At 40.3% G+C, this 144179-nt stretch overlaps 8 protein-coding genes across 16 annotated transcripts; 3 read left to right on the forward strand and 5 right to left on the reverse strand.

Annotated features, from left to right (window-relative positions):
• Positions 1-7011: 7011 nt before the first annotated feature.
• LOC103712995 (WAT1-related protein At4g19185) lies at positions 7012-22867 on the reverse strand. 2 transcript variants are annotated; one of them, XM_008799734.4, is made up of 8 exons: positions 22505-22867; positions 16278-16340; positions 16048-16164; positions 15665-15950; positions 10567-10722; positions 8533-8684; positions 7280-7892; positions 7012-7186 (listed from the first exon to the last, which is right to left on the reverse strand). In XM_008799734.4, the coding sequence occupies exons 1-7, from the start codon at positions 22711-22713 to the stop codon at positions 7700-7702; spliced, it is 1176 nt and encodes a 391-aa protein (XP_008797956.2). In that variant the 5' UTR covers positions 22714-22867; the 3' UTR covers positions 7012-7186; positions 7280-7699. The 2 variants fall into 2 exon arrangements, with proteins under 2 accessions (XP_008797956.2, XP_026662701.2); XM_026806900.2 differs by having other exon boundaries at positions 22500-22832.
• A 1650-nt stretch (positions 22868-24517) lies between these two features.
• On the reverse strand, positions 24518-33075 carry LOC103713017 (conserved oligomeric Golgi complex subunit 6). The gene is made up of 11 exons (XM_039126915.1): positions 32860-33075; positions 32718-32770; positions 32130-32277; positions 31830-31937; positions 31065-31132; positions 29365-29488; positions 29137-29283; positions 28791-29054; positions 28338-28622; positions 25466-25606; positions 24518-25254 (listed from the first exon to the last, which is right to left on the reverse strand). The coding sequence occupies exons 1-11, from the start codon at positions 33073-33075 to the stop codon at positions 24754-24756; spliced, it is 2055 nt and encodes a 684-aa protein (XP_038982843.1). The 3' UTR covers positions 24518-24753.
• A 4381-nt stretch (positions 33076-37456) lies between these two features.
• LOC103712996 (ABC transporter G family member 14-like) lies at positions 37457-40680 on the reverse strand. 2 transcript variants are annotated; one of them, XM_008799736.4, is made up of 5 exons: positions 40404-40680; positions 39475-40282; positions 39070-39249; positions 38716-38894; positions 37457-38570 (listed from the first exon to the last, which is right to left on the reverse strand). In XM_008799736.4, exons 1-5 carry the CDS (start codon positions 40530-40532, stop codon positions 37917-37919), a joined length of 1950 nt encoding a protein of 649 aa, XP_008797958.2. In that variant the 5' UTR covers positions 40533-40680; the 3' UTR covers positions 37457-37916. The 2 variants fall into 2 exon arrangements, with proteins under 2 accessions (XP_008797958.2, XP_038982844.1); XM_039126916.1 differs by having other exon boundaries at positions 39475-40318.
• A 4395-nt stretch (positions 40681-45075) lies between these two features.
• On the reverse strand, positions 45076-69150 carry LOC103712997 (methionine aminopeptidase 2B-like). Of its 4 annotated transcripts, none has more exons than XM_008799739.4 (13): positions 69064-69150; positions 67769-67894; positions 63107-63251; positions 59716-59749; positions 59525-59632; positions 54615-54714; positions 54315-54460; positions 54131-54222; positions 53866-53960; positions 48387-48483; positions 47864-48007; positions 47234-47451; positions 45076-45569 (listed from the first exon to the last, which is right to left on the reverse strand). In XM_008799739.4, exons 2-13 carry the CDS (start codon positions 67850-67852, stop codon positions 45459-45461), a joined length of 1374 nt encoding a protein of 457 aa, XP_008797961.2. In that variant the 5' UTR covers positions 67853-67894; positions 69064-69150; the 3' UTR covers positions 45076-45458. The 4 variants fall into 4 exon arrangements, with proteins under 4 accessions (XP_008797961.2, XP_008797959.2, XP_038982846.1 ...); XM_008799737.4 differs by having other exon boundaries at positions 59716-59752; XM_039126918.1 differs by having other exon boundaries at positions 59716-59752; positions 67769-67870; positions 69064-69116.
• Positions 69151-74777: 5627 nt separating this feature from the next.
• On the reverse strand, positions 74778-78909 carry LOC103712999 (protein FAR1-RELATED SEQUENCE 5-like). 4 transcript variants are annotated; one of them, XM_026806914.2, is made up of 2 exons: positions 78771-78909; positions 74778-77444 (listed from the first exon to the last, which is right to left on the reverse strand). In XM_026806914.2, exon 2 carries the CDS (start codon positions 77425-77427, stop codon positions 75037-75039), a length of 2391 nt encoding a protein of 796 aa, XP_026662715.2. In that variant the 5' UTR covers positions 77428-77444; positions 78771-78909; the 3' UTR covers positions 74778-75036. The 4 variants fall into 4 exon arrangements, with proteins under 4 accessions (XP_026662715.2, XP_038982847.1, XP_026662703.2 ...); XM_039126919.1 differs by having other exon boundaries at positions 74778-77452; positions 78771-78897; XM_026806902.2 differs by lacking the exon at positions 78771-78909 and adding an exon at positions 77826-78764.
• Positions 78910-85740: 6831 nt separating this feature from the next.
• On the forward strand, positions 85741-86280 carry LOC120110771. The gene has a single exon (XM_039126324.1). The coding sequence runs from the start codon at positions 85741-85743 to the stop codon at positions 86278-86280; it is 540 nt and encodes a 179-aa protein (XP_038982252.1).
• Positions 86281-95299: 9019 nt separating this feature from the next.
• LOC103713018 (disease resistance protein RPS2-like) lies at positions 95300-104035 on the forward strand. Its single transcript, XM_008799773.3, has 2 exons — positions 95300-95624; positions 100985-104035. Exons 1-2 carry the CDS (start codon positions 95475-95477, stop codon positions 103709-103711), a joined length of 2877 nt encoding a protein of 958 aa, XP_008797995.3. The 5' UTR covers positions 95300-95474; the 3' UTR covers positions 103712-104035.
• Positions 104036-125874: 21839 nt separating this feature from the next.
• Positions 125875-129540, forward strand: LOC103713000 (protein BOLA4, chloroplastic/mitochondrial-like). Its single transcript, XM_008799746.3, has 3 exons — positions 125875-126307; positions 127351-127418; positions 129177-129540. The coding sequence occupies exons 1-3, from the start codon at positions 125978-125980 to the stop codon at positions 129328-129330; spliced, it is 552 nt and encodes a 183-aa protein (XP_008797968.1). The 5' UTR covers positions 125875-125977; the 3' UTR covers positions 129331-129540.
• Positions 129541-144179: the final 14639 nt, after the last annotated feature.

A 144179-nucleotide genomic window follows, 5' to 3' on the forward strand; every position in this document is an offset into this window, starting at 1 on the left:
TGAGTTGTTAATTCAAGTTCCCTTACGAGAGAACTTTTCCGAGCTAACCGTGCAGGTCGGCTCTGGCCTTGGCGAACACGAGAGGAGTCGCCTCGTCAACTTCCTACGGGACAACATGGATGTCTTCGCATGGTCGCCTGCAGACATGCCGGGGATAGATCCTGAGGTCATGGTCCACCGGCTTCAGGTGAAGCCGACCTGCAAGCCCGTGCGACAAAAGAAGCGAGGCGCCGCCCCTGAACGACAACGAGCAGCAGCCGAAGAGGTCGGCAAGCTCCTTGAAGCCGGCTTCATCCGGGAGATATCCTACCCGGAATGGCTCGCCAATGTGGTCCTCGTCAAGAAAGCCAACGGAAAGTGGCGTATGTGCGTGGACTATACCGACCTGAATAAAGCCTGCCCGAAGGACAGCTTTCCACTCCCCAGCATCGACCAGCTCGTGGACTCCACCTCGGGTCACGAGCTGATGGCATTCATGGACGCCTTTTCCGGATACAACCAGATCCGCATGGCGCCGGAAGATGAGGAAAAGACAGCCTTCATCACCGACGGGGGAACCTACTGCTACAAGGTAATGCCATTCGGCTTGAAAAATGCCGGGGCAACTTATCAAAGGCTGGTCAGCCGGATCTTCAAAGACCAAATAGGCCGAAACATGGAGGTCTACGTGGATGACATGCTGGTGAAAAGCAAGGTGGCGCAAGACCACATAGCCGACCTCAATGAAGCATTCTCCACACTCCGAAAGTACCAGATGAAGCTCAACCCAGCTAAATGTGCATTCGGGGTCACCTCCGGCAAATTCCTCGGCTTCATCATTACACAACGAGGAATTGAGGCCAATCCAGAGAAGATCCGAGCCCTCCAAGAGATGACACCTTCCAGGACGGTCAAAGAGGTACAGCGGCTCACGGGCCGAGTGGCAGCCCTCGGGAGATTCATCTCCCGCTCGGCCGAGCGCTGCCTTCCATTCTTTGCAGCCCTCAAGAAGCCAAAGAACTTTTTGTGGTCGGACGAGTGCCAGCAATCTTTTGAAGAGCTCAAGCACCTACTGGCTTCCCCTCCCCTGCTCATGAAGCCTCAACAGGGTGAGCTCCTCTACTTGTATCTAGCTGTCTCCCCTGTAGCAGTAAGCTCGGTCCTGGTCCGAGAGCAGGGCAAACTCCAGAAGCCAGTATATTATACCAGTCGGGTCTTAAGGGACGCCGAGACCCGATACTCGAAGCTTGAGAAGACCGCCTATGCTTTGGTCATCTCGGCTCGGAGGCTCCGACCCTACTTCCAAGCTCATACAGTGGCTGTGCTGACTGACCAGCCGGTCAAGCAGATCCTGCAGAGATCAGATCGCGCGGGTCGGATCACTAAATGGGCCATTGAGCTCGGAGAATTCGACATCGAGTACCGGCCCAGACCGGCGATCAAAGCACAAGCACTCGCAGACTTTATAGTCGAGTGCACCATACCGGATGAGGTCGAGCCTGAACCTGAGCCACCGGTGGAGCTGACCCCGAGTTTGACATGGACTCTGTATGTCGATGGCTCTTCAAACTCGGGGGGTAGCGGAGCGGGACTTATCCTCACCAGCCCGGAAGGGGTGGTTGCCGAGCAAGCCTTGCGCCTCGAATTTCCTGCCTCAAATAACATGGCGGAGTATGAGGCACTTGTCGCCGGGCTCAAGCTAGCCAAGGAGCTAGGAGTAAAGGGCTTGAAGGCCTTCAGTGATTCTCAGCTCGTCGTCAACCAAATTATGGGCGACTTCGAAGCCAAAGACCCGACCATGCAGAAGTATCTTCAGAAGGTACGGGATCTCGTCTCGACCTTGGAGTCCTTTCATATTCAACATGTTGCCAGGTCGGAGAATCTCAGGGCCGACCAGCTATCAAAGCTGGCGTCCTCTCGCATGAGCGAGCTTCCCAAAGAGGCAGTGCTGGAATATCTCCAAAAGCCCAGCACAGACGGGCCTGAGCAGACCCTCTGCACCGAGTTCGAGCCAAGCTGGATGGATAAACTCATCAGCTATCTGCAAGACGAAACCCTCTCCGCTGATGAACGAGAGGCTCACCGAATCAAGCGCCTCGTCACCCGGTACATACTACACGAGGGAAAGCTCTATCGGAGATCCTTCACCTCTCCCCTCCTCAGATGCCTTCGCCCAATGGAAGCTAATTATGCCCTGCGCGAAGTCCACGAAGGGATTTGTGGAAACCATCTGGGAGGGCGAGCATTGACCCATAAAATTCTGCGCCAAGGATATTATTGGCCGACACTCCAGAAGGATGCTATGGATTTCGTCCAAAGATGCGACCGGTGCCAAAGGAACGCTAATGTTCAGCGCCGGCCCTCGGCTCCTTTGACCTCTATCAGCTCCCCTTGGCCCTTTGCCCAGTGGGGGGATTGACATTCTAGGGCCATTTCCATTGGCCACCGGGCAAAGGAAGTTCCTGGTCGTCTCCATCGACTACTTTACAAAGTGGGTAGAAGCCGAGCCCCTCGCCCGGATCACCGAGCAGAAGATGCGGGATTTCGTCTGGAAGTCCATCATTTGCAGATTCGGGCTTCCCCGCATCCTTATCTCTGACAACGGTCGCCAGTTCGACAACATCCCTTTCAGAGAGTTCTGCTCCGAGCTTGGCATTGACCACCGCTTCACCTCGGTCGCGCATCCTCAGACAAACGGAGAAACCGAGGTAACAAATCGTACTATCTTGCAGGGTCTCAAAGCCAGGCTCGACAAATCTAAAGGACAATGGGTCGAAGACCTGTACAATGTCCTGTGGGCTTATCGGACCACGTTCCGCGTCCCCACCGGCGAGACTCCCTTCAACCTAACATATGGGACGGAGGCCGTCATTCCACTAGAGATTGGGCTCCCCTCTCCAAGAGTTGAGCACCATGATGCCAGCTCCAACTCTTCGCAGCTCAGAGGCAACCTCGACCTGATCGAGGAAACAAGGGAGGCCGCCCGAGTGCGTATGGCAAGGTACTAGCAAAAGACAGCTCAGTACTACAATGCCAGGGTCAAAGTCAAATCTTTCAGACCAGGGGACCTTGTCCTCAGAAGAGCTGAAGCCTCCCGACCAACTGAGCAAGAGAAGCTGGCCCCGAATTGGGAAGGACCATACCGAGTCACGTGCATCCGCCGACCCGGGACTTATAAGCTAGAGTCCCTAGACGGGACTCCCATTCCGCGGAGTTGGAGCTCTGAAAATCTCCGTGTGTACCACCAGTAGAACCCTAAGGGGTTCCCCATTATTCAACCATTGAATTTCATTCTATGAATTTCATTTCACAATAAACTGATGGTTTGCGTGCTTATTCCGAGCTCACCAATTCTCCTGATTATCTCATGCTATCAGGTTTATTCTTCTTCCCTGACCACGGTTGGGATGCCCCGGTGCCTCGGAATGATGGAGTACCTACGTGGGCTTCCTGAAGATGTTCGTGAGTTCGTGGCGCGCTCTCCACCGGCAACGAGCTCGGCTCGTGCTCCATCGACTATTGAGTAGCGGTCCTCTCTGACCGGACGAGCTCGGCTCGTGCTCCATCGACTATGAGTAGCGGTCCTCTCTGACCGGACGAGCTCGGCTCGTGCTCCATCGACTATTGAGTAGCGGTCCTCTCTGACCGGACGAGCTCGGCTCGTGCTCCATCGACTATGAGTAGCGGTCCTCTCTGACCGGACGAGCTCGGCTCGTGCTCCATCGACTATTGAGTAGCGGTCCTCTCTGACCGGACGAGCTCGGCTCGTGCTCCATCGACTATGAGTAGCGGTCCTCTCTGACCGGACGAGCTCGGCTCGTGCTCCATCGACTATTGAGTAGCGGTCCTCTCTGACCGGACGAGCTCGGCTCGTGCTCCATCGACTATGAGTAGCGGTCCTCTCTGACCGGACGAGCTCGGCTCGTGCTCCTACCCCGACCTCGGCCGGGATGCCTCGAGACGTCGAGATGCCCCGGTTTATCGGGATGCCCCGATGCGTTGGGATGCGGTCTTCATTGACCAAGACGAGCTCGGCTCGCTGTCCGCCGGCTCCAGCCGACGAGCTCGGCTCGTTCTCCATCGCCGGATTTCTCTGCCCATATCCTCGAAGAACGGACCCCGAGCAGAGGAGCGTCTTTAGTCGCCTCGGCGCAAGGACGCATACGGTACCAGAACGGACCCCGAGCAGAGGAGCGTCTTTAGTCGCCTCGGCGCAAGGACGCATACGATACCAGGTACCCGTTTATTTAATATCTTTACATTATTCTATTCTTGGACTTTTCTCTGCCGATGTCCTCGAAGAACGGACCCCGAGCAGAGGAGCGTCCTTAGTCGCCTCGGCGCAAGGACGCATACGGTACCAGGTACCCGTTTATTTAATGTCTTTACATTATTCTATTCTTGAACTTTTCTCTGCCGATGTCCTCGAAGAACGGACCCCGAGCAGAGGAGCGTCTTTAGTCGCCTCGGCGCAAGGACGCATACGGTACCAAGTACCCGTTTATTTAATGTCTTTACATTATTCTATTCTTGGACTTTTCTCTGCCGATGTCCTCGAAGAACGGACCCCGAGCAGAGGAGCGTCTTTAGTCGCCTCGGCGCAAGGACGCATACGGTACCAGGTACCCGTTTATTTAATGTCTTTACATTATTCTATTCTTGAACTTTTCTCTGCCGATGTCCTCAAAGAACGGACCCCGAGCAGAGGAGCGCCTTTTGTCGCCTCGGCGCAGGGACGCTCACGGTACAAGGTACCCATTTATGTTTTTACATTAACGCTTCTACATTATCTATTGTCCTCGGATCTCTGCCAACGTCCTTAAAGAATGGACTCCGAGCAGAAGAGCATTTTCAATCGCCTCGGCGAAAGAATGCTCACGACACCAAACTATTATACTGTGGTGAATCCCCGTCACAAGCTGACGAGTATTCAACCCATTTGTTGGAAAAGAATCTGGTCCGCCCCGATAACTCAAGGCTCGGACCCAGAGTTCACTAACTGCGCTAAAATTTAAGTTCTAGAGACCGCCTTAGGGCTCGGTCAAATTCTGGACTAAGCTCGGGAAGACAGAACGACGCATTTAATTAGGGCTAGCGCTTCGGACACCAAAGCGCCCCATCGGATCGTGCGGCCCCATCATGAGCCCACGACGCGAGGACGCTTCGCAAAAAGTGTCCCAATAATGAGACTCTTCGGGAAAAGAGAGACGCCGCCTATTAAAGGCACCTCAAAGCGCTCGATAATTCAAAACGCGCAACAAATTAAAATTTTCGAAACTCGTAATGCCCCAATTAAAGCTACTTCCCGCGCTCCAGCTGGTAGCCAACTGGAACTCGGAAGTCGGGGGGTAGTGTTGGGGGAAAAACTCCAAGTCATACCGCCACGGAGGCGCTCGGCCAAAGAGCGCCGACCAGGAGGATGCTCGGCCAAAGAATGCCGACCAGGAAGGCGCTCGACTAAAGGGCGCCGACCGGAGAGAGCGCCAAGAGGCGCCCAATCAAAATAACCAAGTAGAGATGCTCGGATAGGAAGAGCCGACCAGCGGACGCCGACCAGAGAAGCGCTCAACTAGAAAGCGCTGACTAGAGAGAGCGCCAAATAGAGGCGCTCGGCTAGAAGGTGCTCGCCCAAAGGGCGCCGACCAGGAGTACTCGAAGCAACCCCGCCACAGGGCGCCCCTCTGGGCGACCAGCTCGGCTCGGCACCCTTGCCGAGCCGATGCCTTAACTAATACTCCTCCCCGCCAAGCTTTCTCGAAAGGTCCGGCGGCTATACACGCGACTCTACTATAGCCTGCCACTATCTCCAAGCCATCAAGGCATAAGATCTCTGCAGGTATTCGGCACGACCTGCCATTAATGCATGAGACTCCCTCAAGTCTCCGATGCACCCAGTCATTTAATGAGCACGGCCCAAGACGATCTCCGAATCACTGAACCATCAGAGCGTATGGCTCTCCCTGACCGCCGGTTCATTCGGTAATAAATGCACTTACCATCCACGGATCCCAGGCCCACCACAGCCGACGGTTCAACCACTCCAACAGGTCCGATCGACCGTGACAACTCCCTGATTCCGGTCCGATTCGGTCCCGTTCTCCACTACGCCATTAATGGGCCAAATCGTGCCCAATTATTACAAAAGAGGACAAACCTCCTATCACCTCCCAGGTAACAAAAATCCTTCTATAAAAGGAAACCTGAGGGGAAAAGGAGGGGGGCCCCCAGACAGAACCCTCCTGGACCGGGTGAAAAGAAGCAAACAGCACAGACACAATGGAGGATATCACCCTCTTCATCTTCTTCATCTTATCCAAATATTCCTGCTGTCTTCTCCATATACTCTCTTCCTTGCTCTCTACACATATCTACCCCCCTCTGACTTAAGCATCGGAGGGCCGGCGCCGGAGAGCCCGGCCACCGGCTTTTTGCAGGACTTACACCCCTCCAAGAGGACGTCACCAGTCGGCGCGCCGCCGACCACCGTCCCTGCAGCGAAGCTCCTCCTTCCCCGGCTTCGCGGTAGCCCCCGGGTCCAATTTCCAGCAACAGCAGATTTCCCAATCACACTATCTTCTCGTTTGAAACCTTGTGAGTTCTGCTCTGGAGACAGGACTTTCCAAGAACAAAATAAAATCCAGCCCTTTACACTCCAAAGCTGACCTATTTGTTGAGATGGATGCAAAACGGCAATTTAGGTTTTAACATTTGGTAGATCCAAGTCCCAATTGGACGGATCATTGGTGCCATGATTTACTTTACGGGCAAAATCTCTGGTATCAACTGATGCTTTACATGCAGTAATATACAATCATCTAATATCAAAAAATACGACTTTTGTCTCAAGAACAAAATGTTGAGACCTGTCGATTTTCTTTGGAACCATCACACCCCATGCAACCACCTAATCAGCAGAGTAGGGTACAGTCCCCACCACCAAAGGGATATGTTGGGATGCCACATTAATTTATAAATCAATGCAAATGAGAAATTTAAGTCCATCTGGTCTTACTCCCGAAAAATTAGTAACAGTTTAAAGCTTAACCATCATATCATAACATATTAACTATTACAGTGTAAACATCTGCTTATTTCATTAATACAGTCATTCTGCTACACATGAAGATAGCAACGGCACCAGAATACTAGGCAGACAAACCATTAGAGCCTCTCACTTTGCTGGCGGAGCTGGCTTGGCACCTGTGACCTGCAACACCATTCTCAGCAGGCATATACAATCCCTCCTATCAGAAAAAATCGAGGATAACCACATGAACACAAAGACATGTTAGAAAAGGACCTTCTTTGGTTCTTGTGGCTTCTGCGCCACCTTCCTCGTAGCTGACTTTGCTCCCCCAGCCTTAACTTGCTGAAACTTTGGAAACTGGGATGGTGGGGGAGCTTGGGGTTTCTCTGCTTTGTTGGATGCCATTGCTTAATGGTAGCTCAAGAGTTAACTATAAGATGCAGCTTCACTTTTGCTGGGCAACTAATTTATGAAGTTTCTTGTGAAGAAAATAACAAAACAAAGTTCGACGGTGGAGAAAGAAGATAACGAAGTGGCACAAATGCCAATGGCTCGGGGGAAAAAGAGTACTAGCTATTTCTCTTTAAGTAAAGCAAGAATCTTCCCCTGGTGAAGGTCGCTCTTGCCAGTATATATTCTGTCTCAGTATTCTAATTAGGAGGATCGTGGCATCGGGTAGAGAGAGCGAAAATATCATGACTCATGTGGCTCAGTCCAAGACAAGGAGCCAGAAAAGAGGTTTCCTCTCTTGATGAGCAGTGGGTCATCATGATGCGGTTCAGAAGAGCATTTTCCATACGACATCCCAGTGGATGTCTGTCTCTCTTTATGGCGGGCCCAAGTGACCAGGTATAAACCAGAGATGATCAAAATTCCCCCAATAATGCTGCCAGTACAAAGAAATCTCAGTGACGGAATGAAAAAGACAACCATATGCAAGGACAACAAATCTTATCCAGTAACAGAATCAAACAGACAACAGTAAAAAAATCCTAGATACTTTTTTCAATATGCATGCTTGATGAGTCAGCTTCTGCAATGGTAGATATGACCATATTAAAAGGAAGCATCCGAATTAGCAAACATAATAAACAGACAATAACCAAAGTTGCATGACCATAATTACTAGACATTTTGCCTTCACGGCATTCTTTGCAGGAAAAGCAAAACATACTAAAAACAAAAAAAACGAAAACAAACGAAAACAAAAATTGCCATGAAACCAATTAGGCACTGACTGCTAGAAAACATTAGAAAGATTTTCTTTTAAAAGAAAAAAATTCAAAATGATAAATGTTTATAAAATTTTATAAAAGCAACGCTTGCAACAAACTGCTCGACATATAATTCTGAAGCTAATTAACAGGAGTTGCAAATACATACATAGATACGTACATGCATGCATGCATATACAAATATACATAAATATATGTATGTATATACTTTTGTATGTATATGCGTGTGTGTAACAATCGCAAACATGCACTAAGAAGAATTATAACATTGGGAAGTACAAATTTACAAACCTTCCAAGATAGATCGGGCTCCCAAGGAAAATTCTTGATAATAAAGCAGACACTACAGGTTGAAGCGGGTTATACAAAGCCACGAGTGCAGGACCTAGAATCTTATTGGACCATGTCAATAGCCCATAGTTAAGAGCAGATGCCACGACACCCTGAAAAAAGTAATATTTAAGCTTTTCTGGACAGTGACTCAAATTCTTAATTTAACTGCCCATAAAAAATAAGTTTACAATCTGTATTTTCAAGAGCTTGAACATTAGAAATCTGTAAGGTTTAACTAGCACTCTCCTCAACTGATTTGCATTATGCATCCCAAGTATCTAATCACAAGTGTCATAGAAGAGAATCATATTAGCAATAGAGTTTCCAATTTAAATTCAATGGCCAAGAAATGAGGTGGATTTAATGCATATTCAACACGCTGTATGCACAACATTGTCATCCAATAGATTTCTTAGGCTAGCAGGCTGTGATATAAAATTTTGAACATACAAATCTCAAGTGTGCTATACTTGGTGCAACCGTAACACTCACAAGATGAAATTAGAAGAGAGAATGCCAAGGTGGATGTGTCTTAAAGAAGGATAAAGTTTTAAAACAGATACTTCTGAGGAAACATAATAGTTTGAAAATAAGGTAATTGGCTGCAGACTGAGATGGGCTGAAAGACCCCATCAGCTCTCCCCTCCTCTTCCCTTCCAAACAGGGGGATGCGAGGTAGAAAGGGGAGGAGGGATTAGCTTAAAAGATTAATTGGAAGGAGGTGGTGAGCTAGAACCAAATGAGGTTTAATTTAGTGGTGGACTAAAATAATGAAATAATGGCAGAAAAGACCTTGCGACCAACCCCAGGTACTCATGGTGTTGGGGCATACCTGACGTGGTTATGTTGGTAGTATAATGCAGAAAAACATGTTATAAAGGAGTAGAATAGAATAATGTAGGAAAGATTTAGTTGTTTTGCTTATTGTTTGCCTTCACTGTATTGAACAGTTTTGAAACTTTCTTCATACATTTATTTGCTTATGCTACATTCATTGTATCTAAAAAATTGACATGAGCCACAAAATGCCAACACATCGCATGGAAGAGTTTGCCTTCCAATTGACAGCTGGTCACATTTCCTTGATAGTCATGCTCCTGACCTCTTCTAATAGGGTTTAGGCTTTGTGACTTTTGTTCCACGAAAACAAACAATTTAATTCATAATTTACACCTCTGTGCTAGCAAAGCCATGGTGGTCCAGTTTACAAATAGTCAGAAGAGACAATATGTGATACCTATGGTTTTAGGTTATGGGAAGGAAATGGATGCATCTGAAATATCCAAAATTGCTCCATAGAATAGAAATGTAGTGGTTAAAAAAAAACTATTGTTGGCTAATTGTACCTCCTATTCTAATATAAGGATTACTAGGTATATGAAATTGCATACAATTTAAGAGGAACAAACCTAGTTCCAAATTTGCGAAGGAGCCTCTTATTTATGAGTTTTTTTACAAGTGGATTTGCCGGAAGCATTGCACATCCTAATGATGTAGAGAGGATGACTTAGTAATGGATGTGAGTGAGTCAGTATCTTGCTTAATCTTTTATGAAATCCTTACTAAGATTATCCAAGAAATCAAGGTTACTTGTATACGACCAAAATACAACAAAGGATTAGAAGCTACACTGTTCACTGTCTCTACAGAAGGTCATGGTTTCAATTTTTTCCTACTGATCCTGCACTATTTTTTACATTTTTCATAAATAAGATAGTGCACCGGCACTAGCTACCTTTTTCCACAGTTCCGAACTATGAAACATGGTCAAATAACAAATAAAAGTTTATGCACCGAGTAATCTCAGATTAGGCATAGGTCAGTTTGATTAAGTTTTTTTTTATATAAAAAAGTGATTCATTTCAATATAACTTTATTCAGAATCAAGCATGGTACTACAAACCGTTATATAACAAGGTAATCCAAAGTAGCATGAGGTTTTTAACCACAAAATATAGATGTTAAAACATAAATAACTGATTAGAAACTTACTGCATATAAAACTGCAAAAATCTCAGAATGTGTCAAAGTCCAATCTTCATAATTATTAGTTGCAAAGAATCCTGAGCAAACCATCAAAATAGCCCCAAAAAAGTATGAGTATGCTGTCAAAGACAAGCTGGAGGGATACTTTGCCAAGACTGGAGCCTGAAATTGTAAAGTACACCAGATGAATCAGCATGCCTTAACTTTGGAACATGAATCTTTCCATATAAGACATACCCATATTAGAAACCTAGAAGCTGCCTACTAGACACACCCGTCCATGCATAGAGGCTATTATATCCAAGCCATCAGCAAAAATTCAAGGAGACAGTTGAGCTTGTATGCAACTTATCACTGGTTAGAGCTGCTCAATTAAGTATTATAATTTATAAACTATTTCACATACAAGTAATTTTGACACCTCAATGAAGCAACTAGTAGATACTTATTAATTTGAAAAACTGTCAAAAGAGAGATGTAGGTTTCGTAGCAAGCAATATAGAAAATGCAACTTTAACAACTCCTACTGGCACAGTGGCTGATATATACTACTATAAACTACAAAGCTTACATGTTTACGGCTTCGCCAAAATATTCAGGGTCAGTTTTGTGGATTCTCACTTGCCAACTTTTTCCTACTTAGGACCTCTGTTGCTATTGCAAGTTCTTCCTCCTTTCTTACAAATTTAGTCCATGTGATCTTAGGGTACCTCTCTTTATGAAGCCTCCTCTATTTTCAATATGCAATGCCATCTTCATCAATTCTTCATGAAATTGTCTTTAATTGGTGTAACTTCTACTGCTCTTAGTGCTAGCACCAGGCAACGAGTTGATACCTAGTACCAAGAGGACTGCTTGATATTACTAGGTTCCAGCCCACATCGAACCTTGCCAATTCAATATGATCTTGCATGCCAAAAAGGTCAAAAGCACTTGCATCACTTTTAGTTATTTCATTGCCTTAAAGATAAAGTGCAATGGACAATCTACGACTCGACAGGCAGAGAAACGAAAGCCAACCTTATTTACGTGAATACCATCTAAGTATTTACATTTACTTCAAAAAATACATGCAAATGAGGATCTATAGCCCATTTGATTTCCACAAAAAAAGTATAAAATCCAAGTTCCATAAAATCAGGTCAATTTTCCAACTCAAGAATAAATTTCAGATTTTCTAGGTTGGGTTTAAATGGCAACTTTTTATTGCTAGGGAATTTCTCGAATATTAAAAGCTCATGAATTTTATTACAGCCAATCTTTGCCAAGATCATAACATTTGGTAAAAGAATTATATGTTGATCTCCAAAATTTTATAGAAAATGATGCTAGTCAACACACCACACTTCAGCATGCAAGGATGTCTTATGTTTTCTAAATCTTAGTCTCCAAACAATGAAGCATGGAAACTACCAAAAAATATGAAGCATGGATATGGACACCAAGTTCAGATATGACATGATACAGATACACCAATACAACACATCTTGAAAAAGAAGGATACGATACGACAATAAACAAATCAATAAATAGACACAGAGAGTTGGACTACATACTTTACATAAATCTTTTTTCGAAGATCTAACAATTTAAAACTAATGATGCACCATCCAAATTGAAAATCCAAACCGCTGAAATTGATCTACACTATAAAAAAAGCTTAGAAACCAAAATTCACCTCTTTTGGTGGTCTCTAATCTAAGCATCAAGTGGATGCAAGAGTTTACAGTTAGAAACTTAAAATAGAATGATACTATATTTTACTCTGATCACGTAATCAAAACCTACTGAATTTAAAACTATGTTTTAAGATGTATAAATCATGATCGGCAAAGTGGATTTTCAATTTATGTAACCTATCATGTATTTTAGCATATTAGTGCTTCTGATACCGTTCATTTTTGTACCAGAACAGGTGGAGTTTGGTTTCTATACATTTTTGTGGCGTAGATTAACTTCAATTGTATGGATCTTCAACTTGGATGATCCATCATTGATTTCAAAACTGCTAAATCTTTTGTCGAAGATTTAATATAAAGTGCGTAGTCCAACTATATCTATATATATAATTTAGATGATCCATCTTGATTTTAAAATTGCTAAATATCTTATCAAATATTTAACATAAAGTGTGATATAACAACATCTTTAAAGCATCGTGGGTTATCAAAAATAATACATTCCATATTTTATACAATAGTATTAACAATCACGAACTCCATTTAGTCATCATTTAGTCCATAATCCATAGTCCATACAATAATATCAACACCACAAACTCCATAACTAACCATTCATCATTAAAAAGTCAACATTCATCAACAAATAAATGAAAATAAAGCCATCTTCCTCATACCTAAAAGGCATTTGGAAGTATCTCAACAGTATCTGAGAAATATTTGAGGCCTTTCTTGAATTTTGAAATATAGGGCACTTAAAATTAGCATCCATGTTTCCTAATCTCCAAATTTGTTCAGTCCAAAATTTTGTGAATGACAAATATATATGTTTATCAAGGATTATCATTAAAGAATGTGAATCCATTGTTACAATGTCATATTTGGTTAAATGGCGAATGCCTAGTATTCAGCACATAAACTTGGCATGCATTCATTCTGAATTGTATGAAAGGCTGAAAATGGATTGGATATAGACCAAATACCGGTATATACATATTTTAAAAAAAGTATATTCATTTTTCATTTTCTATCAATAGGAAAAGAATTTATTTTTTATAGAAATAATGATTAAAATATGAAATATCACAATATACAGCAAATGATTATTTAATGACCTAAATATATTTGAATAAGTAAAATAAACTATTTATATAAAATAGGAATATATGCTATAGCCTAGTGGATGAGGGCTTGTCATTCAAACCATAAATCAATTGTTCAAATCTTGACTATATACTTTATTTTATAAAATTTTTAACTAGATATCCAGATCAAGATTCGAAAAATCTTTAAATTTGAATTGGGATCTAAATCTGCAAGATTTATAAATAGATATCCGAATTCAGGTCCGGATCTGATTAGATAACGGAATTTCTATCCAAATCCGATCTGATGCGGTTGGATTTTATCCGACCCATTTATAACCCTAATTGTATGAAATTATCTAGAAAATTAAACTATTGCTTTAATGCATAAAACAAATTTTAATAATATTAAAAAGAATAAATTACCCTATTTAAAAAAGAAACAAACAAAATTGTTAGTGCCCATGAGAGCCAAACTATGTCCATGGTATGCCGGACTATGCCAAGTGTTATCATTGTACAACATACAGCACATGCCGTGCCAACCCATAGCTAGCATGAGCACGTGAAATACCTAAATCCTTGGCCCTTAGCATCAACAAACTTCAAATTGGGATAGTGTACCACTTCCTTGATCTAAATTTTTCACTTCTCTTTATCCGCATTTGTTGAATCCACCTTGCACCCGCTTATGCTAAAATTGGATCGTATATACTTTGCTTTTACATTGCTAGGTTGTAAGCCCTAATCTTCCAAGGCAACATACTTATCTTCTACTTGTACGAAATACTTCAACACTTCTTATCAATCGCCTCCAAATAAAGCTGCCCTTCAGCTCATTAATCTAATTTGGCATATTCTACCATTATCACAATCCTTTACTCTTATTTTATTTGATACATGAAAAAAATTTGTTTAACTTGACCCATACCCTCCTAGAATTTTGTATAAATCAATTTCATGAGTTCTTAATGTTGACTAGTTCCCTTCTCTATCCTAACTAAGCTTCTTAAATTATCACCCAAATAGAGATCCATGTGCCCCTCCCAAAAATCAGATGCTGAGCAGATTGACCAAAAAAGTTGATGATAGGAAGAACTTCAATACAGGCACAATGAGATTTATAATAACACTTTACCTAATTAGCATGTGCAGTGCAGTAAGAATGAAGAACAAATTTACTCTGGTAGAAGAATGGGGAAACGATTAGATAACAATAAGAAAAGGGCAAGTTTAAGTGGTATCAGGCATCAATCAAAGATCATGCAAGCCATGCTCCCAAAAGGCAAATACTATAAGCAATGTCATAACACCAAATATCAAGCAAAAATTGATTAAAATTCAAAACATAAAATTTAGCCTTCAAAGATTCATAGCAGCACCAGCAACAATAATATATGCCATGCAATAGAAAGATATACTAATTTTTATTGTTAATATTAGATGATTAATTGAGTTCTATCTCTCAATATCAAAGTTGATTTGATACCCTTTTGAACCACGGAGCTCTGGTTTTGACGCTAGGGCTGGGAACATTTTGATAATGTCTGGGACTCTAAATTATGTCAATCAGCAGATGCTAGCAAGGCAGTTTCAGGTGACTTAGACTAGTTAAATTGGTGAAATAATGAAATCCAGGTGAAATAATGATATCCATGTGAACAAAACATTTATGAATAATTGGGTGAAAAAGATGTTTGAATTTTAAAACATAAGCGATGATGGTTATGCATGTGATCATATTTTAAGGTAATTCATATACCACTTACATCATACTGCACATTAGAGACAAAGCAAGACCTTTCACAAAGTTGTCATCCTAGTTCTCACTTTATCCTATGCTACCGTGAACCTTCGGTTTGTTCCAAAGCAGCCATCTCAACTGAACACATTGTTGGTGGGTATGAATCCACAAGAAGCAACTTCTTAGAGTTTGATGGAATTATTTAGATGGGCACCAGTACATGACACTCATATCCAAGCCCCAATAGCACATAGGGTTTGTCACAGAGTCCTGCATCTTTATTTTATTCTTCCTTGCTTTTGCCTTTGTTTCTTTTGCTTTATTTTTCAATTTTCGTTTTTCTCAGCCTTCTAAATAATTTCCAGAAAATTTCTCCCTTTTACATTTTCCAGCTGGACAAATTGTTTGTAGCATCACTCTGGGTCATTTGTATACTATACAACAAACATTGTTTGAAAAATTTTGAGACCCCCCTTTATTCAGTTCTTTCAGCTTTATTTCACACATAATGCAATTTCGTTTCAAATTGTATGCACCTGGAAACAGTCTCAAATTGTATAAGCAAAAAACAGATAATAATTTTCCCATTTCAATACCTGTAAAGCAAGATAAGTAGCCATGCATAAACAATTTCCTAATAAGCATAGAACACCAATATGCCACTTTTCAAGTCCAAACTCAAGCAATCCAGATGCTAACCATCCAACTGGCTCAGGCTGGGGCTTTGCACTTATCTCACTTTGAGCTGCTAGCTCGAAGGCATTATTTCCAAATATAGCAGGACCTCTATACAGTACCATTAAAACTGCACCTAGAACGCAGATCAGTGTACCGCCGACCTTTGCCCGACCCTCATATGTGAGCAAATTTATTGTCTCAGTGCTGCATTCAGTACATTTTTCAGAACATATTTATAAAAGAAAAGAAGCAAGTAGAATAGAAGCTACAGCATTCTAAATAATTTAACAAAGTAACTCACCCCATTACCACAGCCAAGATGAATGTAAAGACTGGTATTGAAGGCTGAATAGCAGCAGCATAAGTTGGATTTGTGTAGCTAAGACCAATAAGAAATAAAAGCTGATTGCCGAAAATCCTAGAAAAAGGTATCATAGTTTGAAAAAAATTAATCTGAAACAGAAGATATATGTAACGAAAAAATAATGACACAAGAATAGAGCACCCAAGTTAGGATCAGCTAATGCTTACCCAGTTAACCCAAGAATGAAAAATGATGCAAGAAGGCTACGAGTCAGGGGAAGGCGGACCTTTCTGCCATCCAATAAAATCAAGGTATAATTCAGTAGCAATTAATATATTGTGAACGAACAGGTCAATTTGAAAGAAAAAAGGCTTGATTTAAAAATACTACCAACACTAAGCAGACACCGGGAATAATTACAATAGATTTTCATCATTCTTGTGTTAAGCATTATAAACTATTATTTGAAACCTAAAAAACCAAACTTCATTGATATTTTCATACAGGACCTTATATAGAGCAACCTTAACCTTGAAACTTAGTCTTGAAGGGTGGCTACATAGAAGACCAAACTTAAAATTGTAAGTAAACATAACAAAAGATCACTATAGGTTGCAATTAAGCCTTTTCTTTTTAGGAAGATGCCCACTTCCTGCAATCTGCTTAACTCTCAATCAGATTAACAGTCAATAACTGACTAGGGAGCGCGCATACAACAAGATAAGTTGGTCTTATGTGGAGGACGTCCTTTGTCATTTCAAGTTCCCAAAAAATCATTGAATGAGATGGATCTCATGGTGCACTCAGGATATTAACATGGCTATCCCCTCTATTTTTATTTTCTGTAGTTTGCGGGGGAATGCTATCCAAGGCCTTGGATGGCAAGCTTGCAACTAGTAATCTGCACAAGTAACTGAAGAACAAAGTTCCTGCGATCTCGCACTTGTTGTTCACCAACAAGTGTCTGCTACTCTCTAAAGCCACAATTAGCAAATGATGAGTCTTGAGAAAGGTTGTGAGAAATTACTGTGCATGGCAAAGGCAGAAAATTAATCTCCTTAATTTCATTGTGATGTGCAACTCAAACCTTGATTATTAGAGCATTAGGAACATAGTCAGGCTACTGGGGTTGAGGAAGGCTAATTCTCACTACTTGGGGGTGCCAATTCATGGAATAAGGCCACAGAACTTAGATTCTTATTTCATGAAGAATTAAATCAAGAATGGAATCTTGGAAATGGAAGGCCCTCTCCATTTCCAGACAGCTATCCTTAAACAAGTTTGGCACTGCTGCTGCCACAATCCGCCTATTACCGATGCAAGACTAATTGGAGGTTACCTGCATTTGTGTTGGTGCACCTCAATATTAGTGGAATGAGGGTTTGGTGCTTAGTTACTAAAATCAGGCACAGTTATGAAAACAGATATGAGTGCAGGTACTTGGAAACAGGTCACTTGGGGAAAAAAGGGAAAGCTCTTAAGAAGAAGGTGTGGGATTTAGAGATTGATGTGGGTAAACCACCGTAAATGGAAGTTTCTCGCTACCAAGATTTGGTTTCTTCATACTGTTGGTCTTGTTTCAAAAATAGCATAATATTACTTGATTAAGGAATAAGGGAAACAAAAGTTGAATTAAACACGCCCTTCAAAATAGAGTCTGTAGGGGGTACTAGAAGCCTTAACGTGAGGTGCACAAGATCTAATGCACCAAATCAGCAAGCACAGAGAACAAGATTGTGAAGAGAATAGAATAGAGGAGAAAAGGATTGTGAGCAGAGGACAAAAAAAAATAGGTAACGATGGCATTAAATCAGTGGAGAAATCATAGAGACCAAATTCAAGCTTTTTGAAGTTTAGGAACTTATTAAAAACCCAACCTAAACTCTGACTAAAAGCATAATTTACCCAAAATACAAGAAGGGATAAACCTGCACCAAAGAAATCCTACCTTTCTTACCAAATAAATCATGTATGATTTTGTTTATAGACTCTTCAGGACTTCTTGTACAAGTATACTAAGACTCTTCAAATTGGAAAGTAATTCTCCTAGATGAATCGGCAACCAAAAGCACTTATTTAACTGATTGACTCCAATCATGATCCCCAGAAACTAGGATTTGATCTTTATCTACATCCACCAGACACTTATTGGATCCATCTAAAACTGCTAATGGAAACAAAAAGAAAAGCTTGGGGCACTGGTCATTATTCAGGTACTGTAACATGAACAGTGCCAAACAGTTAATCCCTCTTTAAAAGAAAAATATTTCATAAAAGATTATCAAATGATTTAAAGACCAAAATGAATTCAAAATGTCGAACCTTTCTTGACAGCTCAACCTCCAAATCACCACAATCACAGCTCTATGGCATGGGCATGGACCTAAAGAATGCTCACATCATTTACCCATGGTTGGGTCCCTAGAGTTTTGATCTAATGGCTAGAGATAAATATGCATAGCTCCTTACTAGGGCACTCTCGAATGAGCAGACCTTTATATGAGTCTTGGGAGGCAATCTCTGCAGCAAAGTAGCTGAAAAAGTATTGCTCAATGTAGACCACCACCACATCTGGACCAGGCTAGTTAGTTCATAATACAATTTTACCCTCCTCCCGTAGACATCTTGTTGGCATGGGGAGCGTGTTGTATCAAAGGAAAGAGATTTCAAGGTCCATCTTAATGGGTTGTACATAATAGAAAATTCCAGTCAATTGCATTAGATCCATATTGGAGGCAATGCCTCTCAACAGGATTGCGCAAAAATTATCCCACTTAACATGGACCTTCTAGCATATGGATGAATGAATGGGTTGGTCTTTGAATTAGAGAAAGAAGAAGATTTGGGCCTGTCCACTTTGTTGCTCCCTTCACATTTTTAGTCTAGAAATGACTCTACCTATCAACTATTATGACGATACAGAACCAAGGGCACAATGGATCCAAAAAAAAAAAAAAGTGAGAAGAACCACTATGCACAGAACTTGTAAAAGAGCAGCAAGGACACGCCCATATGGTTGAAAACTGGCCATACTGATTATTGGCTTGCTATTGGAACAGTATCTGAGTTCCACTCTAACCAATGAAATGAGAGATGCATCTTCAAAATTTTTATTTTCAACCATAGAGAAAGTTCAATGATCTTTTGCCTTCGATGCGGAGAACACCAAAGTTAGTAGCTCATTTCTAGCAAACCGAAATTTGAATCACCAAATGCTTGACAATTGTTTCCTAGAAGTCTTTGCTTGTCAAAACACCTCCATACCTTGTGTCAGTTCTCGATGGGAGAATAAAGTATGTTGGAGATATCTATCAAACAGCCACTAGCCTTGCTCTGACATTAATTTGGCTTTGCACATTTAGGTTCATTATAGAGATCTTATTTATACAGAAATTTCTCTAAGGCAATCCCAAATATGGCAAGCTCAAGCTATTGGGTGCTGGATTCAGTTCAGTCTAGGAGATCTGCTGCACCAACAAAGGATTCAAACCACATATGTGATTGCCTGAGGGCTAGATTTGTCTGACAACATCTTCCACATGAGAAGAAAACTATCATGTTTCAATTGGCCAAGCTAGAAGTTTCCTGCAATATAATCCCAACAGTAAGGCAATGATTGTGATGCACGCACATCTGGATTATATGCTTTGGTCACCTTAGAAGACCAAAAATCAAGATGTCTTCAATCAAAATCTAATGCCTGTCTTAGAATGATTTACTTTGCTCTCAAGCTTGCCAATAAACATTAGGTAAATGTGAACCCTCTAAATGAAGCTTTATAATGAGAATTATGGACTGTGGGGCATAGTTGTGGAATAGCCTAGTAAAGTTAGGTGATGGACCTAGCCTACAACCCATGTAGTTGCCGAGGCCAGCTAGGTGATCAATGTAACTGATAGCCCAAACAGTTTCCTAGGAAATGAGCCCAATACAATGTCCGTTAATCCTTCAACTCAACTATTTCATTTATGAGAACATGTATTTATACTTTTTAATAACTCAACATTCTAGCATACCTTATGGTATACATGTCAAACGTAAACATTTAGAAACACTTTAGAGATATATACTAATAGGTAAACTTAACTGAACTCATAAATAAAATATAATAGAAGCTATAATATAAATCATTGTTGCCTTAGCTCAAGTCGTAAAAATAGTCAAGCTTTCTCAACTTTCCATCTTGTTGGAGGCCAGAGCATAGGTCTTGCGTTTTAAATGGAAAACTTTTTATTCGGTATAAGTTATTCTTTACATTTTAAATACAACCTGATTTTTCCTTGGGAACCAATATGATTTTTTCACAACGTAATAAGCATCAACATTCCATTTACAGAAAGAAAATATGGAAAGTATCTTATATATTTTATATAGGTAATATATATATATACACACACACAAACAAGTAGACATAAATATAAATGTAAAGGCATGCCATGTAGAGATTTATATGTATTTGCATATACATATATTTTATATATATGTGTTGAGTTGAGAAGGCCTGAGAACCTTCTCAACTCTCCCGTTGAAGTGTTCTTCAAACCCCCAGGCCCCCGAGCCAAAACGCGACAATTCAAGAAGGATCCAACCCAACATAAGGTATGCTTTCCCTCTCTTGCCTCATTTTATATTTTGTATCTCACTAAGTATTTTATATTTTGCATCACTCTAAAACATCAAGAGGCATCATTTACATAGATTGGAATCATAGAAATATAAAAAAGCATCAAGAAGCATCAAATTATACTTAAAATTATTGAAAAAGTTGAATAAAAAAATGATTACCAATAAATCAAACCTAAAAAATATCGAAAAAAATGGCATGCCGGTTCGAAACCGGCACGTCATACCGGACCAGACCGGTCGCCGACTAGTACAGACACGGTATCGGTTGGGCGATCCTTGCAAGAGGATACTAATGGGCTGTCCATTTGGAAGATTGTAATCCCTCTTACCCCGCCTTCATTCCGTACCCTCAAAAAAAGTTGAAGAAATATATTTTTTTGAAACAAAATAACGATAGGAGTAAATAATGAAGCTCCAACTAACAAAACTTCAAGAGTTTGAGGTTGCTTGAATATATCAATAGTTTGCATCTTTTCTAGGCAGCAAAACAACAAGGAAAAGGTTGTCACTATACAAAACAAAAGGGACCTTTCACAAGTCAAGACATTTATTATAGCTCATATAGCTGACATAGGTACATGCAACCTCGAGATCATCATATTGAACATTGGACCGAACTAAGACAACAAGGTTGCATTTCAAAATGATGAAACTGACAGCCATTACAGGCAAAGCAACCTGGGTCATATCAAGGTTTAAAACATAATAATTTGTAAAGACGGCTGTCCTGGTGGATCAAGCTCCAGTATCACAACAAATATTTCCTTATTCTGGACTCATTTTATCCTGTTTTAAGGGAAAATTTTGTTTGCTTAATTTTAAAGAGTTGATTGGGTAGTAAGGACAAGATCATCTCGGCTTCGTCCAAAGGCGACTAAATATCTCTTGGGAACTGGTCAAAAGAAGCTGCATGTGTTATCAAAGCTCAAATTTAAGTCACTCTCCCCAGAAAGGAGGTCTTGAGCCCAATAATACTTCCTTGATTTCTCTCTAATTTTCGTATAATGCCAAAAGGCACTTATGTTTTCTTGAGGCAACAAAGGAATAAATTGCAGGCTCATAAAGACAAAAAGGAAAAGGAACATGGCAATCCCATTCTAAAAGGAGCATAGCTAAAGCCATTTCCACATTGCTCTGTCAAAACCCTCCAAATTCACCATAATGCTTACCATGCAACAGCCCTAAAATGTTTCTAACTTAAAGAGCCATCTGAGAATTCGCAGCCCTTCCCAATTTGAAATCCAAGCACAGCTGCATGGAACCAAACATCACATTTCATCTTGTCTAGACTGGAAAGGAAAAGACTTCCGAATTTTGCTCTCCAACTCAAGGAGAAAACTGAAATCAAGCACCAACATATCTTAAAGAGAGAAGGAAAAACCTTAAGGAGGAAAGAAAGAAAACTATCCACCCAAACCCTAATAATCAGTGAATTTAGGAGGTAAACGAAAAAAAGCTACTTCTTTGAAGCCTTTGTTCCTCCGCTCCTCCGCTGCGCCACTCAAGAGCAGGCTACAGATAAGAAAGTTTTGGAACTTCCACCAGGACCCTCCCGGATCAGATTAGATTCTGGAACCAGATTTAGGAGCAGCTAGTTCTTATCACTGGAAGCGGCAGGATTATCGTAGACAACTCATCGGAAAAATATACAGTGGAGGGATCGCACCTTCCTTCATAAGGCCATCATCTTCTTGATCCCTTTTTTTCCGTTTTTTTTTTCACAACACGATCGACAGATCTAACAATGCAACCCATATGTAGATGAAAACTGGAACGGAATGGAATGAAATGAAACAGAATATGAAGAGGAGGAGGAGGTATACATTACCGCTCGCGAAAGAAGGCGACGGGGGCGAGGATGGAGAGGGCGAGGAGGTCGCGGAAGACGCAGAAGACGACCTGATTCATCCCCACGTTCAGCGCCAGCTTCGCGATCACGTGGTATCCCCCGGCGATCACCTGCCCCACCGCCATCGCCGCGTGCGCCCGCTCCACCACGCCATTTCCAACCCCGTTGACGCCGGCCACCACCACCATCTCTCGCTCCCTCACTCCGCCTCCTCCGAGCCCTGGATGGGTATTAATTCTTTATCATTCTTCCACTCTTGGTTTATTAGATAGATTGCTTCATTTGAGGGAAAGAGTGAGACAGGGACACGCAAGTCCACGAAGGCTACGCCAGTTATTAACAGCTGCCAAAGCGGCAGTGCTAGGGCCTAGAGGTGGTAATCGAGTCGGATTCAATGGGATACGTATCAGATCAAAAACTTATCAATCCAAACCTCTCAAAATTTCATATCTGAATCTAATTTATTTATTAAACCAATAATTTATTTAAGCGGGTCGAATTAAAAATGTTAGAAGTAAGTTAAATAAGTTTCAAATATATTAAACATATTAAATAAGTCGAGTCATATTCGGTCTAATTATTAAACAGATCAAAATAAGTTAAATAAATCAAAAATTTTAATATGAACGCAAACTATTTAACGAACAAATCTAGATGGATTAATCCATTTAGCTCAAAATCGGTTTATGTCAAATCTAAATATGTTTAAAATAGACCGTTTGCGGATCGAATTGATCATACTCTGCCTTTCTGGTCCAAACCAACCTCACCCCCGGAGAACATCCAAAGATCGTTTTGGCAATTTAACTCCCATGCGCCCCGTCGCCCGGACTCACATGGATCTCATTGCGTTACCCAAGGTTAAGCAATTGTGGTCCATCGGTTGACTTGACCATCACCAGAAATATCTTTTTCCTACTCCTTCATTTTGACGATCATTTTGTATTTAATTCCTGACTCTTCGGATTAGCTTACATATGATATAAATTAATATTACAATGATAGACTGGAGAGATTAACTTAAAGCATTATATATCAATTGCACTCGATCAACAAAAGCTGACTGTGGATTGTGGTTGGCTTCTGTCATTGAACCGATATAAACACCATGTACGTTGCCGAGTTTAAAACAATGCAGACGTTTTAAATCCCCTGTGGATGCAAAGTACAACAATGGTGATCTGTTTGAGTTTTTAAGCCATTGAAAGCTGCTTTTACTTAAGGTCATGCCACAACTAGTTCAGTATACTTCAGACTCATGCCATGCCCTAAATTCAGAACATAGCATACAATCATAATCTGTATACAATTCCAACTCAAATAAAAATATTACAATATGATTCAAATTCATCATCCATTAAATAAATAAATAAGAGCGGGGACATAGAGACTAAATCCAAATTTAAATATCCAAAACCCACAATCTCAAAGTTAGTCAACAATCACAAATTGGAATACACATCATCTTCAAGAAGGACATACAATAAAGAACGTCATGAAGGCATTTCTACACGCTTCAAAGCTTAAAATAGCAGAGACTGGACCGTAGGGTCACCTGTTTACTACGTGCACACAGTGCAGTGAGTCACAACTGAGGCCATGCATCTCATTTCCCTCCCAGGAACAAACTCTTCTTTTAGTAAATACACCTCCATAATCACTCTTCAATATAAACTTTCAGATAATGACTGAAAAAAAATTCTATGAACTAAAAATACATTTGTCAAATCTACTCCAAAAAGAAAATCATGATCAAATAGTCAACCTAAATAAATCACATTCTCTGCATATGTCCACTAGAGCATATCCATGTTTTTCACTACATGGATGATCCATCTTTATCTCACAGATACTTCTGAAAGGTTAAAATAGTTAATGGACCAAGTATGAAAAAACTTAAAAAAAAGGAAATATCTCTCATAAAAGAAACAATAAAAAGATACAAAGATTGTGAAAAGTGCCTGGAAAATAATGCTGGAGCTACCACTCACAGATCAGCAAACAACAATAATGTCGTATAAAACTTCAACTGCAAGGTCAACAAGAACTGGTGGACATATCATCTTGGCAAAACTCTTTTTTTTTTTCAGAAAAATATCCTAAGAAAATTTATGGATGCATGATCTATCGGCAGCTGCATTCATTATAAAGCTTACAGAATGAATGCTTGACAGCATAGTTGAAGAATAGGCAGTATATAAATACAACTATGCATACGGCACATAGCCTCAGATTTCCAATATTGTTCTTATCTGATCAGGTGAATGCCTAACCAAGGACCTAGGATCAGGGTAACAATTCTTTGGGTCAGTGACTGCTTTGTAAAGGCGCTCATAAGCTCCTGCAAGTGCCCTTGCCACACGGATGCATGCATCAGAACGCAATTTAGGAACTTGCAGCTGCTCAAACTCTGGAAGTGAACCTTCATTTCCAGTGACAAGTCCAAAGAATGCTCTTAAGCATTCAGAGAGCACCGGCACAGACATTTCCTCTACCTCTGCTAAGGCCTTGACCTCTTCGCTCTGACCATCAATAAAAGACATCTTGTTCAACAGCCCACATCTCCTCAGGATGGCATCCACTTCTTTCTCCACAAGCATGCTGAGATGCATCTCAATCATTGAGCAGAGCTTATTCATGTAGTTTGCAGCAATTTCTTGTCCAACCAATGGTTGCTGAATAGCTGACAAGCAGTTGATGAGGTAAATCTTGGACGAACTCTCAGCACTCTGCAATCAGATGGAAAATAATTATGAAACCACCCAGTGCACATTGCAACTCGAAATTAAGAAAAGATTGACAAAATATAAGCAGCCTGGAAATATGTAACTTTCTTTTGAAACTAAAGAAAACAATTATATTTTGAGATCATATAACATGCTTAAAATACCATTGCTGGAAGACAGTAAAAAATTAAACATACAATTTGCATATTCTAACCTGAGTTCTTGTAGAATTGTTCTTGGCTAGAATCGCATCAACTGATATAGAGTCTCTGTTGCTTGGGCCTAAATCAGAACTTGTTCTACTTCTCCTTGAAGCTCCTTTAGACTTGTGAGCCTCTGCTGCTTGCTCACACATCTACAAATATAATTACATAAATTCATACAGACAAGTGATAAAATTGAGGCTAGCAATGAGAACTTTCCTTCCAACTATAGGAAGCACAATTAGCAATTCCTAAAGGAACAAGATTTATACAATTTGCTTGCATCTCCAGGATAATAAATAATACAGCAAGGGGTAAGTAGTATTGCACAGATATTTTTAACATAGAAATAAAGCATCAATTCACACTGTCAAAGGTTTAGCAAGGTGCTTCAAAATCATTTAACATGCTCATACACAACTAGTGGAAACTGATTTGAGGAAGAAGATAATAAATGTCATTGAACTAATAATTTTCCCTTTTACAGTCAACCCCCCTACCTCTCTTCCACAAGCCTCCACCTTCCAAAATTTTTAAAAAAGCACAATCTTCATATCATATCAAATATAAAAAAAATATTGCATGATATTGATATAAAGATACTATAGCAAAGAAAGAATCCCAATGACAGACTCAGATTAGACAAAATCTTGAACCTTATAATAAATAAAGATTGAAATTAAAAAAAGAAAAGAAAAGGTATCTCGAAAACTGTAGAGGCAAATAAGAATTTAAAAACAAGCTCCTTGATAAAGCATTGCCCTTGCACTAAAGCATATTTGAGCTACTCCAACAATATAGTTAAAAAATGTTGAGGGATAATTAATTTTGACGCGCATTAGACTGGACAATACTTAATTCCTAAAAGTTGTCTTTTTGTTAGAATGAATTCAGATCTGATTCACATCCTACTGACAAGTTTGGTTTATCGTACAAAGATCTCAAAATCCTAATTATAACCTTATGCCAAATAACTTGTAATGCAGCATTAAAAATGTGGGAGAAAACAACCAAAGCATCAAAATAACCACGTAATATAAGTAAATTTTGGGAGTGGGGCCAAGGGGGTGGGGAGGACTTGATGCATGATTAACTCACCATGGGAGCATCCTTTTATCATGTCCCATGTTGTGGACATTCCTGGGTTCATATTACTATATCATGGTCAGGATCAGTATGTATGCGTCCAACACTAAGGCGCCCTCATCGCTGTCGGTTATCCAAGGCCATTAATAATTCAGGATAACCCAATTTAGATCCAGCATTGGTATTCAAATTTGGATCTAGATACCAAATTCAAAACCATCAGTTTGGCATTGAATAAGTTGTGAAGGCAATTCTAGGGAAAAATGGGATCTGCAGCTGTCATAAGCGACCGCCTAAGCACTTAGACAAGCCATCCCCACCTAGGCACCAAGCGCTTTCTCGGCCTTTAAGTGAGGTGGCTGCCTGAGCACCTAAGTTGGTGCCTCAGCAAGCACCTGGCTGCTCAGGGGACCCTTTGTCTCAGCAAGGTTCCTTGTTGATTGGATTGTTGAAGGCATCAATTTTTTTGACTAATTCTCTTTTTTACTTGAAGAGAAAGAAATCAGCCCATCTATAATGTGTTCCCTTTGCATATTAATTGATGCTTGAGTGTGTTATGTTTCCAAGAAATTTTAAGTACTTTAAATGACTTTAAAGTAAATTGTTATATAAAACTAAAGTAATTTTAACTCAAAGATTTTGCTATTGCACAACCTAAGTAGTAAACAGCCTTGCTACTCGTCAATATAGTGTAATTTAATATGCTTTTCAGGAATTACATGCGACTATATACTCAAACATACAGTTCTATTATTTTTATGCATTTTTTGCTGAGGCATCTGCCTAGCAACCATAGCTTTTCACCTATGCTTATAAAAGGGTCAATAACACTCAAAGCCACCTAGGCAATTTGACAATCTTGATCTGACAAGAAATCTAAAGGGCCAATTGACAGGCAGGAAAACCTGTATTCTTGGTTATCCTTTGGATGCATACGGTTCAAAAAAAAAAAGCGAAAAAAAAAGAATACAGGCAGGAAAACCTGTATTCTTGGTTTTTCATGTTGATTCCAGTTCTATTTTTTTTTCTGTAACAGACTTTTTATGCAACAGAAGCTTGTGCAACGATAAAGCAACACCCAAAAGTTTCCATATACTAGGAAATAGTCTGGAGTATACAGGAGAGAGGCAGGGGGTAACTTTAGGAAGTGCGTTATCTAAGAGAGAAATCATTAGCCAAAAAACCAAATTAAAATACAAAATCCACCTGAATTCCATAGCCCACAATCAAATTCTAGATAAGGATGCAGCTACTTCGAAAGGGGGTTTTAGTTGAATTATAGGTTCTATTTTAATTATCAAGGATTTTCTTATGCCATTTTGTAATATGAACAAGGAGCATATTTTCAGCAAATATGCAATACTACAGGGTGCTATATTCAAAATACCCAAACAAACGGACAAAATTACATGCTTAATTCAAAGTAAAGCAGCTTCACAGACATCATTTCGGAATGATCATGTACACTTTTGCTCCTTCAGGCATCTCATTTGACCTTTGCAATTTCACCAATAAGAAACCACTAAATGCAAGAGGAACTGTCAATTAAAGAACATGTACTAAATCATCTTAAAGGAAGCAAGTTTTTACTGGTTATGTTGAATAGACAGATCTAATACCTAATTAGCAGAAGTTAAGTTATTCAAGATGTCTAGAACGAAAATTTTTCAGATAGGCCTAATCTAAATTTTCTCATGGTTTGTGTGTCAACAGATTGTATACCAGTACTTCTAATCAACGTAAATTTGACGATTTACTAGAGCGAGCATTTTATTTTCAGAAAAAGCACAGGCATACCTGAACTATAGGATCAAGTAAAGCAGTAATCACAGAATTAAAGTCAGGCTTTTTCCCAGAAGCAGGAACCATCATGCTATTGAAGGTATCAATAAGCTCAAGCAATAAAGAAACTCCTTCTCTGACTGCTGGAGGTGGGGCTAAGTCAACTGCAACCAGGGGAGGATACCTCAGAAGTTTTTCTCCCCGTGTTCTCAGGACACTAAAGAAAGTTTGCTGAGCAGCATCCTTGAGTAACCAAATTGTATTGCAGAGAGCTGTTTCAATCCCCAGCAAGTCTGCAATCTGCAAAGAACAAAAACTCAAATGTAAGAAAACAGAATCAAATGAATTCTGATGGCCTCAGATGCCATCTTTAGTTTTGAGGAAAAAAAATGATAATGGAAACATAACATGATAAATACAACAGAAACATTGCATTGATAAATACAACAGAAACAGATCACAACTCACAGTATAACTGTAGAACTCCAGTGTGTTACTCAGTCTATAGAAAACTATAAGGCTAGGTTGAGACTGCAAAACTTGCTCAACTCTGACTTTGAATGGTCGACATGCCCCCTCAAATATTCTATCCAGAATAAAGGTAATATCGTGCTCTGTTTTTGTGGAATCACTTTCAGCATTTTTGGAAAAGCGGCGAGCAGTAGGTCCTGTATCAGTCACCGCATCCGGTTCAAGCAATGCCAGTACAAGTTCTCTCTCAGATGCCAGAGCCTTCTCATAAAGAAAATGTTGGAACATCAGCACATCTATAGAAATTAAAATTGAGATCCAAAATATAAGAGAAGATGCATACCTGGTGTAACCATCCCAACATATCACCTACATAACGTAAAGGGTCATGAGCATGCACTTCAATAGGTCTTGGAAGCCCTCCAGGTCCTCCCCGTGTCAGAGCACTTATAAACCGTCTAAACAATGCATGATGTCGCATGTTTGCAACCTAATGATAGGCATATTGTTGTGTGACAGTAAATTTGTTGATGAAATAAAGAATACCAAATGTTCAAATATTACTACATACCTCTTCTGCACAATACTTAAAAAGAACAGGCCTTTCTTTTAAGCTACGAACAGCCGTCTTCAAAAGATCACTAACTTCAGGATTATCACTATCACCCAATTTTTTACACTCTGCCTGGACCCACCTGAAAAAATAAAATATTATGTCACACACATTGATGACACATCCGAGCATAAACAAACCTTCTAAAGAAATCAGCATTACTTTGCTATGTATCATCATCAAGGCCGAGTCCTCCAAAACAGAATTTTTTTCCCCTACTTCCAAAAAAGTTTGCATTGGTCTCCCTACCTTTCAAACCTTTAACTTAAATTCAAGATCCCACATAACTTGGAGAATCTCTAGCTGTAGCTGGCCAAAATATCTCAAAGTTCCCTCTCACTATATCCACTATTGGTACTATTCTTAGTTCCTACAGAGTCCGTATGCTCTTCTGCTCTCAAAAGCTCATATTATAACCTTATTATAAAATTCTTTTTCCATTTGAAGGATACTCAACAATCAGATGACTCTTTAAAGGTGCATTTCAAATCAATCCACCCTCAACATATCTAAAACACTATTATACCACGTAGTCAAAATCCTAACGTAACAAGGTAGGGAACCATGTTGACTAGGTTCCTGCAACACAGGAAGAGTGGGTGGGTGCAGCCCAAGCAGAAGCAACTTTGGCAAGCTTGGCTTGAGTTCTAAAATTTCAAGCACACATCATATTATTTTCCATTTAAAAAATAGAAAAATATATGGAATACGATTATGTGTTTAAGTTAATTTGAGCAATAACTGTAACGAACAAATGGAACAAGATATTGCTTGAGCACATCTGTAGAAGTGTTAAAAATGTTTTCTTGTATTTTAATTTTAATAGATAAATGTTATGAAATTGATATAAGTCCCTGGTGTTTGTATCATTTATTAAGATGTATCAATATCAATGAAATTTAGAAATCAATATTACAAAGTTTGAGCACATTTTTAATGTAACTCTTCAAGAAGGAAGCAAAAATGGAAGTACAGCCTCAATTGCAATGGACTGAAATAGTCAAGGCATAAGTTAAGAAGTTCAGATACAAGTCTGTTCTAGTAGAAATTAAATAAACATTATAAAGATGGTATTAAAATGAAATTTATCGATGAAATTTTGAAATCATTATTACATAGTTTGAGCCCATTTTTTTATGTAACTTTTCAGGCATGAATCTACATGGAAGTACAGCTTCAATTGCGGTAGGCTGAATAAGCACTTCCTTGCAGGAATTAAATAAATGCTAAATTCATTATTTAAGATATATGGATGAAATTTAGAAAATGATATTACACAAGAATTTTCATGTGCAAATACAATGTAGAGGTATGGCTCCAATTGCGAAGGGTGCGTATCTTAGTAAGAAGTTCAACTGCAAGTTTATTCTTGTAGGAATTAATAGTGGAACACAAACTTCAAGATACATTCAACTGGAGGATCGAAATGTGGTTATGATCAACATGGACAAATTAACGCCAGTTTATACCATTCATGACAATCCAATGACATGCTAGCATTAACATATCTAGAGTGTCAAACACCATGAATCAAAACTCTATATGAGAAGGTAGCACTTGCTGTACACGGGAAAAGTACTGTTTCTAATCATAATCAAAGGGGCTTTGGAATCAATAAATGTTTGACTAACATCAATATGGCATGCAAGAAGTATCACCTGCACAATCTCTCATAGGCTCCTTCTTGATATACAGACATCATATCCATCAGCTCCAAGCCAGCACGCTGTGCAACAAATTCAAGTTTGTTCACACCAAAAACACAATCAATCATGATTTCCATTTAAAAAGAAAAATAGAATCCTTGTGCATAATGTAAGGTATTTGTACATTGCATTACATTCTTTTTAGACCGAAACATAAATCTAATTATGATTCTATCTGCCATTTAGAAAATAATGTGATAAAGAAACAGTTCAACAGTATTATTCCCAATAAGCTACAATTTCAAGCCATCTTGAGAATAGCTAGAAGATGGAAAACGACCATCACTACAACCAGGTTTATGAATTTTCTCCCATTATATCCAAGATACAAAAAGAAATGAGATTAACTACCTGATAGATAAAATTTTGATTGCCCTGGGTATCCCAGCTAATTAACACAAGACAAGTTCGTGCATATATATATATATACACACACACACAACATATCTAGTCCCTTGATCAAGCTTCACATTAAATATTCTTCAAGTAATATAATTTGAGCTACCACAAAGAGCTTTTAAGAAGCCTTTTGGCAAGTTGCATGCTCAAACTCCAGACAATTATCATAAAGAAAACAGGGTATCCAATTTCGATCTGGTTCAGATCTCAAGCAGAAAAGCTAGCTCTTTCCAGAAATTTCCGACCGTCTAGTGCATTAGTGCAGATGTATTAAGCTGATTGTGGCACTAACTAAACAACATAAAATAGGTACGCTACCTGGTGATGTGTTCTTAGCAGTATCTTACAGTTGGCATGAATTTCTTGAACATGCGAAAGTGCCTTGAAGAAATTCTCATTCAGATCTTCCTCCCTTAGTGCATTTATCTGCAATTAGAGATACAACATTGCAAAATGTGCAACCAGTTATAAAATATATAGCTAACTAACTAAATAAATAAACAAATAAAAGGCAGATAATACAAGAATCCAAGTGAAAAGAAGATGAGCATATAACTACATATCAGCGACATTGAAATCTGAAAAATACTATAAGCATCATAAAGCTTCCAAGGACACCTCTTCATTAGAAAGCTGGTAATCACGAAGAAACAATGACACAATTTCTTGCCGTTGAGTAGTTATCTCAAGTTCCTGCTTTAACCTCTCCGTGGTGTTGATGATATCCCCTGTGCTCGCACTGCAACTGCTCAATGCTCTTCCAATCCTGTAGAAAAAAAAGACTTAACCCTACACATCCATAAGATCTACATGAGGTTCATCCTGGCATAGATCACAAAAACACCCCGAAGCAAATTGAACACACACGCAAAATTCAACAATAAACGTATATTTCATATCAAATTGCCACCCTCCCCCCCCCCCCCCCCCCCCAAACACACACACAACCAATTCTTTTTCCATCAATAACATAACACGATTGCTATTTCCAAGATGAGTTGTGCAAGTCGGGGGATCAGATTAACCAATGACCATGGTTCCGGTCAGATCCCAATTTGGTGCGCGTTCCGTCAGATCTGGCGAGTCAAGCCCCCATTTTGCATACTGCCGGGTGCATATTGTGCAGATCCAGCATTTAATGGATGAATGAATGAATTAGGGTTATGTTAGGTTGGGGATCCAAGAAGCTGATAGAAGAAGACTTACCGGTCGCAGCATTGGGCCAGCGCGTTCACCTCCTCCTCCACTCGATCCAGCGCCTGCGAGAAGAGGAGATAAAGATAGGATCAGAGACCGGATTCATCAAAGAAGAAGGAGGCGGGATAAGGACAGGGGGTGGGGGGATGACCTGCTGTGCGGGGAGGGAGGCTTGGAGGAAGTGGTGGTTGATGGCGAGGGCGCGGTGGTCGATGGAGGATTTGAGGTTGCGGCGGGCCTGCGGGGTGTTGTCGGTGTAGAAGGTGGAGAGGGTGGCGAGCGAGGCCACCAGCTCCTCGCTGTCCGTCCGCGTCTCCAGCACCTTCTTCAGCTTCCGGGACAGCCCCGGCGCCAAGCTCACCGCCATCTTAATCCTAATCCTATCCTGCGAAACTGCTTCCGAGAAGGGAGACCTCCGTTTTCCGATCGCTCCTCTCTCCTCGTTCCGCCTTCGCTTCTCCTCCCGTTAATTACCTACCCCTTCTTCATTCATTCGGAGCAGGACTCCATTGGAGTCCAATGGACTAAGAACCCAAGATGGATGCCTGTGGACTACGGCAAGTTGCTCGGCCCACCCTGACTTACAAAGCTGCGGGAATTGGACCTCGGCCCATGGTATCATGAGCTGTATGGGCTCATAGTTTTCTGGGCCACCTATTCACCGGAAGGCAAACAGTAACTAGGTAGCCTTTTTTACTGCACACCATTCAGAAAAGTTCCGCTAGAAGAGTCTTGAGTCTGCTCCCTCCCCCCTTAGTTGGCTCCTTCTTTTTGATTTTTATGGATGTATGTAGGCATGTGTGGTGTGAGTTACCGCTGTATCAATATATATATATATATATATATATATATATATATATATATATATATATAAAGATGGACAAGAATAATTGAGGAAAACAACTTGGCAAACAAAACTACTCCATCCACCATGAAGTTCCATATGTTCTATTGCTCTCTGGTAGGTTTGGTTGCAAGATTTTTTTAAAAAAAATGGAGGGACAAGGCAGAGTTATTCCGATGAGTTTGGAGGAATATGACTTATTTCCTGGAATAAGAAATTTAGATGTTTGGATGGATGGTCATGTTGAGGGTGATTCTATCATGATAGATGTTTGACTAGCTAGAAAAGTTTTATTTTTGTTGTTTGGACAAGAGCGCTTTTGCGTTGGATATTAGAAAAATAGCAAAGTATCGAAGAGTAGGGTTGTTGAAATACCAACCACCTTGCTTCCCCAGCCCCTGCTCTAGGTCCACTAACTTATTTTATTTATAATAAATTACAAAAGAGCATACTTTTGAATTTTGTGACAGAAATGAAATCCATTATTCTTCTTCGACAAATTATATCCTGTACCGCATACACCAACATGGAAAAATATAGAGTGAATGCGAGTGTGACAAAATCTCTAGAAAAATCATGGGGAAGTTGTTAAAATATTTATAGAAGAAAACAAAAGAAAAAATGATTTTATTTTTTTGTTCTATCACATTCAGTACATCGTAAGAGTTATATATACTCGTGTACAAACTCCATATAAGAAAATTAATATAGGCTGATATATTATCATGCTAACAAAAAAAAAATATTATATGTGATACAGGTTGTTATATATCTCTAAAATCACTCTAACAAGATCATGTTAACAAAGAAAAATAACAAAAGTTAATACGAGATCACACTAATAAAAAAAATATTATGGGTGATGCAAGTTGTTACGTAATTTTTAAGATTATGCTAACATCCCCCTCAAACTCAAGATGGAACTGTAGGTGCCAACTTGAGCTGGAAAAATAGATCACGAATGTACTCAAAAACTAATGTATTAGATTAAGAGCTGAAGTAGCAGCTCAAAAGCTGACGTAATAGACTAGAAGCTGATATAACAGCTTAGAGGCAAATGTAGTGGTAGATCAAGTGCTGACATGGCAGCATAAAGTATGATGTGGTCGAACGCGAGCTATTATAGCAGCTCAAAAACCAATGTAGCAGATTAGGAGTTGACATAACAACTCAGAAGTCGAAATGACAGACTGATGTATCAAGATGATGTGATAATATAGAATTTGATATGGTAGAACAGAAGCTGACATAGCAGCTTAAAAACTAATGCAGCAAATCAGAAAGCTAACACAGCAAACTAATATGTTTGACAACGCTGACGTAGCTAATTGATGTGGTAGACTAATACATCTACTAATATGACTAATTAACATAGCAAACTGGTGTTTGTCGATATATCTGACTGATATGACGGACTGATATGTCTGTCGATATGGTTGATTAACTTGTCGTGTCTACTGATGTGGCTGCGAAAAAATATATAGAAGATGATAGTTACAGCAAGAACAAAGCTCAGAGAAAAAGCAACCAAAGGTCGACAATCTTCGTAGACAGAGGCATCATGAAAGAGGAGTAAGAGACTTCGAACTGGATGGTGAAGGAGCTAGAGACAACAAATAAAATCGAAAATGGAGAGAAAAGAGATGAGCGATGGTGAGGAGAGACGATCGAAGATCTAAAATTGATAAGAAAAGGAGATGGAGAGGAGTTGCATATCTATTGAAAACAAAGGATCTCCGGGTATTAATCTACCAAAAATAGAGGATATGCAGATCTACTAAGAAATATGAGATCTTCGATTGTTGATTTATTAGAAAATAGAAGATCTGTGGAAAAATAGAGGATCTACAAATCTACCGAAAAATAAAATATCTTTGGGTGTTGATTTTCTTGGAAATAAAGATCGATAGATCGGAAATAGAGGTCTTCAAAGCTTCTAAGTATGGTAATAATAGCCACAGCAATGACGGAAGAGATGGCGGTAGCAGATTAGATGATCGGTGGCTCTGATACCATATTAAAATATTTGTAGAAGAAAATAAAAGAAAAGGAGAGAAAAAATAACATAAGCCATGTTGATGAAAAAAATATTATGGTGATGCAGGTTGTTATGTGATTTTTAAAATTATACTAATAAAAGCCATGTTGATATGGGACTAAATGAAACTTTGCAAAAGATGATCGTAAACTCTAAGCTTTAGCATTGGTTTGGACCTCAGTTTAAAGAAAAGATCGAGATTTTTGTACATACTCGCTCTAATTCCAGATAACAGAGACAAAACACAAGCAAAAAAGCTAAAACCAAAATATGAGCATGATTCAAATGAGTTTTCACGTAAATCAAATTCTTGTCTTGGATCCCTCCCATAAATGTAAGTATTAATTACATTTTGAAATTAGTAAAAGCATGCACAACTATTAGCTCGATTGCGGCCAGACATGCTGTGAGGCATATCTTGGAACCTGACGGTCTTTAGTGCACTCTGATGAGGACCAAGTATAGGACTCATGCAATAGTGACAGACTTTCACACCAGATGTCACAGTTTCTTTATTTAAAGGGAGATCTGCATATGCGCCTCAATAGTAATCCCTTTGATCACATGAGCCATAAGGGATGGAAAGACTATTGATGTGTTGGAAGACAGTAGGCTGACCGAGCAGCCGATCATTTGGCTGTCGTCCATGGTTGACTCTGTGAGGCTAGCCGGATGCAGAGTCTACGATCTGATCATCCTAAAGGAGAGAAGTTGGAATGAGGATTTTATTCGAGGAGCCTTTGGAGAGCAGTTGGCCAAAAGAGACTTGGCACTACCTATTCCTACTCAAGAGACCGCAGACATGTTGGTCTGAAGTACGATGAAGAGGTCGAAGGTATGCGCTCGAGACCTTTATGTTGTGATCAGTGAGGGGATGTCTCGATAGATCAATAGAGGCTAGATTTGGAGGATGCGCATCCACCCACATGTCCTTGTTCATCTGCAAGGTGGCATGGGGTTGTCTGCCAACCAAGAGTGTGCTAGCCAAAAGGGGTGTGAGGACTGCTACAACATGCCGAGGTGCTCTGACACGAAGGAGTCCATAAGTCATATTCTACGTGGCTGCCCACAGGCAGTACAGATTTGGAGGAGGGCTCTGATTTTCTCAAGCTTGCTGTGGTCTGTGGCATCGACAGAGGACTACCTAGGCCATCTGAAGGATTCTTTGCAGAGACCCAGCACTGCAAAGTGAGGTATCACTTCTACCTATTTGGCCTATCATATTTGGTTAGACAGCAATGCCCGCATCTTTGAAAACAGAAGAATGCATCCGAGAAGTGTGGTGGACAAAGCAATTCTTCATGCTGCTGAGATCACCAAGGCTACTACGGCGACTTCGTTTGGGATGGCTAAGAACATCTGAGACTTCTACTCCGCTTTTACAACGTTCATATTTGCTCTTGTCTCTTGAGAGCCTCCACCCCTTGGCTATCTCAAGGTGAACTTCGACGATAGTGTGTCTGACGATGGAGGCAAAGGAGGTGTAGGTTTTATGATCAGAGGTCATGACTATAGATTTATTGCAACTAGGAAACAACGCACCTTCAACATGACTATCATCGAGGCAGAGCTGAGAGCTACATGGAAGGGCATCACTTATGGGAGGCATATTCTAGGTGCGGATAGCGTCTACCTTGAAGAAAAATCTACCACGATGATCGAGTACATTTGAGACTAGCATAGGAATGGAGACGGACAACTACTATTTTGTGGCATACGCAGACTGGTGAGAGATTGTGGCTACTTTCGGGCATCTCATGTTTATCGGAAGATGAGCAGTGCTGCTGATTGTATCGCCTCATTTGCTGCTCAGCATTTGCGAGGAATCTTTTGGGAGAGCCATGTATCCGTTCCTTCTTCTCTTCGCCAATTTTTTTTTTATAACTTTATTGGTTGTACTCATACAAGATCAGTGTGAACAACCCTTGTATCGAAAAAAAAAGAAAAAAAAAAAAAAAAGGTTACAGAGCTCAGATTGGGTTGCCACACATTGTTATTTAGACTATACAATAGCGTGCATAAAACCAGGCAAGATACCATATTGTGTATATAAGAAAACAGGGGATCTTTTGAACAACCGGTTCTAATCGGAGATTCCGGTATTCTAAATTTAACTCATGCCTGATGTTGACTCGGGCAAGGACTTGCATGCAGTTTCCAAGTCCGATAGGGAGACATCAAAGCATGCATGCCATCATTCCAGATTAGCTGCAATCGAGGAGTGGAGTTATTCCTCGATCACTTTGGGAGAAGGAAAATCCTCTGTTCTGCATCACGGAGAGTGGTGACGGTATGATGATGACCTTGGTAGCTTCGCCTTCTTCTCTCAACACCTGGGCTGCAAACGATGCAAGGCCAAGTAGGCGATAAGGCGGTAGCCGATGAGCATGAGGACCATGATGCACACGTCGATCCACATGTGGTGCAGACCCACGGACTTGATCGCCGGGAAGTCCGCCGCCCTGCACAAGACGCCAGGGGAGCACTGGTAGACGTCGTCGTCGCGGAATTGGACCCCGAGGAGGAGCTTATAGCAGTAGAAGCTGAAGCTGAGGTACTTGAGCCAGACGATGAAGCGGGGGATGTGCTGCACGTAGTATCCCCCGGCGATGAGGAAGACGAGGGTGGTGACGGAGGCGAGGGTGGTGGCCTGCTTGACGTCCATGAGGATGGCGCCGAAGGCCAGGCCGAGGCTCTGGGAGACGAGAACACTGAGGAGGACGACGAGGAGGGAGAGTAGGAAGCTGGAGGCGCTGGGCTGGAGGCCGCCCATCCAGTAGATGATGACGACGAAGGCGGTGGGGAGGGCCAGCTCCATGGGGAGGTCGCCAGCCGTTCGGGCAAGGAAGTAGGAGGAGAGGCGGTACATGCCGGAGGATCGCTCCTTGATGAGCATGGAGCGCTCTTGAGGGAACGTGAAGACCGCGTTGTACAGAGGGAAGAAGCCCCAGAAGACGGAGAAGAAGAACAGTAGCGCGACCTGCGTGCCATCAAGACAAAAGAACAGAGCAGGTGGCCTTAATTCTTCGTTCTAGTGGCATAATTAAGTTCCATAGCCGACGCCAAGCACGATTGGAAGTAACTTAACCTCGTTATTTTATAAGATTAGGAGTTGTGATGCTTACCCGATCCTGGATATGGGAGGGCGAGGTGTGCCACCAGAGCAGGCCCCCGAGGGTGGCGACGCTAATGACCTGGAAAATCCGGAGCTTGTTGAAGGCCTCGTATCGCCTTTCCTTTATCCCCCTCCTCAGCAGCACCAGGAACTGCTCCAACCAGCTTGTGCACCACTCCTCCCTCCTTCCTGTACAGAGTACATATCCAAACCAATATATACAAGCGATCATGCATCCATATGGCACGCTAGAGCTCTACATTATTCTATATATTTATAACACATTCAGATGTTCTGTGGTACTAACGCAGGCTACAGTATATAGTTGAAGGAATGAGAATGGTATGACGGGTGTTCGACGCACCTTTGGCATGAGAATGGCTGCTAGAATCCATGCGGCAGAGGTCGGCCTTCAGCCGGGTGGCGATATACCTGGCGTAGGCGGACCGGAGCTCCTCCCTCGCCAATGACTTCCTCTCCCGCTCTGCGCTTCCATTATCGGGCTCCGTCGCCGAGTTTTCCTTGCAGGAATCCGGCGCAATCCCTGACCAGAAATCATGGATCCATGACTATAATTAATTAGCTCCTTTAAAAGGAAATTGCGTCCTAGTTCTCTATCATGAACAGGAACTGCTGCTAACGCAATTCCCGTACTACCAAGTGTTTCCTCGGGATAATGCGACTGTAAGTAGAAGAGGGGGGAGTCAGGATTTAGGGGCCACAGAGGACCCACCGCGCATGTACGGTATGCAGAGGGGGAGGTACTTACCGTTGGCCAGGTCGAGCATGACTTCGGCCGGGTTGACGGAGAGCGGCGATAAGAAGCCGATAGAGGAGAAGTAGTGGAGGGCGTCGGAGGCGCGGCCATAGTATATGGGACTGCCCTCCGACAGCAGCATCACTTTGTCGAACATGCGGTAGAGCCGGGCCGACGGCTGGTGGATGGTGGTGACGACGGTGCGCCTGCCCTCGGCTGCCAGCCTTCGCAGCACGCTCACGATCCGCGCGGCCGTCGTGGAGTCGAGGCCCGATGTGGGCTCGTCCAGGAGGAGTAGGCTCGGGTTCACGAGCAGCTCCAGGGCGATGCTCACCCGCTTGCGCTCGCCCCCGGAGACTCCCCGCACCAGGTGGCCGCCGATCATGGTGTGGGCCACCCGGGCCAGCCCCAGGTCTCCCATCACCTTCTCCGCATGGCGCACCTTCTCGGCCCGGCTCAGGGACCGCGGCAGCCGCAGCAGCGCCGTGAAGGCGAGCGTCTCGCGGACGGTGAGGTGCGGATAGAGCACGTCGTCCTGGGCCACGAACCCGGTCCGCCGCTTCATGCCACGGGAGAAGGGCTGCCCATTGTAGGTGATCGTGCCCGAGAGCTTGCCGGCGACCAACCTGCCGCCGAGGGCCGTGAGGAGGGTGGTCTTGCCGCTGCCGGAGGGGCCCAGCATGGCGAGCATCTCTCCCGGGCCGACCATTCCGGTGATGCCGTTCAGTATGACCTTCTCGGCGCCACCAGCGCCGCTGCCACAGCAGCCGGACCACCACATTGGCCGACCAATCTTCAGTTTGTACACCACCTCCTCGAACTGTCGTTCGATCCGTGCTTCAGTTAGATAGATATACTGTATATAGGTATGAAGCAGGACTGAAGACGGAGTTGGATACGGAGAAGAAGGGCGAGTGAGGTGAGGTAAAACGTAAGCTTACCTTGAGGGTCACCGGGTCCAGCGGAGTGGTGGCCCGCGGGAGCGGACGTGGATTCGGATGGGAGGTTGCGTCTGCCGGCGCCGGCTCGTCCGGGGCGGCTCCACCGTTCTCGGGCTCATGGGGCCGCATGGCTTCCCTTGTCGGAGGACTTGGTGGTGGTATCTCGGCTGGTGGTTTAACTGGGGAGGTTGGATCAGACGAGGAGGAATTTATACATAAAAAGAGGAGAGAGGGAGTGTGTGTGTGAGTGTGTGAGAGAGAGAGAGAGTATGGGAGCCTTTTGGAGATGAGCAAGAATGTCATTTTCTCAAGTGGAAGGGAAGTAGTTGCGTTTCAAAAGAAATGGAACAGAGACAGAGAGACAGAGAGAGAAAGAGAGAGGGGAGTTGGTGGTGGCCCAGTGGTTGCTTTGCCACGCTCCTCTTCTGCAACCGGCACATGCATGCTTAATTGAGACTTTGGTGTCATTGGATCATGTTAAGCTCATTGCTCGTATGACTTGGCTGGAGATTTGGAATTGGCATTCTCTGCGTTATTTTTCTCTATTACCTCCTATGCTGGTTAGGACTCACTTGGTTCGCAGAAAAAAAAGAAAAAAAAAGTTAATAAAAAAAGCAAGAAATACCTTATTATACTGGAGTTTTCAAAATAAAGAGATAGGAAAGTAGGTTTTTCATAAAAGTAAGATATTTACGTTTCATAAAAAAAATCTTTGTAGGATATGGAAGAATCTAATTTCCACTGATTGAAAATTAGGATAGTTATTTTTCCAAAAAAGCTCTTAAGCTTTTAGATAGGATGAGATAAGATCTTTTTTTTTAAGGGCATAATAGATATTTTGCATAAGTTTTTCAGAAAAGTAGATATTCAACCAAATATAAGTTATTTTTGAATTTACCAATTTTTCATAGTCAACCAAATATGTCAAAATTACTTTCTTAGGCATCATATATCATCATATTTTCACGAACCAAATGAATTATTAATTTTTGTCATCCAATACAGCATCAGCTAGCACTCTGTTGATGCGGTTGGCTTGTATGGGATGTAGCTCCTAGCTTAAGATGGGTGGCAAATGAACTGTATGTACTTATATCAAGCTTAAACATCCTCCACTTATATATGGAGGCACCTACGAGCGAAGTACTTGCCCATTCATCTCGCAATTGGATTAATTAGGAACTAATCATATTTATCTATTAAGGATCGCTCATGGGAGAGTTGTAAGCTGCTTCATAATTTTTCACCACTAAAGTATTATTCTAGAAGTTTGTGTATGACCCACATGCTTACTTTCTCGAACGAAATAAAGCCCCTTCTACTACCTACTTGCGAAAGGCATGCTAGGTCTCCAATATATATATATATATATAAGAAATATCTAGGGGTTTTTTATATATGGTGTGCAGGCCGCACCGCAAAGACTATGCAGCTCTCGATGGTCACCATTAAAAAATAAACGACCATCATACAATATATGCTATGTATGATATGGTACGTATTCGTGGATCATCTTGTTTGATGATTGTCCATCTTTTGATAATGGCCATCGAAAGCTGCATGAATAAAGACAGTAAGTAACCCACATGATCATGAGATTAACGTATGAGCACATGTTAGCCTCCCATGGGAGAATAATAAACAATAGTAGTCTTGAGGCCTCTGAAAATTTGGTACAATTATGTCATCCTCTTTCTGTGCTTGGACAAGAGACGCAAAAGCAATGGCACGAGAACAGAAGGAAAGCAAATAAGAAAGAAGAGAGATGCTATTCCATCTTCGCCAGTCAACTGATTCCCAAGTGGTCGATATCTGGAATGGTCGAATTCAATATTCATCTCCCCTGCATCATCCTCCACAACACCCTCGTCTTTTTAAGAAACAAATCTCTTCGCATCGATTCTTTTGCGCTTTTTTAAGCTCCGAGTGCTGTGATGTGGTTTAGCTACTCATTATAAAAATATAAAGCCGTTGGATGCTACAAGCCCCAATACCAGTTTAAAGAGCATACCAACTGATGGATTTTGGATTTGGTTCTCGGTGTCAAACCCTAAAAAGCACTGCGCACCGGTGCACATGGGACCGGGCTAGTTTGCCTGGTTAGTGATGCCTCCAAAGTTTTCAGAGGAGTACTATGTGCACCACGTGGCGGTGCATCACACACCAATCACAGCCACTTGTTTCTGTGGACTTTATTCATCAAGTGCTCGTCTCGATACACCGCTGCAACAACAAGTAGCTGTGATTGGCTTGTATACTGTATATAAGATATAATTTATTCTACTAGAGGATCCAGTTCGATCACCATTTATCCACGAATTACGCACAATGACGAGTTCTTGTCCAATCACCCTCACTGTGCGAGGTGAATTGGACCCCTCCAATGTCTGACAAGAACTAGAGTGGATTTGGTTTCGCATCATATTCGACATACACGTGCTTGCACCTCAAAATGTTATCCATCTTTGTAGGTACTTGCAAGGGAACAAATGAGAGTGGCATTGGAGATGAAAAGCTTAGGGATAAAAAGCAGAATTCCTTGCCACCCAATTAGGTATAGCTTAGCTTTTGGAAGGAAGAGGCAAGTTTATGGCCATAAATAAACCCTTGCATCCTTTGTTCTATTATTTTGTTGGATAAACCATTGTTCCTTTTCCTCCCATGTTCATTTGTCTCAGCTGAGATGCCAACACTTGGCAGGCACTGTGGATACTTTAATGGCCACCATTTGAGCCTTATGACATCGTCGGGTCCCTCCCCCCGTTACCCTGCTTCACAATTCGTTCCACATAACCTCTCCTCAAGTAATAATACCTCCTCTAAAACAAAGAAGGATGAGAGAGATTACTCCAACTGGTTTGAGAGAGTTAATTACTAGCAAATGTAACCATTCTTAATTCTTAGAATGTAAAAAGATTATACGTGGTCGTGCATGTATATATTCTTAAGTTATTCAAGTAGATCTTCGTTCAGATATTGTCAAATTTAGATTGGCTGATAGAAGTTACACATTAATAACCAGAGCCGATTCTTTAAAATGTTTACACATCAATTTTAATCTATATATCAAGCGATCAAAAATGATAGGATACATGAATTAAAAATTAATTTTATAAATTATGATGTATATATATTAAAATATGAATAGTTTTGATGATTAAATCACGATAAAACATAGCATTTTGTTATTAACATCGTTCATTTTCATATAAATCGGGTAAGATGCTTAGACTACGTTATCTTGGGAAGGTAGAATGCTAATGGAATCCCACTAATTGTGAAGCTGACGATGACCTCCAGGATTTTTTTTTGGGAGTCGAGAGGTTGCAAAAATTGTTACTGCCTTCTTAGTTGGGTTTGTTGGCAAGTACAAGCATGACATGTTCCGATCACTTTGGCACCCCCCACCCCACGCAGTTGAAACAGGAGTTTAAAGTTTTTGGAGGATGGGGTGTGCCCCCAAAGCAATCAACATCAGTCATGATGTCAAATCTTGAGAGCATGAGTGCTGCAATCCATAAAAACGGTTGACATAAAGTAAGAAATATAGTATAAAAATAAAGTTGATATCATATATCAAGATTTTTACATAATTCATGCAAAACCTAGGCTACATCCATTGAAGGAGATGGAGGCTCTCTATATGTGATAGAGAGTAGTACCAGGGCAAATTAAAAAAGCCCATCACCTAAAAAAAAAAACTTTCAATTTTTTTTTAAAAATATATATTTCAAGAGGTATATAATAACATCAAACAATATTAATAATAGTAATAAGAGAAGCTTGAGAATGGAGATACAAATCTAACGCCAAGCTAAACCGAACCAAGATGAATGAATGGATCTTCTTCTTTGCTTCTCTTTCTATCACCTCTTCTTCCCTTTCTCTTTCTTCTCTTTTTTTCTTTTCCTCTCCTTTAATTTCTCCCTCAAGCACAGGCACACCTCAATGGGATACTATTTTTGCACCAACTACTATCATGATGCCATACTTCACAACAGGTCACCACCTCCTTTGTAAGTTTTTATATCCAAATTTAATTTAGATCAACATCGACCAAGATTTTGGAAAGAACTCATACGTGATGTTTGGTGGATTGTGATATTGATGTCGGATATCTTTCTACCATCAGGAAGCAGCTCAAGTCTTGTCTACAAGCAAAGTGATTCCTCCCCCTTTTTGTCATTGCTACTTTTCTTTTTTGGGTTACATACATGTATATCATGATCATCGATCAAATCCTGCTCAGAAAACTTTCACGTCCTTTTGCTTCAGGCATTAAAAAGAACTTGGACATTCTTCTAACCAAAAATATGCAAACAAGGAGACATGATCTTTCTCGTTGTCCAAGCCAAAATCCTCGACTTTCCAATGTGCCAAAAGTGAGTTAGTTTGTTCTTTTTCTAAATGCAACCCAGCTATATCTTCCATGTGAAAGAAGGATCCACCTTCCTTCATGAATCCACCATTGGATCATCCTCCGCTTGCTTTGAGAAGATCTATATAAGCGAATCAATGATGGAGTTCAGACTGCTTCGAGAACTGTGTGGTGAGTGATCCAACGGCGGATACATGCGAGGGAAGGTGAATCCTTCTTTCAAGCGAAAGATACAACCAGATTCTTAAATAGGAGATATAGAAGGGCATCTTTTATCTATGTGCAAGAGTCTGATAAAAGAAAATCATGATTAAATAAAGAATACCAGTAGAAAGAGTCAAGAGCCGAAGCCACTTTTAACTTCTCACTGCTGTAATATATGTCAACACACATAAAATAAAACATCATAAGTTGAGGATCTCACAACCGAAGGAGCTTTCCCACAATCAACCACCAAAATATGAAAGAAATAGTCATGATAAATAATCAAAGTTTTTTCCCTGCAGCAACTCGTTATCCATCAGGGCCAATCCTGTAAACTAGCTGTGTTTCAACTTGTGTGTGGTATGCTCCAAATCTTACCCTATACAAACAACCAGTAATTGCTGCGGATTCGTGCAATTCAGCGGAATTGAGGATGGCAGCGCATGGAAGATCATGAGCAACTTTCAAGATACTCAGTAATCATCGCCTCTTGAAATGACTTCTTTGCAAGTAGGTCGAAGCAAGATGGTGTGCTCAAACTGTGATACATAGCTTCCCTTCACGTCACACAAAGGTGGATATGGCTGCAAAAGAGAGTGCATCATCAAGGAAATTAAGAGTTATTCTTTAATATCCATGACAACTGACCAACCCAACTTCATATCAGAAGCAGCAAATAACTATATTCAAATAATGTATGGAAACTTTTTATATAAGGTCATACTGGGACATGTACATATCCCAAGGGTGCATTTGGATCCTGGAAAATCCATGATATTTTATGATGTCCATCTGATGAAATCCCAAAGACATCTCAATATCATGATATTGAATATTTCTACCAAATCATGTCTCTCCTTATGTGCAAATCTTTCCATTATTGAGTTCTCTCTGACAGCCAAACACCTAAAAAAATCTCAACTTTTTAAATTCAGACATTTCGAATCATTGAAAAAAAATCATGATTTTTGAATCTAAAACCTCCAAATGCCAGCCTAAACTTTTAAATTTTATGACAGTTTCGAGGTAAAGCTGGAGCAGCAATATATGAAATTCAGTGTCATTAATCAACAAATGCGGAAGCAAGATCTCTATCACAAAATTCCTTACCAAGTTTTGGAATAGTGACAACAATCTAATCTGAATAAAATGAACTAAATAAATATAAGATTTGCATATTGGAAGCAAGAAAAGTGCAAGACAGCAGGAAGGAAAGTAAAATTCTTATTCTTCTTCCGTAAAATTCTTGGCAAAGGTCCAGGTTAAGACACTTCTCAAATAATGTCACACCCAGTGCGCTACATTCCTCATTGACAGGGCAGCAGATACTATATATAAAAAAGATTATAGCTTTTATAATCTATGGAAGAAAAGTAGTCAATAGAACATGTAAAGCATCAACTCATGCTTTGTTATTAGTTAAGCACAATGATGGTAGCAAATGATTAAACAAAAAGAAAAAAGTGACATAATCGACTGCAGTGAAATTAAAACTGCACATCGAAATTCAAATATCAAGCATTAAACATAACTTGATTTGAAAAATAGATTATAATTACTAGTTTAGGTAGGGAAGTGATGAAGACAACTACAAGGGCCATCCCTTAAGTACCTCTGAGAACTCATTTGACCTTATTCTAGAAATTTAAGCTTTTTATACCTGCGTCAAGCTAAAGTAATTATTCTTTATGTAAACATAAAGGAATCCCATACAGTTTCCACCACCAGGAAGAAACATTTGTATCGAAGGGAGTTAAGTTTGCCCGTACCAAGTCAGCAAGGTTTTGAAAAAATAATTTATCAATAATTGATAAACTAAAAACATGTTATAGGGGCATATTGATAATTCAAAAGCATAAGAATTACAAGTACATGTAGAAAGACTAGTGATTTCTTCCACTGCAATGGACCTATAAATAATACAGAGGTTTTTATCATCAATCAGATAGAAATACTAGCTGCTGACACGTCAGGAAATCCTCAATGTATACCATATTGATAAAATAGAGATGGCCGACAATATTAGACCAAGCTTTAATGCTCAACTGTACAAAATGACAAAGGTGAAATGCTTTAAATTAGTCAAAAGCAATAGTGGACTTGATGAAATTTAATTTCCTCAACCTATATCTCTATCAGCTAACTATTTACATTTAAAGCCACAGTCATAATTACAGCAAGCTTCACACAATCAAGCCAAAACAATGTCCATGATGCAGTAAAAACACAGGTATGCCATCATATTTACCTGAACTATACCAGCATCACACAAGTTCTTTAGTGCCATGAGATATTTAGTCTCTCCAATGCGGTCTAAGTAGCGCCGGCAAAAGGCCAACGTTGAAAAATTCTTGTTGATCGTTGCAAGAAGCTGCTTTGCTCTAGGTAACCTTAATGGTATGTGTCCTGCCTCAAAATTTTTCATGTAATGGCTGCACTCGAGGTCCTCCCTGACATATCCTTTCCCTGCAAAACAGCACATCAGGTGTGTTAACACCTTCAAGCATATATTATCTGTTTGAGTGCAAGTCCATGTTAGGCTGCCACAAACCAAACATTTTGTTCACCAGCAACTTTCGCATCAGTTTAGATTGAACTTGAGCTTATGCTAACCTAATTTATGCCAGAATTCCAAGCTGACACTGATTAATTGGAATGGTGGTTTAATTACATAAGAATAAATTAATTCATGCTAATAACTACATATCAATTACTATTAAATAAATCCAACGGGTCAGAATATTGGCTAACTATGAAGAAAGTTCCTTATCTTTGGGAGTTTAGCTTACCCACAAGATAAAGTTGGATGGATGTCTAGTGCAGCAACTTAAAAGCTCAGATGTCAAGTTACAACGAGGGAATTAATGTACCATCTTACCTGTTGATGCAAAAGTCTCAATTGCAAAAAATTCACCCTCCTCCATCTTCGTTTGCTCTCCACCTTTTACAATAGGAACAGATTTTCCAGCATGAATTTGATATGGCCCGATGCTGTGTCCATTCAGGTTCCGTACACTTTTAACTGGCAACAAGAAGCAAGGACACAAAAGCAGATTGCACATATTAAAGAACAAAAAAATTGCTTTGACAATTCAATATCATCAAAATAAGGCAACAGATGACTGATAGAGTTAAGCTAACATAATCAAGTTAAGAGTATAGGCCTGCCACTCATCAATTTGAAAATGATGCTATACTCGATATTAGTGAAATACAATGCTTCTTATATGACATCAGATGCAGGAATGAAGTCTTACACTCAACTGCAAATCATGTCCTTCATACCAAGAAAATTAAACAAAAAAGAAAGATCTAAGAAACACTGTCGACATCCAATAATTCACAGCAAGCATCATACAGAACAATGAAAACAGTATTATATGCTATAGTAAATGTCATACCTTGGTACACTTTTCCATTAATTTCAACTTCATATGATTCCATAACCTCTTGGATTGCAGCACCGACATCACAGAGTCTTACATCTACTCCAGATTCCTAGACATGTAAATGTAAGTATAACTATTACAATATACAATTAAGACGTCATTTCACACTGAAAGTTCAGAATATTCCAGCAACTTCACAACCTATAGAAGTTTCCTTTCATAAAATTCAGAAATAACTCCGAAACATTGCAATGATATAAATGCTGAGCAGCCAATATCAGATTGAACAATTTTAGAATACTGTAGTTTCTTAAACCCTCCCTATTTAGTCATATGCTGCTTATATTAACTTCCTACTGCACATTTAGCAAGATTCTATATCTAACCACTTGGCATGATATGCTTATGGTGCTCCACCAAAATGTGACTTGGCAAACATGAGTAAGGAAAGAAACAGTGCTGTTAGTGGATATTAAAAAATAAATGTCTTACAAGGAAGATATTTTTTTGGTCCAGAATAACCATGCTAGATAGCTTTATATTGATTACAGACATCTAGCAGACCTTTGCTATGTATATTTTATTCTCAGCAGAATATCGTCTCCTAAAAATCATTTTTAACATGCTTTAACACTTCTGCTAATCATCGTTAAAAGAGATAAAAACCACATCAAATAAGTAACAGCACACCAGAAATTAGCATCAAATAACATAATTACAAAAAAGATGAAGTTCTCAAATGTAATGGAAGTCCAAAAAATTCAAATCAAATAAGCATTTATATCAATGCGCATTAACTTTTATGCTTGAGTATCACAGCAAATGAGACAAAAGCTATAAAATGGAGTTACTGAGAAATTCTAAGTTCCAAGTCATTTCATGTCAATATATGAGATCCTATGGTAATATGCTTGTATAGCAAGGTCATGATACGACTTTGGTACTCCTGACCACCAGTACTGATGCATGAATTAAACAAAGTTTAACAATATAGAACTGTCACATTTGCTGTTTACATCTAAACAGCACTTTAGTGGTTTTACAACTTTTGAGTTCTCGAATAAGAAGACAATTAATAAACATCAAAGTGTAGCCGCCAACCCTTAATATTCCCAAAATGGAAACGAGTGAGATTTGTGGTCTGTCTCTGCACTTGCAAGTTTATAAGATGGTCTTACCAAAATCCTCCAGTTTGGTAAGATATTGTTTTTCGTATTAGCGAGTTTATGGAGTGCATTTTGAATGAAATTCTATTATATATAAACTCACCCAATAAACAGTGGAATACTCCTAATCATGCACATGGAGCGCAATGTTTATGACTACAAGCTTTGCTCATCTCATGAGCACATGCAAATAGACCCAAAATGCACCTGTTCATAAATGCCTTTGTATATAGCCACCCAAACACCCTGGCCCCCCAGCATAACCCAACTTCCCACAACCACCCACTAGCCAATCCAACTCTAACCTACCTAACTCATGCAGCCACATGCCCACATCTACACAACCATCATAAAAGGCATACTCTCAATCTCAAGGTTTCCCATACCGGTCGGTACAGCACCGTACTGGATGTATCAAATCATACCGGTACCAAATCAGTACAGTCTCGTACCGTAAAATATTTGGTATGCCTTGCTATCTCATACCATACTGTATGCTGACAATATAATAGGATGGTAATAGTATGGGATCTAGTACGGCAAACTTTGCTCAATCTTTTCACAGTCTAGTCAATGAACCCTTCTTCACAAATAATCTGACAAGGTTGACCATGGATGATCCCACACTTGCAGATAGTAACTTCAAAAGCTTCATTTTACTAATGATTTCCAAAAGGTTCTACTCTGTGTGGCCAGTTGGTGCATGGTGGTGCTTGATTGAGCATTTCAACCTTAGAAATAGCCCCAGTGAGCTGCATTGCAATCTGGCATGTCATTGCACCATTCTTAGTTTTGCTTGTAGCCCACTGCACATAGTTGCATACTTTTTGCCACACCATCACTTGCTTGCTCCCGCTGTCTTCTCCTTGACTAAGATTGTTTGGCTCATGGATAATGCACATGTATAAATTAGGAGTTTTGCCGTCTATGGTTTGTGGTTATTGCAATTGTGTTTTTGTAGCAAGGAGGACAAGAGCTAATGATTAATTTTGACAATGGAGAATGACTTAGTTTTCTTCATCTAGAGCAAGGCAATATAAAGTAAATGCAATGCTGGTAGGAGTACCCATGGAAATTAGTTATCAAGCATAAATCAATCACTTATATGAGTGGGAATTGTTGAGAGACAAGAATATATTTCTAAATTACATGTTGTAAACGTGCTAATATAAAGCTGGCAACTTACAAGTAAAGATAATTGTAAGATTCTAGGGAGAAATTATGACTAATGCTATGTGCTACGTAGGATGATGTTAATAGCTCCAAGAGAATGTCAGAAAGGAAGTTTTATAAAAGTAACAAAAATATGCCCATAGGCAACTTCAAATAGAAGCTCAACATAATGGTTTTAAGTTCCTGCAGAACCCAAAATCTGAAATCCAAAATTTTCAGTTTTATCTGGAACTGCCACAAAACCCAGGCCAATATCACAGTTCTGGCTCAAATTTACTTATGCTGATTTATTTTATAGGGCAGGTTATGATATTATTTAGTCATTGTTTGTTTACTTGAATTTAAAATACTGCTTAAGTTTTACAAATCTATAGAAAATTGGGAGCATCTGAGAGTTTGACTAGAGGAAATTCAAGAGAAATATAAAATATTTGAGGTTTGAGAGATCTAACCAAGAATTTGTGGAGTAGATATGCAACTCTTTAATAATGTTAGTCATAAGATTTGAGCTACAATTTAGGGCATTTAACTAAAATTCTCCTCTGTAAGGTGTCAAGTTTCAAAATCTAAAAGTTCAAACTATTTCTTTAATTCATCTCTTATTGAATTTTTTGATTGAGAATCTTCATGGATAAATCTTGTAGATTACTCAAATCTGGAGTTTTAATTCAAGTTCTTGCAAAGTTAAAAACGTCCTGCACATGTGGCGCATGTAGGGAGAAGCAATATTGGCTGTGATTCTTCTTGTTTTTATCCCTTTTCTGGGTTAAGGCTTCAAGCTTTGCACGCCACTTCAAGCCTAAGAATTATATATAGTACTACAATCAGACGTGTGATACATGTGATGGGAGGCTGTGATCTTCTATTTGAAAACTACAGACCCCAGCCTCAAGTGTAAGATTATATTAAGGAACAAGTGATGCAGGGCCCACACCAGCAGCTCTTTTCTTCCTAGAATTTTTTGGTAGATATAAAAAAAGAGGTTAGCACTTCTCTCGGGATTCATCATGGAATACATTTTTTTCATCTTCCTCTTCCATGCAAGATATCTAATGCATCTTATCATTTTTTATATATTTTAATTTTTATATTTCTATCAAATTTTCATTCATAAACAACCAAAACATACAAACATCCCAAATAATAAAATATGTCTGAAAAATATGATGCCTGCTATAATGTCTCAACTTCTTGTACATATTATATATGTACGTATGTATGTATATATATATATATATAATGTATATATTCTCTATTTTTCTTTACAGTATCCTAAGTCCTAACTCCTCAAATTTGCTTTCATCCCTTATTTGCTAAAACTCCAAAAAGACTCAAATTAAAATGATCAGAACTACAAAAATCGAAACCCAGTCCAGCCAGCAAAAACTAAAAATAAAACCGAGTTTTCAAACCATGCTTAAAAGCAAAACAATGAGATTCTCAAGATTGCCTTGGCAGTAGACCTTCTGAATTTGAAAAATGAAAAGGAAACTTCAAGCCATGTTATGGAGAGAGGATGGAAATGATATCGGAAATAAAGTGAAATGATCATAAAAAATGCGAGAATACCAAGGAAACCTAATACTTGGATTGTGGACTTCGTAAAAGTTGTGTCAGCCCAACTTGGGTACATGAAACAATGAGATCGATCAAACTATGACATCTTGGTTCGGCATGAGCAAAACCAAACCAAACAAATGATAGAAAAGAGAATGATGGTCATAAAAAATGGGAGGATACCAACAAAATAGAATGCTTGATATGACAGCGTTGCGTCAACTCTGCTGAAGTACATGAAGCCATTAGGTTGACCAACGTTTGATTCAACCTCATGACATCTTTGGTAGACATGAGCAAAACCAAGCCCAACAAATGATAGAAAAGATAAGGCATAACGAGGATATGATGATTTATAGACCTAATGCTGGTGTCATTGCATGGGAGAGCATGAATCATCTTGTCATTGGTCTTGGCCATTGCTAGCATCAAGTGAGGGATATGGATTTTATATGTAATTTAAAAAATATTATGACATAAGGGAGAGAACAAGATGAGTGAAATAAGAATAGTAGAATACTTAGGGCTCGTTTGGTTCGCAGGAAAAGGAGGGGGGAAAGTGTGGTCAACGGGAAAGTAATGAAATGCCTCTTGTTTGGTTGGAGTTTTCAAAGGAGAGAGATGGGAAAGTTGTATTCCCATGGGAATATGATTCCCACATTTCATGGGAAAGTCTTTCCCATGAGAAACATGGGAAAGTTACTTTCCCATGAGGTGGGAATCACTCCTTTTTTATTTTTTCCCAAAAAGACCCTTCAACATTAAAGAAGCATTAAAGAGGCATTAAAGAACTAATTTTTATTAGGGGCATAATAGGAATTATACATAACTTTCCTAGGAAAGTGGATGGTCAACCAAACATAAGCACTTTGGAAATTTGTCATTTTCCAATGGTTAACCAAACATGCCAAAAATACTTTCCTAGGTATTCTCTTCCTAGGAATATGATTCCCAGGAATCATATTCCTAGGAGGGAAAATCCTTCCCGCGAACCAAACGAGCCCTTATGGTATGTTCAGCATTTCTGCCATGAAAACTCTACTAGATTAAGTTCTGGGCCAACAGCTAACTCAACACTAAAGAGTCATGTTTTCACAGCTTGAACTACAAATAATAATGATCTCAATGAAAGAATCATAAAGTTGGCTGAACAAATAAGACAATGTCTATTGCTTAGAGTAATAGTTATTGTTGCATGCACAACACATAGATTGCTACACATTTCCAAATTGATGGCCTGCTAAAGACATATAACTTTGAACTGCTAAAATACGTTCTCTGCCATTGCATTTGGCACTTGTTTACACATTTACGCATGGTTCGCCGTACCGGTCCGAACCAGGCGGTACGGAATGTACCGTACCATATCGGTTCGTTATCGGTACCCGATACAAGTGACATACCAATACCACCGAAAAGATTCTTACCATACCATACCGACACCGTGCTAGTATAGCACCGGTACGAGGTCTGGTACCAAGACAACGAATCTTGCATTTAAATACAGTTAATATGAGAAAAATAACTTTATGAAGAAAGGGTCAGCTAAATTTCCAAAGAAAGAGAGCAATGCAAAATGAGGTGTAGTCAAATACCTTAACTCCAGTATTTGTAGCTTCCCTTGAAGCCTCAAGCAATGGATTAAACATGGGATTAAATGCCACCGTAAATGCACAATCAACTATATGACCTGAAATGACAACAAAATGCCATATTCAATTGGTAAAGGGAACAGCCACAAAAATTGATTACAAAATCATATTTGTGCAAAAGAGTTAACATATGAACATTACAAATGTGGCCATACAGAGATGCAGATGTAGATCGCAGGAAAAAAGTGAAAGAATACATGGGTATTACCATCAACTTGGGTTCCAAAGTCTAGCTTCATCACATCATCATACTGCAGTACAGTTTTGTCACCAGAGTTTGGAGTCCAATGGGCTGCAACCCTAGTTAATAAGAGGTAGTTTGCTCAGTATCATTATGAAAGACAAAACTATTAAGATAAGGAAGACGTCAAAAAAGAGTATTAGTGTATTACCAATTTAAGGAACATCCTGTTGGAAAAGCAATGCCTGCTTGAAGACCGTTCTCCTTAATAAGTTTCCGAACCATATCTTCCAAAGTTTCACACAGGTCGGTCATTAAAATTCCAGGCTTTAAAATACTCCTTATATATTTTCGAACCTAACCATACATTACAACAACTATGATTCCTAAAATGGACAACTTTGATCAACACATGCTTTCAAAGGCAAACTAAGCGGTAAATTATCATGACATTCAGATAATCAAATGTAAATACACGTGACCATTAAAACCCAGTAATAAGAAATCTAACCTGTCTATGAACTTCTGCTGCACGGCGAACTGCATTATACATGGGTTTTTGTAGCCGCTCCAATTCCCTCTTTTCTTCAGAAGTTGTCCTCCATAGGTTGCTAGTAACAAAACACTCCAAATTACTGATGCAAAATTTGAAAAGGAAGTGCATTTGAAAGTGTGGTAGAAATATAACTTCAAGCAATTGAGAAATGTCACATATATAGATGCAAAATATAAGGAATTTTTCCTAGAAAATACTACTACAATTTTATTTACCAACATGCCCCTTGAAAACAAAAAAGCACAAAAAAAGGTTGAAGACTTCAAAAAAAAACAGGGTTCCAGGCTTAATCCAGAATCTGCCTGCCTCCTCCGTCCTCCATGTTTCACTTCTCAAAGCTCTCTCTCTCTCTCTCTCTCTCTCTCTCTCTCTCTCTCTCTTCCCACTTTAATTTTGAGGGCACCCAAACCCTCAAGGAAATGAAGATAGTGCACCATAGACAATAAACCAGAGACCCTCCCTAAGGGTCAAAACTTAAAAGAACAAAGAGGTGGATCTCAGTTTCTTGAGTGTGCCTCACCTTATGCTCTCTGGAACCAAGAATGTTGTGGTGTAGCTCCTCTTTGTATGAACTAAACTCCCCTCAAGTTGTAACAAATAAAGATGCTCTCTCAAGCAGCATTTTACATACCGAACCTTGTCAGGCAGCACGCAAACCTGGGTATGGTACCGTTATGGCATGGGACTCAATACACCCCATATCAACATGTTACAGGTGTTGTGCTGGCTCCAACAGTGTACCATGTGTTAGTATGGGAGATTACTATATTATACTATCCAAGGCCTGATACCAAGACTTGAAACATTTCTCCGGAGAGTTTTTGTAATGTGTATACTAATGTTATTGCAATGATTATCTACTTTCAAAAGCAAATCTTTGCATAAGTATCATAGTGTTAATCAAGTAAAACACAAATTATCATTCTGTCGATAATTCAAACAAAATTCACCACTCTTAATAGCACCTGAAGAATGGATAGAGAAGTTAAAGTATGATTAATTAAAAATGATTTGAATGTGATCACCAACAACTAAAGAATACAATAACTTTAATATTAATTTGTTGATGCCCTTTTGGGCAGTAGCTTCTAATTTTGGTCAGGGATCACTGTTACTTCTCTTTATTTTCTTTTGAGGGCTTTGTACAAGCCCTACTTTGATGGAGCATCCCTAGTTGCTACTTTTACCACTGAAAGAACTATTTCCATTCACTTAGGTAAAGTGGGTGTTCATCTAGAGCATGAACAATGATGTTAAGGTGGATTCTATGTGGAGGTAGCAATGTCCGTGTATGTGTGTGAGAAACAAAGAGGATAGGAGGTGAAACCAGGCATGTTGGAGACTTGCCCCATCCTTTAAATGTTATTTTTTATTCCCTTTTCTGGTTCTCACGATAAAAAATTAGGGCATCTCCTTTTCCATTTTCTAACATGGACAGAATTGATGCAGCAATAGCAACCTTGAAATGTAAATAAATTATATGCCATTCTTTTACAAATAAAATTTAAAAATAATAATTTTAGAAAATTTCTCAAAATAATTATTGAACATTTTTATTAAAGGACCTTTAAAGGTTGAATAAATTATTATTAAGCAACAAACAAATTTTGAAAATGTAAATACAAAACCTTACTTCATCTACTAGGGTTTATAATAAAGGCAAAATGCATGAACATAGGACTTGAAACCTCATTATCACCCTTGATTTTCCATCCCCTCTCTTCCACCCAAAGGTCTAGCTTAATTGTGGATACAACAATCCTTAACAAACATTTTCCAGGATTGACAGCAGACAGATGATAAATCAATTTAACCTAGAAATCATTATCTTTGACCCCTCCATGGACCATCACCATTTCTCTCTCCATAACACCATCCTATCAATAACCCTTGTCCATCTTCCAGGAAATTAATTGCACTTGCATCAACAAAAAAATCTCCCTTGAAATTGCATAATTTGTAGATGACGATCCATGACAGAGTCCATAATTAAAAGATGTTTAATTAAAGAATGGTTACAATCACCCCTCACCCTTCCTCTGTGTCCTTCCCATCATGTCTATAGGTATACATGTTCATAATACAACTAAGTGCAAATGCCTCTAATACAATAAGGAAAGAAAATGGAAATCACAAATCAACATTCAACTACTGTAATATTCACATCAAGTAGAGCATGTCTTCTCCATACATGTATACTAATTTGCAGCACATGTTGTAATCATCTATTATAATATACCATCATGCAAACCAAATTAAGTATGCAACCATTCAACCTCATTCCTGACTTCATGGTATCATAGTAGTTAAATGCCCGATCTATTATTCTTTGTCAATCTAATTTCCTCTTTCTATTGCACTTTCCTTATAGCATCCACCTCTCATCTATTTATTCTTTCATTCATCTTTACTTGCATAAATTCTAGTAGAGGCCTCATGCCACAACCCTCCACCCCAACTCAGTTTTTTATCCTTTACCAGGAAGCTATACAATCTAGGTAATGAAACAGAAAATTCCAACGACTTCGCTAATTCTCTAGTGGTTCAAAGATAATGAGCAACCATGTTGCAGTACCAAAAAATATTCCGAAGCTAAAATTCTTGAGGATTTTTTGGTTCCTTTCTTCAAAGTTGGATGTAACTCATACAACTTAAGGAAGACATATGGAGTCTCAAGTTCTTTGTTAGCAAAGAAACATAAACATTAGTTCAGGTAGAAATCAGTAAATGGGAATCTTTTTTATAAGTGTTTTCTGAAAACTCAATATAGAATGAGGTTTACAATTTGAGTACAAGAACTCAAAAAACCATAAATCTAATTATTTTCCTTTGTATTTTTCACATCTCTTCTCCATTCCCTTGCTCTATACATCAAATAGATATATACTAGAATGGAGGCCCTGCTTGTGCAGAGCTCTCCATTTCGCCACATGGACACCAAATTAATAACATTATTAGTAGAGCTCTTTATTTTGAATAATAAATAAGGCTCTTATTTAGTATGGTTCTTTATCAATATATAACAATATAATATAATTAATAAAAATCTAATTAACTTATTGAACCGTATTAAATAAAAGAACTTTTCATTAGCAGCACTAAATTAATACAAAAATTAATGATATTTTTAATAACCATATTTGCTTAATATATGTTAATGTTAACGAAAACATTTTTCGTTAGTACTATACCCTGCCCATATCCCTCTTCGATCATTAGATTACACTAATATTTTATCAATTTCTATTGCAATTTTATGATGATGATCTTACTTGAAAGTGAAAATAGAAGCACAAATGGCCTTGCTATATTGCATTTAAATATCCCCAAGATGCAATACTTTTGTATTTCCTATTATACGCAGGTTAAGATCATGATCTTACTATTTTATAACAATATATCATTTTATTATATCAATAGATATACATATACTATTATAATTTTGTATAGTGATAGTATATCATGATATTAACATCAAAACTTTATTTTAGAAAATAATGAGACTCTTATACCTATTATCTTATTCTATTTCTATTATCTATGCTTTTATATCTATTCTATATTGCATTTCAATAACAGTTAGAAAACGGAGAAATAACTGCACCTCGTGCATCGCGTAGGTTATATTCTAGTTATTCTAGTATTCTGAATGCTATTACTATATCTTCAAGTTCATCACCTCAATCACCTTGTACTTAACAAATTAATTGGCATTTTACTAGAGTTTCTTCATTCTCTTCTTGATAATGTGCACAAGGATTGCCCTATAACACATCATGTAAGCAAGAAATTGATGCAGAATTAGACTCAAATGCTAAATGGAAATGAATAAGATGAAAGCAAGGTATATTGGTTTATAAGATTAAATAGCAGCATGCTTAATTAGAATATAAAAACATTTCCTTGCAAGGTGATACTTCACACACTTCTAGACAAAAGAAGCAACAGATACATCAACAAATCCTTCTAGTGATCCACATGTTAAAGTGTACTGTGACTCATACTATTGCACCTTGCCAACTAAAAGCCCTCACATACGGATGACTTGATTCGACAAACTGTTGCACACCAATAGTATTCTAAACTCCAGTGAATCATTGATCTTCAATAACGGAAAGTTTCGCTTAGTAATAATTCCAATGATCTAAATTCATCAAATAGATGATGAGAATGCCTACTAAAGGCTCTGAGAAACTAAGTGGATTTCCTAAATTTCATATCAAAGATATTCCTTCAGTTTGATCAGGTGCCAGTTTTATATTGAGGCTAAGTGTTGCATGGCAATGCGAATCTTTTATAAAAGTCAATTGTAGAGTTTTGGAGAGAGAAAAGCTACCTCCAGATTTGGCGAGAGGAAAGCTACCACTAGAATGTAAAGAATTTGAATGGCCTGTGTGTTAGGGATGGGCAATCAATACCAGCACCCAACTAAGCATCAATATTCAGCTATCCACTTCCATACGCTGTAGTGGAAGCAAGAACAACCAAAAAATGGGTATACCCACTTCCAGGTAATCAAAATAGGTAGCATTCATCAGCTGCTACAAGGTTAAAAATTTATAACTTCAGCATGTTCGTAGGATTTCATTGACAAACACTAACATGAATTGTAGATGAACAGGAATTCTTCATCAATAATAGATAACCAATAATAATAGCAGAAATAATAAAAAAGAAATTATGGAAAAGCAATGAAATTCAATAATCAGGTCAATGAGATTTAAAAGAAAAAAACAAAATCTTTCCTGCCAAGAGAGCATATGAAGAAATATATATATATATATATATATATATATATATATATATATATATGTTGTTTATGTGATGCTATTTACAAACAATAATCTGCAAGAAAATATGCTTACTCATCCTTATACTGTTGGATTTCACCCTCAGGAAACTCCCCAGAAGGGAAAAGTTCATCAACAGGGATTGATGGTGGATCAGTCTGCTGAAGAGATTCTTTCTTCTTTCTGTAAAGGACGCGGAAATTATCAAACACATGTCGATGTGGAGCTTTAAACATTTAATAGTAAGGTCACACAGAAACATGTACTTGGTTCTGCTTTTCTTCTTCTTCTTCTTTGTAGCTTCTGGTTCCAAGATTTATGAAAACCAGGTACCAAACAATGCATACAAAATCAGTATTGTATTAGTTCAGAAAAGACACATAAGAATCAAAATAGAACATCAAACAGATAATTAAATAGCATCTACAAACAAGGATGTGATCATAGACATCAAGAAAGTAAACTCATGCAATATTTGGCATTCTACTATCTCTGAAGCACGAAGCTGAAAATCTGGATTCAGGAAATGTGATAATTTTTTTATCCCAAGAGTTAGGCATATGGATTTTCATGCATAGAGTTTTCAATGGAGAACAGTTTGATATAGAACTTAGTCATCATTGTTGCAAATAAGCCCTCAGACCACCAAAGTGTAAAGCCTGCTTCTTTATCTTTGCCAACAAGAGCAGCATCATTTTCTTAGAAAAAGAAAAGAAAAAACTTCAGCACATTAACCCTATAACAATTAGGTTAAAATATCCATGATTATCTCTCAATTCTTTTGTATAATAGATCCAAGATAGCACAATATCTATTGGCCGTCCAATTGATTAGAATGTCATTTGAAAGTTATCCTACTTCAATTGTGCACGCTTATCCTTTGTTTTAGTTTGAATGGTTACACTGTAACATCTCATGCTATCCCACAATCACTGTGAACTCACCAAATTGAAACCCTACCCAAACCAATCAAAATATGAATTGGATTCAGGCTGGGCATCTAGACCCAACAGGTTGACAAAATTTGTTCCTCTAATGGAAAGTAAGATCTACGTTGTCATACTCTCAGTCCAGCTTAGAGAGCCAATGGTCAAACTCCCAACCTGGCCAAACCAAGTCTCACGCTCCGATTTTTGTTGGTTAAATTCAATAAAAATAAGGATTACTCGGTTATTCAATAGGATGGATTTTTAATGGGTTAGTATTGACTACATGCTAGTACTTTGTATTAAGCAAAATCTATTTTCTTAATTCTACCTTGCTTCTGCTTTTGCATAATTTTTAATCTAGTGACCCCTAGCTGACCCAACCCCAAGAGGTTTAGTTATGACCCAAACCCACGAGGTTTGGTTATGGATATGCATTTTCCACCAAATCAAAATCCATGTTAATTTTGGTTGACCATTTTCCGATGCATTGAAATGACCTGTCCCAAACCCAAACCCAAACCAACCCTTCCAAATGCCAAGTCTAACATAAGTTTCATATAATAACTTCTCAAGAACAAAATTATGTATCATGGAGACTGAATCATAAGCTTTCTCAAACATATAAAATATTATAGATGACCTCATTTCCTCTTTCCACTAATAGTCCGAGACAACATAAAATCATTATGTTGACCATCCTAGCATAAAGCAAACTGCTACATGGTCCAACTCTTAGTTTTTATGCCTCTTTTTATCATCCTCTTCAGTACCTTCATCGAATTATTTCGACAATATTCATCGCAACTCACATGCCACTATCTCAGTTTTCTTCCATTCACTTCCATGCAATTGCACATAAAAACCTGTTCCTCCAGCATGTTTCTCATTTAAAAATTTCCAGATATACTCTTCTTATCCATCCTACATCTCAGCATAATTGCTAAAATTTTATACACAAAATGGGATCAATTTATTTAAACTCTTTTTTCCAGGATTTCTTAACATCCTCGCTTTCTCACGTGCCTAGCCTATCATATAGATTATTTTAACATGGATAGTTGGCTAACTAGATCCCTCTGTCTCCTTAACATTTTGAACCTTCGAGTTTCTTTTGGTTCTTGTTCTTCTATGCCTAAGAAAATACCTGATAGTGATCCATTGAATAGAACAAACTTGAATGCGAAATGCCACATGATGTTGGATATTGGCTTTCCAAATTTAAGCGCATCAGGCCTAGCTGCCTAGGCAGCTCCTATTTTGTGAGTAGGCTACCCAGAAGATGCCCAAGCAAACTATCTAATCTTCATTGAATTTGAACTTTTGTCATGCCTAAAAAAATTTACTTGATACCCTAAGATTTGAAAGAGCAATGTGAATCAAGAACAGCCATAAATATACTCTTGAACACTTTCAAAAGGGAGTCACCTAAGCTTAACCCCTCAACTACCCAATTAAGGTGTAACCATCTAGGTGGCCCTATATGCGGGTCAGCCACCTAGCAGGTGCCAAGGCAAACCATCTCGGCAGGTAGGGACTTGAATAATCATTTAGCATGAGTCATACATTAGGCTGGTTGGGTTGGAGAACAGGGAATGCCACCAGTCATTTTAGGTGGCTCCGAACGCCTTAATTACAACTAAAAAATATCTCTAACCTTTTATTGCTTTATCTATAATTTAGTATCATTTGCTAGAAACTTGTTTCAATAACTTGAATTATTAAGATTTTTCCTATGACTGAATTTCTATTATATAATATATATATATAACATAAACATGTCACATTATAGCAAAATAGGTCTTCAAGCAAATGGAGGTGCTTTATTTACCATATATTGCCCTTAATTATTTCTATCTTATTTCTAATTCTTCTCATTATTTTATATTTTATACTTTTCCCAAAGAGATGATCGAAGGAGAGTGAGCCGTATAGTGTTTTTAATATTTTCTATACATGATCTGCCAATGATCCCACCTAAGAACCTACTTTCATGCAAGTTTTAAGAGCTCACTTGGTCATCTGCATACTGCAAAGCTTCGCCAAACCAGTACCAATACGAGTCGGCGATTGACACAGTATGGTACAGGTCCGTACCGTACCATTCCTCAACAAACCCTTTTTTGAATTTGTTGAACTGAAATTGACAAATGGTAAAAAAGAAAAAAAACAGATCTTCTATTTCAAAACCAAACAAGGTATCCCTGTTTCGAAAATAAAACTAGGGAGGCTCAGAAGCCCTCTCTCCCTTCTCTCGGATTCACCAATACTGACATCAATGTGATTGGACGACCTTTGATGGTTTCGTGACAAGCGAGAGATTGAAGAGAGGTCAGATCCGAAGGAGGTGGAGGAGGGGGAGAGAGAAGCTGGAGCCGATTCTGAGTCGATCCGCAATCATCTTCCACCGAAGAGACAATATCGAAGCCTATTTTGAGCCCTCGCCTTCTAATTTCTACTTCAAGGATCGAAGAGAAGCTATCGAAACCCTCATCTTCCGACTCCGAGCCCTCATCCTCCTCTCTCGCATTGAATTGGAAGGATTTGTGGATGCCTCCAATCGAGCCTTTGAATAGTGCCGGTAACTAACTAGTCTAGTTCGACACATTCCGAACCAGCACGATTCTACCAACACTACTACAACTACTTATGTAAGACTACCTTTGGATGTGTTCATTAAAAAACATTAAATTATAGAAAAAAATGTGAATATAAGCATTAAGCATACAACCTGACAAGCCTTCAGAAGTTGGGCCATCTTCCCGCACCTCTTCATCATCATGTGAAGGAGGCTGAGAAATAACAACCTTACTATTGCCAGCAGCAGGCTCTGAACCTTTAACATCTAATGTTTTAATCTTGTCCTCCTTAAGTACCTGCACAAAATAAAGCATGTCTAAAATTAGTACAAGCATAAAGGCCATAATGTGGCTTCAACAAGCAAGAGATAGAGAGGGTGAAAGCTATAACAAGATACTAATGTTGATCAAGACAACAGTTGGAAAGCTTCCATAAACAATCTTAATACTTTTAGAAGGCATGATAATTCAAAGATACAGTGTATCTTTTTTTTTTGGTAAATGAGTAGGAGGGGAGGGGGAGGGACCAGCCCACCCGCGTAGCAGCCCCACTACTGGGCCCCCCTTCCATCAGGGAATGTTCGATACAAGTCACAGGTTTCGCGTGCCTTTCCCGACCCATGGGCTCACACCACTGGGCTCACCGCCTCACGTGTGGGTACGTTACCCCAGCGCCACCTCGGTACAGATGGAAAGAAAGCATATCCACCAACGAGCCGTCCGGGTGTGGGGCATCCGGTCCCCTAATTTAATCGACGTCCGCACATTTCGAACTCGGACAACTCGGATAGAATTATCGCCCCCTTACCACCAGGCTACTACCTTGGTGGCGATACAGTGTATCTTTGAAGACCTAGGAACTTCATCTAGTTTAAGGCAATTAAACATCCAGTAGATGTTGAGAGAGCAATCATATAGAAAAGGCTTCAATAATCTATAATACGGGTTAGAATTTCAATCGCTATCCAATTCCCTAAACCCACATGTTTACCTTGATTGTTGGGTCAACAAGTTGGGTATGGATCCAGTAAAGCTAACCAACTAGTAGGTCAAGTACAATTCCAGACTTCCATTAATTGGGCTATAACCTGACAAATCAATACTCCACTTATTTGTACTAATTATTATGGATTTATTATAACATACAAACATTACAAATATTAAATATTATATTGAGGATTAAAATCCCTAAATCTAACCTTATCCCCAACCCTATCTAGCCCTCTTCATGACATCAGCTTATCTCCCCTATCTTCTCGCTTCTCTACTACTATCTCCTCTCCTCTCGGCCCCCTCTCTACTCCTCTCCTCCCCTCTCCACACTACTCCCCCCCACTCCTCTCCTAGGATTCCTTGCCTCCTATTTTTCTACATATCTTCCTCCAAGCCTCACCATGACACTATGAGCTCACCCCAAACCAAGCTATCAATTGCTTCAACCTCGCTCTACCATCATAATCTTATACCAGGCACTAAAAATTTCACCTAACAACAAGAGCTTGTTTCACCTTACCCCAAGACAACTTTTGCTCTCCATTGCAATGTCAACTCCTTTGTTGTCTCCACCTACCATGGTGACCTCGCTCCTTAATGTCTCCACGACTCCACCTATCATTGATATCTCAGCCCACCTTGCTTCCATTTCTCTAATTGATCCTACCCCTGCATACATCAATCCACGCCACTTGTCATCAGCTTTGTTGTGCCTAATCTCCCTTTTGTTTTCCCCGCCATCTCCCTTTCCTTTTTTGCTCCCCCATTTTCCCTTCTTCCAATGACAGTTTAAGTCAACTGAGCAAGGAGTCAAGTGCATGTCAAGCTAGATTGGCCATATCCAAGATGCCCAACTCAAGCCAAACCTAGACCAATCCAGCCCATTGACAACCCTAATCTACACATAGAGCAATTTAACCAGCATACTATAGTCTCCATGGCTAAGGGAATTAATAAGGGTTTAGATAGCATGGATGATACTCTGGATGTTTTGGAATCTAGTGTAGATGAGGTGATTCAAGAATTTAAGTTTTGGAGTGTTGCTTTGTTGTGGATAGTAATTGCAAATGTTAAACATTTGATACAAAAACTTATAATTTATAAAGTAATCAAGAGTTGGGTTTGTGTCGAGAAATTATGGGGAAGTAGACCAAGGTGCCCTACAAATTTAAATTCAATCAGAAAAGGTTTAAAGATTTGACTTCACAAAACTTTTTCAAAAATTTTAAGATATATGTAATAGAATTAGTGCCGGTTGGATGAAGTGGAGAGGTGCATCCAGAATATTATGTAAAAGGCGCATATTCTGGAGACTAAAGGAAAAATTTCATAGAACAATAACAAAATAAACCATGTTGTACAGCTCGGAGTAATGGGCAACAAAGTACATGAAAAGTTGAAAACAAGTTGAGTGTAAAAGAAATAAGAATATTAAGATGGATGCATGATAAAATTAGAAAAAATAAATTAAGTAATAAATATATTTAAGAAGTCATATATGTTACACAGATTAAGAATAAAGTAACGAAAAGTTGATTGAGATGGTATAGAAGTGCAATAACGACAGATTAAGAATAAAGTAATGAAAAGTTGATTGAGATTGTATAGAAGTACAACGACGATCTGAGGAAACTTCGGTAAGAGGACTTTGGTTGTGTTGAAGATGGTAAGAAAAGAAAGGGTAGACCCAAGATGATATAGATAGAGGTTGCAGAAACTTCGAATAAGATAGAGATAGCCCTAAAACTTGGCAAATGGAGATCTACAAAGTCAACCCCAAAGAAATAAGGAAAGGCTAGATTGTCATTGCTATCATATAACACTATCTCATCTATTCACATGAATATGTCTTATTATCAAATCTTTAATATTTCAATCAGATCTTTAATTGCACCATTATCAAGTCAAATACTTTAATTGAATTGGAACTTTAATGGTGCCTTAAACTCCCTACTCTACTGCACATGGGTATACATACTCAAAGGGGGAACAGAAAGTCCACACCGTAAGGGACTATTAGAACCTACAATAGCTTATATCAACAACAAATTTCTACAAAGGTGCACCTAATTGGCATGCCCCATGACCAAAACTTTGATGACTACTTTCCATAGATCCAATAATACCATCCATTGTTTTGTGCCCCTGCCAGATCCACACATGACCACACTTCCAATGCCATGATCCTTGCCCGTCCTAATCGGGTGCATGAGATACTACTATTACACCGGTCTCAATCATTGTTCGTTGCTTGCCTTCCTCTAGATCCATCTCCATACTAGCACTTCCAAAAGTAATAGCCAAACTGATTTTAATTAACTTCTGGATGTCAAGGTGGCAATTTTAAGTTTTCATTTGCAACCCAATTACCAAACTCAGACCTGATTTGTTAGGTCCGGCAGTCAAATAATATTCCCCCTCCCCCATGACTCCTCTCCATCATCACCTTCCCCCTACCCTCGTTGTCCCTCTCTAATAGATGATTTTGCTCGCCATATCAAGTTTAACTCACCATCATGGCACTACCCTCAAGCCCTCCTAATTTGGCTACACCATAACCTTACTCCATCATCTGCTCAATCCCTCCTCCCTGATAATAACTCCAACCACACACCATGACCTCACTATTTAGAGCATTACTAACTTGACTCCACCCTTTTGGTCAAACCTACTAGCTTCTACCATCGTCACACCAACCGCCACTAGTATGGTCTGCCGTATCACCCAATACGGGGCGGACCATACCGTACAGAAAGAAAATCGGTATAAAACTTAACTTTGAGTCAGTACAAGCCCTGTACCGTCCTACACCAAAACGTATTGAGGTGTACTAATCTTACTGAGACATACTGAGGTATGTACCAGCCCGTACCAAAGCATATCGACCTGTGTCGAAGCGTATCGAAATAAAAATTGAAAAAAAGATTAGAAAGCTATTTCGATACAAAGGTGTATTGTGTCGTACCATACTGTATCGAACCAATATGATACCGATACGGTACCCCGATACCAAAATTGCGGACCTTAGCCAGTAGCCTTGTTGCCTAATCTCTCTTTTTCCTTTTCTCTCACCCCTTTCCTCCTCATACCCTCTTTCATTCTTCCCCTTCTCCCATGAATTGTGCTTAAGTGGATCTAGCTAACTTGCCAACAAGTTTGATTGAGCTAGGTTGATCCACCAGCATGCCAAGACAGGTGCATGTTATGTTGGATTTATCTTATTAGTGATGCTTAACCCAACCCATAAAGACCCCTAATTTGTATCTTCCAGGAATCCATTCTTAGGTTCAATAAGATGGTATTATCAAAATTAAAACATCACCAACTGAACCTAAAAGTTAATAGGCTTTTGACAATGTCATGGAATTAAACATATTTGCTTCAATAAAACATCACAAGTAGAAGAAAAAAATACTAAAAGCTCAGTTTGACAACAAAACAAATGAAAAGATAAGAATTGAAGGAAATATTCTAGTGTTATAATAACACATTGTTGGGATTTCAAGCTAGTTATGAGTATAATAAAGGCATGCCATCAAAGTTTCCAATGGCACTATACAAGCATATAAACGCAACATGTTTCTATTTTTCGGTGTGCTAAAATTATAAAACAAATTTGAGTGGCCCAACTACTTTTTATATTACTCTATATTATGCGAACAACATTAGCTTATAAAGAAGGGTCGATATAATTTTTTGAGAAAAGATGCTCATATACACAAGATAATTTGATCTACTATGCTAAGATCCAATAAATTATATACCTAAATAGTTATTCTGTATAAAGCATTTTAGTGAATAAAAATTGTTTAAATACTAACTTGGGATTCTTGACTTTGCCCAATATGTAGTCCTTTCAAATCATGAACTGCCTCCCCCACCACTTCTGTGTCTATCCCCGCCATATCTTCTTCCGTTGCAACCTTATAATTTTTCAATTATCAAACCTGAATATTAAAGGATACAAAACAATGTATCTATCACAAGGAGATCACACAAATGGAATTTAAACAATAAACCAAAGATTCTGCTTTTTAAGTAATACACACAAAAAAAAAACCCATCAATTTTATAGACTATGATGTCCTTCAGGACAACAAAACTAGCACCACTAGTTTGAACTTAATGCCCACAAATAGGAATACTCGCCAATAGAACTAGAAGTGTTGGCAACCCAACTCAAGGTGAACGAAGCATTGGAACAACAAGACACAAGTTCCTAAACTCAAGCCAAGATTGCTGCTGTTGGTTTACATTAAGATTGGAGGGTCATGCGTGGCACACATGATCACAAGCCTAATTATTTATAGGACATATAATGCACATTTCAGATCTCCCAACATGTTGTTACAAGATTTTTTTTTTTTCCAAGTAACATCAGTAGATTCTCAAGCTCCTTACAAACTAGGAGCCAATTAAAAGGAATAAAATCATTGATTAATAGAGTTTTACATCAACAATTCATATATCTTAAGTAACAATTCCAAAAATTAAAAACAGAATAGTTCCAAAATTCTTTTTCTTCGAATCTAAAATGCAGAAAGTAATCATGTTTCTTAGAATCTGAATCTGAATAGAACGTGACACAGTGTAACCAGCACTGAGTAATACAAGAGGAAGAGGAAACACTGTTTATGGCATAGCAATTTTTTGCAGCATTTACGCTGTTCACTTAGAAAAATAAAAAAGAATAAAAGAAAAAACTTGAGACCGGAGAGTCGGTATTTTTCCGATTTGATTCACCTATGACGGCTTAATAATTATGCGAATCTCGAAATATGCCGAGAACTGAAATAACATTAGAGAACGGACTCATGGAAGATAAGAAAACGTTAGGACAAGTAATTTAATAGATTTCACTGCAAATCCCAAAGAAACTAATCCAACACATGCAAAGAAACATCTCAGATTCTACAATCCTGAGAAAAAATCGTATCTCAGATCGTAAACCTCGTCCTTAATCGAGAATTTCTAGGGTTACAGCCTCTAAAACGAATCGGATTACAAACCCTAGATTCAATAAATTAGCACACCAAGAAGAACAAAAACAGATTTTTAATTCAAGAAGGAAAAGGGAGAAAGGGGGAAAAAAAGAAGTAGAGAAGCCTCGGATTACCTCGCACGTCCTCTGTCCTTTTCGGAAGTGGGCAGTGGCGGCCGGCAGCCCATGGGAGCATTACCATATATACGAAACTTGGAAGAGGGGGCAAGGGGGGAGGCGGAGTTGTTGAAAATCACATGTGCAACCCGCACAGCGAGGCGTCTTATGCAGCCAACCAAACATTGCCACGTGAGGAAGGGCCGATGTCTGCTATGGATTACGTAATGGACTATATAATTCAAGCAAGCGCATGGCGCGTGCTAACATGCAAACAAATTTGATGGTGTTATATAAATCTTAATTTACAAAAAATATTTTATTTCTAAAATTTAGTTTATAAATTATTTTTATCCTATAATCTTTCTAGATCAAAAAAATTTATAGCAAAATATTTTACTAAAAGTTAGAATAACCTTACCGGTGACCATAGTAGCTTACTATCCGATATTTAAGAGGAGAGTAAAGAATGTCAAAACCAAAGCAGGACAAACGAATCTCTAATAAAGAAGATAATATGAATCCAAAGTAGTTTCTAGATATTGTTCACGGTGATTGCAATTACATCATTAAAAATGGATGAATATCGTATCAAATAAGCAAACTATCTTGACTAAAAAGGCATAAGACTCCCGCATATATCTTATAAGAAAAAGAGGCTATGTCTAGTTAATTATAGTTTGAAGTAAAAAAGAAACGTGTCTAGATCGTCGTCCCCCTATAAACATCAATATTAGGTAAACTATATATATTTACTTAAAAATGATTATATGAATTAAACTATGGTTGCCACTTAGATTGCTATATAATGTTATGATAATTGTTAGCTTTATTGTTATGCTTGAAAGCCCCCTTCAAGGGACACACACATTCTTTATATCGTCTAAAGCAAAAGGGTTAATCTTTTCTTCTCTAATCAATTAAATTCTTGGTGGCACCCTGAGCCATGTCCATAGTCACCATAGTGAGTATTCTTTTTTAAAAAAATAAAAAATCTACCTAACCTCTTTTCTATTCTCTTTCAGAATAAAATTAATTAGATTCTCCTCTCCATCGATCTCCCAAATCTCCAATAAAAAAGTATATAATCTGATTAAGTAGGATGTGGCTCAAAATCCAATTTAAGCAAACTTAATTTATGCAATTTTTTTTCCAAAAAAATAAATTTAATTATGTCCAAAGAGGTGAATTGAAAACTAAAAATAATATAAAAATAAATAATAAAAATAATAGACTATTTAATAAATAGCCAAAAAAGTGATACATATGTGACACCAATAACTAGCTAGTCTATGAAATGGACTTAGGAGGGCAGTTGATTTCGCATCGCAAAATTGGGATCCAATTAGTTAAGTAAAATAAAGAAAAAAAAAGTATATTTTGGAAACTTAAGAAAACTCTTTTTTTATATATCTTCCTCAATTTCTTCTCCATAAAGAAATTCACTTTTCTCTTGTTCCATTGAAACCAACATACCAAAACGCTATATATCCACGGTCATCAGGAAGGTATTCCCCTCTCTATCTTTTCCTATCTATCCTCTCTAAATCTGTCTCAGTAGTTTGTTATGGAAGAGTCTTAAAAGTGATTTTAGAAAGAAAAAAAAAAGGTAATTGTAAGACAGAATAGAGGATATGAGAGTTTTGCTTGCCCTTCTTGCCACCAAAATAAAGGAGAGGAAGAAGAAAGACGAAGAGGATATGCTTTATTTTAGATTTGTCTCAAGTATCGATCATGAGAGGAATGGATAAAAGTTTCATGAACACCTTAAGGAAAATCAAATCCTCATCCAGCAGTTATTATATTTTAGACTTTTTTGTTTATCTTTTAACTGTTCAAAAGTTTTGATATTGCATCAATGCCCTTTAAATAAGTTTGTCATGTTGGCAGCCAACTCACAATGCCACAGTAGGCTTTCCCTCTTAGCTATCCCACATTGGGTTCACTAAGCATTTAACCCTTTAATTGAGCCAAAATGAGGGAAGGGGAGGAGGTCATATATGAGAGTTGTACTTGGAGAGGAGATTGATAGATGGAAAAAGGAGGACCCAACCCATATTTAAAGTGGCGTGTAAATTCTGGAGCAAGTGGGACTCAAAAAGGAAGGAGAAACCACCCATCCAAACTTTTGTTTTCATTTTATTCATATTTGTACAACTCTCACTTATTTAGGGACTATTTGATTATATGGGAATCGGCAAAAAAACAAAGAGGCGAACTGGGAAACTAACTTCCATAGAAGTCGGGTTGAAATTGAATCGGATACGGATCGGATACTAGCATATCCATATTCATATTTGTTTTGTTTGATGAATACAGATATGGATATGGATGTTAATCAGATACCAAAATTCATATCCATATTTATTTTAAACGAAAACGGATACAAATCGAATATCGAAAATATGGATATAAATTGGATAATCAAACTTTATGACCACAAAATCGAAGATATTACTAAGTAAATGATAAATCAAATTAATAGCATATTAATATGGTCATTTATTTTTCTTAAAAATTCATTAGTATCATATAAAATTAAATGGAGTTACAAATAAGATCGGATATTTGAATACAGATCGGATAGTTGCCTATTCATATCAATATCTATTTTTTTGACGGATATGAATACTGATTCGGATATTAATCGATTGTTCAAATTTCTATCCATATTCGGATAAATTCGGATATCAAAACATATCCAGACGAATATTATCTGATCCACTTTTACCTCTATATGAATATCCTTTTAATTTCAGCTATTTGATTAGGTTTGAAATTCATGCATACGAAAAAAACAGTTTGAGAACTTTTACTATTTGATTTCTAAGGAGTCACTTTTAACCACTTTCATTGTTTGGCTCTTGAAGACTAGATAAATTATGTCACCTCATTCAAAAGAAAAATCATTCCTTACTACATGCACAATCGTGCCCATGCACACCACGAATCACAACCGCTCATTCCTATTAATAAAATGCGCATCTCAATGCACACAGTGTAAGGAATAATTTTTCAGAAAGCTAAATTTACCACCTCGATTATGAATTGAGAACCAAGTATACCTTCTTTTGGTGTTTTTTCTCACTCCTCTCTCTCCATGTTATCTCAAACAAGTCCCAGAACTCTAATACTGCATTTTTTAAAAAATACATTTAGTAATTATTAAATTTATTTTTAAACATACTAATAATTATTTATTATAACCTACTTTGACCTGCTAGCAAATGATTAATTCAGAATTTATTTAAAAAAAGCCAAATCTTTAATCCTCTAATGCTTTTCCTAATATGCCAAACAAACTTTGGAGACTTGTAGTTCTTTTCATCAATCATATGGTAATGAAGCTTTGCACAGAACAGCAATGCAACAAAGTCTGCTCTCCCAAGTCCAGAGAATTCAATGCTCCCCATGAATCCTCTTGATCAACTAAACTTTGGAAGGCATGCTCACAAGAATTTCTCATACGTACCGAAAGCTAAGAATGCTCATCTATAACACAATTTTCAAAAGAGAGAGAAACCATCATGCACATTAGCATAATAAGCACCCTCATGTATATAACAACTGCGAGCACCAAAATTTTGTAATAACCAGAAGCAAATTTTTATAATCGCACAGAAGCATCCTTGATTGCAGATTTAACTATCCGCAGTTTAGCACAAACAAATATAACTACAGTTTGTTGCTTTGTAAACACAAAATGGACTCTTTTCATGTAGAAGCTGCAAGCACAAACCAATAGTAATATCCGAAACATTATCACTGTAAAACCAACAATTGAGGATGTTTAACATATCCATTAAGGAAAAATACCTGGTCATCTGTCACTTTTGCAACAAACACAACATATAACCTTGCAACCTGCTGCATTTGCAGCATTGAAAAGCATCAAAGACTGCAGCTGCACTCTAAAATTGTAGCCAGAAAACATTTATGCAGTAAACATCATAAGAGCAGCAACATGGGAGACATGCCATACTGCAAACCAATCACTAAACACCAGAGTAGCAGGGGGAGAAGAATCAATTTACTACAGTGCATTAATGAACGGTGCTCTTCCGTTGGTAAACAGAAAATATACTGAATGGTATTCAGTGTATCATCTTGAATTGATATTCAGTACATCATTTTTGGCATACCATCTTCCTCCATATATTATCTACTGAATTATTGTTCATGCTCATTAAGTTAATAAAGTGCCATATAAAACCAAGAAATCCTTGACATCAATGTGATTAAATGCGCACACCATACTATAAACATGACACACAAGTCAAATAGACTGCACAATAATTTGTGATATCCACATCAAACATGCACCTTATTTTCAGAACCCATAGAGAAATCAAGAAGCTATCAAGAAATATGGAGCTGTTAGGGCCTTTTTTCTCAAAAGACAAGGCATACAAAGAAATGCTTGAGAAATGATGGACTCATTAATCAAGATTCATCTACGAAATTAAGAAATGATTGACATTGACAGCTTGCTGCAAAGTACAACCACCTTTGACAAAGAAATTGCATGCAATTAAAGTAGTAGAATGAATTCCATTTATGCAACGTTCCTCTGTAGAAATCAAGTTATGATTGATGTTGGCAGCTTGGTGCAAGGTGAGATGATTATCGAGAAGGAAATGGCACACCACAACCAAAAGCGCTAAAACCCAGGTTTCTCAAACAGATTTTCAGTAGTAGTGGAAAGGAAATATTAAGAATTAGAACCATATAAGCATATAAATCATTTATGTGAGATCATCCCACATCATAAATGAATATATGAAAAATAAACCAAGTATCTCCACTTCTGATCTAAGGGAAGTATGAAAAACAGTGATAGAACATTTTTACTAAGTAACCGAACTTCCCTTTGTGTTTTCAAAAAGATGCCCCTTAGATGATCCATACTATTGCACAACTAATTGGGTTAACAATTTCTCAAAAACTTTGTTGATAAATGATTTTAGTAATGAAAATCCAAATGAACTCATGGAATGAATAAAGTCAACATTAGTAGCCCAACATCACCATTGCTCTTTCAAAGAGGATACAGGCACCCCAGGATGGTCATTTCAAGAATGACCTCCTCATCATTCTTTTTCCAATGTTCAACGTTCACAAACCTGTGCATGCACATAGTTCCATCATTGCACCAAGCAACATCATATAAAAAAATAGAGTAAATTAAAAAAACCCTCCTTAGGTTTACGTTCATTACACCTACACCCAATAGTTTGTAAAATCTACACTTACACCCGGTTAAATCAACAACGTTAGTAAAGCCATTTACCTTATATAAAAAGTCAAAATTGCCCTTAAGTGGGGAGGAGGATACACACATTTTCTTATGTTTTTGGAGGACTGTTATGTCACTTAAAGTTATTTTGGTCATTTGAAATTTTTTCTAATGCAGCATTTGGGTCCTACTTTAATAACATTCTGCTAAGTCATGAGTTGAAGTGTTGGATAAAAATAAACCTTAAGGGGGTAAGCAAAGGTTTTTCAAACTATCGGGTGTAAGGATAACTTACCCCTAATCTTAGGAAGGGTTTTATAATTTACTCTAAAAGATAAAACTAGCTATGGCATGTTTTGTAAATAGAACTTATGTCTGAACTACAGCAATCCAAAAGTCCTCATGCAGAAGTCCAATTTCTGCAACAAGATTATCATCTAGAACTGCCGAAACAAAAAAGAAAGAAAAAACAAAAGCAAAAAAAAAAAAAAAGAAATTTCCTGCAACACATTTCCTTACTTCTTTGGTGGAAAAGTTATACAGAAAACCAAAACCAATTCTAGCAGATGGGATAAGGATGACTTGCTATGGCTGCTATATTCTATTGAAGTATTGAAACGAACTGCAACATATCATTACTTTTAAAAAAGAAGGAAAAAAGGAAAACAGATAAAATTCTGAACTCCATAAGTCTACAGGTCAGGGCAGCATGATTCATATATGTACCAATTCCACAACCCAGAACCTTGCCATTGTTACATCGGACATCGGTTCATGAGGTCTTTTTTTGCTGCAATAACATCTGCAAAAGCGATCTGCAGCGAATCTTTTGCAACTGTGTAAGCCTCAGCAGATGTTGAACCCTCTTTTGCATATTTAACAGCATCACGATAAAGTTCATTGTACCTTACACATTCATCCAACATAAAGCCACTTTTGGCATCTTTCGTCCACCTCTTCAATATGTAATAATCTGGGAGCACACGAACATCAATTGTTAGGAAGACTCTCAATATATGCCTGCACAAAATGCCAGAAGTTTCAAACTTGCAGCAACTGCAATTTGTTCTCTTTTCTGAGAAATCATGAGTGACAATGTATGTAGTACGGGCATCCTCCTCTTTTGCAACATTATACTTGCTACCCTCTCCATCCTGAATCTTATCGACATAATAACCCAGTGATTCAACAAATTCCTCCTGAAATATATCAAATATTGTTCTTGTGTAGTAGTCTGCTACTTGCTTTAGCATGTTTGATGGAGTCTTCAAAATTGGTCTGGTAAATGATGTAGCTAAATCTTCTAAGTTTTCCCTTTCATACCATCCTGCCATTGCTTGTTCAAATAGAGAAACAAAGACCAGCAAAGGTGTCTTCATATTAAAGTACTTCTCAAAGAACTTGTTCAAGCTTTCTGGTCTTTGGATTGCTGAGATTTCTGCAGTAAATGTATCCTTAAGGTACACGGGAACCCATTTTTGCCGAATACTGTATAAAAATTGCATCCACGAGTTCTCTCCCAGGTCATACTTATCAAGGATAGATTTCCACTGTGACTCAAATATTTCAAATGTTTCAGACTCATTGATACACTTTTCCAATTCCTCTTCGAAAGTAACACATGTTAGATACAAATTAGCCAGCTTTTCCTTGCACTTACTTAATATATGCCACTTGCATAATCGATGACGAGTTGCTGGGAACACCTTTGAAATTGCTGATCCCATGTCCTCATGGTAGTCAGTAATTAGTGAAACTGGAGGGCGTCCACACATAGCTACTAGCCAATTCTCAAATAACCAAACATATGAAGCTTCTGTCTCATCCGTAATCAAGGCACATCCAAAAATTACAGACTGCAAGTGATGATTGACACCTGTGAACATGACAAATGGCACCATGTTTTTATCCTCCTTAAATGATGTGTCAAAGGTAACAGCATCACCAAAGCAATAGTAAGCCATCTTAGCTTTTGCGTCAGCCCAGAATGCATGCGTCAGGCAATTATTTTTGTCAACTTGAAATGCATAAGAGAATGTCTGGTTCTCTGCATGCATCCTTTTAAAATACTCCAAAAGATTTTGAGTGTCTTCCACTCCAAATGCATTTTTCCCAACATTTTTCATATCACTCCTATAATCTTGATCATTTGAGAGAACGTTATTGAATCCCCCAAGAGATTCAACCAGTAGTGCTTTTGAGTTAGATGGAGTTGCTGACTTCTCATGATTAATGGTACCACTTTTTGCAAGAACAACTACTTCACTTTGAGACTGAATATAATGCACCTTGCTTGGTGCAATTGCAAGATCATGAGTATGCTCTGTGACAAGCTTAGAAACGATCCATTTATCATAATCTTTTTTAATTACCTCAAACATTGCCTTGCAACCTTCCCTCGTGGGAGTTCGATTCCTCTTTTTCTTGCTTTCGTCATAATTGTCTTCGTACGGATTGAAACCCTCTTTTGTACATACAAACCGCCGCATGACAAAGGTCTCATCCCTTGTAGAACGACGGGACAGCCTAATACGGACATCAAACCCAATACGGCTGGCATATGCATAATAGTATGTCTGGGCAGCTTCATGAGATGGAAACTCCATTCCAACATATGGGTCTGCTTGAGCATATTCCTCAGGTACAACATAACGCACCCTGTTTGGTGCTGCCACAACATGACTATGCTCCTTGACAAGCTTTGTAACAACCCATCTGCCATAATACTTTTGAATTACCTCAATCATTGCCTTGCAACCTTCTCTTATAGTGGCCCTTTTTCTCTTCTTCTTGCCATCATCATAATTACCCTTTTTCAAATGGAAGCCCTCCTTGGAACACACAAAACGCCGCATAATGATGGACTCATCGTTTCTTGAACGACGGGACTTGCTGATACGCACAGAAAACCCCACACGACTAGCATAGGCCATGTAGAATAGCTTTGCAGCTTCTTCAGATTCAAACTCCATACCAACAAATGGTTCAAGATTCTCAGTGCCCTGCTGATGGGAAGAGAACAGATTGTCCGCTTCAACCAAGTGACTGCTGACCTCCAATGTCATGTGGTGGTCCATGTTGTCATCATTAAGGTCCACATTGTTATCTCTTAGCGATCCATCATCTTCACTCGAGGTACTCTCCATGGCTAGAAAATCAAAACCTGCAAGGCTACCCACATTCAAACAAGTAAACAAAGAAAGCAAAGAGCAACAGGAACCACAATCTGTTCATCATAGTAACATTCAGATACAAAAGAAATACGAACGGTTGTTGCACCACTTACAACCATATCTATTGGTAACATGTATCAATGTCCAAAGATGCACTCGTTCATATAAGCATCAAATATTGGTAATATCCATCAACAGTTTATAGGGGACTGTTTGGTTACTGGTAACTTAGGGTTTGTTGCAAGCTGTAATTACATTTGGAGTAATTATAGTATCGAGAGTTATATACAATTATCCATTTTCATAACTAACTGGTTCACATAGCTTGACTTACAGTGTTTGATCAGATGCATCTGGTTTTATCAAAATACCTGTATAATGTAACTGAAAGGTCATTACAGCAGACTCGGTTTCTGTAATTTGTCTTCCAGTCATATCAGTGTTAAGGTAAGTTACTGCAACTGGGAGGGCTTTGGTAAGTTCAGTAAACAAACAGAGGAAGTAGCTCACTTGCACTAACCGGTCCGAGACATGATCACATACAAAGCCATGGAACTTATCAACCCTGGCAACGAAACATCCTCCTTGATACTGCAAGACCTTCCACCAAGAACCGAACAAACAATCCCTGTCCTAGGCAGGGCCACCCAGACGGGCACTTCTTGCAAAGACCCTTAGCCAAAAACAAGCAGCTTTTTGTATCCTTAGTTTCCTGCCGGGCTTTATCTATCCTATTATAACTCCTCGATTTGAGACCTTCCTATCGACAGCCACATCCACCATCAAATTGCCTACACTAAGCATATAAACACCCAATAAGAGCTCCATAACGTTCTTTTGTCCTCGCTTCGAGAGGATACAGATTATAATGGAATGGAAATGATCCAAGCAAGCAAGCCTTCACTTCAGAAGCAGCTTACAAGGGCCCGCGACAAACTAAATCAACCCACATATCACCAAAATTAGAAAGAATTTAGGAAAATCCCACACCATTGATTCATCCAAACGCCGACCACACACCAAAATACCAGAAAACGCATTCAAAGACATCTCTTGGGGTAGCGAATCAATCAACTGCATAGAGATGGAAGAGCGGGAAAAGGAAAAATTCCTCAATCTAGTAAACCCTAGCTAAGAAAAAATTAAGGCTTTTTCCCAAGCCGAATGACGAGAACCTGAAAATAATGGAGTACTAATCTCTCTCTCACTCCCATCATCAGACGTCAACCATCTCGAGTTACTTTTCAGCTCAAACCTACCAAGAATCATGAGAAAACGCAGGAAAAATCCCCCAACAACGGAAGGAAACAACACACCTTTCGCCTCGCCCCTTCCGTCCTCTCCTTCGATCTCAGTGGAGTCGCGTCACCACCACCTGCAGCACTCCGTCATGCCCTAATTCTGATCCGGAGGCGCACGGGAACCGTCCCGACTTCCTATCACCCCGCCTGCCTCGCGGCGAACCCTTAGCTTGTTCGAATCGCACGATCCGCCGCAGATCTTCTCATTTGGCGATCGATCGGAACCGTCGGCTCCAACAGCTCTTTCAATGGTGTGGATACTCGATCACGAATCACGAGGCTCCATTTACGTGGTCCAATCCGTCCGATTGGTCATGGCCTCTTCGTGCTTTTAGTTAAATCTAAACCCTACCGGCTGCATCTCTTACCGGATCCATCTACCATGTTCCGGAGTCACGGCTTTTTCGCTTGCGGGGCCCAACATTTGAGGACTGACATGAATCTAAGGCCGTTGGATGCTGTGCCCCTGCAACTCCGACGGCAGGTGATTCCTTCTTGTCTTCAAGATTAGGACCGATTAGAACTTCTTTTTTTTTTTTTTAATGTTGATATACAAGCATCCTTTACAAGGGGTTATATGTGATTTTTTTTTTTATTTTTAGTACCATAATAGAGCAACCCCATGCATGTTTAAAAAAGAGATTTGGTTAAAAAATATTATCAAATAAATAAAAAATAAAATAGAAAATAAAAGATTCGTTAGAGTAGAAAAGTAGAGGAACGGTAAATTTAATGAAATTGAGTATATATATTTTTTGATCTGAAACTTTTTAATAGGTTAAATATGTTATTTTTAACTCGATTTCATCCGATCCTTTTAATAAACAAGTTATGTGAGTCAAGACAGTTTAACAAAATAAAAATAGTTTTGATGCAAAATCTAATATCCATATTGCATGCAATGCACTATAATCAAGTAATGGTCTACGACATAATTATTTAAAATTTGCATGGAAGCTGATTTAACTAAGGATTTAGATCACTGATCCAACCTAATTTGTAATAAAAATAAATAAAAATTTTAAACAACCTATATAAAATATATAATATAAAGTATTAAAAGTATTCTATATTAAATACCATTAATTTTTTATTACAATATGAATAAGAAGAATCATGAATTGTATACCTTGAAGGACTTTAGGAAAAATATATATGATCATAGAAATATGCTGAAATTATTGAAATTTTTAGATATTTAAATGAAATGATTTTCAAAATATTACAAAGAATAGAATAAAGTAATTCGTTTTTTATTCATTCAAAATGAAGAGGATTAAATTTTTATAAAAATAATTAATTGCTAAAATTTAAATACCATAATATATTTGAAATAAATATATTTTATAATATGAACAAGTTTTGAATAAGTATAATAAACCATAATTTTATACTAGAAGCTAATGTTATTATGGTGGCTAAGGCCCATTTGGGAGAGCTTTTAAAGGGCCAAAAAATACTTTTTGGCCTTTTAAAAGCACTTTTAGATGAAATAGGGGTATTTGGTAAAAATTTTGGGAAGCTATTTTAGCTTTTTTAGAAAGCTAAAAATAACATTTTGGAAGAAGCTCCATTTTGAAGCTTTCCGAAAAAGCACTTTTAGGTCCGGTCGGAAAGCTATTTTTTGGACATAATAAAATATAATAATTATACAAAATGTCCCTTTAATAATTGTTTAACCAATTTTATTACATAACGAAAAAATTTGTTATATTATTAGAAATTAATTTATGCTAATAATTATAATATTTTACATCTTTATTACTATATTATACTATAAATATAGTATTATATTACATTATATCATAATACATTGATATGTTATGTTAAATAATTTAATATTACATTAAATTATGATGCTACAATATATAATATTATATTACTATATTACAATAATATTATATTACATTACAGTAATATTATACTATATCATATATTTATATATTAATATATATTATATTTTATTATGCGCTGTTGTGTAATACCATGCAATGTTCTTTATGGCTATTTTGTCATACCAAAAGTACTTCGTTAATTTATTTACCAAATACATATTAAAGTGGCATAACACTTTACAAATGTAGTTACCAAATAGTAAACAACTATTTATAAAAGCTCTACTTTAGAAAGCTCTACTTCCAAACGTTCTATTGCCAATAGCTTTTCCAAATGGGACCTAAGTCTTGTGTTGGTAGTTTAATTTGTAAAGTACGGGCCCAATACAGACCACGCCTAGTACTATAGGGCCCAGTTAAAGGGTATTGGGCTAGGGAGGGGTTAGCAGGCCTTGCAGGCCCAGGAAGAGCAGACTGCCATCTCCCCTGAGGGCTGAAAGGACAGGACCACCAGATGGCCAACGGAGAGACCCCCACATGCATGCACAACAGGAACCCACCACCTCCTCTCCCCCTCGGCAGCTGAGCTATGAGCTGGCCTGAAGGTGAGGGGCAGCTGGTGGATCCTGAAACCCTGAGGAAGGAGAGAATGTCACCTCTCCTTTGGGTCAAATCCTAAGCCAAGTATTTATAACTGTTGCCCAGATAGACAACCCAAGAGGGGGGGTGAATTGGGTTTTAAAATTAATTTAGATATTTAAAACGTTATGGATGATTAATTAAAAACTATTGCAAGTTATTTAATTAATCCTAAGTGCTGTGAGTGATGTGAGAGTAAGAAGAAAAGAGCCAATCAATCACAAACACAAGGTTTTATAGTGGTTCGGAGCTAACCCTTGCTCCTACGTCCACTCCCCAAGTCTCACTTGGGAATTTCACTATAACCCCCTTGGATTACAGCCGGTTGTTTTGCAAGCTCACAACCAAACTTGTTGTTTTACGAGCTCACAACGAACTCGGTCGGTTTTCCCAGGCTCACCGACTAGAACCAACCCCGATTGTTTTCCCGGGCTCACAATCAAACCCTTACACACGTTGGTTTTTAACTTGGCTCACCAACCAACCTTAGTCCCCTTGATTCAATCCCCCGATTGAACCAAGTAAATACAAGTTATAGAAAGAAAGAAAAATAAGCTTCTCAAAAGCAGATGTAAAACAATATAATCAAAAGAGGAGTTTAGAAGCCCTTAAACGCTTTTAAGCTGAAGTAGAGGAATGGCTTCTTGAACTCCGGTCTCCTCTCGAATGAGTAGTCGACTTGAATGCAGGAGGAGGAGGCTTTAATTGCTGGGAAGATGTAGTTGGTTGCAGTAAATGCTGATCTTCCCCTTTTTCGTTGAAGAGCACGTTGCAGAGCTTGAAAGCTTGAATGCTTGGAGTGGAATAGTTGTTCTCTCCCTTGCTACAGTCTTCTGTGGCTATTTAAGCCAACCCCCCCGGAAACTAGCCGTTACACTGCTTTTTCTGTCCGTTCTGCACACTCTGCGCAGCCTGACAATATGACCGTTGGTGGGTTGGAGTCGACTCGCGCGATCAGGAGTCGACTCGGCTGTAGCGGGAGTCGACTCAAGCTTTTCCGGAGTCGACTCGGCAACTGTTCCAAATTTGAATTAAAGTTGCCGTCACGACTGGGAGTCGACTCGTCTTGACCCGGAGTCGACTCGCCAACTTCTGGAGCTGACCTGGCAATTTTGGAGTCGGCTCATCCACAGAAGTCCGTGGATCCAATTTTGAATTTTGTCCACTCGAGTCGACTCGACTGTCCTTGGAGTCGACTCGAATCTCAGAGCCCGAACTCCCGATTCTCTGCCTTTTGGCTCATCCAGTCTTGGAGTCGACTCGAACTTCCTTGGAGTCGACTCGGCTCTCAGTTTCCGAAAGTTGGTCTTCTGCCTTTTGACGTGAAGCTTGTCTTGGAGTCGACTCGAGCTGTCTGGGAGTCGACTCGAATCTCAGAGGCAGTAACATGGTTTTCTGTCTGTCGATGGTCGCACAGTCTCGGAGTCGACTCGCGTATTGCGGAAGTCGACTCGAATCTCAGAGTCCATAAAATGCTCTCTGACCTTTTCTTTGTGTACCTCTTGGAGTCGACTCTTACTACCCTGGAGTCGACTCGTTGAACATTGGAGTCGACTCGCGCACTTCAAGAGTCGACTCGTTGACAGGTTCTGAGATGAGGTTTTCTGTTCTTCTTTCTGTTCTCAGTCGGAGTCGACTCGTACTAGTCTGGAGTTGACTTGAGCTCGTGCCAGTGAACTTGATACGCTTGGAGTCGACTCGTGATACTCGGGAGTCGACTCGAGTCTCAGACTTTGGTTCAGCAGACTTCTTAACTTATCCAAAATACTATGAACCAAATCTAGAGACACTTGGACAGGATTTTCACTGAAACACTCAATTGAATTCATTAGTAATCACAAGATATACTCAAATGCTTTGAGCTCATCAAAATCAAATGGGGTTTTAATCAATCACTCCACAATAACCCTAAGACTTGCTAACCCCTAATTTTTTGATATACCCTCTTAAAACCTCTAACCCTCTGGATTTACTGCACGAGAGAGCTAAGCCCTGGAACTGGAGGCAGAAGAGACCCCCGCAACCATAGGAGAGGAAGGAGGGAGCAACGTACCGAGGCGATACTGCACAACTGCAATCGGCTACAGCCAGGTAAGGACCACTGTAAGTGGGTCTTAGGCAAGAAAAGGGTGGAGAAACCCCTCTGTGGGGTGTTCTCCTCTCTGTTTCATTAATGAAACAGAGGGGATGGGACCGGCACAGGGAGGAGACCGGCACAAAGGAAAAGAGAGGAAGGCCACGGGCCGAACCCACGGGCTGCGGGCCGGCCTGAAGGCGGCCCAAGCCTAGGCCCAACGGCCACCCGGGCCGAGCCCAACCGGACTCGGCCTGCGGGTGACCGGCCCTGGCCGCGGCCGCCCTAGAGCTGAGGGGCAGCCAAGGGCCGCCGGGTCTGGCCGTGCCGGCGACAGACGCGGCCCCTAGGCCGCCAGCCTCAGCCGAGCCCCACCCCTCCGCCGGCCGAGAGGTGGTGGCGCGGTATCCACAAAGAAAAAAAAGGAGGGGAAAAAGGGAAAGAGGGAAAACGGAAGAGGAAGAAGAACAATATATATATATATATGATAATATGAAAAGGGGGTACTTACCTCGGACCACGGCCTTACGTCGCCGTGGTCGGAGCCGGTGAGGACCCCGGAGAAGGTCCGGCCTCGATCTCACCTCCCGGCCTTCCCCCTCTTCTCCGGCATCACTTCAGAGAAGGGGAGAAAGGGGACCGGCCTCCCGCCGCCGCTGGCCCAAGGGAGGAGCCCCGCTTCGGCCGGTGGATCAGAGGGCGCTCCATCTCTCCGGCCACCGGCGAAGGAGGGGGATGAGCCAGAAGACAAAAGGGAACCGGAGGAAGGGAGAGAGATAGAGAGGCACGGACGAAGAGGCCGAAGCCTCTGGAAGCCCCCAGAAGGAGCCCCTTAACGGGCTACCTAGCAAGTCGGATCCAAGTTCGGGTCCGAAACCCGTTAGGCCCAAATGAATTGAATAGGTTCAGGAAAAACCTAATAAAGAAGTAAATCGAGCCAAATTGGAGGAAGAGAGTCTGATTAAGCCCAAATGACAACGGGTCTGAGCTGGAGCAAACCCAATTAAGCCAAATTGGGCTAGAACCGAACCCAATTAAGCTCAAATTAGCTGGGTCCGAACCCTGTCCATATCATATTGGTTCCAGCAGGACCAATTAGTTCTAAATCAGGCCCAGATCAAGCCCAATCAAGTTGGCAGATGGCCAAATTGGCTGGGAAAAGGGTGGACCTAACTACAAATCAGACCCAACCCTTTCATTAAAGGCCCAATTAGGCCCTATAGACCCAAATCAGCTCCAATTGAACCCCAAGGGGCTTCAAGAGGGGTGAATTGAACTAGACTAAGATCCTTGGTTGGGATCCAAATAAGCCATGATAAAATGAACTAAAATTATGATAAATAGGGGATAATGTGAGTCTTATAATATGATTTTAGGAATCAAAGACTCGTCATCCGGACTCAAAGAATTGATAACAATTTATTGTAAGTAACATATTCTAATCTTGTTATGGATCATGCCATGTTTACTAAGCATTTTTTTTAGTATGTATAATTCATGCATGATATGTTATGATAAATAAGTAACTTGCCTGTATGCACCATGACTATGCTGATATTTTAATCATGCATGTAAGTTAGTATCGCGAAATCTTATCTAGCCAAGAGGCACTATAATGGGCTCAAAGATGCTACTGATCGAATGCAACTGAGCTGGTCTTGCTAGTGGCCGAGAATGACTAAGCTGGCCCCGCCAGTGGCCGACTAATAACTGAGCTAGCCCCGCCAGTGGCTGAGAATGACTTCGCAGTAGCATCCGAGAGAATGGACCACGACATGCCAGGGGCACGGTTTCACATGTATACTTTATGAAAATGTCTGTCTGACTTAAAATACTGCTCTGTTTACCCTGCATACATATTTTGCCATGATAAATTGTTAGATAATATGCATGTCAGCTTCTCAAACCCTGATAAACATGTTTAGTCTTTTAGTTGATCCGATAGGATTACGCAGGATTACTTACTGAGCCGTGTAGCTCATGCCTGTTTGTTTCTCATTTTCTTTCAGATCTTCACCAGTGATCACCATCAGATACATTTTTCTTTTGCAACAGAGCTTCGTTATTTTTGGAGAAGCTTACATACTTATGTATATTTGAATAGCATAGAAGTTCTGTATTTTGTATCAGCCTTAAAGGTTGCATTGCAATATTTTGAATATATGACAGTATGAATTCTATTGGCTATCTGTTACCCCTGCATGAGGCTGCATGCTATTGTGGGCGATAGTCAGCAATAGCACGACCGTGTCACGGATCCGGATCCGGGGCGTGACATCTTGTGGTATCAGAGCCTTAGGTTAAACAATAGAATAACCATAAAATACCTGGGGAAATGGGTAGTTAAGAATTTCACCGCTCATGGAAAATATCATAATATGCTAATCTATCATAATCCTATCTTAAATTTTGACTGCTAGGCGATCATTCAGAAGACATGGACGACGACAGGAGACCACCCTCCCCGGAGCCTAGTGAGCAGTCAGTTCCCCAGGATACTCCACGGTCTGTAGCAGGTCAGGCAGACCTTGCCGGAGTATATCAGCTTATGGCACAACTGCTACAACAGCAGCAGATGATGCAGATGGCTGCTATGCCATCGGCAGACTCCTGCTACGAGAGGATCCGCCGATTGAACCCCCCAACCTTTGAGGGTGGGCTTGACCCCATGGCGGCAGAAGCGTGGATCCGGGAGATAGAGAAGATGTTTCGAGCTCTCCATTTCCCCGATGAGGTGATGGTCCGGCTGGCGATCTCTATGCTGAAAGGGAACGCCGAGTACTGGTGGACGGCCATGGAGACAGCCTATGGCTATGCCGTCGATAGACTCACCTGGAGAGACTTCAAGAGGTTGTTTAGCACCCAGTATTTTTCGGACTCAGTCAACCAGGCAAAGCAGAATGAATTCTTGGCACTAACCCAGACCGACCAGATGTCCGTTCTGGGGTACACCAATAAATTCAACGAGCTGGGATGATTTTGCCCCCAGTTCATGGAGGAGGAGAGAAGTAAGGTAAACCGTTTTGAGCAGGGATTGAGGTACGAGATTCGGTCCCGAATATCCTCCCACCTATTCTCGAGCTACCGGGATGTGCTGGACCGAGCCTTGAAGGTTGAGGCTGACCTGATACGGTTTGGGAGAGAGAGGGATGACCTGAAGAGGACCCGGTCATCGGGAGGACAGAGTAGTGGGTCCGGAGGCAACAAGGGGTCTGTGTCCAAGAAGAGACAGAGCAGAAGCTGCCCCACATGTGGCAAAAACCACGGCGGTACCTACTTAAAGAAGACCAGGGCTTGTTTTTCTTGCGGGCAGACAGGACACATCGCCCGCGACTACCCGAGTCGGTAGAGGGATGAGCCCAGACGTACTGCACCAGAGGACCAGAGATTGAGGGGTAACCCTCGGGTTTTCGCACTGACTCGTCAGGATGCCAGTGCTAGCGATCAGGTGGTGACAGGTACACTTCCAGTCAACTCGGCCCCTGCCCTCTTTCTATTTGATTCTGGTTCTACGCATTCTTTCGTATCAGTTAGCTTTTCCAGACAACTACATAGCATATCTAAGAAATTAGTAGAACCATGGCATGTTGCTACGCCCCTTCAAAAGACTGTAATTGTTGACACTAAACACAAAGGCTGCATAATTTAGATAGGGAAAAAAGAATTAGAGACAAATCTTCTGCAGCTTGACATGCAAGACTTCGATATTATTTTAGGCATGGATTGGATGTCTCGGTACCACGCTCATATTGATTGTTATCACAAAAGGATGGTATTTCGGATACCTGGGGAGCAAGAATTTTTCTTTCAGAGAGACACACCCCTTCGAGGTGCTCCTACACTGCACTTCATTTCCGCTTTGAAAACTGGAAAGGCTCTGAGAAAATGGTGTATGGCCTACCTGGCCTGTGTAACGGATACCCAGAAAGAGATCAAACTGGAAGACATTCCAGTAGTCAAGGAATACCCGGATGTCTTTCCGGATGAATTACCGGGATTACCCCCAGACCGAGAGATCGAATTCACTATCGACCTCGCACCAGGAGAGGGGCCAGTCTCCAAAGCTCCTTATCGGATGGCCCCAGCTGAGTTGAGGGAATTGAAGATACAACTACAAGAACTTCTGGACAAAAAGTTTATCCAGCCCAGTGCATCGCCATGGGGAGCTCCTGTCCTATTTGTCAAAAAGAAAGATGGGAGCATGCGACTATGCATCGATTACCGGGAATTGAACAAGATAACAATAAAGAACAAATATCCTCTGCCCCGGATCGATGACCTGTTCGACCAACTGCAAAGTGCCCAAGTCTTCTCCAAGATAGATTTGCGGTCTGGTTACCATCAGTTGAAAATCAAAGCTGATGATGTGCCAAAGACAGCATTTCGAACCAGGTACGGCACTACGAATTTTTGGTTATGCCTTTCGGACTGACCAATGCTCCAGCTGCATTTATGGACTTAATGAACAGAGTCTTTAGGCAGTATTTGGATCAGTTCGTGATAGTTTTCATCGACGATATTCTGATATACTCAAAGAGCAGGAAAGAACATGAAGATCATCTTAGAATAGTACTACAGACTCTTCGGGAGAAAAGATTATATGCCAAACTGAGTAAATGTGAATTCTGGTTGGACAATATAGCATTTCTCGGTCATGTGATCTCCAAGAAAGGAGTGTCAGTGGACCCCAAGAAGATAGAAGCGGTAGTGGATTGGCCTCGTCCTACCAACGTCAAAGAAATTAGAAGCTTCTTGGGATTAGCCGGGTATTACCGGCGATTTGTAGAAGGATTCTCCAGGATAGCCACCCCCTTGACCTGTTTGACTAAGAAGTGGGCCAAGTTTATCTAGGACGACAAGTGCGAGAAAAGCTTTCAGGAGCTTAAACAAAGGTTAGTATCTGCCCCAATTTTGACATTGCCGTCCTTAACTGGAGAATTTACCATTTATAGCGATGCTTCCAAGAACGGGCTAGGCTATATGCTGATGCAAGATGGCAAGGTGGTAGCCTATGCCTCGAGACAGCTGAAACCCTATGAACAGAATTATCCGACTCACGATCTCGAGCTAGCCGCAGTGGTGTTCGCCTTGAAACTTTAGAGACATTATTTGTATGGCGGACACTGTGACGTGTACACCGACCACAAGAGCCTAAAGTATATATTCACCCAGAAGGAATTGAATATGAGGTAAAGAAGGTGGTTGGAACTCCTGAAGTATTATGACTTGAGTATTAAGTACCACCCAGGAAAGGCTAACGTGGTGGCTGATGCTCTAAGCAGAAAATTAGTAGTGGGCTCCGCCGCATTACTCACCACTCAACCACAGATTTAGAAGGATCTCGACAAACTGCAGGTTAAGGTCGTTACCCGATCTGCAAGAAGTCTGCTGGCCACTTTGAGTATACAACCAACATTGATCGACAGGATAAAAGTCGCCCAGCAGTCTGATGAGCACGCCTGCCAGCTCAAGGACGAGGTGGAGAAAGGGTTGCGACCCGAGCTCCAAATCCACCCAGATGGCACCCTGAGGTTTGGCCACTGATTGTGTGTTCCAGCAGATGCTAACCTGAGAAAGGAAATACTGGAAGAGGCTCACCAATCCTGTTTCTCCGTGCACCCTGGCAGTACTAAGATGTACAGGGACCTCCGAGAACATTACTGGTGGAAAGGGATGAAGAGAGAGATAGCTGAGTTTGTGGCCCGATGTTTGATCTGCCAGCTAGTAAAAGCAGAGCATCAGAGACCAGTAGGGTTACTAGAACCAATAGAAATCCCAGAATGGAAATGGGAGCATATTACTATGGACTTTGTTACAGGGCTCCCCAAAACAGTAAGGAAGAATGATGCAGTGTGGGTGATTGTTGACCGCCTCATAAAATCGGCTCACTTCCTACCTTTCAGGATTGGTACCCCTTTGGACAAGTTGGCCCAATTATATATCGATGAGATTGTATGCCTGCACAGAGTGCCCGTGAGCATCATTTCTGATCGCGACCCCCGATTCGTATCCAGATTCTGGGAAAGCTTTCATAAGGCTATGGGCACCGGACTGAGACTCAGTACAACATATCACCCCCAGACCGACAGCTAGTCAGAACGGACAATACAAACTCTGGAAGACATGTTGAGGGCATGCACTATGGATCTAGGTGGAAATTGGGATAGTCATATACCACTGGTGGAGTTTGCTTATAATAATAGTTACCATTCCAGCATTCAGATGGCCCCATACGAAGCTCTCTATGGGAGGAAATGCCGATCTCCCCTACATTGGGATGATGTCGGGGAGCGGAGAATGCTGGGCCCTGAACTGGTCCAGCACACTAGAGACAAAGTACTTCTGATTAAGCAAAGGCTTCAGGCTGCCCAGGAAGACAGAAAAGATGGGCTGACAGAGGAAGGAGGGCCTTGGAATTTTTGGAGGAAAACTTTGTCTTCCTAAAAATTTCTCCATCGAAGGGTATTATCTGATTCGGAAGACACGACAAGTTAAGTCCTCGCTACATCGGCCCGTTCGAGGTTCTTGCCAGAATAGGCAGGGTTGCCTACAAGTTGGCCCTACCTCCAGAACTATCAGGCGTACACAACGTCTTCCATGTCTCTCTGCTACGGAGGTACGTCCCGGATCCCAGCCATGTGGTGCCACATGAGCCTCTGCAATTAAATAAAGATTTAACCTATGAGGAAGCTCCCCTGCGCATCATAGACAGAAAAGAGCAAATCCTCCGAAGGCGCACCATTTCCTACGTTAAAGTCCAGTGGACCAATCACACTGAAAGGGAAGCTACCTAGGAACTGGAGGAAGAGATGCATCAGTGTTACCCTCAGCTCTTCGAGAACCAAGGTATGTTTAATTTCGAGGACAAAATTTATTTAAGGGGGGAAGGATGTATTGTCCGGGCCCAATACAGACCATGCCCAGTACTATAGGGCCCAGTTGAAGGGCATTGGGCCAGGGAGGGGTTAGCAGGCCTTGCAGGCCCAGGAAGAGCAGACTGCCATCTCCCCTGAGGGCTGAAAGGATAGGACCACCAGATGGCCAACGAAGAGACCCCCACAGGCATGCACAACAGGAACCCACCACCTCCTCTCCCCTTCGGTAGCTGAGCTATGAGCTGGCCTGAAGGGGAGGGGTAGCTGGTGGCTCCCGAAACCCTGAGGAAGGAGAGGATGCCACCTCTCCTTTGGGTCAAATCCTAAGCCAAGTATTTATAACCCTAAGACTTGCTAACCTCTGATTTTTTGATATACCCTTCTAAAACCTCTAACCCTCTGGATTCACTGCACCAGAGAGCTAAGCCCTGGAGCTGGAGGCAGAAGAAACCCCCACAACCATAGGAGAGGAAGGAGGGAGCAACGTACCGAGGCGATACTGCACAACTGCAACCAGCTACACCCAGGTAAGGACCACTGTAAGTGGGTCTTAGGCAAGAAAAGGGTAGAGAAACCCCTCTGTGGGGTGTTCTCCTCTCTGTTTCATTAATGAAACAGAGGGGAGGGGACCTGCACAGGGAGGAAACCAGTACAGGAGAAAAGAGAGGAAGGCCACGGGCTGGACCCACGGGCTGCGGGCCGGACCCACAGGCCGCGGGCTAGCCTGAAGGCGGCCCAAGCCTAGGCCCAACGGCCACCCAGGCCGAGCCCAACCGGACTCGGCCTGCTGGTGACCGGCCCTGGCCGCGGCCGCCCTAGGGCTGAGGGGCAGCCAAGGGCCGCCGGGTCTGGCCGTGCGGCGACAGACGCGGCCCCTAGACCGCCAGCCTCAGCCGTGCCCCACCCCTCCGCCGGCCGAGAGGTGGTGGCGCGGTATCCACAAAGAAAAAAAAAGGGGGGGGGGAGGGGAAAGAGGGAAAACGGAAGAGGAAGAAGAACAAAATATATATATATGATAATATTGAAAAAGGGGTACTTACCTCGGACCACGGCCTTACCTCGCCATGGTCGGAGCCGGTGAGGACTTCGGAGAAGGTCCGGCCTCGATCTCACCTCCCGGCCTTCCCCCTCTTCTCCGGCATCACTTCAGAGAAGGGGAGAAAGGGGACCGGCCTCTCGCCGCCGCTGGCCCAAGGGAGGAGCCCCGCTTCGGCCGATGGATCAGAGGGCGCTCCATCTCTCCGGCCGCTGGCGAAGGAGGGGGATGAGCCGGAAGACGAAAGGGAACTGGAGGAAGGGGGAGAGCGAGAGGCACAAACGAAGAGGCTGAAGCTTCTGGAAGCCCCCAGAAAGAGCCCCTTAACGGGCTGCCTAGCGGGTCGGATCTAAGTTCGGGTCCGAAACCCGTTAGGCCCAAATGAATTGAATAGGTTCAGGAAAAACCCAATAAAGAAGTAAACCAAGCCAAATTGGAGGAAGAGAGTCTGAAACCCAAATGACAACAGGTCTGAGCCTGAGCAAACCCAATTAAGCCAAATTGGGCTAGACCCGAACCCAATTAAGCTCAAATTAGCTGGGTCCGAATCCTGTCCATATCATATTGGTTCCAGTAGGCCCAATTAGTTCTAAATCAGGCCCAGATCAAGCCCAATCAAGTTGGCAGAGGGCCAAATTGGCTGGGAAAAGGGTGGACCTAACCACAAATCAGACCCAACCCTTTCATTAAAGGCCCAATTAGGCCCTATAGACCCAAATCTGCTCCAATTGAACCCCAAGGGGCTTCAAGAGGGGTGAATTGAACTAGACTAAGATCCTTGGTTGGGATCCAAATAAGCCATGATAAAATGAACTAAAATTATGATAAATAGGGGATAATGTGAGTTTTATAATATGATTTTAGGAATCAAAGACTCATCATCCGGACTCAAGGAATTGATAATAATTTATTGTAAGTAACCTGTTCTAATCCTGTTATGGATCATGCCATGTTTACTAAACATTTTTTTTAGTATGTGTAATTCATGCATGATACGTTATGATAAATAATTAACTTGCCTGATCTCATAGACTATGGCCATGTATGCACCATGACTATGCTGATAATTTAATCATGCATGCAAGTTAGTATAGCGAAATCTTATCTAGCCAAGAGGCACTATAATGGGCTCAAAGATGCTACTGATCGAATGCAACTGAGCTGGCCTTGCTAGTGGCCGAGAATGACTAAGCTGGCCCCGCCAGTGGCTGACTAATAACTGAGCTGGCTCCTCCAGTGGCCGAAAATGACTTCGCAGTAGCATCCGAGAGAATGGACCACGGCATGCCAGGGGCACGGTTTCACATGTATACTTTATGAAAATATTTGTCTGACTTAAAATACTGCTCTGTTTACCCCGCATAAATATTTTGCCATGATAAATTGTTAGATAATATGCATGTCAGCTTCTCAAACTCCGATAAACATGTTTAGTCTTTTAGTTGATCCGATAGAATTACGCAGGATTACTTACTGAGCCGTGTAGCTCATGCCTGTTTGTTTTTCATTTTCTTTCAGATCCTCACCAGTGATCGCCATCAGATACATTTTTCTTTTGCAACAGAGCTTTGTTATTTTTGGAGAAGCTTACATACTTATGTATATTTGAATAGCATAGAAGTTATGTATTTTGTATCAGCCTTAAAGGTTGCAGTGCAATATTTTGAATATATGAGAAAGTTTGAATTCTATTGGCTATCTGTTACCCCTGCATGAGGCTGCGTGCTATTGTGGGCGTTAGTCGGCAATAGCATGGCCGTGTCACGGATCCGGGTCCGGGGCGTGACATAATTAAAATTACTAGCATATATTCGACTCTAATCGAATATAAGGATTTCTAGCTGATAAAAAATATTTGAATATAGATGCAACATTAATTTTTATTTTGATTGTATCCATGGTGATGATTGTAACTGCTGCAATAAGTTATACTAATGGTTACAAACCATCACTATAAGATAAGCCAAGACTGTTGCCATAGAGTTGTTTATGGCAATGGCTATCAAAACACGACAATAGCTTTTAAAGGTGCCACTTGTTGCTGTAGTTTACCAAGCGTTGGTATAGATTTTTCAATAATTTTCTATATTTTTTGCCACAATTTTGACCGCTGCTATAGAGTTTTTTGTGGTTGTAGTGAGAAGAGAAAATGAGATTTCAGAGATAAGAGGTAATTGAGGTTGGGTTTTTTTGCATGGAGAATATAATGGAAAGATGACAAATTTATTTATATAAGCTGGGTGCATGGTACTAAGGTATATGCATAAAATATTAATTAAGAATAAATCTTTAAAGGAAGAAAAACCCTCTCTCTGTTTTTGTGAATAGAAGTAATCTAACCAAAAAAGGAAATAAAATTATTTGGTTGTATAAATTGTAAGAAAAGTTATAATCGGGGGGAATCATAGCATATGCTACTTCTGACATGCTTATATGTGCCCAACACTAATTTAGTATATAATAGTAATAATAATGATAATAAAAATGATAATAATAATATTGATAATAATGATAATGACGACGACGATATTAATATTTATGGAAGATAGTTTGACACATATGACATATTATGTTTAAAGGACAAATCGATGAGGGCACGTCTGCATCACAATTGAATTAAATATGGATAAGGACATATTTGTTAAGTGTTGTATTCATGCTTTTCTCCCTAGAAAAAGAGAACATAGAGATTGGATTCTTTATTTTGACGATGCATGCTTGGATGGTCGCCACCTGATCTTAGAAATGACGAGATAATTAAGAGCCTTCTATTTTGAAGAAAATAGAAGTACCAGCTATCCAAGCATGGACTATCCTGAGTAGTATGAAACGTGCACTCCAGAGGATCTCCAGTCATTAAGAAGAGTAACAGAAGTCATGCCTAGAAGATTAATAGACTCTTAAATTTTCAACATTGAAACTTCTTTTTTTATCTTTCTTGTTCTATTTTCTTATTTCCAAAAGCAAATGAGAAAACATAAAGCTCTAAACATTTTATGAATATTAACTAAAAAAACAAAGGGCGTGCCACCAAATGTATCTTTCAGTCTTGTTATGTTTTATTTCTTTTACCCTTCTATCATAAAAGAATGTCCCAAGAATAAAAACATCGTCAAATGGGCTTAGGCTTAAAGCACAATTACAAAATCACCTTAAATAACCTAAAAAATTGGGAAATCAAATACACCCATTAAAAGGATCTCTCATCTTTTCAGAGATCAAGGTTTTCATCTAAGTCTCATTTTATATTTAGTATCAGACATCCATTGATATGATATTTTCTAAATTGCTGACCAGTAACCGCATGCACAAGGGGTGAAAGGATGCCCCTAGATTTTTTTTCTTATTTTAAATAAATAGTATTACTTTTGAAAATAAGATAGTTATTCACCACCATTCTAGTTTGAATCTGGTTCTCTCACTTGGAGAGGAAAGTTATTATTGATGTATATGATAGATGCTCGTGAACAAGTTTGTGATTTTTTTCAATGATATATGATTTTTTCAAAAGAAAAAAAATGCTGTCCACTAATAACAACCATGCTAAGACTACTTGACTCAGAATTTACTTGAACGGGACGGTCACATTGAACATACTAGACCGAAAGGTAACAATACCACAGAATCGAATCCTCTTGAATCATTTTTCACTAATTCTTTATGGCCAATTTTCTTGGCATTAATACTATTATCAAACCTAGAATCTTTGACGCTACTTATGATCTCTCCTGTTCACACTAATGTGGTTGTTGTCGATGAGTTTAAATTGGACTGCGACGCTTGTTGACCTTAATGTTATTATCAACCTTAAAATCTTTAATACCACTTATGGTCTCTCCCTATCACACTAATGTGGTTGTTGCCGATGAGTTTAAATTGGATTGCAATGCTTACCGACCTCTTAGTGCCTATTTGGGTATTCCTGCAGGAATCGAGCATGTTGGCCCTTGCTCAATGAGTTACCCACCATTGGCAATAGAGGATAGATGTGATGCAATTAATTCGCATGAATAGGACCATTAGGGAGTAGCATTTAATCATCCCTAGCGATTAAGTCTATAAATTGCGTACATATCCTGTGGGGTTGTTCATCTTCAAATCATCCCTTCAATCCACATTTTTACTTGCTTGGCCTTTCTTTGCTGTAGCTCCTTCCTTTTGCACATAATCAGCAACCTCGATCATCTATTTCTCCCAGATTGATCCCTCCTTTTTAATACTGAGTTTGCTGCAAGGTTTAAGGGGGGTAAAGAAATAAAAATGAGTGGTTGTGGGATTGGGGGCATCCCTTGTGATGTGGTACAGCTTTTAAAAGATCAGCTTCTCCCATGCACGGTAGAAAACAAATTTAAAAAACTTGAAGGGGCTTTGCAAACTCTGAAGAAAGAAGGCAGGCAGGTGCAAAAAAAGGTAATCCTACTTCCCGTCACCTCTACAAGCATGATTCAGCAGCTAGTGTTAAATACGTGTCAGCCAATATCTTATTATTATATTTGTTATTTGATTTTTTTTTTTTTACTGTTTATCAGATTGAAACGTTATTGTTATATATTAAACTAAAAACAATTATGTGTATCTTATTAACTAAATTATTAGTTAAGTTGAACTAAATTGTTCCATAAAAAAAAAAAAAAACTTGAACTAAATTATTAGTTTGGTTTGTGAGGTGGGTGCAACATCCTCTCCTCAAAGTTGTCAATAGATTACCCCTATGTCTAATTGCATATATATATGAACATAAATCCATCTAATCCCATAGATACAATGTATGAGACTTGAAGATGCATGCATCTATCTCCTTCCATCCTTTCCCAATGAAATAGGAGAAAGTACAATGTTTTGGTGGCTCAATTTCGCAGGCCTCCAAATGTTGAAAATTATCCACTTTCTCTTTGATGAAAAATAAATTTAAAAGAAATAGATCTGATCTTGAGTCATAGAATTTATAGTAGTCTGCCACACTTCAAGATCCATGCAGGAAGAGAGTTGCACTTCAAGATCCGTGCAAAAAGAGTGTGAGATTGGCAGAGCTTTTTCTAAAGAGAGAGCTCTGTATGCGTGTGTTTAGAGAAGGGGTCTCTACAAGCTATTTAAAGCTTTCTTCAGAGACCAACTGCCATAGATGGTTACATCCGTGAAAAGTCACCCACCATTAAGATGATTCTTTACCACTGTGAAATTCTGTTTATGCCCTCGTGATTATCAGAATTTACAAAATTCAAGAGATGTTTGTCAATGTGGGCTTTAACTAAACAGAATCCAACATTCTCCCACTTGGACCATATTGACGCCACTTGTCAATGTAGGCCACAACTTGACGGGATCCCAATATTCTCCCATTTGGACCATATTGACAAGTGAAATATCCTTAGCACTTGAATTTTATAAATCCTTATACGCGTATTCTTTCTATTTTGATATCAATTTGGGTAAACTTTATGTTTGACTACTTTGAGAATAATAATACGAACAATCGCGGAAATAACACCTACTTGATTGGAGTATAATATTTTTTGATCACTATATCACTAAACCCGCATAGCCAAACTCTTATGAATGAACTTTTCATGAAATCTATTCTTTAGTCAACATTTCTACTACCATAGTATGCATACACCATATGAATTCATTAAAGCAGAAAATACAACAAATGTGATTTTCAACCATCCGAAATATGCACAATAGTACATCAATCAATCTATACAGAAAGGCCCATTTGACCGACATGCTCGTTATGTAATCCTGGGGCTATTGCTTTGGTCAAAAGATCTGCCAACATAAGCACATTATTGATGTATTGAACTGAAACTTTATGCTTATCACACTTTTCCTTTATAACAAGATATTTCACTTCCATGTGCTTATTTTCATAGAATATCTTGTTATTCTTTATTGAAAAAACTGCTGCTAGATTGTCATAAAATAACCTTATAGGCCTTGAAATAGTATCCACGACTAGTAGGCCTGTGATAAAGTTCCTTAGTCAAATAGCCTGTGTAACAACATCATAGCATGTCAATAACTCAGTCTCTATTGTTGAAGCAGCTGTAATCTTTTGTTTTGCACTTTTTCATGAGACTGCACTACCAGCTAGTAGAAAGATATAATATGATGTTGACTTTCTACTATCTGGACATCCCGCAAAGTCTGAGTTTGAGTATCCAACTATCTCGAAGAAATCAAATTTGTTGTATGTAAGCATATGATCTTGAGTCCCCTGAAGGAATCTTAACATTTTCTTAGCAGCTTTTCAATATTCCATGCCTGGATTAGCTTGAAATCTTCTCAGTAATCCCACAACATATGCTATATTAGGTCTAGTACAGGCTTGAGCATGCATTAAAGTCCCAATCAGTGAAGCATATGGAAATGCTTTCATACGCTCCCTTTCAATTTCATTTCTCGGAGATTGTGATTTACTTAACCTTTTACATTTAGCAATGGGCACTGGGCTTGGTTTGAAATTTTCTATACCAAACCTCTTCAATATTTTCTTAATGTAGGCCTTTTGAGATATACAAAATTTTTCTTTAGATCTATCTTTTTGAACCTCAATGCCGATGACATATGAGGCTCCACCTATATCCTTCATATCAAAATTGCTGGAGAAAAATTGCTTAGTCTCCCTAAGAAATGCCAAATCACTACTAGTAAGAAAAATATCTTCTACATATATGACTAGAAAAATAAATCAACTCCTACTAATCTTAAGATATATACGTCTATCAACAATGTTTTCTACAAAACCAAATGTAGAAAGACGTTATTGAACTTAGGATACCACTGTCGGGACGATTGCTTAAGTCCATATATAGACTTGTTTAGCTTGCAAACCATATAATTCTATTCTTTTGAAACAAAAGTTTTAGGTTGTTTAATATAAACTTCTTTCTCTAAATCACCATTAAGAAAAGTGGTTCTCACATTCATTTGGTACAGTTCTAAGTCAAAATGAGCCACCAAAGCCATAATTATTCTCAAAGAATCCTTCTTTGAAACTGAGGAGAAGGTCTCATGATAATCGATACCCTTCTTTTGAGTAAATCTTTTGGCAACAAATCTGGCCTTATGTTGCTCTATCTTGCCCTTGGAGTCCCTTTTGGTTTTAAAAATCCATTTGTAGCGTACTGCAGTAACCCCAGGAGGTAGTTCAACTAGATTCCAAACATTATTTTTAGTCATAGAATCTATCTCATTTTTCATAACTTCTAGCCATTTGGAGAAATTTATAGAATTTATGGCTTGTGAGAAATTTATTGGATCATCAACATTTTCAATATTATAATAGCATTCTTGAAGGTATACCATATAATCAGGTGAAATTGGAGATCTCCTTATCCTTGATGACCTCTTAAAGTTGTTTCTTGATCCAAGTTGGAGCAACATTTTTAGTGATAACCGGTACAGATTCAGATGGAACATTAATAGTAGACTCATCCTTTTTTAAATCATTCTAAATGATAGGTAGAGGAATCATTAGCTGCTCATTTGAATATTGCACACCATACGACATTCGTTTTTTCTCAAAAATAATTTCTTGAGGTTTTATACTTCCACTGATTTGGTCATTTTTGAAGAATTTAGCATTCTTTGTCTCCACAATCTGCAAAGTATGATTAGGACAATAAAATCTGTATCGCTTGGACTTTTCTGGAAAATCAATAAATTAACCACTAAAGTCCAACTTTTTCTCTTGTGGGTTGTATACTCTAGCCTTAGCTTGACACCCCCAAATGTATAGATGTCTTAAACTAGGTTTCTACCTGTCCAAACTTCATAGAATGTTTTTGGGATAGCTTTAGTAGGAATCCTGTTTAGAATATATGCATCATTTTTTAAGATATCACCCCACAAAGAAATTGGAAGAGTTGAGTGCCTAATCATGCTCTTTACCATCTCCATTAATGTTCGATTTCTTCTTTTTGCAACTCCATTTTGATTAGGAGTACCATGCATAGTGTATTGTGCAACTATACCTTGCTCTTAAAGAAACTTAGCAAATGGACCTAAATGTTGTCAAGTTTCAGTATACCTACGATAGTATTCACCACCTCTATCTGATTTCACAACTTTAATCATTTTACTAAGTTATAACTCTACCTCTATTTTGAAAAGCTTAAATGCATTTAATGCATCAGCCTTGTCATACAACAAGCAGAGATACCCATAGCATGAGTAATCATCAATAAAGATGATAAAATACTTATAACCGGTAACATAGCATGAGTAATCATCAATAAAGATGATAAAATACTTATGACCGGTAAAACATGGGGTCGAAAAAGGCCCACATATATCTATATGTATGAGATCCAATAAACTTGTGCTTCTTATGACACCTTTCTTAAATTTGTTAATATGTTTTTTTTTGATGTAGTCTAAACAAGTTTCAAAATTATCAGAGTCAAGAGTTGGTAAAATTCCATCATTTGCTAATCTCTTGATTCTTTTTATGGAGATATGATCTAATCTTCGGCGCCATAACATAAAAAATTTTTCGCTTATCATGCTACCTTTAATCCACAATGTTTTTTGTTTTGCTGGAATATTTTAAAAGATGTATCAAGGTCTAATTTGAATAAACCATCATCTAATAAGCAATTACTAACAACAATATTATTGAAACAAAGATTTACAAAGGATAGTCCAAATGAAACAGTGTAACCAAAAGAAACAAGTTTAGAAACGGATATCGGGTTTCTTGAAAATCCAGGTACATAGAAAGTATTTTCTAGGTATAAACTGTGGCTAGTCTTTAAGGTCAATTTGAATGTTCCAACAGCTTCCACATGTGAATGCATCTTATTTTCCATAATGATGCTCGGTTTATTTTCTGTTAGAATTCTTTGGTTCAACAATCCCTACAAAGTTCTACATATGTGGATAGTAGTATCAGAGTCAATCCACCATGTGTTATGAGGTACATCAACAAAATTTGATTCATAACACACTAAGAAAAGAAAAATATCTTTCATCTCGAGCCATTTTTTGTACTTGGTGCAGTCCTTTTTCAAATATTCTTCTTTTCTACAGAAGAAGCACTTTATTTGCCTTTTGTCAGTCACTTTGGATGACACCTTCATTTTCTTTTTCTTGATAGAAACATGATGACTGGTACCACTGACCTTCTTATGTCTTTTTGTCTTATGAGAGGTGAGATTAATACTTTCTCGCCTCTCTTGCTTTATTCTCTGTTCCTTATCAACACACATGGCTAGAAGTTGATTCATAGTCCCTTTATCTGTGTGTGTTGTATAAGATCTTAAATGGTGCATATTACATAGGCAGAGAATAAAAATCAAAGTGTACAAGAAAAATCTCACACATGTCTACTTTCAATGATTCTAATTAGGTTGTGATGTCACGTAATTCCATAATATGCTCGTGTATACTACCTTAATCATATTTTTTAGTCTTGTTATGTTTTATTTCTTTTACCTTTCTTTTACCTTTCTATCATAAAAGAATGACCAAGAATATCGTATAGTCTCCATTGTCAATTGATTTTAGATCTCCCAAACAACTAGAGATGACGGTACTGAGATATATCATTCTTTTTCTTCTTTTTTGAGAAATAAACTGATAGGGGCACTTGAATCTTGGATCTCTGATAATGAACTAGGACTTGTTCTAGCTAGCCATACATCTTCGATGGGACGTTTCTAAGTTCCATCAGCCAGATTTTTTTCTTTTATGTTGATAATTAGGATGCATGCATGGTTACCTAAAAATCTGAGAGAAGAGCTTTTCTGATTGACTTTCTCAAAAAGGTATATGTTGATGAGGAAGAAAGGGACAAAGTGGCGGAGTGGATTTTCGAAGTTGCACTACTTCAAGAGCAAGCAACGAAACTGGTGGACAGGTATCGCGAGATGCCTCGATGGCGTGGACACATTTTTTCACGCCACCAAGCAAGTACGGAAGTGGGCGAATACCTCGACAGAGTGAAGTCCCTGCGGGACAATAGCGTCCATGATGTCTTAAGTCTGGAGGATCGCATCTTGCCGTTTGCCATGGCACCAAATCTTGTGGGCATCGATTCCAAGGTGGAAAAGCTCAAGAATTTTGTCAAAGGCTCCTCCATGATCATGGGGATATGCGGCATGGCTGGTGTGGGCAAGGCCACGCTCGTGAGAAAATTGAACAATGATCTCTACGTCGACTTGGAAAATTACGCCGATCGGGAGAACTTGTTGTCTGGACAAAATTTCTCGGAGGCCCTCAGCGCCAAGGAAAAGGGCAGGCTCCTCCTTTGCCCGAAAGATCATTTCGATGTGGTGATCTTTCTCGGGGAGGAAACGACCACCTCTGAGGATGGCATTCAACAAGGTATCGCCAAGCGACTAGGCTTGGCTTGGGAGAGCAAGGAAGGCACGTCCGTGGCGGATGCCATTTCCAAGGCCCTGCGGAGCATGAAATTTCTCATAATCCTCGTCGATCTTTGGGACGACCTGAACCTCCAAAACTTGGGGATCCCCAGTTGCAACGGTCATCATGGGAGCAAGGTTATATTCACAACGCAAAAGGAGATAGTTCGCAGCAAAATATGTGATGCGTTTGGTGATGAGAGAAATAAGATCCACCTGAGGTGCTTAAAATGGCAGCCTGCCTGGAAGCTTTTCATGAAGAATCTGGAGGGCAGCCACGGAACCAATGAAAGAGCTGCCGAAGAGATCGTCAAAAGAACCAATGAAGGAGCTGCCAAGGAGATCGTCAAAAGATGTAGTGGCCTGCCGATTGCTCTGGAAGCAATTGCGAACATAATGGAAAGCAAGAAGCACGACGAACGAGAATGGAGCTCAACCCTCCGCTTTCTGGAGACCAAACCAAAACAATTCCTTGAGCTGGCCGACACGGTCATCCAGAAGTTGCAATTGCCATATGATCGCCTGGAGAAAGACATCCGAAAGTGCTTCTTGTATTGTGCTCTATTTCCAGGAAAACGCGGAATCAAAAGAGACTGGTTGGTAGAATACTGGGTCGGCGAGGGGCTCACCAAATGTTCAGCTTCTCAATTGAGAGATCTCATTACCGATTTGACGGATGCATCCTTACTTGAAAGAGTTTGCTCTAAAGATGATGATGATGACGATAATGGCAATGATGGCAGCAGGGAGAGAGGTAGTCATGTCGATGATGATAGCTATGATGGGGGTGATGGCAAAAGCGACGACGACGATGATGATGATGAGAGGTACAGCGTCGGCGGTGCCGGTTGTGACGATGATGAAGATAACGTGAAGATGCACAGTATGTACCAGGTGTTGGCATTGTGGCTAAAGCAGAATCGGTTGGTCGTGCAGACACGGGTTGACGAGGCTCAACTAGAATTCAGCAATGGAAAGGAGGCAAAGAGAGTGTCCCTCATGGTGAACAATCTAGAATCCATGCGCGGGGGGCTCGCCCAATGCAGGAAACTGAAGACCCTGGTGCTTAATGGAAAGACTCTACACGACATCCCGCCTAGATTTTTCTATGACATATCTCACCTCAAGGTATTGGACTTGTCCTCGACGGCCATGGAGAAGCTTCCCTGGGAAATCGAGTTTCTGAAGGAATTGGTTTGTCTTAACCTATACAAATCCAAGCTTAAGAAGCTGCCGGAAGAATTGAAGCACCTGAAGAATTTGAGGTTTCTGAACTTGGGATACACTACTGGACTCGAAGAAATCCCCCATAAGGTGATCTCCAGCCTTGGAAATCTAAGAGTGCTAATAATGTATGCCAGCTACGGGGCCTGGGACGTGGATTCCTCCGGCGATGGGGTGAAACTTGAAGAGCTGCAGAAATTAACATTTCTTGAGGAACTTACCATCACCATAGAGAAGGAAAAAGTTCTGAAGAAGCTCTGCGAAACTCCGCAATTGGCTGAAATCACCAAGAGGTTACTCATCCGTGGGTGCCAGGGTATGCACAGCTTCGAATTGCCACGACCACTATTGTCTAGATTGTGCATGGGACGAGTCGTTGATTGCTACGACCTTAATGTGCTCGAAATCGGCAACCTTGGTGAGAAGTGGATAGGCGGAACTCAAGAACGGAAACTCGAGCTGAAGGGGCTCCCCAAGGCGAAGATCAAATGGAGGGACAATGTGTCAGAAAACATGTGGCTTCAATCTCTTACTTGGCTATCCATCACCAGCTGCAACGGGATAGAAGGGCAGTTGATAAGTAATTCGACAAAGGAGAATGATGAGCAGGAAGGGAAGATCGAGATTTTCCATGCGCTCAGATATCTCGAACTTGACAACCTGCCTAGATTGGACAGCATATATGATTGTCTTCTGCCTTTTCCTTCTCTGAGGACTTTCAAGGTGCTACGGTGCCCAAAGCTGAAAAAGCTTCCGTTCACAGAAGATGGTGCTAAGAATCTTAGACACATTCACTGTGAGAAAGATTGGTGGGATAAGTTGCAGGGAAAGGGTAGTGAGAACCTTTGCACTAGATTGAAAGATCTTGTTGAGTTCGATTGTGTTCTGATCACACGTTCCACGTGATCGCTATGTTGCTGTTTTATATATATAGGTCTCCTACTCAGGGACGAGTATATATATATTAACGGGTGGCATGGCCATGCACCGAAATTTCTATCGATGGGCAATCTACTCGGATATGCTGTCCTGTTATTGTGTCACTTGTGTTCTGTAAATATGTTTTCTGTTGTTTGAGTTGTTGTATTGGGTGGGTTCTGATTCATGCTATATATCTGAACTTCATGTTGTGTTCTGGAGTTCTAGTGAGTAGGTTTTATCTATAATGTATTTCAATATCTTCTTGTACCAAACTATTTTCCTTTTATGCAATCTATCTTCATTGGATAACTTTTCTATCTATGAGTTATTTGGATGTTCTGAGGGATTGTTGGCTGGCTAATATTCCACTGTGCAGGTGGCCCACCTATTGTGACCCCGGGGGATTGGAGGGACGCAGGGTCCGCGATCTATTAGCCCCATAAGGGCGAGAGTGGGATAGGGACCTCATCCGATGGGTCTTTGGTGTGTAGTTGGTTGTGCGGGTGTTAGTGGTGCCAATTGCAGCGGCTGAGGCAGAGGACAGGCAGGTGTGGGGCCAGACGGGCAGGTGTGGGGCCAGACACAGGACCTCCTTGGGTTGGTGAGGAGGACTGCAGCTAGCCGTATGGAGGCGGGGTGGATTTGGCAGTTGCTTATTCATCCTCGAGTGGCCTTGTTTGTCTGGAAGGTCGCTTGGGGGTGTCTACCTACCAGTGGAGTCCTGGCCTGATGGAGAGTGCACATCACCCCACGATGCTGGGCCTATCAGGAGATGGAGGAGACTATTTTTCATGCCCTTTTTGGTTGTCAGAGGGTGGATTCGTTATAGGAGTGTGCCTCAGCCTACTCTGGTCTATGCTGAAGGTGATCGTCGACAGAGGAGTTTTTGACACTCCTGGCCAAGTCTTCCCGGAGACCGGATCTCCTATCATTGGGGATTAGGGAAGCTTATCTGACTTATCACTGCTGGCTAGATAAAAATGCCCGAGTCATCGGTGGCAGAGACGAGTAGCTGAGAGTTGTAGTAGACAGAGCCCTACTTCACGCGGTGGAGGTCCTTGATGTTACTGCGTCGACGTCCCTTATGTTGGCCAGGGGAATCTGGGGGGTTTCATCTCGCTCACGTAGTGTCTAAGTGTGTTCTCTTCTCCTGGGAGCCCCCACACCCTGGTTTTTTCAAGGTAAATTTCAACGGCAGTACTCGAAAGGGTGGCTGTTGCTGCGTCAGCTTTGTCATCAGAGATCAGCAGGCCAAACCAGTGGCAGCTGGGGGACGGCACATCTTCGATCAGTCTGTCGACAACACCGAGCTGAGAGCATCATGGAAGGAAGTTTTCTATGCGAGACGAGTGCTGGGGGCAGACTGCATTATTTTTGAGGGGGACTCCACCATAGTGATCGAGGGGATCTAGAAGACCGGGAGTGCCGATGGGGGAATGCACTGCTCCACGATATTCGTCGTTTACTAGCGAATGCATCTCCCATGCTTACAGAGAGACCAACAGTGCAGCGGATTGAGTGGCCACCTATGCGGCTCACCATTCAGGCGATTTCATTTGGGTGGACCAGGCTTCTATCTTGCCTCTCTTGCAGTCTATTTTAGTTTCTGACTTTTTGGACAAGTCTCACACCCATTATGTGTGAACTGCCAATGTACCAAAAAAAAATCTATGAGTTATTTCTTTGCAATATTCTCATACTATTGGAAAGCTTATAACTTTTTACTAAAGCAAAGCCAAACCTAGCTAGTCTTCTACTCTACATATTCTTACTGATCGACCTAATTTTATTGACCGATCTACCATGCTGGTGACCCTATCGGCGACTACAATAGTTTCTCAAGAAATATTTTATCATGCCCAACGGGATCTAATAAAATAGAATACCAAAGAAGTGCAATAAGGCAGTAAGCGAGGCAAAAACTTTTCATATGTTCTGTAATCTTAAACTTGGAGTCCATAGTACTCATTCAAAGCATATGGTTAATTCACCTATAGATAAGCAATATGGCTATATGTCTTCTGGTCATAAATCTGGGGGCATACTCATTCAAAAAATTTAGAAATTATATAGATAAATTAAAAATATAAAGATAACTTGAATGGAAGTAGAAGAGAATAAATTAAAATATGAAATTATAAAATCAATATATTTATAAATAATTGATAAATTTGGAAGTAGAAATCAAATATGCATCAATGGGATAGTAAATTAGGAAAGTAAAATCTTATAAAATGAAAGAAAGTGAAATAAAAGAAAATCAACAAATGAATGAAAAAAGATCAAGTGAAAATATACTAATGATAAAAAAAATAACATAACTTTAAAAAATAAATTCATAAAATACAAAAATATTTAATAAAATAAAGCATATAATAGAATTCTAAAGTAAATGATGTAATAATGCAAGAAAAAATTCAATGGAATTCATAGATTATTTTTTCAATAAAAATATACATAAATTTAAATCAAATAACTAAAATATAAAAATAAATTTATAATGTTAGAATTGAAGAAAATATATAGGGAAGGAGAGGTAGGGTGTGTAGTGCATCAAGAAAGGAGGAGAAGAGGGAGATTATGGGTGAGGGCTAGAGAGAGAGGCATGGGAGGGAGAGGGGAGCAAACAATTGGGGTATGAGTAGAGAACAGTTGACATGCGAGGAAGAATGCGAGTTTTTAAGAAGATTTTTCTCTTAAAATTTATATTTTTTGGTTTTAAAATCATATATGAACTATTCTTGAAAAGGAGAGAGAAGAGAATGTAAGTCAAATGGTGTTGGCCTCATTTGAGCCGATGGGAGCACAACAAATTTAATTGGTTAAAGTGATGCACAAGCGTGCCAATAGTTATCATTGAAAAGAGCAGAGGAGTTGTGGGTTCTAGAACTATAAACCTTCAAGAACTTTCACTATTAAAGTGCTACCAACTTTGGAAACGATGGTGGATTAGACTACGAAGTAAACTACTGGTAATCTAATCTAAGATAAAGGGCTAATTAACTAGAAAATAAAGATAAAGAGCATTCATCAATTGCTTGGAAAGGGGTCCCTTCTTCCTCATTATATTTTGTTATTTTGTACATTCTTTTATAACTACTAAGACAGATGGCTTTCTCCTAGTTTGACAGCTATTCTTCTTGTTTCATACCTCCACTACTCATATAGATTACCATATCCTCAATTATCTAGGTATGATTCCACATTTTGCATGATCTGTATCTTGAGAACCATTAATTAGTTATCTCTATCAGGATGTCCCATTCTTGATAGATTAGAGGACTTTGTTATAGGTCAAAGTCCTATCCTCGGTTATTTTTAAGAATTTTTTTATGCTCTATCACTTGCTCAATGCTTCGACTCATGCATTGTTCTAGTACACCATACTCAGCTATTAATATTTATTTTGTACTTAATCTCCAATTCATGTGGTTTATACTTGGTATGTATTGTGTACCTGATTCATGCTCAATCTCTTCTTGTGCTTAACCTACTCTCTAGGCTACACTCTCAAATTTTCATACTTCAGCCAAAGTCTTCGAATACATGACGATTTTTATCCTTCCTAAGAGCCATTATTTTTATCCTTCTCTAGGCTGAAAAATAATGGCCTTTAGGAAGGATAAAATTGTCTTGTATTGGAAGACTTTGGCTAAAGTATGAAAATTTGAGAGTGTAGTCTAGAGAGTAGGTTGAGCACAAGAAGAGATTGAACATGAATCAGGTACAATGCATACCAAGTATAAACCACATGAATAGGAGATTAAGTACAAAATAAATAATAATGGCTGAGTATGGTGTGCTAGAATAATGCGGGAGTCGAAGCATTGAGCAAGTAATAGAGCATAAGAAAATTCTCAAAAATAATTGAGGATAGGACTTTGACCTATAACAAAGTACTCTAATTAGTCAAGAATGGGACATCTTGATGGAGATAACTAATTGATGGTTCCCAAGATATAGATCATGCAAGATGTGGAATCATGCCTAGATAATTGAGGATATGGTAATCTATATGAGTTGTGAAGGTATAAAATGTCACGCCCCGGATCCGGATCCGTGACACGGCCGTGCTATTGCCGACTACCGCCCACAATAGCACGCAGCCTCATACCTGGGAAATAGGGTAGTCAAACCAACCAAATCTTTTCATGTGTATTCATCTAGTACAACATGCTGGTCAGTACCCAAATACAGAGCTTCTACGTAGTTTATATACACAAAAGTATATACTTGCTTTACCCCAAAAGAAAGAAGCGCTAATACCAAATTAACGTGTCTCTGGCAGCTATCAGTGGTGAGGATCTGAAAGAAAAAAGTAAATAAACGGATATGAGCTACACGGCTCAGTAAGTAATCCTGCATAATCCTACCGGATCAACCAGTAGACTAAACATGTAAATCAGGGTTTTGAGAAGCTGACATGCATGTTTATCTAAAAATCATCCTGGCATAATAAGTATGCAATTTAAACAAAGCAGTAGTGCAAATCACAAAATTTTCATAAAATATGCATATGAAACCGTGCCCCGGCATGCCGTGGTCCTTTTTCTCTCGGATGCTACTGCGAAGTCAGACTCGACCACTGGCGGGGCCAGCTCAGTTACTATTCAGCCACTGGCGGGGCAGCTCAGTTACTATTCAGCCACTGGCGGGGCAGGCCCAATTCCAATTCAGCCACTGGCGGGGCAGGCTCAGTTACTATTCAGCCACTGGCGGGGCAGCTCAGTTACTATTCAGCCACTGGCGGCTCAGTCATTCTCAGTAGCATCTTTGAGCCCATTATAGTGCCTCTGGGGCTAGCTAAGACTTTATAAACTTACATGCATGATTAAAATATCAATATCATCAGGTTGCATACATAGCCATAGCTTCTGGGATCATGCAAGTTACTTATGCATTGTAACATATCATGCATGAAACATATGTACTTAAAATAAATGCTTAGGAAAACATTAATAACATGACATGATCTATAATAGGATTAGAACAGGTTACTTACAGTGATTCGCCTTTCTCCTAGGTCTCCTGCGTCCTGGTGACGTGTCCTAAGTCACCTACAATCATGTCATAATAACAATATATTATTTCCTTTTCTATCTGAAATTTAGCCCAAGCCTAATTCCTCTGTATTGGGGTCTTGGCTGGGCTCATAAGTCTTAATTGGCCTTCCGATTGGCCACTAAGCTTAATTCCCAGCTTAATTGGGTTTAATTTCGGGTTTAGGGTCACTGTGACCCGTTTGGGCCTGAGTCAGGGTCAATCCGGGATCAATTTGGCCCCCAAATTAATTACATTGGCTTAAATTGGGCTTTAATTTTGGTTTAATTTATAGTCTGGCTTGTCCAGACTTAGCCCAATTTGATTGGGCTCGGGTTTAGTCAAATTTGGCTAAACCCTTTCCCTTTTTTTTTTTTTTTTCTTTTTCTTTTTCTTTTTCTTTTTCTTTTTCTTTTTCTTTGGGCTTAACGGGTTGCGGGTTCGGAATCGGATCCGACCCGCGAACCCGTTATCGGGTTCTTTCTCCCCCCCTTCCAGAGGCTTCCGCCTCTTCACCTTCTTTGTCTCTACCGAAGCCCATGCTTCCGGCCCTCTTCTCCGGCTCCCCTTCTTCTCCTCCGGCCAGATCTGTGGCCTTCTTCTTCTCCGCCGGCCGGATCTACCGCCTCCTCCTCCTTCCGACCTTCACCGAACCCTCCCCGGCCAGATCTACCAGCCCGGAGTGGTGTTTCCCCTTCGGGGCGGCGACGGTGGGAGGCCGGCCCTTTCCCTCTCCTTCGAAGTGGTGCCGGAGGAGAGGAGAAGAGCCGGGAGGTGGGATCGAGGCCGATCTCCTTCGGGAGAACTTCTCCGGCTCCGACCACGGCGAGGTAAGGCCGTGGTCCGCGGTAAGTATCCCCCTCTTCTTCTTCTTTTTTTTTTTTTTTTCTTTTTTTTTTGTGGGAGTCTCGCCACCACCTCTCGGCCGGCGGAGAGGTGGGGCTCGGCTGAGGCTGGCGGCCTTGAGGCCGCGTTGGTCGCCGGCACGGCAGACCCGGCGGCCCTTGGCTGCCCCTCAGCCCTAGGGCAGCCACGGCCGGGGCCTGTCACCCGCAGGCCGAGTCCGGCTGGGCTCGGCCCGGGTGGCGTGGGCTCGGCTTGGGCCGTTCTCAGGCCGGCCCGCGGCCTGTTGGTCCGGCCCGCAGCCTGTGGGTCCGGCCCACGGCCCTCCTCCTGTTCTTCTCTCCCGTGCCGGTCTCCTTCCTCTCTGTGCCAGTCTCCTCCCCTCTGTTTCATCAGTGAAACAGAGGGGAGAATACCCTACAGAGGGGTATCTCCACTCCCTAAAACTTTATTATTTAACCTAAGGGCCACTTACCTGGATTTTTGCTGGTTACCGTTGGGCCGTTCCTCCCCCTCGTAGTCCCTCCTTCCTCTTGGAGCTTCAGGGCTCTTCCGCCTTAGGCTCCAGGGCTTCGGCTCTCTCTCTTTCAGTGTTCTTGGGGGCCTCCGACTTAGGGTTGCCGGCAGGGACTTAAATAGTGGTTTAGAAGACGAGACCCCCCCCTCTGAGAGGTCCCATCCGTTCCATGCCTCCCCTCTCCGGGAATGGCCGCCGTCCCCCCTGTCTCCGGTGCGCCGGCATCGGCTGCCAGCAGGGGTGGGGGTCACCCTTCCCTGTCGGTCTTATCCCTTCGTACTGGCTACAGTATGATTTTTTTTTTTTTTTATAATAATCATTATACTGGCTACAGTAAAATTTGGGCCCAACCCTTAACTGGGCCTATTTTTCTATTGGGCCTAGTAGGTTGTGGGCCCGGACATTACATTCTTCCCCCCTTAAATAAATTTCGTCCTCGAAATTAAACATACCTTGGTTCTCGAAGAGCTGAGGGTAGCGTTGTCGCATCTCTTCCTCCAATTCCCAGGTAGCTTCCCTTTCAGTGTGGTTGGTCCACTGGACTTTAACGTAGGGAATGGTGCGCCTTCGGAGGATTTGCTCTTTTCTGTCTATGATGCACAGGGGAGCCTCCTCATAGGTTAAATCTTTATTTAATTGCAGAGGCTCAGGTGGCACCACATGGCTGGGATCCGGAACGTACCTCCGTAACAAGGAGACGTGAAAGACGTTGTGTACGCCTGATAGCTCTGAAGGTAGGGCCAATTTGTAGGCAACTTTGCCTATTCTAGCAAGAACCTCAAATGGGCCAATGTAGCGAGGACTTAATTTGCCGTGTCTTCCGAATCGGGTAATACCCTTTGATGGTGAAATTTTTAGGAAGACAAAGTTCCCCTCCAAAAATTCCAAGGCCCTTCTTCCTCTGTCAGCCCATCTTTTCTGTCTATCCTGGGCAGCCTGAAGCCTTTGCTTAATTAGTAGTACCTTGTCTCTGGTGTGCTGGACCAGTTCAGGTCCTAGCATTTTCCGCTCCCCGACATCATCCCAGTGTAAGGGGGATCGGCATCTTCTCCCATAGAGAGCTTCGTATGGGGCCATCTGGATACTGGAATGGTAGCTATTGTTATAAGCAAATTCCACCAGTGGTATGTGACTATCCCAGTTTCCACCTAGGTCCACAGTGTAAGCCCTCAGCATGTCTTCCAGAGTTTGGATTGTCCGCTCTGACTGGCCGTCAGTCTGGGGGTGGTATGCTGTACTGAGCCTCAGTCCGGTACCCATGGCCTTCTGAAAGCTTTTCCAGAATCTGGACACGAATCGGGGGTCACGATCAGAAATGATGCTCACTGGTACTCCGTGCAGGCGTACAATCTCATCGATGTATAATTGGGCCAGCTTGTCTAAAGGAGTACCAATTCTGAATGGCAGAAAATGAGCTGATTTTGTAAGGCGATCAACAATCACCCACACTGCATCATTCTTTCTCACCGTTTTGGGGAGTCCTGTAACAAAGTCCATCGTGATGTGCTCCCACTTCCATTCAGGAATTTCTATTGGTTCCAGCAACCCTGCTGGCCTCTGGTGCTCTGCTTTTACTAGCTGACAGGTCAAGCATCGGGCCACAAACTCAGCTATTTCTCTCTTCATCCCCTTCCACCAGTAATGTTCCCGAAGGTCCCGGTACATTTTAGTACTGCCTGGATGAATAGAGAAACGGGATTGGTGGGCTTCTTCCATGATTTCCCTTTTTAGGTCAACATTTGCCGGTACACACAGTCGGTGGCCAAACCTTAGAGTGCCATCTGGGTGCATTTGGAGTTCGGGTCGCAACCCTTTCTCCACTTCATCCTTGAGCTGACAAATGTGCTCATCAGACTGCTGGGCAACCTTTATTCTATCAATCAAGGTTGGTTGTATACTCAAGGCGGCCAGCAAAATTTTTGTAGTTTGGGTAACCACCTCAACCTGCATTTCATCGAGATCCTTCTGAATCTGTGGTTGAGTGGTGAGTAAAGCGGCGGAGCTTATAACTGACTTTCTGCTTAGGGCATCCGCCACCACGTTGGCCTTTCCTGGGTGGTATTTAATACTCAGGTCATAATCCTTCAAGAGTTCCAACCACCTTCTTTGCCTCATATTCAATTCCTTCTGGGTGAATATATACTTCAGGCTCTTGTGGTCGGTGTACACATCACAGTGTTCGCCATACAAATAATGTCTCCAAAGTTTCAAGGCGAACACTACTGCGGCCAACTCTAGGTCATGTGTCGGGTAATTCTGTTCATAGGGTTTCAGCTGTCTCGAGGCATAGGCTACCACCTTGCCATCTTGCATCAGCACACAGCCTAGCCCGTTCTTGGAAGCATCACTGTAGATGGTAAATTCTCCAGTTAAGGACGGTAATGTCAAAATTGGGGCAGAAACTAACCTTTGTTTAAGCTCCTGGAAGCTCCTCTCACACTTGCCGTCCCAGATAAACTTGGCCCGTTTCTTAGTCAACTGGGTCAAGGGGGTAGCTATTTTGGAGAACCCTTCCACAAATCGCCGGTAATACCCGGCTAATCCCAAAAAGCTTCTTATTTCCTTGGCGTTGGTGGGACGAGGCCAATCCACCACCGCTTCTATCTTCTTGGGGTCCACTGACACTCCTTCCTTGGAGATTATATGGCCGAGGAACGCCACACTGTCCAGCCAGAACTCACATTTGTTCAGCTTGGCGTACAGTCTCTTCTCTCGAAGGATTTGTAGCACTACCCCCAGATGGTCTTCATGTTCCTTCCGACTCTTTGAGTATATCAAAATGTCATCGATAAAAACTATCACGAACTGATCCAAATATTGTTTAAAGACTCTGTTCATCAAGTCCATAAATGCAGCCGGGGCATTGGTCAGTCCAAAAGGCATAACCAGAAATTCATAATGCCCATACCTGGTTCGAAATGCAGTTTTTGGCACATCCTCAGATTTGATCTTCAGCTGATGGTAGCCTGACCTCAAATCTATCTTGGAGAAGACCTGGGCGCCTTGCAGCTGATCAAACAGGTCATCGATCCGTGGTAGGGGATATTTGTTCTTTATGGTTATCTTGTTCAATTCCCGGTAATCGATGCATAGTCGCATACTCCCGTCTTTCTTTTTCACAAATAGGACAGGAGCTCCCCATGGCGACGCACTGGGCTGGATGAACTTTTTATCCAGGAGTTCTTGTAGTTGTACCTTCAATTCCCTTAACTCAGCAGGGGCCATCCGGTAAGGAGCCTTGGAGACTGGCCCCTCTCCTGGTGCGAGGTCGATTGTGAATTCGATCTCTCGGTCTGGGGGTAATCCTGGTAATTCCTCCGGGAAGACATCCGGATATTTTCTGACTACTGGAATATCTTCCAGTTTGGTCTCTTTCTGGGTATCCATTACACAGGCCAGATAGGCCATACACCCTTTTCTCACAGCCTTTCCAGCTTTCAAGGCAGAAATAAAGTGTAGTGTAGGAGCATCTTGAAGGGGTATATCGCCCTGAAAGAAAAATTCTTGCTCCCCAGGTATCCGAAATACCACCCTCTTGTGGTAACAATCAATGTGGGCGTGATACTGTGACATCCAGTCCATGCCCAAGATAATATCAAAGTCTTGCATGTCAAGCTGTAAAAGATTTGTCTCTAATTCTTTTTCTACCCTATCTGAATTATGCAATCTTTATATTTCGTGTCAACAATTGCGGTTTTCTGAAGGGGTGTAGCAACATGCCATGGTTCCACTTTATATCAGTCAAAATATACTTTAATCATAATCCAAAATACAAATTACTCCATCGAGAAATCTCCAAACTAGCTTATTTTTATTTTGGCATGGCTCGCTACCATTCTGTCTGAAAACACCAAAATTTTTGGTAGTCTTAAATCTTGAATTCTGATACCATACCTGTCATAACCATGCCCCTAGAATGGCTTTGTATTAGCCCTAGCTTCTTTCTTTTTGTTGCTCATTATCACCTATCAAAATATTTGTGTCAAGCAATTTTCGTGACTGACCGATGATACGACCAATAAAATCTTTTCTTTCCTTTCCGGTTATGCGGAATCTCACTAAATGAGACTTAACTACCCATTTCCTTATTAAAGCTTAAAATTTTTACTCATGGTTAACCTATTGCTCTGATACCACTAGGTGTCACGCCCCGGATCCGGATCCGTGACACGGCCGTGCTATTGCCGACTACCGCCCACAATAGCACGCAGCCTCATACCTGGGAAATAGGGTAGTCAAACCAACCAAATCTTTTCATGTGTATTCATCTAGTACAACATGCTGGTCAGTACCCAAATACAGAGCTTCTACGTAGTTTATATACACAAAAGTATATACTTGCTTTACCCCAAAAGAAAGAAGCGCTAATACCAAATTAACGTGTCTCTGGCAGCTATCAGTGGTGAGGATCTGAAAGAAAAAAGTAAATAAACGGATATGAGCTACACGGCTCAGTAAGTAATCCTGCATAATCCTACCGGATCAACCAGTAGACTAAACATGTAAATCAGGGTTTTGAGAAGCTGACATGCATGTTTATCTAAAAATCATCCTGGCATAATAAGTATGCAATTTAAACAAAGCAGTAGTGCAAATCATAAAATTTTCATAAAATATGCATATGAAACCGTGCCCTGGCATGCCGTGGTCCTTTTTCTCTCGGATGCTACTGCGAAGTCAGACTCGACCACTGGCGGGGCCAGCTCAGTTACTATTCAGCCACTGGCGGGGCAGCTCAGTTACTATTCAGCCACTGGCGGGGCAGGCCCAATTCCAATTCAGCCACTGGCGGGGCAGGCTCAGTTACTATTCAGCCACTGGCGGGGCAGCTCAGTTACTATTCAGCCACTGGCGGCTCAGTCATTCTCAGTAGCATCTTTGAGCCCATTATAGTGCCTCTGGGGCTAGCTAAGACTTTATAAACTTACATGCATGATTAAAATATCAATATCATCAGGTTGCATACATAGCCATAGCTTCTGGGATCATGCAAGTTACTTATGCATTGTAACATATCATGCATGAAACATATGTACTTAAAATAAATGCTTAGGAAAACATTAATAACATGACATGATCTATAATAGGATTAGAACAGGTTACTTACAGTGATTCGCCTTTCTCCTAGGTCTCCTGCGTCCTGGTGACGTGTCCTAAGTCACCTACAATCATGTCATAATAACAATATATTATTTCCTTTTCTATCTGAAATTTAGCCCAAGCCTAATTCCTCTGTATTGGGGTCTTGGCTGGGCTCATAAGTCTTAATTGGCCTTCCGATTGGCCACTAAGCTTAATTCCCAGCTTAATTGGGTTTAATTTCGGGTTTAGGGTCACTGTGACCCGTTTGGGCCTGAGTCAGGGTCAATCCGGGATCAATTTGGCCCCCAAATTAATTACATTGGCTTAAATTGGGCTTTAATTTTGGTTTAATTTATAGTCTGGCTTGTCCAGACTTAGCCCAATTTGATTGGGCTCGGGTTTAGTCAAATTTGGCTAAACCCTTTCCCTTTTTTTTTTTTTTTTTTTCTTTTTCTTTTTCTTTTTCTTTTTCTTTTTCTTTTTCTTTGGGCTTAACGGGTTGCGGGTTCGGAATCGGATCCGACCCGCGAACCCGTTATCGGGTTCTTTCTCCCCCCCTTCCAGAGGCTTCCGCCTCTTCACCTTCTTTGTCTCTACCGAAGCCCATGCTTCCGGCCCTCTTCTCCGGCTCCCCTTCTTCTCCTCCGGCCAGATCTGTGGCCTTCTTCTTCTCCGCCGGCCGGATCTACCGCCTCCTCCTCCTTCCGACCTTCACCGAACCCTCCCCGGCCAGATCTACCAGCCCGGAGTGGTGTTTCCCCTTCGGGGCGGCGACGGTGGGAGGCCGGCCCTTTTCCTCTCCTTCGAAGTGGTGCCGGAGGAGAGGAGAAGAGCCGGGAGGTGGGATCGAGGCTGATCTCCTTCGGGAGAACTTCTCCGGCTCCGACCACGGCGAGGTAAGGCCGTGGTCCGCGGTAAGTATCCCCCTCTTCTTCTTCTTTTTTTTTTTTTTCTTTTTTTTTTTGTGGGAGTCTCGCCACCACCTCTCGGCCGGCGGAGAGGTGGGGCTCGGCTGAGGCTGGCGGCCTTGAGGCCGCATTGGTCGCCGGCACGGCAGACCCGGCGGCCCTTGGCTGCCCCTCAGCCCTAGGGCAGCCACGGCCGGGGCCTGTCACCCGCAGGCCGAGTCCGGCTGGGCTCGGCCCGGGTGGCGTGGGCTCGGCTTGGGCCGTTCTCAGGCCGGCCCGCGGCCTGTTGGTCCGGCCCGCAGCCTGTGGGTCCGGCCCACGGCCCTCCTCCTGTTCTTCTCTCCCGTGCCGGTCTCCTTCCTCTCTGTGCCAGTCTCCTCCCCTCTGTTTCATCAGTGAAACAGAGGGGAGAATACCCTACAGAGGGGTATCTCCACTCCCTAAAACTTTATTATTTAACCTAAGGGCCACTTACCTGGATTTTTGCTGGTTACCGTTGGGCCGTTCCTCCCCCTCGTAGTCCCTCCTTCCTCTTGGAGCTTCAGGGCTCTTCCGCCTTAGGCTCCAGGGCTTCGGCTCTCTCTCTTTCAGTGTTCTTGGGGGCCTCCGACTTAGGGTTGCCGGCAGGGACTTAAATAGTGGTTTAGAAGACGAGACCCCCCCCTCTGAGAGGTCCCATCCGTTCCATGCCTCCCCTCTCCGGGAATGGCCGCCGTCCTCCCTGTCTCCGGTGCGCCGGCATCGGCTGCCAGCAGGGGTGGGGGTCACCCTTCCCTGTCGGTCTTATCCCTTCGTACTGGCTACAGTATGATTTTTTTTTTTTTTTTATAATAATCATTATACTGGCTACAGTAAAATTTGGGCCCAACCCTTAACTGGGCCTATTTTTCTATTGGGCCTAGTAGGTTGTGGGCCCGGACATTACATAAAACAACAAGATTACCTGTCAAAATAGGAGAAAGCCATCTGTCTTAGTAGTTATAAAGAATGTACAAAATAACAAAATATAATGAGGAAGAAGGGACCCCTTTCCAAGCAATTGATGAATGCTTTTTATCTTTGATTAGATTACCAATAGTTTACTTTGTAGTCTAATCCACCATCATTTCTTTCCAAAGTTGGTAGCACTTTAATAGTGAAAGCCTTTGAAGTTTTATGATTCTAGAACTCACAACTCTTTTCAATGATAACTAGTAGCACACTTGTGCATCACTTGAACTAATAAAATTTGTTGTGCTCTCATCGGCCTGAAAATGAGGCCAACACCATTTGATTGACATTCTCTTCTCTCTCCTTTTCAAGATTAGATCATATGTGATTTTAAAACCAAAAAAAAAAAAGAGAAAAATTTTCTTAAAAACTCTCATTCTCCCTTGCATGTCAGCTCTCCTCTCCTCACACCCCAATTGTTTGCTCCCCTCTCCCTCCCATGCCCCTCTCTCTAGCCCTCGCCCATAATCTCCCAGGCCAAGCCCTCCTTCCTTGATGCACTACAGACCCTACCTCTCCTTCCCTATATATTTTCTTCAATTCTAGCATTATAAATTTATTTTTATTTTTTAGTTATTTGATTTAAATTCATGTATATTTTTCTTGCATTTTTACATCATTTATCTTAGAATTCTATTATATGGCTTTTATTTTATTACATATTTTGTATTATATGAATTTATTTTTTAAGGTTATGTTATGTTTTTTATCATTAGTATATTTTCAATTGATCTTTTTTCATTCATTTGCTGGTTTTCTTTTATTTCATTTTCTTTCATTTTATAAGATTTTACTTTCCTAATTTACTATCCTATTGATGCATATTTAATTTCCATTTCCAAATTTATCAATTATTTATAAATATATTGATTTTATAATTTCATGTTTTAATTCATTTTCTTCTACTTTCGTTCAAGTTATCTTTTTATTTCTAATTTATTTATATAGTTTCTAAATTTTTTGAATGGGTATGCCCTCATATTTATGACCATAAGACATATAGCCATATCACCTGAATTAATCATATGCTTCGAATGCGTACTATGCACTCTAAGTTTAAGATTAGAGAACATATGAAATTTTTTTGCCTCGCTTACTGCCTTACTGCACTTCTTTGGTATTCTATTTTATTAGATCCCATTGGGCATGATAAAATATTTCTTGGGAAACTATTGTAGTGGCCGATAGGGTCACCGGCATGGTAGATCGATCATATCGATCAATAAAATTAGGTAATATGTAGATTAGAAGACTAGCTAGGTTTGGCTTTGCTTTAATAAAAAGTTATAAGCTTTTTGATAGGATGAGAATATTGCAAAGAAATAACTCATAGATAGAAAAGTTAATCCAATGAAGATAGATTGCATAATAGAAAAATAGTTTGGTACAAAGTCAAATATTTCACCACACATAGAAGATATTGAAATACATTATAGGTAAAACCTACTCACTAGAACTCCAGAGCACAACATGAAGTTCAGATATATAGCATGAATCAGAACCCACCCAATACAACAACTCAAACAACAGGAAACATATTTATAGAACACAGGTGACACAACAACATGACAGCATATCCGAAAAGATTGCCCGTCGATAGAAGTTTCGGTGCATGGCCATGCCACCCGTTGTTATATACTCATCCCATGCATACACAATTTAGACAATAGTGGCCGTGGCAATTCGAAGCTGTGCATACCCTGGCTTCTACGGATGAGTATCCGCTTGGTGATTTTAACCAGTTGCGGGGTTTCGCAGAGCTTTTTCAGAACTTCTTCATTCTCTACGGTGATGGTAAGTTTCTCGAGAAACGTTAATTTCTCCAGCTCTTCAAGTTTCACCCCATCTTCGGAGGAATCCACGTCCCAGGCCCCATAGCTGGCATACATTATCAGCACTCTTAGATTTCCAAGGCTGGAGATCACCTTATGGGGGATTTCTTCGAGTTTAGTAGTGTATCCCAAGTTCAGAAACCTCAGATTCTTCAGGTGCTTCAATTCTTCCGGCAGCTTCTTAAGCTTGGATTTGTATAGGTTAAGACAAACCAATTCCTTCAGAAACTGGATTTCCCAGGGAAGCTCCTCGATGGCCGTCGAGGACAAGTCCAATACCTTGAGGTGAGACATATCGTAGAAAAACCTGGGCGGGATGTCGTATAGAGTCTTTCCGTTCAGCACCAGGGTCTTTAGTTTCCTGCATTGGGCGAGGCCCCCCCGCATGGATTCTAGATCGTTCACCATGAGGGACACTCTCTTAGCCTCCTTCCAGTCGATGAATTCTGGTCGAGCCTTATCAGCCCGTGTATGCACTACCAACCGATCTTGCTTCAGCCACAATGCCAACATCCGATACATACTGTGCATCCTCACGCTGTACCTCCCATCATCATCGTCGCTTTTGCTATCACCCCTACCATAGCTATCATCATCGACATCACTGCCTCTCTCCCTGCTGCCATCATTGCCATCATCGTCATCATCATCATCTTTAGAGCAAACTCTTTCCAGTAAGGATGCATCCGCAAATGGGTAATGAGAAATCTCAATTGAGAAGCTGAATATTTGGTGAGCCCTTCGCCTATCCAGTATTGCACCAACCAGTCTCTTTTGATTCCGCATTTTCCTGGAAATAGAGCGCAATACATGAAGCACTTCCGGATGTCTTTCCCCAGGCAATCATAAGACGATTGCAACTTCTAGATGACCGTCTCAGCCAGCTCAAGGATTTGTTTTGGTTTGGTATCCAGGAAGCGGAGGGTTGTGCTCCATTCCCGTTCGTCGTGCTTCCTGCTTTCCATTCTGTTCGCAATTGCTTCCAGTGCAATCGGCAGACCACCACATCTTTTGACGATCTCCTTGGCAGCTTCTTCATTGGTTATTTTGATGATTGGTTTCCGTTCGTCGTGCTTCCTGCTTTCCATTCTGTTCGCAATTGCTTCCATGGCAATCGGCAGGCCACCACATATTTTGATGATCTCCTTGGCAGCTCCTTCATTGGTTCTTTTGACGATCTCTTCGTCATCCCTTTCATTGGTTTCGTGGCTGCCCTCCAGATTCTTCATGAAAAGCTCCCAAGCAGGCTGCCATTTTAAGCACCTCAGGTGGATCTTGTTTTTCTCGGCACCGAACACATTGCATATTTTGGTGCAGACTGCCTCATTTTGCATTGTGAATATAACCTTGCTCCCAGGATGACTGTTGCAATTGGGGATCCCCAGGTTTGGAGGTTTAGGTCGTCCCAAAGATCGACCATGATTATGAGAAATTTCATGCTCCGCAGGGCCCTGGAAATGGCAGTCGCCACGGACGTCTCTTTCTTGCTCTCCCAAGCCAAGCCTAGTTGCTTGGCGATGCCTTGTTGAATGCCAAGCCTAGTCTCTTTCTCGTTTCCTCCCCGAGAAAGATCACCACATCAAAGTGATCTTCCCGAAAAAGGAGGAGCCTGCCCTTTTCCTTGTCGCTGAGGGCCTCCGAGAAATTTTGTCCAGACAACAAGTTTTTCCGGTCGGCGTAATTTTCCAAGTCGACGTAGAGGTCATTGTTCAATTTTCTCACGAGCGTAGCCTTGCCCACACCAGCCATGCCACATATCCCCATGATCATGGAGGAGCCTTTGACAAAATTCTTGAGCTTTTCCACCTTGGAATCGATGCCCACAAGATTTGGTGCCATGGCAAACGGCAAGATGCGATCCTCCATACTCGAGACATCACGGACGCTATCCTCCATCAGGGACTTCGCCCTGTCGAGGTATTCGTCCGCGTCCGTGCTTACCCGAAGGCGTGCAAAACTGTGTCCACACCACACGGGCATCTCGCTATTCCTGTCTTCACGCCACCAGGGCATCTCGCGACACTTGTCCACCAGTTTCGTTGCTCAACTTGGAAAATCCACTCCGCCGCTTCGTCCCTTTTTTCCTCATCAGCATATACCTACTCGAGAAAGTCAATATATCAGAAAGCTCTTCTATCAAATTTTTATGTAACCATGCATGCATCCTAATTATCAACATAAAAAAAAAAAAAAAATCTGGCTGATATATCTCTGGTTAATTGCTAGATATACCTCTAGCTAGAACATGTCCCTGTTCATAATCAGAGATCCAAGATTCAAGTGCCCCTATCAGTTTATTTCTCAAAAAAGAAGAGGAAAAATGATATGTCTCGCTACTGTCATCTCTAGTTGTTTGGGAGATCTAAAATCAATAGACAATGGAGACTGTATGATATCTCTTCTCTCTGTTGCCCTTAACTGTTTAATCACCAGCTATTCCATAATACAAAAATAAAACACGCAAAGTTGATGATAGGCAACTATATCTCTGCACATCAATCTCGAACCAGGGAGGATTCCAATTCGAGGAGAAACATATTAACCAACTTGGATCCGTGGAGGAAAAGAAAATAAAAATAAAATACAAGGGAGCAAAGTAATGATATTTTTTTGGCAAAGTAATGTCATCCTCTCCAAGTGAGAGAATCTGATTCAAACTAGACTGGTGGTGAATAACTATTATATTTTCAAAAGAAATACTATTTATTGAAGAAAAAAAATCTGGGGGCATCCTTGCACCCCTTGTGCATGCACGTGGTGGAGCTCTATAAGAATATATCAATTTATATGGCTATGATAGTTGAGACAATATCATATCAACGCATGCCTGATACTAATATAAAATGAGACTTAGAAGAAAACCTTGATGTATTTGGTTTATTTTCTTAAGTTTTTTGGATCACTGATGCTCTTAGAGATACGTCTGCCTAGTGATTTCCAATTTTTCAGGTTGTTTGAGGTGCTTTTGTAATTGTGCTTTAAGCTTAAGCCCGTTTGGTGATGTTTTCATTCCTTGGTCATTCTTTTATGATACAAAGGTAAAAGAAATAAAACATAACAAGACTAAAAGATATGTTTGGTGGCACCCCCTTTGTTTTTTAGTTACTGTTTATAAAATGTTTAGAATTTGAAGTTGTTCTCATTTGCTTTTGAAAATAAGAATATGAAACAAGAAAGATAAAAAAATAGTATGATTCACATGCTTCCCCCACTACAAAAAAAAGAATATTTCTCGGCGTTTTTTAGAGTCCTTACCGACGCTTTTAAGTGTCGGTAGGTTTCCTGCCGACGCTTCCAAAAGCATCGAGCAAGTGTGAGTGGGATTACTTTGCGCCGACGCTTTCAAAAAGCGTCAACTAAAAACGAAATCTATACCGATGCTTTTAAGCGTCGTTTTATTTGGAGTTAACCGATGCTTAAAAGCGTCTACCGATATGAACCGATGCTTAAAACCGTGGGTTCATTTTGGACTAAGCCGACGTTTATTAGTCGCATCGGCCTAAGTTCGTTCTTGGCCAACACTATAAAGCGTTGGTAAAGGTGTGCCGAACTTGCCGACGCTTTTACCTAGCGTCGGTATAAAAGGGTTGGAAAAACCCTCTTTTTTTTTTTGTAGTGCCCTCTCTCCATCCAACTTGAAGCAAAAGAGAGGTCCACATCCATGTGGTGGTATCATAGAAATATAACAACCAAAGAAATGGCAACATTACCAAATTATGTCCTTAGTTTTCTGCTTTAATTTTTAGCTTTAATATTGAGCTCAGTTGTTATTGTTTAAGTTATGTTGAAGCTTCGGTGTTCTAATGGCCCATGGCACTTCACGCCATGAAAGATGGAGACGGTTGAAGTTGCTATCAAGATTGTATCAGAGCCCCGTGAAAGATTTATCAATGCGAAGTTCCGACCATAAATTTGATCATTCATAGATCATCAAGGACCCAGAAGTAGAAATTTGCATGCTTTGAATCCATAGTCAGGTAGGGTAAGAAGATGAGTTGTATGATACCAAAGAGCCAAATGAATGGAAAAGTGTAGATCCGTTGGGTCTATGAAAGCTTATGAAGACTCCCGACCCATAAATCCAAGTGAAGTCACGTAACTAAGAATGAAGAGAGCAAGTGGATAATTTTGAACATTTGGAGGCCTGTGAAATTGAGCCACGAAAACATGTTACGATAGGAGGGAAGGAGATACATGCAAGCATCTTCAAGATACGAGCAAACAGAATATGAAGTCTCAAACATTGTATCTATGGGATTAGATGGATTTATGTTCATATATGTATGCAATTAGAAATAGGGGTAATCTCGATTGACAACTTTGAGGAGAGGACGTTGCACCAACCTCACAAATCAAACTAATAATTTAGTTCAACCTTTTCTTTTTTGATGGAACAATTTAGTTCGACTTAACTAATAATTTAGTTAATAAGATTCACATAATTGTTTTTAGTATATAATATCGTTATTTTGAACCAAAAAGACAAAAAAAAGTTTAATATATAACAATAACGTTTCAATCTGATAAAAACAGTAAAAAAAATCAAAAAAATCATGCTTGTAGAGGTGATGAGAAGTAGGATTGCCTTTTTTTGCACCTCCCTTGCTTCTTTCTTCAGAGTTTGCAAATCCTCTTCAAGTTTTTTAAATTTGTTTTCTACCGTGAATGGGAGAACCTGATCTTTTAAAAGCTGTACCACATAACCAAGGGTGTCCTCACCACAAACACTCATTTTTATCTCTTTACCCCCCTTGAACCTTACAGCAAACTCAGTATTAAAAAGGAGGGATCAATCTGGGAGAAATAGATGATCAAGATGATCAAGATGATCGAGGTTGCTGATTCTGTGCAAAAGGAAGGAGCTACAGCAAAGAAAGGCCAAGCAAGTAAAAATGTGGATTGAAGGGATGATTTGAAGATGAACAACCCCACAGGATATGTGCGCAATTTATAGACTTAATCGCTAGGGATGATTAAATGCTACTCCCTAATGGTCCTATTCATGCGAATTAATTGCATCACATCTATCCTCTATTGCCAATGGTGGGTAACTCATTGAGCAAGGGCCAACATGCTCGATTCATGTAGGAATACCCAAATAGGCACTAAGAGGTCAGTAGCATTGCAACCCAATTTAAACACATCGACAACAACCACATTAGTGTGACAGGGAGAGACCATAAGTGGTGTTAAAGATATTCAGGTTGATAATAACATTAAGGTCTAAAAGTGTCGCAATCCAATTTAAACTCATCGACAACAACCACATTAGTGTGAACAGGAGAGGTCATAAGTGGCGTCAAAGATTCTAGGTTTGATAATAGTATTAATGCCAAGAAAATTGGCCATAAAGAATTAATGAAAAATGATTCAAGAGGATTTGATTCTATGTGGTTTTGTTACCTTTTGGTCCAGTATGTTTAATGTGACCGAGTAAATCCTGAATCAAGTAGTCTTAGCATGGTTATTATTAGTGGACCATTGAAGAATGACTCATCAATCCATCTCAATCTGCAGCATTATTTATTTTAAAAAAAGGTCATATATCATTCAAAAAAATTACGAACTTGTTCACGAGCATCTATCATATGCATCAATGATAACTTTCCTCTCCAAGTGAGAGAACCTGATTCAAACTAGAATGGTGGTGAATAACTATCTTATTTTCCAAAGTAATACTATTTATTTTAAATAGGAAAAAAATCTAAGGGCATCCTTTCATCCTTGTGCATGCGGTTACTGATCGGCAATTTAGAAAATATCATAACAATGGATGTCTGATACTAATATAAAGTGAGACTCAGATGAAAACCTTGATCTCTAAAGAGATAAGAAATCCTTTTAATGGGTGTATTTGATCTATTTTTCTTATGTCTTTTGGATTACTGATGTTCTTGGAGATATATTACTAGAGTCTGCCGAGTGATTTCCAACTTTTCAGGTTATTTAAGCTGATTTTGTAATCGTGCTTTAAGCCTAAGCCCATTTGACGATGTTTTTATTCTTGCATCATTCTTTTATGACAGAAAGGTAAAAGAAATAAAACATAACAAAACTGAAAGATACGTTTGGTGGCACCTCCTTTATTTTTTTAGTTAATATTCATAAAATGTTTCGAGCACATTTATCATAATTATAATGAAGTGATATTCCTGAGGCTACGACGACCTCTAAGCATCAAAGATGATTTCTATAGCCCTTACTCGATAGTAGACCTGTTTATGGGCCGGATGCCCTACTCGGCTTGCTCAAGTCCAAAACATTTAAAATGGGCCTAGATCTGAATTTTAATTTCAAAGAGCCGTGTCGGGCTTGAAATACGAGCCTGCTTGTTAAACAGGCTGGACTCAGGTTTTGGTCAGCCCATCTTGAGCTCGGTCCTCTATCCTCCTCATCCTCTCCTTTCTCCCCTATTTCCTTCCACCTTCCATTCTTTTTTCCCTCTCCCCTCTCTATCTCCCCTTTCTCTGCTCTTTCCTTCCACCTTCCATATTGTTGTTAAATCAAAAAAGATTAAAGAAGCTTGAGATCCGGTCTAAAGCCCGACTTGTCTTGGAAATAGGCTCAAGGGCTGGGCCGGGCTAGGTTGGGCCTGGGCCTGATTAATTTTGGTTATATTTTGAGCTGAGCCCGTCTGGCCCGCTCAATGAACAAATCACTCGATTTGCCATCAAAGTTCCCAATTTATAGTTGATTTTATTGGAAAAAAAAAATGACTGGCTTTGGATGACTCACAGCCTTCACCTTGGATCACCCGTGAAAAAAAAAAAGGCAAAACCCTGAGGCCCTTGCTTACTCAAGAGGTTTACGTGTAATATTTACGGATGTGAGGGGGTTACATGTTAAAAATGAGTACGGTGAGTTTCAATTGTACAAACTGCAAAACAATAGCGCGGGCTGTATTATTTTACCATTTAACCCCTGTAGAGCGCCAATATTTTTGTGACAGCCGAAAAATTCCCCAGCTCTTGGAATAAAGCAGCGGAGCCGAGCGCCCGAGAGCGAGAGAGACGAGAAGGAAGAAAAGGGGGAAAAAAAAATGAGAGCCGAGGCGCTGGTGATGCGATCCTCCTCCTGTTCCCTCGCCTCCCTCTTCCGCCGCTGCGTTGCATACCCTCTTCCTCCTTCTTCTTCGTATTCTTCCTCGGCGGTGTTACCCTCCGTCTCCGCCTCCGCCTCCGTCTCGTTTCTGAGGAGTGGGAGGATTTCCCCGCCGCCGCATCCGGCCGCGGCGAGGCTCGAAATTCGGCGTGATGGACCGACCCGATATGGACGCGCCACGGCGAGGAGGTTGTGCGGCGTGCCGGCGGCGCACGTCTCCGACTCCGGTTCCATCGACTCCCCCATGATGCATTCCATGGAGAATAAGGTCCCGCTTCCTCCTCTTTGGTCTATCAAGAAATTCCTCCTTTTATCCTCCTCTTTTTATGTTCTTGATCGATTAGTCATCCGATGAGAACATTGGAGCAGGTCGCTTTGCTTGGTAGCGGTCGTGTGCATGAATTTTCTTCTTTTTTTTTTCCCCGAAATTTTGGGAGAAACTTGCGATTACTCTGCAGAACAGACGGCAATTTTAGCATTGCAGTTTGTGGGGGCTCGTGGAGTAGGGGGAAAGTTGTTGTCTGTAATGTGTTCGTTCTATTGTCACAGTGTCAATATATGCTCAGCTGGGTCAAAAGGAAGCTCAAGCTGCGATTTTGATGCTTCGAGGAAGATTTTTTCCCCTACTCCCTCCAGAAAAAGCTGATTTGTGAGTGCATTAGGAGGACTTGATTGCTGGCAATTTTTTTTCCTCCTAGTTGAAGGCATCGACATGAGATCAGCTGGTTGATATCAAAGGGTGGAAGATTGAGAGAGAGATGATAAAACATAACAATAGAAAAAAAGATCCAGAGATATTGCCGGTTGTTATGAATTATGATTGAATGCTTAAGTTTTATTATGATTGGAATCAAATTTATAAATATTGATTATCTAAAGGCTGAATCAAGAAAATCAGTTAACTTTTGAAACTGTGGTTTCGGAGTCTGCATGATCTCTATATGTGTGATTTGTGGGTCTGTATAAATGCAGTTTCTGTTTTTTGGTTGATTGTCACCTGATGTCAACCTTCCATACCTTGTCTTAAAACTTCTCTCTTATTTCCATTCTTGAAAAATCAAAGTTAGCTTCTAAGTATGGATTGTCTCCAGCATGCCATTAGAAACGCCCGTCTCATTTCAATTACCCAGCTTTTATCATGTTTCTTATGCTTTCCTCCATAGCTATTTTCTTTTGTGAAATAGATCCATTGACATGATTGTCTTGCTGTAATTAGTAATAAATTCTGTTGCAAAATGTTTAACAACTGCATTTATGTATTTCCTAAACACTTCTATATATAATTGTTATATTCATCCTGCATTTTAACAGATCAAGGAGCAACTAGATGCAGATGTTGTCATAGTCAAAGATGCATATGGAGATGGTCGACATGTCAGGTTAGCTTGTTTATTCTGCTATCATGCAATATTGGGCCATGCTTGTGCACTGCTGCTTTTATATATATTATTTTGTATATATCTGCTTGTGCATCCAACTGACTCAAAATGACTTAAAATGTAAGAACATAGTTTCTAAAGTGTTTCATATCTTCAATTCCTTTTCTTCTTCCATACCCTTCAACTACGGGGCACTTTCTAGCTGTTAGCGGCTTTCTGTAGTCAGAATTTTCAATTAGTCGGACATTTTCCTTAATGCATAACCTTTTATTGACATACTGTCACAATGATTGGAAGGTTGTCACCCACTCTAATCTAGGAATCATGAACTTACCTGCTTCTTCCTGGTGCTCATAGAGTGACTTGTTAGTTATGGTGCTTTTCATTTGCGAATACCGGATAACATGAATTGGTTGCCTATTATTGTTGTCGTCATTGTGCATGCTTGCATGTGTTTTCTCATGCTTTTGCATGAACAAGACTGTTGACTTATATGAGAAGCCATTTGTGACTTAAATACTAAAAGTTTTTTCTGCTTATAGAAATTTTTTGACAGTTATTTGCTGGAAATTATTGTCATGTGAGCTTGCCTCTCATTGCATCAATACATTTTCTAGGGCATGTGTTCAGATTTCTTCTTTTTATTTGGCCCTTCTAACATTATGCATTGCGACCCTGGTGATACCAATATTTTTTGCCTTTGATTCCTTGTTTCTACTTATTGTTCATGTAAGAATAAGTAGAAATGATTTAGGGCAGGGATGAAACTTAAAGGTTGCTGGGACTTAAGGATTTAACTGGTGGACAAAGATCTGAAATTTAAAAAGAAAGGGTTTGCAAGGGCTGTTGAGCAGCTGATTTGTGCATCAAGGGTCAAGGCTCCATGAGGGGCTCTCTAGAGATCATTAAAATAGAAAAATCAGGACTAGATGCAAAAAGGGGGCGCAGAGAGAGAGAGAGAGAGAGAGAGAGAGAGAGAGAGAGAGAGAGAGAGAGATACAAACAAGAAAGCATAAAAAGCTTAAGAAAAAGAGGAAAGGGAAGAGGAAAGACAACACTGGACTTACTCCATGATATACGAATCACTACTAGGGTTCAAAGGTATCACGCTTATCTCATGGAATCACACCATAAAAGAAATAGATGCAAATCATCATTCTTCATTAAACAATCATGCTAGTTCATTATATAAAACCCTAAGCCCTATTTCTTATAAAAGGCACACCATTTTTTTTTCTAATCCCAAAATTAACCTTCACATGGTGCAATTACTGTTCAAAGTTACTGCTGTGTGAATGGTACCACGTCATAGTACCATAGGGGTACCACTATAGAAATTAGGCTCATCCAGCGGTCAGATAATATCTAAGGTTCCAAAACTCAGTCTTCTGTTCAAAATAATCTGTTAAAAACTAAGAATAATAAAAAAAACGAAAATGCAGCAGATAGACAATTGAAATTAAATCTAGGAAAGTCTGGCAACTCTCTGATGCATCAGGATACAATCTAGGATCTCTATCAATATTGTAACTTTATATTTATACTGCAGCAAGATCCATATCTAGCAAGCATCATTAATCATGTTTCACATGACAATGACCTGCTTTTCTACCTTCAGTTCATGGTATGACATTATCTATATCTTTCGGTTTATTAGAAGTTCTCCATTACACTGAATAGGTGTTATTGTTTGCCCTAGCATGGTTTTCTAACGTCAAGAATGTCTCGTGCTTATTCATTTGCTTGTTTCTGCTGAAGCATCGATGTAATTTCAAAGGCATTTGAGGGACAATCTACAGTAAATAGGCAAAGGATGGTGTATAAAGCTATATGGGAGGAGCTTCAGAGTACTGTGCATGCTGTTGACCAAATGACTACCAGGACTCCTGCTGAAGCTGCTGCAGAAAATTAATTATCATGGGTGAGAGGGAAAATGCCTGGACAATGTTCCTCATTTATCACAAGTCATACAGGCCGATTTGCTTTTGTTCTGTAACAATTCCTGCCACTTTAATTTGTTTGCATGACTTGGATCAGTTTCGTGCTTAATTTGTTTTCTGTAACGATTATTTGCTTATGGTTTCAAAGATCCAGCCTTATGAACATATTTCCCAAATTTTTATCTCTTGTTTCCAGCTCTAACCTCTATGTGCGATTCCATTCAACTTTCGGCGACTCTCAATGGTTTTCAGATACTCGGATTTCCCTGGCCTGTCAAAAAATATATATGTGTGTGTATTTATCTATATCTATATCTATCTATCTATCTATCTATCTATCTATCTATTTTTTTGTGATATTGGCTATCTATCTACCAATATCAATATCAGTATCAGTATCAAGATATATATATGTGTATATGTATATGTATATGCATATGCATATATATGCATATGCATATATATATATATATATATATATATATATATATATATATATATATATATATATATATATATATATATATATATATATGCATATATGCGTATATGCGTATATGTGTGTGTGTGTGTGTGTATATATATATATGTATGTATGTATGTATGTATGTATATGTATATGCCCTTATTAGCTGTTGATTGGGCAATTGCCTATCTTTTTATGCCTATCTCCTTTGGTCTTTGATCCTCGATCACCTAGATTGGTTGCTAAGGTCTGGTGGACTTTCCACATCCTCCACTGTGCTTGCGACCTTATAGGACCACTTTCTGAGAATGTCTTCTTGTGTACCCATCTTTTTGATGTACCTATTGTACAAAGCTATACTGTTTGTGTGATAGCCATGGCATTGTAAATGGTTCGGGGAAGAAAGGGATACATGGTAGTTGGAAATTCAGCCATTGAAAATCAAGTCTAATAAGCTTGGCTTTGGTTTAGTTTATCCGATGTAGGCGGACTATTATTCTATCCATGGATTAGTATATGGGAGTGTGGAGGTTTAGGTAGGCAGAAAGAATCAATTGGATTTTGATATCATGTCAAAATTCTATCTAAAAATCCAGACATTTAGATGGATAATCCTAAGGGATATAACTACCCACAAGAGGCCTTAACCTATCCGATGTGAGACTATTATTTAGCTACTGATGCACTGTATTTGCTTGGGCAGAAAAGAAATAACTTATAAATTTTTTATGTTTTGGCATCTGCATGTATTGATTTGCAGCGAGTGAGTTTGTCGAGAAAATGTACTTGAATTTTTTGAGATAAATAACATGAAAAGATTTTCAGATGAGGGCTTAAGAAGAATGAAAAAAGATTTATACCATATCTAGGAAAATATTTGAATAAACAAAGAGCGTCCTGAGTGTACTAGGTTTCTGCAGTTGCAGAGTCTTATCTCTGCATGGAACGATTATTTTTCTATTTTAAACTTGTGATGTTTGGCTCATTTAGATTCAGTTTGTATGCAACTGCAAGCTAGCGTCCCCCCTGAGGGGGGGGGGGGGGGGGGGGGGGGGGGTGCTGCACTACGTCGCCAATACATGGTTGATCGGGAGCGGCCATTGGGCGGCCTTCTTCTCAAACTAGGCAGTTCTATTTTCTGCCCAAGTAAATCTCTTCGCAGCTTGGGAGGCCCGAAGCTCGGCTGCAGTGACCACATCCCTTAGGCAGTTAATCTACACGTCGGCCTCCTTCCTCGCATGGGCCCCTTCCTTGCTGATGGCATGCTGCATCTCCTACAACCAAACGACCAGTCGTTCCAGCTCTATCTGTGAACTTTCAACCTTAAAGCTGAAGAAGCTAGTCTGTACCTCGGCCTCCTTTTTTCTCTTCTCGGCCTCCGTTCGTTCTGCCTTAGCACGGTCCTTGTTGCTCTTCGCCTCTTGGAGGAGGCAGTCAGAGACCTCCAACCTCCGCTGATGAGAGTAGATGATCTCAATAAGTATACGGGGCAACGTACACACCCTATATAAACAAAGAAAAGATTGATTATTCAAAACAACAAATAGATGGAAGAACCGATATGATTACCTCAACGACAGTATGACAGGATGAGTTGATCACGCTCTCCAACGGTCTCTGTCGCAGCTTCTCTTCATCACCAAGGAGCATGAACTCCTGGATCATCTCCCACATCACTTGTGGATCACCCTGGCACAGTACCGAGTCAGTGACCCTCACCGACCAGTTCGGTATAAACATCCCCGACTTAGTGCTATGTGGAACTAGCTGGAGTGAAGATGCCAACGCCTGTGTACCCCCAGCGGGAGGGTTGAAGGTTGGCTTGGACACCCCGACCGGTATCTTGGTGGGGGGTGTAACCGAAGGAAGAATACAACCCCCTCTATCTGGGTCGAAGAAGGACCAACAGCCTCTAGTGTAGCCAGTGAAACTGAAATGGCCACAGAGGCTATCCTAGAAACCGGAGTGGTCGCTGGTGCACATGATAGTACACCAATGGAAAGGGTAGTAAGCACATCCACCTCCGATGATCCTCCTCCGATGGGCTCTATCTCGATTCTGGAAACTGGTCTCGTAGGTACACTTCTCTTATCTGAGGAAGAACTGCTCTTGCCCAATTTTCTCTTCCTTGAGGAGCGGAAGAGTTCTCCTATCTCAAACATCATGGTTGTGAGAGGGAGAGAAATGAGTTAGTCATATATCTAGATCGATAAAGAAGCATAATAAGATGAAAAAATATACCGACAAAAGGGGCTAGAACTCAAGCCGTCGTCGACCAAGGCCGTCTCTCGAAGTAGCTCAGCCAAAGGTGGAGCCTTGATCAGACCAAGCAAATTAACAGACTCTCGCTCTTCATCCGACAAAAAGGGAAAGAGACTCAAAGCTTGCATCTCGAGTGTCCTCCATAGGGTCGAAAAACCCGAAGGAATTGCCGAAGACATAAAGAAATATTGACCCTTCCACTCGTGGATGGACGAAGGGCCAGGAGGAAGAACGTTGTAACCCTTCCTACAAAAAAGGTACTACCACTCCTTATTCCGAGAATGGGCCTTCCCTTGAAAAAAGGCCCAAGACATCCTCAGTGTAAAGGTGATCCCTTAGAGCTGGACAAAGCAAAGAAAGCCCACAATCATCCTCCAAACATTGAGGACGAGTTGTACGGGGATAAGTTGGTACTGGGCCAACAGGTAAGCGATAACCGACGAAATCGAAAGCTTTAGCCCCGTTTTCAGGGACTCCTGATACAGGGCTATATGGTTCTCCCCGGGCGAAGTCACCCAATCTGAAGGACCGAGGTACTCAAGGACAAAGTCCTCGACAATGAAAAATGCCATCCGGATCCGATCGAGGTCGAACTCTCCAAGAAGATTTATCTCAGTAATTGGACCTAAAGATACCTCGGGAAGAACTCCCCCTGAGGCCACAGAGACTTAGTCAGGAGAACCTTGACCCATTACCTTATCATCGGGAGTCTAACCTCCAGCGGATGGGTCCATGGATATTCCTTAAACAAAAAAGAAGAAGATGGGGATAAGAAGACAATAAAGGGAGGAAAAGCAGAACAACCTACCAGAAAACAAAGACAAGATTTTGGTCAGGACAAAGAAGGAGAACCTTGCAACAGAAGCACACAAGTCACGCCCTACGACTTCTAGGGGTGCAAATGGGTCGAGTCGAATCTTGAGTGAACCCGATCTGACCCAACTTCTTGTTTGGATCTTAATTTTGGACCTAGACCCGATCGGGTCCACGACTATAATTTTTGATCCGATGGGTCATTCAGGTCTGGTCCAGGTCCGGGTGGGACGAGAAAGAGAGCGAGATCGAGATCAAGAGAGAGAGAGAGAGAGGGAGCGACAAAAGAGAGAGATGTCGAGGTGGAACGAGGGGAGAGCCTTATCCGTGGCTTTAATGGTAACAAGGGCGACTTTCCCTACCGGTAACTAACCTCAGTAGTCTCCTCCCTTCTTCCTGTCTTGCCTCTTTCCCTCTTCTTTGATTTCCATGCTTGCGATGTAGGGAGAACCTTGTCCACTACCCCGACCACCTCACAGTAGCAAACAGTAATGGAGGACCTTGATGCCTTTGATGTCGTGCTCTTCAATAAGATCCGCAAGTCCTCCACCTGAGTGAATCCTCCTCCCTCCTGGAATCGAAGCAGCAGTAGTAGTCACTGCGGCTCCTTCCATTTCTACTGCTCTGCAGCTCAAAAAATCCAAAGAAGTGAGAACAAGGAAGGCCACCGCATGGGAAGGAAGGAAGACGGGTCGTCCCATCATCATTAAGGGTGACATGATGTTGCCCTGGGGGAGTGGAAGGCCACTGTATGGGAAGGGTGAAGAGGGGCGTCCCATCATCATTAAGGGCCACATGATGTTGCTCTAGGAGTGGGGAGGGTAAAAATAAAACATGGATAGGCTGTAGGCAAGTACTACTATACCACTTCCTCCATCTTCTTTTGCTATTTTTTTATCTTTTTTTTAATATAAAATATTTTTAGTTTGATTTTTACTATGAGCATGTGGGCGGTGGGTCTAAACGGATAATTTGGGTTCGGATCGGGTCGAATCAAGTCGTTTGATAAACGATCCAAAATTGACCCAAAAAATGGATCAGATCGGATCCAGGTCGGGTCGAGATTTTGTAAACCCAGACCTGATCCGAAAAATAGAACGGGTCCAATTTTAGGACCCGACCCGGCCCTGCGGATCCTTCAATTCGGGTTGGGTCGGGTCACATGTCAACCCGACCCATTTGCAGCCTTAGCGACTTTACACCTCTTCTCTCTCTAGGTTCTAGAGAGTAAAAGAACGAGGTGAATGGATTACGACTGCAGCCTCCCTCATTTATCGAGGGTTAAAGCAACTCATTCCTAGGCAATGCTTCACCTAGCCTTGGACATGTGTCTCTTAGGCGTTCACCCTAAGACGACCTATTCAGATCGCCGTCGAGATCGAATCGCCTATTAAACTCACGGACACCTCACCCATGATTACGACACTTCGAGAAGGATAGCAAGGCCACACCCTTCATAAATACGGAATCTGGAAAATCTTTGTTTTTTCAATGAATAGGTACCATGCATCCTTCTCAGCTAACTTCATTAAAGTAGCCTTTCTGAAAAAACTACTTCCGCGGCCCAAGCAAGATAGCTCAGCTCAGTTGCAGAAGTCGGGGGCGAATAATATGCCTCCAAACTGGCTATAGCTCACCAGAAGGTTCAACCAATTGAAACACACCATGACGCCAATACGTGGTGGATCGGGAGCGGCCATGAAGCGGGCCCAGCGCCATACTGTCGAGTTTGTATATCAGGAGCTCCTCACAGTTGGCCGCATTCTAACCGGGAGATCTAGTGATCATCGAGATCCCACTGAAGTGACAAGCATGACGTCATCTGTGTGCAAAGCATTCAAGCTTGATGTCCAAGCCATACTCAAGCCAGTCACTTCTGGTCGACCTACATGCTCTAATTCTCTGGTGGTAGGTAGGCTCCTCCATCGGACATACACAAAAAGAGAGGCAGAGGAGGTGAGAAAGAAAAACCTCCTAATAAACTGAAAGACAACCTCTTCTTATTTTCTGATTACTACATTGACTTAGGCATTGAAGGGTCTCCTGCCAGATACATTCCGGCTAAAGGACTTTTTTGCTATGTGCTGTTTTAGGTCGAAGTGCTACCATCTGACGAGGATCTCACCTGTAGCAACTGAGCGCCACTCGTCTCCAATTCCGATCAGAGTAGCTGACTACCGAGCTCTCCAGCGTCGCCACACTTTGCACTGCGGTGCCTAGGACCAATCAGTTCTCAGCGGCAACAATTGCCATGGACGTAACTAGATAATATTTTGAGCTATGTAGAAAATAAAATTCAAATTTATCTTATTAAAATATTATAAAGATGTTGTACTTTACTTTCATTTTTATATTTATAATCTTTGAATACCTTTTGCACCTGGCTCTGTAGATGCAATATTATTGCATTTACAAGAAAATGTTTATATATTCATCTTTGCCTAACCATACCATTAGGATTATAGAGAAAAGTACCCAAAAAATTTAAAACCATCCAAGTGACTCCTGAGAAAGAAATAAAAATGGTTCGAATCTGCAGAATAAAAACAAATATATTGATCTTGTGAAATTCTCAATAACTAATATGTGACGAAACAATTAGGATCCTGTTAGACCATGCTCCAACTTTGTTTAATTACCTTCTCCCTCCCATGCGAAGAAAGAAAAAACAAAGACAGAAGATAATAATAATAAAAAAAAATCTTAGCGGCAAAGTGAGCGAGGAAGGTCATTCGCTTTAGCTCGGCACTTCACCAAGCTGACGTGGCATGTTGACACATCGAAACCAAACATATATCCTCCTGGGACGCAATCTTTGGCAAGTGGTCAAGCTTGACAAAAGTGCCACGTGTGACCTCACCCTTGTACCTCGTTGCCTAACTTATCACCATCCCTCTCCTCCACCGGCGGGCTCAATAGCAACATTCACCTAACATGTTGATGCTCCAAGTTACGCTTGGAAGTAGGCAGGTTTGATGTTTTAATTTGGCCAAGTTCTTTTGGAAGTAAGCTTGGATCTTCCAGTTATAGACTTTATGTTGGAACCGAGCTAATAGATTTGGATTTATTGGACCAGATTTAGGTCCAGGGTGGGCAAATTTCACCGTCGGAGCGGACTTAGTCTAATAAGATAAGATGCTATAATTTTCTTTGGTGGTTTTGTCATAATTTTAACTTATGTACTAATATCTAGGGGCAAAAGAGATTTGTGACTCAAACATAGAAATACAAAGATAAGAAAAGTCTGGTTAGAAGAAAAAAATAGTAATCGACAAGGACTCGAGGATGCGAACCTTTTGTGAGGCAATGTTTACGATTCATGAAACTGTCTCAAATAATTGGGACAAAACTTGATGGTTATGGTTATGGTTAGCACACGAAATAGCCAAGGACCATGCTTGGGATTTTCTGAAAAGAAACATTTAAAATGTGGATTTGATTTACGCATGGCTTGCAAAATTTGTAATATTTTGGAGCTAAGCCTTGCCACTTTTGATGAGGAAAGCAGCAAACTACCATTTTGATTAATGGCAGCTACAAGGGAAAGTAGGATGTGCTTTAGTCAAGCTGCTTAGATCTTGGGTTGACACCTGGGTGGTACGGCGTACTAACTCAGCAGAACCGTTTACTTTCGTCCTCTTTACAACCATTCTTTTCTAAGAGATTAATGGGATCGGTGGTTGGCTTGATTGATAATAATAATTATAAAAAGAAAAGAACTTCTTGTTCGTAAGGTAGATTAAGACTTAAGCTCCTCAAAAACATTAATTCAACCAGGATTGAGCAAATCTAAAATCTCAAGTTATTTACTGACAGTCTCTTCCTCATCTGTTTGAGAAAATTTTATGGAATCCAGATTATAAGGTATGTGAACACATGCATGCTGCTGAGGCACCCATGCTCATCATGACATGCTCTACTGTGAATGATTTTTCTTCTTAAAATTTAAGCAAAAGCTGGAATTACAAGAAGAAATTCCATACATATATATAAGTAAAGGCTTACAACCTTTTGAGTATACCTATCATCAATAAGAAATCACATAGAAATGAAAGAAAGAAGGCCAATACCAACCAACACTTACATGTATATCGTATTAACTGTTAAACTCTCCTCTTGACAGAAGTTTGCAAATAAGAATTTGGTGGATCCAATCCTTACAACTATATGAAATATATCGATCGATGATCGAAATCTGCAGTCTTCGAGTCATGGAGCCTTCGACCGGTCCAGTGCAGCGGAGTCGGCGATGGAGTTGTGCCGCTTCGAAGGTCCTGATGGCGGGATGGGCGTGCCTCTGGGTAGGAAGTTGAATGCAGGGAGCCGTTCAATCTTGAAAGAGAGATGGCCGTTGTAGGCTTTGAATGGCAGCAGTGGGATTCTGTGCATGGAGCCATGGCAGGAGAAGGGGAGAATGGCAAGGAAAATGAGGAAGACGAGAGGGAGGACTTTAGGAGCCATTGGGGAGTGAGAAGAAGACTCTTATTTCTCTCTCAGCACTGAGTTTCTCCTTTGGAGTGAGAGGTGGATGGCTGTGCATGCTCTCTGCAGTCCAGTCCCTTGTTTCTCCTATATAAATCCTGAGTAGTTAGTTCTAACTTCTATGCCTTTGTTTATCTTTCTTCCAGGTCAAAGAGGAAGTTAATTTCTTTTCATTTGAGACAGGAAGAGTCGATCAAGGGATATTTTTCTCCACACGCAAATGGTTTGCAGGATTTGTCAAAGGGGGAAGCATTACGGAAGGTAGGGCGGTGGCCACGGTTCTGGGAAAACCATGTTTTAAATGAGCAGATGGGTTGATACTTTTATTTGGATAAAATAAGTCTTTTGAGAAATGGATGATATAAGTATTTGAGTTGGATTATACTTGCATTTAGTTGTGCATGGGATGGAGAACAAGGTTTTGAATTATAACGCATTATTTTGTCACAATAGTCCCTTGATGAAACCATTATTAACCTTTAGAATGGTTATGACAGCCACTATTTGTCTCAAAAAAATAACTTTTTAAATTTTTAATATTAAATCAGTCATTAAGATAATGACTGCTACTAACAGTATTAAAATGAAAAGTAATAGACACTAATGACAAGTTGATAGTTTTATCTCCAACTTAATTTATGGATGCAATTTTGAAAAAAAATATATGAAAATGCTAGTTTATTTAAAGAAGTATGAGTGAAAATAATGATCGTTGTTTATGTTATAATGATCTGTTACAATAAAAATAATAAAAAATAATGATCATTATATTATTTTCATGTTACTGTTCTTTTAAACCGTGATTAAACATATGGGAGAGCTTTGATTCAACTCCATAAGATACACCTGCAAATGGTTATATAACGAGTAAACCATGTAAATAAACCAATATAGCAACATGATTATCATAGCTTCAAAGTTTCCTCGACTCATATCTTTTTCTTCCTTTAATTTACATCTTTACTGAAAAATATAGAATCTACTCCTTCTCAGTGCCATTTCTTCTGGTAAAAGCTCAGCAATTCCATTTTGTTAGGAATATTAGGATGAAACTTACCTACTTTCATTTGCTTCCACCACCTCCGAAATTTAAGGATATGGACCATAGAAAACTTAAAGGTGAGAATAGACTTGTCGCCTTATTCCTTTTGAGCAAAAGAATTTGAATTTTTCACTCAACCTAAAGTTTGATCCCATTTCCACACATTTGAAGTCCACTTTGTTTAGAAAGGGACAGGGATAGAAAGAAAAAAGAAGAAAATGTCAAAAAAAGATACATCAAATGTGAGACAGGATCCTGAAATATACTATCAAAAGTCCTTAAAGAAAGTCATGCTACAAGATATTACTAGTGGCATTTGTTAAAAGCTAGCACACAACTTCAGAAAGTTTTAGTTTTTAGGTCTATCATAAAAGTATATATCAGCATCCTACCCATCAATTAGCTCAAGATGAAAATGTTGGGACTATCCATCGGAAGGATGATGACGGTGGACCGGCATTCATAAACCCACCCAATCTTGTGTGGAGCCGTCTTGTTGAGACTAATTGCATAAAGTTGATCCTTGTCAAAAGAACAAAGATTCTGATTTATCCATCTTTGATGCTGTAGTGTTGAATAAATGAAGAAAGAATTTGTGGCAGCTTCAAGTGCTTTACTTCACTTTCCATGAAATATTTGTCTATATGCGATTAAATAATGTTATGGTTGCATAGTTTTGTGCATAGAAAACTTCCTATACCATGTGGCATAAGAGGATTTGTGTGATTCATGGAAACTAATATGATATATAGAGGATCTAATTGAATACTGAGTTTGTTTTGCTAAAATGGTTGAACACTGAGTTGCCAAATAATACATGACATGAATCTACATGCTCAAAGTGGAATGAAGATGTTTTTGTTGTGTAGGAGAAACCTATACCACATGGTATATTGGATCGGGTCGAGGGTTGGAGCCATGTTCATGATTGGGTTGATCTAACTTGCTACAATATTGGCTTAAAATGCTCATGCTTTATCTAAGAGAGGGCGGTTTAAATAGTGATGAATGGAATTCATGAAAGATCACATCGTGGTTTTGGAGGCTAGCCTTTCCCATTATATAAGATTCTACAATACTCACTAAATTACGACTTCAGAGGTTTTCTAAATTTATCTATGCTCTAAATACGCAAGCCTTCTTACTTCTTTCTTTCTTTGTGAGGTGTTCTAGGATCCACTCTCAATTTAAGATTTTTCTTTGAGATAACTCAATTCAGAATATTACATTTTCATGGTGGAATGGAGCTCGAATAGAGACATCTAGCATTTAGGTGAAATGTTATATCTTTAAATTAGAAGATAACATAGAGGTGAGTGTCAATCCAGATCTATACTGAAGTTACTTAGGTCAAATTCAAATCGATGGCTTCTTAAGCTTAGGTTCTTCCAAATCCAAACCAATGGCTTTTTTTAAATTGTTGAGCTAATTTTTATCAAGTTCAGTTAATTGGATTCGTCCAGATTTAATTCAATACGTACAAGATTCAAATAAGAGTTCTTATGATAGGAATTAAAGAAATCCATGACACAAACACGCACACACACACACACACCACACACACACACACACACTGTAATAACCCCAAAATATTTTTTTTATATATAAAAAGGGATAGAATAGTCCTTTTCAATTAATATAAGGGGTAAAATAGGAAAGAATCAAAAGATAATGGCATAGTTGTAGATGCATTGAAGTGGTAAGGGTAAAATTGGAAGGAATCAAAAGTTAATGGCATAACGGTAGATATGTTGAAGTGTTAGGGGCAAAATGGGAATTTAATAATATTAAACAAAGGTGAATAGTGCTTTGATGTGATTTAATTGGAGGGTTTGAGCTGGCTTTTGGAATGAAATCGAGAGAAAGAGGGAGGGGGTTCTCAGGCGTGAAACAGAGGAAAGAAAGAAAGAAAAAGAGAAGAAGAAGAAGAAGAAAGAAGAAGAGGAAGGGGATTCAAGGAGGAAAGGGATTCCGGTTGCACTTCCAGCTGAAGGGAAAAACGTAGATCTCCTTCCCCTCTACGCAAGGACCTCGATTTCCAAAAAGAAAAAGATAAATATCTGTCCCTATCTAGTTTTTCGATGACATTAGGCTATACAAAGGGTGGATATAGTCTAGAAGGGTCGGATAAGGGTTGTAGAGGTGGTTAAAAGAAGAAGAATCGGATTTTGACAAATTTTTCCGGCACTACGGAAAAACTGTGTCGAAGTCCCAACTTCGGCAAATTATTTAGGGGGTCAAACGGCCTCCGATGATGATGCATGTTATCTCTTGGGAATCCTCTGTGAGTGTAGAATGTTAGGTAAAAATTTCATCAAATTTGGAGTCCTGAAAGTGGATCAAAACCGGGATGAAGTAACCCACTGTCAGTTCGGGTTACTGTTCATCCGGGTGGAAAATAGGGGATTTCATGCCATAATAGGGTATTAAGCCCAGATTAAGCTAAGGGAGACCTTGTACTCGTGCAAGGGAGTCCCTAATACACATAAATGATGAGTTAATTAATAGAAAAAGAAAAAGAGAAAGAAAAGAAAAGATTTAGGGAACGGGGGAGTTGAATCAATTAAAGTTCCCTATATTATAATTGGCACGTAGATTATGGCCCTTGATACAAGACTAAATGTATTGTAAATGCATGTCACAGTTGGGCAAGAAGCTAGGGAACAAGAGGAAGAAGTTCCCCACTGCCTGCTGTAGATTTTTGGAGGCGTATCAGGGCTGTGCCGGATTGACAGGTGAGTGGGAGTCATGTACTTTGCACCATGAGCATCCTTAATTCATTTTCATGAATGTCGCCAAGTGTGAATTGATTCCACTTGAGCATATTGATTGATATTGTAGTAGATTCCTCTATAATCTTGATTCTCTATGCTTGATTATTCTGTACATGCATTTGAGGAAACATTGAGAGGAATTACGAGGGGTTGATGAGTAATCAAATTGATTCCGAATTGTGAAATGATTTCTTTTGTAAATTGATTTCATTTCCTCCATTTCAAAGATTTGTAGAGCCTTTTTAGTGGTATATTGAGTTGTATTGCACTTCCTTGACCCTCACTCCTAACCCTGATGTTAGTTTATGATTGGGTCATGATCGAGTGAGTGGTAATCTTGATTATACTCCTTTTTAGTAGAGTATTGGGAGGGTGCATTATGGCATTTATGCATGGCTTGGCAGTATCTGCAGGACACCTATAGTCGATGGGGTTGAACATCGGCCTTTGTGCACATAGTAGCCTTCTGGGTGGGCGGAGCCCAGTCCCTTCCTAGGGGGGGACACGGCCCTAGGCGTAGGATCGGCCGGTCCTACGACTTATATTCTGCTTGCCGCCGGGCATAGTAAGACCCCGCGAGGTGCAGTATGGCTTTCCGCGGATGTAGAATTCCCGCGAGGTGCCGTTTAGTATGTAGATGTGAGATGGATTTTTGTTCTGGATACTGGCCAGCATTTATATGATCAGTGTGGTGTCTTATCCTGCATATGCATGTGACAGTAGGGAGTTGTTGCTGGTTTGCCTGGGGCGTAAAACCCACCTCCCGATAGCTGTCTAGCATTTATGTTATCGGTATGGTGTCTTATCCTGCATATGCATGTGACAGTAGGGAGTTGTTGCTGGTTCGCCTGGGGCGTAAAATCCATCTCCCGACAGCTGTCTAGTGATGATTTACATATTGGTGTGGTGTCATATTCGATGTATGCATATGGCAGTAGGGAGTTGTTGCTGGTTCGCCTGGGGCGTAAAACCCACCTCCCGATAGCTGTCTTGTTGATGATTCAGCCTATTGACACCTGATTTATATGATTCAGTATTATGATCTGTTGAGCATATTCATGAGTAGCATATATGTTTACTTGATTATTCCATATATGCTTCAGATGAGTTGATATTGATTGTGGTGATATTGATGATTTACTCCATATTCTCTATGTTGAGATCATGTTCATCTTGTTATTGATCTTGAGATTTCATCTCGAGCCATGATTATATTCTGTCTCATGTGCATAGTACTCTCTACTCCACTCACTGAGTATTTATATACTCACTCCCCAGTTTGATATTTTTGATTGCAGGGCAGGTATTGTATAGAGAGGAGCAGGATTAGTGGTTGCCTGCTAGCTGTGCCGCTCCATAGTATAGTATAGTACAATGTAGATAGAGGTTTATACCCTTTTGGTGTATTATAAACCTTCTGTTGTATATAGTGTATAGTTACAGTCATAGATCCTGTTGTGGATATGGGTTTGACCATGGATGAAATGGGAACCAGATTTTTATACAGATGAGTTATATGCCTGAGATGATGTATTGATATATATTGTCCAGGTTCATTATGTGACAGATTATGTGATTGCTGCTCTGACAGGTAGTGTTGTTGTATGTAATGAGATAATCCTGACAGGTCACCATAGGAAAGGTGATCATTTTGTGCATGCATCATGCCAAAATTTTCAGAATTTATTGATGATTGATAGGTAGTAGGGTTCTACGTGGTGGCTGGTGGCCTTATGCCTACCCGCACCCTAGGACCGTCGCGGCGGCCCGCCGGGAACGGGGGCGGGGGTCGTGACACACACACACACACACACACACATATATATATATATATATATATATATATATATATGCCTATAACAACTTGTTTGATATTTTCATTGTGCTTATGAATATGATATTGATCCGATCAGGGAGAAAAAAGATTTTCTGCAACCTGCTCAACTCGAATCTTTTGGAAGATAACTAAAAAAAAATGAAGGAATCTCGAAAGTAGAACTTTAAATCTTCTTTTTCTTTATTAATATTTTAAAAAAAAGATATGCATGGCTTCTATTTATAATGTAAGATTCTTTTCCTAATACAATTTGGATCAAATTACTACTCCTAACCCTAGTAGGACTCTTTTTTTCTAAAATGGACATCTCTAGTAGAAATTTTCTAGAAAAAGCCAAAAATCTCAAAGAGACAAATCTCAACTCCTACATTAGCTTTGACTTCTATTGCTCCACCTGATTCTTCTTAGATAGAGGTGTACGTGTCGTCAAAGTTTTATCCGAAAAAAAACTTTATATTTAATCGGGCCATTTTGGGCTCCAAACGATGGAATTTAAGTTCGATCACTAAGGGTGCCACCCCCTAAAGGGCATAGCGTCATATCGTATATCTCAAAAAATTGTTCGATTAAAAAAAATATTATCTCAATCGAACGTCGTATGACCAAGATATAGCTTCCAAAAATTTGGCATATGACTCGGCATTCTGATGTGGCAAATCTTGCTTTTGGACCCTATCTAGCCATACTCGTAGTAGTCTATATTGAGTCTGATGATTCTCCTGAATCAAATATTAACTTTTACGTTCAAATCTCATTGCCATGTTATACTAACTCAGTTATGATCTTACAATCAAGACGAGTAAATACTCCCTTCTTTCGAGAGAACCATAATCCATCTGATACATGATTCTAATAAGAGATTGCTGTGCCATCTAATATTTCTAGGCTAACAAAGATTGAGGAATGGAATTCTGAGCACAAAATATTGAGAAATTGCTTCTGCACTGGATTTTTTTTCCTGTATTTTTATCCTCAACTAATAGTCCGAACCAAGACAACCTCGTCTGGATTGAACAGTTTATAACATATTGGTGATGACTTTTTGCATGACCATGCCACAGTAGTCGGGAAATGATCGCAGCTATGAGTGATAATACCAACAAAAAAACTTCAAGCTTTTAGCAGCCAATAGACCTACCAAAGCC

Source organism: Phoenix dactylifera, chromosome 5 (genome assembly GCF_009389715.1).
Source record: "Phoenix dactylifera cultivar Barhee BC4 chromosome 5, palm_55x_up_171113_PBpolish2nd_filt_p, whole genome shotgun sequence".
Classification (NCBI taxonomy): Eukaryota; Viridiplantae; Streptophyta; class Magnoliopsida; order Arecales; family Arecaceae; genus Phoenix; species Phoenix dactylifera.

Excerpts from the sequence above, each read along its gene's own strand:
- LOC103712996 (XM_039126916.1), bottom strand. The coding sequence starts at position 40,532 with ATGCGGCCCCATGAGCCCGAGAACGGTGGAGCCGCCCCGGACGAGCCG. Across the intron at positions 39,250-39,474 it reads CATGCTCGACCTGGCCAACG|GGATTGCGCCGGATTCCTGC; the intron begins GTAAGTACCTCC and ends ATTTCTGGTCAG. Across the intron at positions 38,571-38,715 it reads CCTCCCATATCCAGGATCGG|GTCGCGCTACTGTTCTTCTT; the intron begins GTAAGCATCACA and ends GATGGCACGCAG.
- LOC103713000 (XM_008799746.3), top strand. The coding sequence starts at position 125,978 with ATGAGAGCCGAGGCGCTGGTGATGCGATCCTCCTCCTGTTCCCTCGCC. Across the intron at positions 126,308-127,350 it reads TGCATTCCATGGAGAATAAG|ATCAAGGAGCAACTAGATGC; the intron begins GTCCCGCTTCCT and ends GCATTTTAACAG. Across the intron at positions 127,419-129,176 it reads GGAGATGGTCGACATGTCAG|CATCGATGTAATTTCAAAGG; the intron begins GTTAGCTTGTTT and ends TTTCTGCTGAAG.
- LOC103713018 (XM_008799773.3), top strand. The coding sequence starts at position 95,475 with ATGAGTGGTTGTGGGATTGGGGGCATCCCTTGTGATGTGGTACAGCTT. Across the intron at positions 95,625-100,984 it reads GCAGGCAGGTGCAAAAAAAG|GTATATGTTGATGAGGAAGA; the intron begins GTAATCCTACTT and ends TTTCTCAAAAAG.
- LOC103712995 (XM_008799734.4), bottom strand. The coding sequence starts at position 22,713 with ATGGTGGTGGTGGCCGGCGTCAACGGGGTTGGAAATGGCGTGGTGGAG. Across the intron at positions 10,723-15,664 it reads CTACTTATCTTGCTTTACAG|GCTCCAGTCTTGGCAAAGTA; the intron begins GTATTGAAATGG and ends TTACAATTTCAG. Across the intron at positions 7,893-8,532 it reads AGCCCGATCTATCTTGGAAG|CATTATTGGGGGAATTTTGA; the intron begins GTTTGTAAATTT and ends TTGTACTGGCAG.
- LOC103713017 (XM_039126915.1), bottom strand. The coding sequence starts at position 33,075 with ATGGCGGTGAGCTTGGCGCCGGGGCTGTCCCGGAAGCTGAAGAAGGTG. Across the intron at positions 31,938-32,129 it reads ACCAGCTTTCTAATGAAGAG|ATAAATGCACTAAGGGAGGA; the intron begins GTGTCCTTGGAA and ends CTCTAATTGCAG. Across the intron at positions 29,055-29,136 it reads TGTTGGGATGGTTACACCAG|GCTCTGGCATCTGAGAGAGA; the intron begins GTATGCATCTTC and ends CTTTATGAGAAG.
- LOC103712997 (XM_008799737.4), bottom strand. The coding sequence starts at position 67,852 with ATGGCGGGGATAGACACAGAAGTGGTGGGGGAGGCAGTTCATGATTTG. Across the intron at positions 48,008-48,386 it reads TAATGGAAAAGTGTACCAAG|TTAAAAGTGTACGGAACCTG; the intron begins GTATGACATTTA and ends TCTTGTTGCCAG. Across the intron at positions 47,452-47,863 it reads TGAGACTTTTGCATCAACAG|GGAAAGGATATGTCAGGGAG; the intron begins GTAAGATGGTAC and ends GCTGTTTTGCAG.
- LOC103712999 (XM_026806902.2), bottom strand. The coding sequence starts at position 77,889 with ATGACTGGAAGACAAATTACAGAAACCGAGTCTGCTGTAATGACCTTT. Across the intron at positions 77,445-77,825 it reads CTTTCAGTTACATTATACAG|GTTTTGATTTTCTAGCCATG; the intron begins GTATTTTGATAA and ends GTAGCCTTGCAG.
- LOC120110771 (XM_039126324.1), top strand. The coding sequence starts at position 85,741 with ATGGACGACGACAGGAGACCACCCTCCCCGGAGCCTAGTGAGCAGTCA.